The sequence below is a fragment of the Amblyomma mixtum genome, chromosome 2 (assembly GCF_055824585.1).
Source record: "Amblyomma mixtum isolate Tamu chromosome 2, ASM5582458v1, whole genome shotgun sequence".
In the NCBI taxonomy this organism is placed as follows: domain Eukaryota; kingdom Metazoa; phylum Arthropoda; class Arachnida; order Ixodida; family Ixodidae; genus Amblyomma; species Amblyomma mixtum.
In genome coordinates, this window is record NC_143013.1 from 259,142,281 (window position 1) to 259,282,953 (window position 140,673).

Below are 140,673 nucleotides of genomic sequence, written 5' to 3' on the forward strand. Positions count from 1 at the left end.
TATTATATTTCATAGCAAAAAAAAAATGCTCACAGCTGTTCAATAGGGAGGAGCTGCTACCACCTGTGCCATACTTTGCTGGAACAAAAAGGCAAACAACCAGCTCGCAATAGACATATAATTTTGATAGGAAATATAAAAATAGATTGATTTGTATTAAACACTATATTTATCTCTTTTTGTGACTTTTAATATGCATTTGAGGGTGTGACACGGCAAATTGGGATTAGAAAATAGCAATACGGTGGGAAAAATTGTTAAACTCAATTCAACATTTGGTATTAGTGTGGGGATTTATATTAAGAGTCATTTAGAAATTATACTTTCAACATATGTTGAGAGTACCTTCTCGCGCACTGCGCGCCACTAAGATCAATGTGTTATTTTATTTCTTGTCTTTTTTCTGCGATGGTTGTACTTACACTCATGATCACATCATGCACCTCTTTGCAGCTGCGATGTACAGCCAGGTCATCGTGCAAGAGCTTGGCGAGGAATTTGTTTCAAGGCACTGCAAAAGTTCTCTTACAAGAGGAGTGCAACGATTAGTGCCGATATGACTCATCGATTCAGCGGCTCCGGCACAATGCATTTCACGATGTACTGGCACCGTAGATGCAATAAATTTTGTTCTTTGAATCCGTTCTTTCTTTTTTGTATGTCTGCTGACTGCTCATATGTAAAATGTTACACATACAAGCTCCGGCTGGTGGAAAACAAGCGGTATATGTCTGCATTGTTGCTGGCCAGCAAGAGGTGTGGTACAAAACTAGGTGGGACCCCCGATCGCGCACAATTTCCCACAGGCCTTGCAATTGATATGCCACCTATAAAAGTTAGATCAAGGGTGGAAAAGTGGGCACAAGTCGGAGCAAACCTGGGGCTATTATTGATACTGGCGGAATGTGGGCGTACTATTGGCGCGAATTTCGGGTCATTATTGACAGATCGACTGAATGTGGGCATACTATTGGCGTGAGATTGGCTGAATATGGGCATAGTATTGGCACGAATGTCGGGCCATAATTAATAGATTGGCTGAACATGGGCATAGTCTTGGCACGAACGTTGGCCATTTGTGGATAGACTGGCTGAATGTTGGGTCAATGCTGGCAGCTAGACTGGCTGAGTATAGGCACAATCTTGGCATGAATGAAGGGCCATTGTTGGAAAAAGTCTCGGATTGCTCAAATGCCAGTGTAGGACCAATATTCATGCCAATTTCCGCCACTCTCTTGCCACTGTTGGACCAATCAATTTGTGCTGCTTGGGAAGGGCCTTTGCCAGTGGCGCTCGGGAAAAGCTGCTGAGAAAATCGAGTGCCGCCAAGCAATACCTCACGTAAAAAGAGCGCGCAATATGCAACGCATTCTTGGCTTAACCAAGCTAAGCCTGGGCATCTTTTTTCATTGTCAATGACAATTTACCCAATGTACTATCACGATGGAAAGAAACGCCAACAACGCGCCGCCTACGCGCTCTACTGTTCGAATTTATTTTGGTCGCGTTTTTGCCTGGAAGAAAAAGACGTTAGAGTCGTTCTAAAATGCATCACGGGCGACTCTAACGCCTTTTTGCTACCACCGAAGTACAAGCATGGTGAAAAGAAATGCGAATGGCGGAGCGCCCAAGATCCGCTCTGTTCGCATTTATTTCCATCGCCCTTGTACTCTGGTGGCCTATGCTCCAGTGCCGCGTTTCTGCATCAGTGTTGTCAACGCCAACGCGTACTGCCAAAGTGCCGTGTTTCAACCACAACGTTGTCCACGCCAGCGCATGCAGCGAAAGAGAGAGAGAGAGAGACAACTTTATTGCCATAGATTGGCGGGATTTAGGGCATGCAGCGAACATCTGTCAATACCGCCACATTGCTCGAAGCGCGAATATTAGTTCGGTAGTAGTATTGGTTGATGAAGAAGACGATGAGCAATGCGCGGGTGCATGTTGCAATTTAACATGAAGCGCGATCGGCCAACGTTTTTGTATAAACGTTGGATCGGCTGCGTTTGAAGCCTGTCAGGGTGGGTGGGTGTACTTCCATGCAATAAAGAAAGAAAAAAACTGCGGCGATAGCCTAGCGCTCTCGTGCAGTGGCGAGAGGAGGTCATTTGTTCGTGCCTCTGCGGGTCCGAATCCCAGCCGCGGCAATATTTATGGTTTGCCCAAGGTCACTCTCAAGGTCAAACATCGTACAAACCGGTGAGCCGGTTTGACCTCGTGTGGTGCTTTTACTATAAAAATTCGGAGTTGTTTCTGAAGCTTCTAACAAGCGCTATTACCCATTTTAACGCGACAACGTTAAGGGCCCTGTGTCGCAGAAGAGTCGGCGTCGTCGTCGGTGGTGGTAGTGAAAAGCATTTATTTAGTATTTTACAGAGATGTGCTTGGGGAGAGGCCCCTACCCAGGTAGCACACGGCAGCGGGCCAATATTGGAAATCCACTGGCAAAGCGTGGCCCTAACTAGGCCCAGAGTTGCCAGTGAGCATCCGATATTGGTTGTGCCACTCCTTAGCACATCCAACAATGGCCCTGGTTGTCCGTCGCTTTACCAGTATTGGCTGAGCCGTAATTAGATCCTGGCTATCATGGGCCAGGTTAGCCAGGATTGCCCCACTGTTTGCCATTGCTGGCTGTGCCATCATCGAATCCTGGCTATCATGGGCCATGTTAGCCAGTGTTGTTCCACTCTTTGCCAGAATTGGCTATGCCATTTCCGGGAGCTGGCTATATTGGCCTAGGATTTCCACCGCTTATCCAGTGTTCAAAGTATACTGGCAAACGTTGGTAAACATTGTGTCATCCATTAAAATGGGTTCAAAATTATATTTATTGTCGAGTACGATATCGGCAGTTCATAATTTTCGAACGCGCTAAAACATGCGAGTTCAAAGATTTGGTTTTATTTATTATTATATTTTAACCGAACACTTTTGCAGTTTGTGAGCAAAGCTACCCATGATTCCGTTGGAAAAGCTGCACTCTGGTTGCGCAGTGAGCAGCAATAATACGTTTAGCAGAATTGCGATCGAAGTCCTGTTGATCACAATTAACGTTCTGATTACACCCGAGATGCCTTCAACAAAAATTGTGAACAGGCGCCTTCAACAAAAATCAAATAAGTTTGATTTGATTAAATTTTTGCAATAAAAAAAATCCCTTTTTTTTATTCGCTCTAGGAATTCACTGCCGCAGTGCGCAGCTGGTGTCTGCTTCATGGAGATCGCGATACAAACGTAATAGATTAGCGCAAGTGCATTCGCTAAACCGAAATTGTGCTCAGTTTTGGCAACGTCCAGAAACGAAGCAGTCGCCTCGTAATTTCGAATTATGCGTTGCGCTCGTGAAATATTAGGCGAGTGCTTCATAAACGCACGCGGACACGTGCTAAGCGATTCCTACGCTTCCCTACCTCGTGCCCTGTGATCGCGCCTTTCCCGTGTTTTCTGATTTGCTATTTCCTTCCTTTTCTGCAAATCGTAGTGTTGGAAATTGTTGTTTTTGACCATTTTGTTCTTCTGTTGCGTAATTTGCATTGGGGGCAATATAGCTCTTGCTCACGTCCTTGCATATTTACTCGCAAGTTTTTTTTTTCTTTCGAACATGACCTTTATTGATGAAAACCATCGAAAGTAGTTGCGAACCACAATTCAACATGCCTTTGTTTGTTTTTGCTTTTTTTGCGCGAAACTTCCACACCAACAAACAATTTGAGGATTCTTCGACGACCACTGAATAAATGGACTGACAACTGGCGTTAGACGCATGTTAGCCTAGCTTGTTTGGCGTATGTACGGTACATGAAACTATGAAAGAGCGCGCATTCTGCTTGGATATTTTTTTCTTTATATTTTTGTTATTATGTGGTAACATTTAAGCTATCTTGAACTAACAGAAGCCACATCATACGGCCCCACAAAATACGCGAGTGTCCGAAGTCGTTTTGGCGAAATTCATCTTGAAGCTCCAAGTTTTTCACTTCAAAATTTTCGGGCTTTTGCTGCAGCTTTGTAGCAATACTTTGACGCTTCCGTGTTTCCCATCCACTTGTTTCTTGTAGGTATTGCTTTCCGTACTGCCTGTGGCCATGTGACTCGTTCTCCAAAAATTCCAAACCCTTTTCACGTGTTTTGGCCCCTTTCCCTCTCTCTTTCAAGTCTTCCCATATCTCCCCACCTGTTCTCCCGGCCGCGCCCTTTTTTTAGGTAGCGGGCTAACCCCCCACCCCGCGAAGCGCTTTTTTTTCTTTTTGGTTGTCACTTCCTCAAAGCTATTTTCCCTCGCGCGCAGCTACGCGCTTCGCTGTTCGTGCACCCTTTCACGATCTCCCTAGGTCTGTTCGATTCAGAACTGGTTCTCTGCACTAATTCTGAAAAAGTTCCGTTGGTGCCGGCGCGGTGCAATTGCAGTTTCTTGGTGCAGGTGCAGCGCGTCAGCAGCGTCACAAATCTTCAATCGAGCGCGTGCACGCACAGGCCTTGTCGTCTGGTATCCGGTTCTCGTCCGTCGTGCTGTGTTGTGTTGCTGTGCGTCGCGTCTGTTTTTCGTGCCTCGTGGAGTCATGGACTACGACATCGCCGAATCCACTTTTATGGAATTTTCTGAGTCGTCAGACAGCGAAGATGAGGAAGCCGACGTGGTGCTTTCTTTTGCAGCAACACAGTTCGGACAGACCGCAACAGAATCCCCAACTACTACGAAAGCGTAGTAGCTAGGTATTTCAGCTTCGAATTCAAGAGGCTGTTCAGGCCAACGTTCCTAGACAGTTTCAGTTTCGCAGCTCCGCTCGGAGCTTTTTTTAGAAAAGCTCATAAAGGGACTTTAGGAAGGTGGCTAAAGTGGCGGTCACGGGAACTAGTGGCGCTGCAGTCGAGCTTTTCTACATCGTCTGCTGTCGCGGGAGTTTCGCTCGCTGCAGTTACGACAGGCTAGTCAGATTTTCAAGCTGGTTTTCCGTGTGGTGGTGCTGTTAGTGTTGTGAAAACGTGTTTGTGGTGAAATATGTGCACTTGGTGACTTCAAGCGAGAGGTACACATGCCATCCTGCTTTGCGCCCGGCTGCACAAGTGGCAACAGAAACGATGCCACCGGTCGTCATTTTTTCAAATCGCCTCGCTATGCAAGCGAATTTAAAAGGTGGGAGCAGACGTTGCATGGCAAGTACAGACGGCTCTCTCACACGTCTAAGATATGTGAGCATCATTTTGAGCATGAAGATATTATCAAGGAGTACAAGCAGGTTGTGAATAGGCAAGAGGTCCGAATTCCCCGCGGGAACTGGGCGCTAGTGCGCGATGCCGTCCCTCGACTCTTTCCCGGCCTGCCAGACCGATTCTCAAAGCCAAAAATTGTGAAATTCAGACGGAAGTCACCAAAAACGCGTGCTGTCATGCAGACTGATAAGTGTGAAGATTCTTGCAGCGACAGTACGTCCTCCTCAGGCGATCCTTGCGTAGAGGCAGTCAGCCCGAATGAGCTGATGCCTCTTTCCCGCTCAGCGGAAACCAGTACTACGTCGACTGCACTGAGGATTGGTGACCTGGCGACTGCGACTCTGCCATCTACTGAGTGGCAACATGATTCTATACAGGACGAAATAACTGGGAAGGTGTGTGCAGTTTTCTACTGCAGAAAGCTATAGCGGCAAGCCGTCTAGTCATTCCCAAGGCGTGGAAGATGGTAGCTGCTTCGTGAACGGCTACAACAAGCTGCACAAGCAGCTTTTAAAAACTGTAGCTTCTGTCACTGACCTTGAGGACATTTTGCTGGAAACAGATGGCTTAAATATCTGTGCAGGAGTAAATACAAACCTTCATGAACAGCCGACGAAGTCGGAAGCTGTTCTTCGCAAACACTTATGTTTTTTTTTTTCGAAACAGCTAATCTGTGCGCGTTGCTTGCGTTTTCGAAAACAGGTTCGAGCGAGGAAGAAAACGTCAGCACCTAAGAAGGGCCAGAAGCTGCAGAACTTGAAGAGGAAAGCTTTTCGAGCAACTGCCGCGCGGGAGAAGAAACAGAGCGATGTTGTGGCACTGAAAGCAGCGCTCGCAACGCTTACAGATCAAGGAATTGAAACAGCACTGGTTGATCTCCCAGCTTTGCAGCGCCTGCGTTCATGACATCCTTAAAGCAGCTGAAATCGATCATACAGTTCAGCTAGAGTTCAGCATAAGCTCTTTTTCGTGTGAAAGTGATGACTTGGGCGAGCATGGATACGAAAGAGCTGGACCAGAAGAAATGGTTGTTTATTACTTAGCAGGATATGTGCATAAGAAGATAGCTAAGGCAGTGCATTGTAAAGATTGCCAGGTCACGCTGACGACTGCTCCTGGACACGCCAGCCCAAGTGATGTTGTTCAGAGGCACTTGACTGACCTGAGGTCGTTCAAGCCAGGATGCCTTCACGAGCCGTCGCTAAGGCTGTACGCAGTCATAAATTAAATATGATAGAGCTGCATTGTTCACAAAGCCCCTGAGAAACGCGTTGTATTTGGCGACCTGTCCTGGGAGGTACTAGACAAGCATGAAGAGTCCTCTGTGCCTGCAGTCGGTTGTCATGCTCACTGCCAGGAAGTCACTCCTAAAGTGATCAAGTTTTACGTCATCATGAGGATGAACTTTTTTCCAGGAAAATGAACTCTGAAATGCTGGTAACTGCTCAAGTGCAGTCGGCGAGAAAGAGAGAAAAACTGCTTTAAGCACCCATTAATGGAACGCTTTTTACAAAGCAAGACGTTTTTTTTCTCTTTCCATGGAAGCGTTTGACATTTAAAATAATTTTCTCCTCAAGAGATCGATAAATTGTTTTTAAAAATGGCGCAGTTTAACAAACGATGTGCCGTAAAAGAGCTGTACAGTGAAACATTTAAACAAGTTTGTTTTACCTTATTCAGATCACGTTCAATTATTCGAACCTAATGAACACAAGAAACAGTAGATTATTTCGTTGCACAGGTTGGTGTGAAGTGCTATAACCGCCAGAAAAAACATAATATATACAGAGAATTCCGTTTTTATGTGCGGGAATTTAAAAAATTCCTGTGAGCAAACTATACTGGCCTAATCGAGAGCAAACTTCGCTCACGGGGTAGCATATTATGGTCTACGTTATTTGAGATGTAATTAAACGTCAGTACTTGCCTGCATTTCCTGAAATTAAGAAGAAACTGCTGTCAACTGCGAGAAAAGCTGTCGCAGACGAGAGCTATACGCGAGCCGAGCAGCTGGTTTGACGCGCTTGCCTCGCCTTCCGGCAGATGGCGTGCCCTGTCAAACCAGCTGTTCGGCTCGCGTATAGCTCTCGTCTGCGACAGCTTTTCTCGCAGTTGACAACAGTTTCTTCTTAATTTCAGGAAATGCAGGCAAGTACCGACGTTTAATTACATCTCAAATAACGTAGTTACGTAGACCATAATATGCTACCCCGTGAGCGAAGTTTGCTCTCGATTAGGCCAGTAGTTTGCTCACAGGAATTTTTTAAATTTCCGCACATAAAAACGGAATTCTCTGTACAATGACACACACGAGAAGGTTGGGACTATAGACACCTAAAAGGCGAACCGCGCCGATCGTGCGTGCCTCCTTCAGATATTGTTCGCCCCAACCTCATAGGTTGTACCCTTCTGCCCTCCAAGCGGAACAGCTTTTCGACACGTACCAACAGCAGTTATGCCATATTCTTGTTTGGTCACGCCGAAAAAAAATAATTAACCTGCAGGTATGGGCGCGGCGCCTCCCGTCTCTACGAGGGTGTAGCAGACGACGCGCGAGATGCGTAGAAAAGCGCGACTGCAGCGCCGTTAGTTCCAGCGACGTCCACTATAGGCACGCCATCAAGCGGCGAGTATAGGGAGCTGCGAAACTGAAACTGTCTAAGAACGTTGGTTCAGGCTGTCGCGAGAAACGGGAAAAACTTCCTTTAGTTGGGCATTGATGTTAACAAACAAAACGTCGGCTGCGCTCGTCGTCTGCTTACGCCGTCAAACACGTGCACCACTATCCTGCACCTCCGTCTCTGAGGGTGCCGCGGTTCTTTGCACCGAAGCGCCACCACGACTGCACCAAAATCAATCGCGGACCATAGAGTTTCTTACTACTACCTAGAGGGAAAGCTGGCGGCGCTGCACTTCAGCCAACATGGACGCTCAAAGCATCATGGGGCGGTGAGCTACTTGTTGCGGCACAGTCGTAGTTTTTCGGGAACACAGAGTGGCAGTACTAAGGCGTTTCATTCCGAAAACGTAGTTCGTGCGTGCGCAGACGACTTTCGCGCGAACGCAGTGTGCAAAAACCATAGTAGTAAGAACGCATAGATACACGACGCCAATAAAAGGTTTTACTCTTCCGAAATGCCATTAAAAAACCTCTTAAAGTATCTAAACAACAACATTTTTTTGAAAACATATTTACTTTTAAAAGTGCGCCTGTTAATTACGAAATATTAGTTTTTTTAATGTTCATCACTTGGCCAATAGGAAAGCTAGTCATGTCTTATTTTAGGCAAACTTTGCGCTTAAATGCTTTTCTGCTCGTTTGTTGCAATCATTAGACAAGATATTGAATGTTAGGACGTTTGTAGTTATCAAACAGCTTTATTTTTTTATTATTTTTTGGCCAAAAGTTACAGTTCCGCAACAAGTAGCTCACCGCCCCATGATGCTTTGAGCGCCCATGGTGGCTGAGGTGGTCACGTGGGGTCTCCATGCAAACTCCCATAGACGGCTTGCCAGCTTTCCCTCTAGGTAATAGTAAGAAACTCTATGATCGCGGACGGTGGTGCAGGGGGCGCTGTGAATCGAGCGCTTTGGTGCAGCGCACCGTGAACCGGTTCCGGCGGTGCAGAGAACCACGGCTGAATCGAATGCAGCTCCTGTCTCCACCTTTCAGCTCGAGGACTTTTCTCGGAACCACAAAACCTGTGTAAAGGAAAAGCACTCTATTCCCTCCAGCCAACCCCCCCCCCCCCCCCCCCCCCCCACCATCGTCTCCACTGCTCGTCTTGGAACCGCGCGACGCATCACAATAAGACATTCTTGACTCCACGGCGGAGCCCAACCACGTGCACGACCAACACGACGAAAATGCATGCACACTCGAGCTAGCACCGTTCATAGTCTGTGCACGCGAAAAGCCAGCTCCGACGCTGTTCGTACCGCCTGCAAGATCTTATTTGTAAGTACTAAAACTCTTTTATCTTGATATACGTCTTGACGAGTACCTTTAGGTCATTTGAAATACTTCGTATTGAGGATGTTTATGAATTCCGACTATTGAAAACATTTTACTTTTCCTCCCTTACTACAATAAATCAACTAATGTCATTAGCATCACTGCAGCGCCGCGACGCTAACGTACCCACAAGAAACAAAGATTTGTGGGAAATCCCACGGTTCCGAACCTTTTATAAGTATCAAGCGTTATCACACAACCTCCCAATTATACTAAACAAAAATACTCACACTTCAGGTTTGAATAGAAGAGGTTTGAGGTCTCGTTTTTTGTAATTGCTCTCCCCTGGTAAAACTTTGTATTGTTATACTGTGTTTTGTTGCACATTATGTTCTTTTTTTTTCTTTTTTTTCTTGTTCAGTTCTTGTGCTTTGTTTCATGTAAATCAATTGTACAATATTTCTTGCCACGTTTCTTGAAATGTGTTTTTTGTGTGTTTTGTTTGATGTCTGACTTGTGTTATTTACATGGTATAATTCAGTGCTCCGAATGTTGTACAAAACTTGAATTCACTGTTGCAAATTAGAGGTAAAATGTCTGTTTTAATTATAATATGTTTTCACTGTAACTGCTATGTAAACGGTCTTCTTGGCCTTAGTCAAGCTGCGTGAGCAGCTTTTAGCCAAGGAGACCCTCCAGGCACTTTCTGGAAAAATAAATAATGAATGAATGAATGAATGAATGAATGAATGAATGAATGAATGAATGAATGAATGAATGAATGAATGAATGAATGAATGAATGAAGTTAAAGTGGCTTTTGTAGTAAACGTTGCTTTGACTACATGCGCCTTTATTTTTTCGGCAGGAAAACAGAGCGAGCCAAAAAGCACGAGGACGACTTCTGAGTACCCACTCTCATTGCGAAATGGCTTGCTTGACGTCGTGCGCAGTGGAATTGTGGCCGAATGGTGAGAATTTAATTTTTCGTCTTTGGTGAGATGAACTCACTGAAGATTCACTACTTTGGCAAACAGTGGGTTTGAACTCATATGACCTGAGATGGGATGCATTCGGGAATATGTCCTTTACCGCTTATGCACGACGGAAATCAGAACCACTTAATTAATTTTCCTCTGCAGACCAGTTGGTAAGAATATGTGTAATACTTCCGTACTGTTTCTTTTTGCCTTCTACACTTGCAGACTCAATAGAAAATCCGCAATTTCTGGTTAAAGCTTTTGCCCAAGTTCTCTCGCAATGAAAAAGGGCATTACTCTGGACTATCAGGCTAGTATTTTTGTGTGGTTTGCAAGTCGCAGTTTGGAATCCAGTTATAGCATGCATGCGAAGCGACTAAGGTAAAACAAAGGTGCCCTGAGTTCCTTGCGTTGAGCGTATTTCGCAAAAAATCGCAAGCCGTATATTTAACCCTATTAAAAAAAAACTAATCAAAAATGTTGATTTGACGTCCATGTGGAAGAGACGCTACAACCTGTGCATATTTACTTGAATAAAAAATTAGCTCGCAATTTAGAGATACGAGTTATGATATTAAAACAAAATAATACATTAATCTGTTTTCAATATCACATTAATTTGCTTATCTCGCATTGAATATATTTACTGGGAGTGCGACACGACGCATTGGACTAAATTAAACCATTTGGTATAAGAGAAGTTTAGTAAATTAAATTCCACTTTGTGCAACTAATGTGGTGCTGGTTCTTAAGAATAAATTTAAAATTATCCTGTAAAATATGTTGCTAGTGTCTTCACGATGACTGTGTTTCACAAAATTCGGTGTTATTTAATCATTTTTGTTTTTGTTCTGCGATGGCCATAATTCAACTCACCATGACATCATGCATCTCGATCGTTGCAGGCTTGGCGCTTCGTGAGGCCATCGTGCAAGAGCTGGACGAGGAATTTGTTTGAATGCAGTCCAGCAGCTCTCTTGCAAGTGGAGTGCAACGATTACTTCGGATATGACTGATCAGTTCACTGGAGGACAGCTCCATTGAGCATTTTATGGATGCCTTAGCCGTGCCGTAGCAGCTTGCCCAGATGCTTTGCCCAACCTGATCGGCACGCACCAAACTTGAAAATAAATTGTTTTCCCACAGCCTCTGCCACCATGCTCTTGGGCCCCCTTTCTTTACTCCCCAGGGTGGCTGGTGGTAGCGCAAACCATCCTGTGCGGGCTAAAAGCGTGATTCTTGTAACTCAAAGCAATAAACGAGTCTTTTTTCTGGAATTCTTTCGCACCCTCTATTATGAATATTTCCTAGGTAGAATGGTACGTACATCCATCCACAGTGCCGGTCATTGGCGAGTGGGTTAATTGCATGTGCCAGCGTTCGAAAGCTGGATGCCATTATTCGAACGCTGGAAACCATTATTCGAAAGCTGGATGCCATTATTCGAAAGCTGGAAACCATTATTCGAAAGCTGGATGCCATTATTCGAAAGCTGGAAACCAATGTTTGAAAGTTGGCTACCAATGTTTGAAAGCTGGCTACCAATGCTTGAAAGTTGGATACCAGTATGAGACCTTTGCTGGCCCATGCTGCAGAACGAACATCGGTACTGCGTTGGCCGCTTGATCGTCCGAACATTGGCCCAAAACTGGCATGAAAGTAGGGCCAATGTGTAAAGTGGTAGCGCTCGGCCCAAATGCCAGTGTAGGACCGATGTTCGTGCCAATTTTTGCCAACAGTTGACCGACCTTCGGCCAATGTTGTTGTGCTGCCTGGGTAGTGGGCCTCACCCCTTACAATACTAGGCGGAGTCCCTCATTCCGGGATCCCGTTCGTCATGACCGCTACACAAGTCCGCCGAACCAGGGCCTGTTGGGCCGATAGTTCCTGGCAGCTGAGCAGGGCCGCCTCTGTATCTATCTCACATTTCGATGGACACCTGAACCACGCCGTAAGGGAAGAGAGAAAAATTGGAAGACGCTGAAGCTTCGCTTTTAGGAGGGGAACGACAGCGTGTTACAGCGCTGCCAGGAGTCCACGGAACGCCATCGCCCGTTCAGCGCGACGCCTAGCCCGTTGGAAATAGCTTTAAACCCAACACATTTTCGTAATGAGAAGAAATTCTCATTTCGGTGGACACTTGAACCCCGCCGCAAGGAAAGGGAGGTAGGTGGGAGTCAAAGAAGAGAGAGAGAGGGAGAAAGAGGTGTCAATGGAGAAAACAAAAATTGGATTTCAGGAAAGGATTTAGTAACTGTCTCACACATCTCGGTGGAAACCCGCCGCCTTGATTATAGGTGGCCGGTTCGAATTCCTACTGCAAGCTCTCTAACTACTGTGTTTATGCTGCTCGAAACGCTGAATGGTTTTACACCAACTGAAACATTCTGCGGCAGACGGTTGGCATGACAGACTTTTTTCCGACGCGCGGTGCGGGCAACTGCAATGACGCCGACGGGTTTTCGACGGAACGAGCTGTATACGCTGGTGTGTAAACGACTATGTGTGGGATACTGAAAAGAGCGCCACAGAACTACAGATAAGAGGTCGCGCTCCTATTCTCAACCACACCACCTCACATTAACAGCTGTCGCTGAATATCGCGTTGACACGTGGTGACCGTCATGTCATTTTTTTTTCTAACCTTAACCCCAGAGTAAGAGATAAGCGGGTTATGAAGCATCACACGCGAGCGTAGAGTGCCAGCCTTCGGTCGCAAAGATGCAGATGAGCGGTGAAAATAGAAACGAAAACATGGCCGGGGCACTCACGCGTGCTTTACATCATGGCGCTGGGGCGCGAGTATTAGGAAGCAACTGGTTGAAGCAGCAGTGCGTCAGTTGTTTTAGGGTACATGCAGCGACGAAATCAGCGTAGCGCCTTTGAGCAGAGGCTGTATCAGCTGCAATGTCTTACGTGGGTCTGCCTGCACGTTGCAGCAGCACTAAAGGTGAAGCCGACGGGGCGGGAGACACATACCACGTGGCCAGCATGGCCATAAAGGCATTCAATGCCGCTTGTCGATCCACGACCACGCCCATTAGCTTCACTTTCGACACTGCCACACTCGCGCCCAACGCGCTTCTGCTTTCATTTGGGATGCGTCTCCCATCCGCCCCGCCGCGGTGGCTGAGTGGTTACGGCGCTCGGCTGCTGACCCGAAAGACGCGGGTTCGATCCCGGCCGCGGCCAAATTTCGATTGAGGCGAAATTCTAGACGCCCGTGTACTGTGCGATGTCAGTGGACGTTAAAGAACCACAGCTGGTAGAAATTTCCGGAGCCCTTCACTACGGCGTCTCTCATAGCCTGAGTCGCTTTCGGACGTTAAACCCCAACAAACAACAACAAACAAACAGCTTCTCCCATCTGACACCTATTCAGGCAATGGTTGATCCCATAGGCCATTGGCGCTTGGAGTTACCTGCAGTTTCAATGCACCTTTTTCTTACTTTTCTGGGTCCACATGTTCTTTCTGGGAGGTGTCGCGATGGCCGAGACGCTCTTCGGTCGTCTCCGCGCTACGCTGGAAGCGCGAGTTATGCACTTGCCGGGACGAGTTTACGGCGCCTCCTCGTTCCACGGCCACAGTTCGTTGTATCTGAGACGAGTTGCCACAACACAAAGGAGTCCTGAGTGTAACTCCAGGATGCCCACGTCAGGATGTTCAGATGTCCTCAGGTTATCCCGAACTGGTCTTCAAGCAGTCCACTGGGATCCATTTTTCCGTCCGCTGCGCATGCTCGGCCGGGATGGCTTGAGGGTCATATTTGGAGACGTTTTGAGTACTACTTCAGGATTTGTATCGAGCTTTATTTTCATCACCATCATCAGCCTGACTACACCCACTGCAGGGCAAAGGCCTCTCCCATGTCTCTCCAGTTAACCCTGTCCTTTGTCAGTTGCCGCCACTGTATCCCCGCAAACTTCTTAATCTCATCCGCCCACCTAACTTTCTGCCGTCTATTTACATAGGACTACCGAACTGAAAGCTAATGTATAGAGAAGCTAACCAGAATAAGGAAAAAGAGGCAAAGCACGGATTTACCATGTCCAGGGTCGCAGAGAGCAATAGGTTTTTCTGGAATTAAATTCTGGTGTCTGAATGGAAAAGACGAGTGGCCCAAAAATCTAGACTAGGGCACCCATTCCCACCTTCCTCCCTTCCCTTACGGCGCGGTTCGGGTGTCCATCGAGATGTGAGACAGTTACTGCACCCCTTTCCTCAAAACACTGGCAGTGGCTTAGCTCGGCTCCGCCAGGATATACATAGCGAAAGCTAAGGCATAGCTTGGTTAGCCTGGGTTAATCTTGATTGCAAGTCCAGGTTAGTCTGGATGTTATTTCAATCCTCCGACATGTATCAGGCATGCGACACGCTGGCGAAGCGAGCGCGACGAGGCAAGCGGTGTGACGTCATACCAAATGGCGGCTCCGCGGCTCAACGTCAGTCTGTGCCTCCTCGGAGCACCGCCACAGCGAAATCGGAAGTTCGTGGCCAATGTAGCTTTCGCTAAAAAAAACCAATTTACCAACCACACCAGAAGCATGCGGTACATAACACAAGGTTTAAAAGCGAAAAGATCAAGATACCTCCTCAAGGCATATAATTTTCTGGGTCCCAATGGTTTCCTTCATTATATCACTTGAACACACACACATCTTTTAATAAGCTTGCAGTTTTTAAGTACTGAGAGCAGAGTCCGAAATAAAGCTGGTTTTATTTCGGTTCAATTCCACATTGTCCGGCGATATGACGACTATAGTACATCCAAGGAATTTTCATCTTCGAGACGTCGAGCTAAGTACACACCGAAACCATTTAGCCAGGATTGATGCACTCAAAAGGTACTCGGAAGTCCTGTTCGGCGTGAGGACGTCCTCCGTATGTTTTTTTTTTGTCTGGGCTGCCTCAATTAGAGTGTGCTCTACCTCAAAGCATAATTTGACAGTAGTCCCGCACTCGTTCGTAATAAGCGAGTGTTCGTCATTAGTTGGCTCGACTTAATTCCTACACGCACGTAGAGCGAGACTGCGGCTATTCTGTAAATAATAAAACGACTTGTATTGAGTTGCATTCACACACCTTTGAAGGCAATAAACTTGGGGCCTTCTTAATCCCATTAAGAAAAATGCGGTGTCATTTGGAAGTTGGCCCACCCCCAAATGTTAGAGCCCTACCCCCCCCCCCCCCCCCCCCCCAAAAGAAAAAAAAAAGGTAAGCTAACCCCGGTAGCAGGAGGCGGTCAAGAGGTGGGCGGATGAGATTAAGAAGTTGATGGTAAAGTGGTGGTAAATGTGAGTTAGTCGGGTTAGTATAATCCCATGTAATCGAATGGAAGGAGGAGGTTATTTCTAATGAGGTTTTAGGGCGGGTTGGGGTGGTGGTCCCTTCCCCGCGGTGGTCCAGACGCCAGGTGGCCGATCGACGCCGTTCGACGATCTCTTCAGCACGCTCCATGACTCGGAGTTGAACCTCCAGGTCCGAGCTGAATTTATTGTGAAACATTTTATTCGCCGGGAAGACTGAGAGGTGCTAAGAGGTCGAGAGTACAAAGCCCTCAACGACTCTGTCAGCCCACTCAACCGCCAGAACTTGCGTTATGGGGTCAGAGCTAGCCAGCACGGTCTCCCACCAACCAAGAGGAGGTGTCTCTATTTTGCAATCCCATAGGATATTATCGTAGGTGGCTCGTTGGTCGCAGTGTTTACAGTTCGGGTTGTATAGATCAGGATAAATGTGCGCGAGGAGTGAAGTGGTGCAAGAGGGGATAGGCTTTCCGCTCACGATCCTGAGTTCGCCAAATTGCTTGGGGGCCCTAAGTTCTGTTTCCTCATAGCATTTCAATGTAGGGGATGGTAACAGCATTCTTGTTTAAGCTGCTATGCTCCTCACCGATGCTCGAGTGCTCGCCAGCTTTCTAAACATACACTGGAGCAGCTAGGTGAACAACAGTGCGCCGAGCAAGTCATCGCTGTCAGGGTACGCATTGATCCCATATGCAGATGACGCCACGAAACCTCTTGTTCTTTAGTCAAGCTTTTGTCCGGAGGAGGAAAAGTTCTAATTGAAAATGATTGGAAAGATCATTATGATTGTGGAGTCCATGAAATTCAGGGAGCCAGACACATCCATTGCCCGGTCGACGAAACCTCGGGCTTTATTGTTGGCTGACTCGTTCCCCGGATGGGCTGGGACCCATATCAGTTTGGAATTTGGAGGAGTTTGTAATTTGCCCTTTTGCGAAATTATTGATAGCTATTTTGGGGTCACCGAGAATGATGCTCTCTTGGGTATGTGCTAGGGCGAGGGCTATAGCTGCCTTTTCAGGTTTGGTTTGGTTTATGGGGTTTAACGTCCCAAAGCGACTAAGGCTATGAGAGACGCCGTAGTGGAGGGCTCCGGAAATTTCGACCACCTGGGTTTCTTTAACGTGCACTGACATCGCGCAGTACACGGGCCTCTAGAATTTCTCCTCCAAAGAAATTCCAGCAGCCGCGGCCGGGATCGAACCCGCGTCTTTCGGGTCAGCAGCCGAGCACCATAACCGCTGAGCCACCGCAGGATTTCGTTTACAGCCACAACTGCAAAGGCATTCACGTTTCTGATCGCAACGGTGCATCATTCAAACTTGATACTGCAAAAGAAATATGGTCGTATGCCATATCTGCGGCAAATTTCAGTATGAAAAACGTCAAGAGGTCACCGCAGCGACCCGCGTTGAGGAGAATGTGAAAGCATTTGACGCCTCCACGGCACTCGTCACCTATCATTTCCTTTGCTGTTAACTACTGAATCAGAGTAAATTATCTCACGCTTTAAGATCGATTTATCTGCTTTGATCATACCTTTTTTATCTCAACCATTTTAATTTTTCAAATTTGGCGCCGTGGCTGCTTTCCTGTCCATTTACTAATCCCCGTCCAGCCTATTCAACTGTCCAATGGTTTTTGCCCATAGTCTATGCCAATGAAATCTTGTTCAATTCATTGCCATTCACCAAATATATTTCAATATTATTCTAGACTTTATTTTCGCACCTTTGCCATCCACAGCTGTTTTCCCATTTACTCACCATATCGACATCTGTGCCATTTCAAAAATTTTGCGTAGCATCCTCTTTCGACTACAAGCACTCATTTCATGCTACCTCTTCTGTGAACGCGTGAAACTGCTGCGGACACGACCCCGCCAATATAGCCTAGTAATGCTTTCGCAGTAATAAGCAAGCGAAGCATTTTAAGGCGCGTTTAAAGCGCTGCAACTTGGGGAAATCAGCATGGCCACCGTGATAGGACTGGTGGGAGTAACCGCATGACCCGGAGCACCCAGACTGCTCGGAAATTATGCAAGCGCTCAGAACCTGTCGGAGACCACACAGAACCACCGACGATAGCCACTCTTTCGGCCAGCAGTAGTTCGTACTGCCTACATAGCCTAGCCGATCTAGGTCATGGTACAGCTTAAAAGCACTTGGCTGGAAGATGACAAAAGCTCCAATTGCACCGTACATGCAAAATACGGCTCAGAACGAGCTCTCCTTTGCGGGGATGGACGCTATGTCCACAGCTATGAGCGTCGGAAAACGCCACGATCTCATCTGTTGCATGACTTGAGCATACAACACAGCCTCTGGTGTTCGCGTAGCCCATCCACGCGAACGATGGACGGAAGCAGCAGCTTTCACTGCGAACAGCACCTAACTCGCAGAACTCATTCCAAAATGCGGTTTAATGATATGAGTGCCACATGCAAATTTGCCTGCAATGCTCTGATGAAGTACGAGCAAGCCCTGCAGTCTTCACAGACGCTGCCGTAATGTCCGCAACAGCTACCATGCGAAGTGCAGGCCGAAGCAATGTTGGCGCGCAAATGCCAGCGACTCTCGAACGCGCCGAACATATAACTATGGGCTAGCAGCGCCTTACCACAAGGACTGCACTTATAAAGGCGCCGCTTGCGAACAAGCTAGAGACTTGTACACTATGGCTGCCACAGCGAAGTATTTGGTTCAGCCAATTTCAGCTACGTGACGCGAGAGCTACCAATAGCTCATCAAAGTGCATTACAATACGGCACTGCTTATGACAATAGCAGCACTGAAAAGTTAAAAGCACAAGGTCCTTTTATTTACAGTAAATGGTTGCACAGCCGCAAGTACAGCTTTCAAGCTGCAGGACCTGGCTGAGGCCTGCATAGAGACCCAACAGAGACTCCACACAAAGGACAGGGGCGGGACAAAGGTCATTTTAATGCCAATACAAGCAACTGCGACAAGGAGTACAAGACTACAGGCTGCTTGATCTGCATAAACTGCCGCTACCTCCACTGAAAGAAAGTATCCCCAATGGTCATACTCACCTCGAGAGAAGCATCCACCCTGAAAACAATCTGTTCGCGCAAAACAACCAGTTCGAAGCACCAGTCTAGCCTACATCTAGGGCTGATTGTACAGTTCTAAGCGAGACATGCCGTTAATGAATGTCAGCAAGGTTATGTCCTGAGCAGCAATGCACGCTAGTATAACTACTGCAAAGAGCTAGATTTTTCTTTTACATATATATGAATAGCTACAGAAGACATCCCCATCTTGCCCTAGAAAAAACAGCAGGTACCCAAGGTCGTTGCCCTCCCACCACCCTGCCATCCCCAATCGCGCAGCTCTTACGGCACCTGTTTGCATCCTGCCATGTGTGGATCCAATCCTGAAATCCATCCAATCCTATGATCCAGATTCCACACACGAGTGTAAACAGGTCCTGAACCCCTGCGTGTGAGTCCTCCTCCTCGTCAGGAGTGAGACCTTTGGCAAGAAAACAGGACAGGACGGTTAGCAACACAAAATTGCATGACCAGCCCCAACCCCAATAAAATGCTTAGCACAGTAATAAAACACCGGGAGACTCTAAAAGGAAAGGAAAAAAAAAAAAATGCTCCACATCCCTTGCTCCAGGCATGGCCTAGGAAGATGACACAGATAGCATGCAAGAAGTTTTTCAACACTGTGGTGGCTACTGGGGGATAACCTCGCGCATAAAAGTAAAATGGTTACTAAGCTGCACACACTAAAAATGCAGCATACTCATGTGTCCCAATAAGGCTGAAGGGGGTTGAGGATGTGTAACTTCAAGCGAATGAAATGCAGCAAGAAACCCCGCTCAGGGTGATGCAATACAGGCTAATTACTGGCCCCCGATGACCCTCCCCCGAGGCATTTATGCCAAGCTTATAGACATGAAAAGTTGCAACAAGAGGTCAGCAAAACGCACATTACTACCTTGAAATTCACCCTACGCAGAGTTCCTCGCGCTTTTCAACCACAAATCAAGGCGCTTTGCCGGGTTTCAGGCCACAAACGGGCCACCATTCCGCTTTCCCCATGAAACAGCTGAAGAGACAGGAAGCGAACCTGAATCGACTACCAAAGCAAAGCGGAAACCCACTTGCACCTTTATGAGCAGCAGTAAACTATCTACACCTGCCATTTCCACTACAGCTTTATTCAGGAAAGCACAGCAGAGCTTGTTACAACCCGTACAGGGATAGCGAAAATGCGAGGAAAACGTATGAGGTTAGTGAGAACCACACCTGAAGCGTGTATTTAATGAACTTGCCCGTTACAAAAAAAAAAAAAGGATTGAAACAAAAGCGGAAGGGGAGGAGAGTATGCGACAGTGCCAACGTAGCCCCTGACCCGGCAAAGCCCTGAGACAAGGCGCAAGCGAGACGGGCCTGACGGCTGCGAGTGACAATGCGGGGGGGTTGAGGGAGAAGCCTACCCTGAGGCGAGGCTCCAAAATCCTGATGGCCAATTCCACCTCCTGTGTGCAGGAAGCTGTGGTGACGCTGCTCCTTCCTCTACGCTAAGCGGCGTGTTCCTCTGTTTCTGCGAGCCACTTCTCTCTCCCAGCGCAGTGTGTTCTCCTCTTGCGCTCCCTGAACCGCTCCTCCCTGAATGCTCTCCCCTTCCTGCGCCGTGCCAAATCCTCGGGCAAGGCACCGCACCTCTCCGTTCCTCCCGCTAAGCTCCTCCTCCGATCCGAATGTGCGTGTCCACAAACATATCCGCTTTAGCGATCCTCAGCGGCGTGTGCCATCCTCCCGTTTTGAGGCATCTAGACAGACAAACAGATTAAGAGACAGATGGGCATCGCCGTCCACAAGACACCTGGGCACAACACACAACACTACACTTCTACAGAAATGTGTTCCACTGCAACTCATGCTAAGACAGGTATGGTGCCACTCATATGGGTGCAAACACATATACGGCTGGCTGAGAGTGCATCTTGCGTGCACATGCTACTCTATGACACAAAAAACATTGCGAAGCTACAACACAATCTGTACACAGCAATTTTCACAATGATGGGCCAACACAAAATGACAACTGTATGCAGTTATGAGGTGCGCCCACACAACAGTGTAGCCACAGATGATTAAGACACGATTCAACGAAAATTCAGCTTTACAACAAAAACAACAGCGCGATCAGTGCAGGGAAACAACCACAAAACTATGCTCTGCATTAATAATAAGAAAGCTAGCATGACATTTTGGAATTTCATTGATCTTTCCAGAGCTAATGAATAATGCATTGGGCTCAAAACCAAACAGCATTCACAGAATGCTTCTTTGCTTATTGAAGTTCAAGAACAAAAAAAAAATTCATAATAACAGTCCCAAGTGAGTGCTGCTGACAAAAATGTCTGACAACAAATTAGAACTTTCTGTCAGTGCCCAAAACAGACCATGATAGCATGATAGCAGCACATTTAACATGATACAGAAGGAATGCAACAAGAAAAAAAAAAAAGAAACTACAATGAACGTTCACCAAAAGATGGGGCAGAGGGGGTTGCTGCCTGCCAAAGCAGTTAGTTCCATCCATGATTTCTCAGACCCCGAAAGTTCCCACTTCAGTTGGAGTGAGAACAGGATCGTGACCGTGATGGTGTCCGTGAGCCAGATCGGCGGGCAGGCGAGTACGTGGGAGAACCACGGGAGCGGCGTGGCGAGTAGCTTCGGCTGCGGCTTCGCGAGCGGCTGCTGTAGTCTTCACGTACTCTGATGTACGACACCTCGCCCTGGAAAGGATTGGGCACTTGTCAAGAGCTGCTGAGAGCGCCACACACGACAACATTGTGCACGAAACATACAACAGCTGGCTTAGAAAGTGCACAGGTCCTTGCCATGCTACCAGCAACCCCTACGACATCACTGCAAGCAATCTGCAGCAAACGCTACAACCTGCTCAAAGCAAGTTTAATTGTTGCCAGTGCATAAAATCTGACAGTGCTTAATCCAATTCACATACAGTCGCCGACTGATTTTTCGGACTACAAAAATTCGGACATGCTCGATTATTCAGACTGCTTCGTGGCACCGCCACTCTCCCCATAGACCGTAACGTATAACAACTGCCGAAAGTTCGGACATCTTGCAGCCTCTCGTTTGATTTTTCGGACACTCCTTGAGCCAACTCGACCGGCAGCACTTGCCGCACCGACGCTCACCGACGCGCGGTTCACTTCGCTCAACGCCATTTTTGTTTTGAACTGAGCCTCCTTGCTGCCCCGCGAGGTGGCGCTACTGCAAATTCCCGCTCATCATCATCGTTTCCGCGTGGTTCGGTAGCGCGCCGCATGGTGGCGCGCCACACCAGTTCCGGCCGCAGCTTAGCCATCTCAAGGCAATCCAGGAGCCGCTTTGTTTGTTTATCCGGCAGCAAGCCCGCGAGGGCGCCGTGGTAGCACGCAGCGCTGGAGATGCGATATTAGCCTAGGGCGGCTTACAGCCGGCGTTTTGTCATCGAAAGGGGTCTGTTACACCCTCGAGTAGCAGTATCAAGACGTTTCGTTGAAGCGCGCGTGAGCATTGACTTATGCAACGCCAGGCCGGTGGCAGCAAGCCCGCGAGAGCGCCGTGGTAGCACGCAGCGGTGCAGATGCGATGAGGCCCGACGGCTCTCGAAACGATGTGGGGGAGGAGGCAAGTAGAGGAGGTGGTGAAAGAAGGAACGGAGAAGAAGAGGAGGAGAGGCGGCGTTGGGCGAGGAGACATATGCAACGCCAGCCCGGGATCAGCCAGTGCATGTAAATAAACGATTTCTTTCTCTTTTTTTTCTGAATTTGTTTTTTCGGACACCTGTTTATTCGGACATTTCCGCGGTCCCCGTGAGGTCCGAATAAAAGGTCGGCGACTGTAGTACAAAAATGCAGGACGTTAATTTAATCCGCCTTGTGCCGTTCACAATTCGACGAGCCTGTCGCAGGTCATTTCCCTAGAAAATCCGCACCCTCACTACCACCGTTTACAAAGAACATCATGCTATTTAACTGCAAATGACACACTATCAGTCAACAACAAAATTGGTATGCTTGGCAACACCACTACAACACTGAAGAAAATAAATCCAGGCATATGGAACTACTGCCTGACTGCAAACACAATGTCGGGTTATTTAATGCGATTTTCCGCACTCATGAGGCACATGTATTAGGTTAAAGGTGCAGTGAAGAGAAATCTAACTTGTCTTTTTGCCGCGGGAACTCGATCTACACGTTCTGAGCATTCTTAGAAACTGCGATTTACTGCCGTGTGGCCGATTTCCCCAGTTAAATCGAATTAACGTCCGGATCCCGCCTTTTTTTTTAATTCTGCCTCGTACGGTGGGCGGAGTCTACCAACGCGTGGAGCGCCTTTCATCCAGTCCCGTGGCGGCTTGCCGCTCTACCATCGGCGGAGTAACACGTAGTAGTCCGTAGTAGCAAATAGTCCGCGCGGTTTTTTATTTCTTCGGGCTTATTTTGCGGCTATATTATCTGCGAATGAAACTATTTATTCATGGAAACCTAAAAAACAAAATAAAGCGAAAGCAAAGCCTCCATGGGACTGGGTGAAATTTCTGCTACAGTGAAATTTCTGCCACAACATCGTACAAAGCAATGCAATAAATTTCCCACAACAACAAAATAATTTTGGAGCAAGGTACCACCTTAGTGAACTTTTTCCAGAGTAAGCAGCAGTTTTTTTTTTTTTGATCGTCCACATACGCCTGTATCCCATTAGGTTTCACTACAAACGGCTGCAGAAGTCAGCTTGCACTTCGATGCAGTGCGCGATGGCTGGCAACAGTTTTGCCAATGGCTCATACTTCGCGCTTGCGAACCACAGTTGCTGGTGTAAAGTGCCTTTATAGACTTTTTTGCTTGCTTCACTGCCGAAGGCATAACAAAAATTAGTTCTGCGTTCACTTCAGTGATCATGTAGACAGGAAGGAGTGAAAATGTTAAAATGTTTTATGATAAGTGGCGGCTAGTTCCAAACGGCTTTTCTAATGCCTTACGGATCACGTTAGGCCTAGCAACACCGAGCAAGAGATACGTCATTGCAGGAAGCCTGACACCAGCTAGGGTGCATTCCCTTCGTGCCTTTGTGCTGCAGGCAAGCATCGCTATAACGTCTTATTTCCTTTCTGGTGAACCTGGGCACTGACCTAATACAGGCACTGCTGTGTAAATGGCACTGTAAATGGTGGTTTCAGGTGGACTCAAGGGAACGACACTCCACCAATATGTTGGCATGGTGTGTCGCAGAACGGCTTCAAGGGACCAGAGCAACTCCAGTTCATTCTGTCAATGTTCTGGCCCAATTTCACCACAATGAAGCTTCCTTTCAGCGAAATTTTTCGGAGGTCTCGTGAATTACACTGTAGTGGGATTCAACAGTTTCCAGAGTTGCAAGGAACAAACAAGCTCAACAAACACGCATTCATCATTCCTTACTTAAAAGGCTAAGGATGAAATATCGCACGTTTTTAAAACAGACCACAGTAGAACCCCTCTATGGTAAAGTCACTGGGACCAGCAAAAATCTCTACTATATCAGTTCTTGCTGATCGCATGGCTCTGAGGATGCTCTCTGGCTGCTTACTAAATACAAAGCGATGGCTCATAAAACAAACACTCGGAAATATGTTCCATCCTGCTCTCATCAATCCTTTATGTAAAAATTACTTATTTTCAGTTATCACACTTTGTTATCACGTTTTCGAATTTGCTTACACCTCGTGTCAGTACTGCATTAATACGAACACAACACAGTTAAGAATATAATGCCAGTTTGATTCCGTGTAAAAACCAAAGCTTTCCGTGAACATGGTGTCGTCTTCCACAGCCTCAGCGTCGTTTAAGAGGCAACAGTTAAGAATCGTGAATGACACAATCAGGCCTGGCAAAACCACCCTTGCAGTGGCACCGCTGTCGTGCTGCGAATATTCGTCCTTTTCTTCCTTCTCTCCTTATCATTGCACTTTTACTAGCTTGCCTTTTTCAATGAGCCACACTGCCTTCTTTCTACGTTCATAGCCAGCTTTGCTTTTTTATTTATCTTTCTGTGCCTGCCATGCGGTTTGTCCCACAGTCTCAGGGCCTTCGAAAAGTTGGCTCCTCCTAGCGCTCATGAGCTCGGTGGTGAAGCCACCTTAATAATAATAGTAATAAAAATAAAGAAGCGTTGTTTTATCTGTCCTTGGCATTCATTTGCCTCTGAACGTTGGCATCGCAATCGTGGACTTCACGCGTGGCACAATGTCATCATTCTGCAGGAAGTACATCGCCGCAGCCAGACGCTCTTTGCTATAGCAGTTTTTCACACACACACACACACACACACACACACACACACACACACACACACACACACACACAAAAGAGAGGAAATCTTTACTACAAACGAAAAATGATGTACAGTAGTTTTATGGAAGGTCAAATGGGGCTGCAGTTTCACTTCACTATATCCGAGTTTTGCTATATCAGAGTTTACAATACAGGGGTTCTACTGTATGAACAGATTAAAATCTATTAAGAGTGCACACAAACTGAGATCAGTACCTATTTTCAGACTTTCCAAAATGATGCGAAACAAATGAAACACAGCTGTTTTAGAAGCAGGTAAAAGTCAACAGAGTTTTAGTATTAAAAGATAATTAGAACCACACACAGCAAAACGACCAATCAAGATTGGCGCCAAATGGAAACCTCAGGAATTACACGCCATGAAAGCCCACTTTTACCATTCATGAAAAATATTCATGCCATCCAAAACAAACAATCTGCACAGAGAAGCACACAGCAAATGCATTTAAACAGATTCCTTGCACCTAACACCCACGGTCTTGCATCATATAGCTCACTGCTCGTGGTGCATACCATGTGACTGGCGACCGTGGTATCTGAAATGCATGGGCAGCGTTAAGTGCTAGATGGTACGGTCGCGGCTCGTGTGCTTGTACTATCTGCAGCGGCACTGGAGCGCGTTAGGAACAAGTGAAATTCTGCACACAGCACACAATGCAGTGCGGTCAAGGAATTTCATGAAGTCATATCATTCCAAAACATAACACCTACTGCAAGCAACTGGAATTACAAGGAACTAAGGTTTCACTTGCCTCATGGGAGCGAAACCGAGAGTCGTCCAGCTTCTTCACAGCATATTTCATGTCCTCACACCGAAGGAACTCCACAACTCCAGTACCATCTTTGAACACGTCAGCATAACACACATCCCCAGCTTCCCTCATGTGATCCTTCAGGTCCTGCCAACTGCCACTCGGTGGCAAACCTGCAAAAGGGCAACTCAAATCTTAGCACTGCAAGATGGCTCAACAGAGAAAACCGCTGACACGTGTCACAGACTGCAAAATCACGGTTACCCATCACTACCTTTCATAAGACGATAGAAGGAATGTCTCCTATGACATCATGTTCTAACAATGCACCTATCCGAAAAATTCAGGGGACACTTTGGCTCTCTAAAATGCTGCAAGGCGAAAAAGCCTTTCCTGGTGCACTGTTTGGCACTGACTGCGAGACTGTTTGTGCTGTACTAGTGCTTTATTTGACAACACACTTTGACTGAACATTACAACTACACACTTTGACTGCCAACTTTGACTGCATCTTTTGCACGACTCTCTCTCTGCTTCGACGAGCTCGGTTGTATCCATGGCTCTGTTCTCAGTAATGAAGTATGTAATGTGGTCACCCACGGACGCCTTACGCCCCCTGTTGGAGCGGACAACAACTAGTTTATTAGTTGTCGTGTGCTCGAAAAGGGAGCGTCAGGCATCCGTGGATGACCTCATTACTTCGAATCCGCGCACTCCGATGTCATAACCATCTTGACCAACCGAAAAGCGCGACACCTCTGCTGACAACCTTCTGTCGACAACGATGAGGCATTAAAGACTGCTGCATACGCACCTGAAACAAGAACCCTGTACTGGGACCTGCGGGCAGGGGGTCCTCGGCCACGGCCGGGACCCATGCTGCCTCGCCCAGGTGCTGAGCCTCGGGGGAACTCTACACGCAAGCGGTAGCCATCATAGTCATAGCCATCTCGGGCATGCACCGCATCCTCTGCGTCCCTGCAGAGGAGAATATGACAACAGTGAGCACACAAAGCCAACTAAAGACCCAAGTGAGACGCCTTCAACTCTTTCACTATTGCAGCATAGGCCATTGGTCGTATATGACGCATGTTTTGAACCTGCCGCCAAAAATTCAATTCGGAGCTCCCGGACAAGCTGTGCCATCTAGTTTGCTTGTATAACATCATCCTTTGGTTCCAATTTAGTTCATTCATTTCCTCAAGTGAGGAGGCAACGAGAAAAAAACTTCACCATCTTCTTATGTTCATAACGAGCATGCTTTTTGGAGGGCATGTTTTTAGGAATCCTGGCATTTTTAAAGTGTAAAACCAAAAAATTGTTTCTTTTTGATCAACTTTGCCAACTCTCTCCACACACACACTTTTAAACTTGTACAGCATTTGTAAACACTACCCAAAGAGCCCAATGGGTTTCCTTATGTACCATCTGTGAAATTCCTCTCGCCATCAAGACGTTTCAGGCAATGCATGCAGAGCCACATAGCATGACCTTGAAGCAAACACTTGGGCTCTATACTTTCGACAAAGGCTGTACTACATAATGCAGCATCATCTGGGGACAAAAGTCCCCAGGTCACATGAGTTGCAACTAAGAACACATCATCATCAGCCGGAGGCTAGACTCCAGACTTGTGGCGGGGAAAGCCGAACAATCGTGCTGTAATGTAGTAGAGGAATGAGATGATTGCTAAATGCCCGTTCACTTTTCGCGCGCACGCCTGGAGACTTCTGCCCCAACAGTACAGGTACGAAGTGTGAGCGCACAACCTTTTGTTGGTTTAACGTCCCAAAGCGACTCCGGCTATAAGGGACACCCATAGTGCAGGTCTCCGGAAATATAGATCATGTGCCCTGACATCGCACAGTACACGGGTCTCTAGAATTTCGCCTTCATCGAAATTCGACCGCGGCGGCCGGGATCGAAGCTGCGTCTTTCTGGCCAGAAGCCGAGCACCATAACCACTCAGCCCAGTTGTGTGCAATACAAGGTACAGGGTTTGAGCATTCATTTATTGATGACTCAAATCACGTGCGTCAAACGCAGTTTTCTGTTTGCTAACTATCTTTTTTCTTCTTGGCGCCTAATATCCAGAAATTATCAGATTTATTGAGGTCAGCAGAAAATTCGAAATCTTCTGCAGAGAGTTCCCTCTCATATTGCTCACGATTACACATGAAATGTGTAAACACGCTGAAAACGCAGGACGCAATGCAGTCTCCCATTTGCCAGCTGGATGAAACTCTGACCTTAGCTTGCTCTACTCGGAGCTGCGCAAACAATGAACAGCTGTAGCCAAGTAAGCCAACCGGGCGCGCTATTGAAGCGTGCAATTCCCATCTGCCACGTGTCCACTGCGAGAAAACTGCGAAGCTAGGATATGCAAATGACAGATGCAGTACGCGAAAGCAATAGTGGCAACGACAGTGCGCTTTTTTCGTTGAACAGCTGCCCAAATGACGTCAGGAAAAGCGATTGCTCAGGCTGAAGTTTGGCTACAGCATGCTATTTACGCAATTATTGAAGTGTGCCGTTACCTACTTCTAGATTTAAAAAAAAAATTTCCAATATCCGTTTATCATAAAGCCAGAACGCCAAGTACGCGGAACCGAAACTGATTACGAGACGCCTATAATTTCACTACAAACTTCGTAGTGAAGTTATAAACAACTAAAATAACCTCCACACAAATTCGTGCACGTGTTTCAAATTAACTGGTGGCAGGCATCTGCATCCCTCACACTAAGGCAAACAAGCCTTGCGAGGGTAAAGTGCGACAGATAACACTCGTCGAAACTAGACGAAGGTTGTGCGTTGGCTACTAGGCCCAACAACTTTTCATGCCATAAAGTGTCCCGTCGAAAGCTGCGAGGCGTGCAGCGGTGTGCAAAGCGGAAGCCAAGCACCCCAATCTATGCACCACAACCGTAAAACAAAAATCTAGGCCAGCACGCCTCGCCCGGGAGCGCCAAAACAAACGGGGAAGGGTGGTTCCCGGGCACGCACAACCTTGGAACAAACTCAACGCGTAATGGCGTTGCACTGAGCAAAGCACAATGGCATATCTTCACAGCGATCATTCGCCTCAGATATTTCAATATTAAACGAACGTTCTCGCTTCAAAGGGTTACGTAGGCCCTCATCATCCTTACCTGGGGTCGTCGAATTCAACAAAAGCGAATGGCGGACCCCTGCGATTCTTCAAGTCGATGAACGTGATTTTGCCAAACTTGTAAAACAAATCCTCAATATCCTTGCTCCTTATGTCCGGTGGCAAATTTCCAACGTAGATCCTGCATTCGTTTCCTCGGAAAGACATGATGCCGACCGATTATCGACGATTACAATGCAAACGCACCAAACGGCACCACAAACGATCGAAGATTGTCTCGCTTTCTCTCGCGATACACGAGAATACGCGAACGCGAATTTCTGCAAACAACAAGAACACAAAACAAATGTTGCTGGCGGGCGGAAAAGCAGCGGCAACAGCGATAGCCTCAACAGCAGTTAGCATCGAGACTGATCGAGACTTGAATAGCTATTGGCTTTTTTAAAACTAGGCACTATTACAGTAAAAAAAATTATAAGGTAGTTAAATATAATTTTCATCAAACTAGTAGCTGCACAACAGCAAAAAGTGCGATGAGTGACGTCATGGTTTTTTTTTGTGCCATAGTTTGCTTTAGCCAATCGCAGCATTTGTTGTCATTCAGTGGCTGAGCTCGGACAGCCTAGGGCGAGTTAGCTTGCTTTTTCGTCTTCACCTGCGTTTTCGTTTTTCGTGTGCGACGGGTTGTTTCTGCCCGTGAAAAAAAAGAAGAAACCCGGAGGGATCTCGTTGTTATGATGTATCTGCAAGATCTGGCAGACTTCGCATCCATGCATAAAGATGGCGGGAACGACGTCGATTGCAACGATGACAACAGCATCGACTGCGACGACTTTCTAGATCACGACGACAGAGATTCGGACGAAGGTGGGCAAGAGGACATGTGCTAGTGCACACGCGTTTTAGTCTTCTTCTCTCATTTGCCGGGAAGTGCCCGCCCACCCCACGCGTCTTTTAGCTCCTGAGAAACAGCCGGTGTAGGCTGGAGCTAGCCGCATGCTTCTGAAGACGGAGTCGAGACGTGGTCAGGGAAGCCATGTTATGAATGTCGCGCCGCTGAGATCGGGAGCTGAGCAGCAGTTAGCGAGAATGTCGTTTCGAAGGACACAAGCCGGTGGTATAGTCTCTTCTGCTCCTTCCATCGCGCCGGACTTAGCGTTTTGTGGTACTGCTGATAGTGGTCCCTAGGCAGCTTTATCGGGAGCGACATACCCTTGCGTAAACTTGCTCTGATTTTCTCTAGACTTCTCGTCGAGAGGAAGCGAGCATTTCTGTACAGCTTAGAACTCAGGTGATCTTAATTTGCGCTGGAGATTTGGTATTCGAAGCGGCGGGAGTCGTCGCCGGCTGCGCTGGTTAGGCCGTTGGCCCGTCGTCTACGCATCAGCCGGTTCTTCATTTTCCGATCGCTTGCTCTGTGCAGATACCGAAGATGCAAGCGAGACGGACATGGTCAAGCAACACGAAGAGGAGTGCACCGAGATCAAGGAACAGTGAGTTTATTTGCTAGTGCATTGCATTACTGCGGCATAACGTTTTATCTGAGCGTGGATCGTGACAGTCGCCTTCGAATTTAGTTCGCCGTCTCTCATTGCCTGACCTGCGCGGCACGCGCTGGAACGTGTAGCCGTTGTCTGGTTTCGAATGCGTGCTCGATCAGGGCACGAGACGTCTGGCAACTTAGCTGCATTCGTTCGCATCTCTCGTGTACTTAGCCGCGGTCGGGACTAGTTCCGAGATTGATGGCCTGTTCTCGGTACTTACGCGGTAGCAGTTTGGCGGCAGAATTTATTCTGACCGCCTGGGACAGGTAGGTGTTGGCTGTTCTTGGTAGCGTGTGGTAGTTGGTAGTACAGTGAACGTGGTAATAGCAGTAGAGCAGCAATGCCGGCGTTGGTGATTCGTCTGCTTCGTCTTCGTCGGTTCACTGTTCCAACGGTTTGTCACACGGGTCGCCACAGTAGCCAGCCACGATTTACGACCGGCCGATGTCCTTTATACGTGATAAACAGTTATTCGAAGAAAGAACGTCGCCTGTTATTTTTTTTTTAATTTTTAATTCCCCGTGGCTTAATTTGTACAGGGAACAGACTATTTCTTTTCTTCTGATGCTTTTTTTTTTGTCAAGTGACAACTTTAGTCCTGTGCACACGGCCTGAGATTCATGTCGCTTGTAGAAATGAAATGGCACTTGCATGGTTACAAATGGATTGTGGTTTTGCATTGGTGTTCTCTTTGGGAACTGTTCCGAGGAGTTGTGATGATCGTTATTTTGGTTAGTGTGAACTTGCTTTAGGTCTGCGCAGACTTTCATCTGAATGATACATGTTTCCTCTCTGCGCTGTCCCACTTGTCAGCTTTTTTTTTCTTTGCAAGCTTTTTTATACTTGTAATGCCTTATATTCCAGTGTTCACCTGCATGAGCACATAACCTAGTGGCTGAATGCTCACCACTAGGTTGTGTTTGTCTCTTTCATGTGCCATTGCTTTTGCTTTAATAAGGCAGCTTTGACATCTTTATATCATTAAAAAATTGCTATTTGCACTTAAGGGCACCGAAGAGGCAGTGAGTGAAGGCAGAAAGGTCGGAGCGCTTTTACAACTGTTCCTGCTAAGCTGTTTTATAATTTTTGCATTTAGCCGCCGCGGTGGCTAAGCGGTTATGGTGCTCGGCTGCTAACCCGAAAGACGCGGGTTCGATCCCGGCCGCGGCGGCTAGAATTTCTTTGGAGGAGAAATTCTAGAGGCCCGTGTACTGTGCGTTGTCAGTGCACGTTAAAGAACCCCAGGTGGTCGAAATTTCCAGAGCCCTCCACTACGGCATCTCTCATAGCCTTAGTTGCTTTGGGACGTTAAACCCCATAAACCAAACCAAACCAATTTTTGCATTTACTGCGGCACGTTTTGACTTTCACAATAAATGTGCACACATTATTGTACTTTGAGTGTGTCAGCACCTGTCTTTATAGCTTGGGTTCCATTCAATTCACGTGCACTAGTTTGTAGCGGTTAGGGGCCATTTCCACCTTCACGCAAAGCCATTTCTTTAATGTTTGTATGAAACCTGCGCCTCCTTTTTCACATGTGGAGGTAATGCTGAAAACTGTCCTTGTGGCACCTGTACTCATCTGAAACAAGCGTGTTCCAGAAGGTGTATGATGCATAGGTGAAATAAGTGCTGAAGGGGCAGAACACTGAATTTCAAGCACCCAGTTTTTTTCTGCGCAATGGAAACCTTGCCGTCTAAAGTGCTCCATTCCACAACGGTTTTGTTATATATGCTGTAGATAGGTTTTCCCAAGTGTTTTAGAATCACTTAATGCGCTGCTTTTTTGCAGGCCGATGCTGGAAACCATGATCAGTGAAAGCGATGGTGATCGCATGTTGGCGGAAGTGATGTACCAAGGACTAATGTAAATTGCACTCCTAAGGACTAATATAAATCGTACTCCCGAGACGAAGTGATGTGCACTTTGTCGACGGAAGTGCCATCTTATGGTGTAACCCTGTCATTATTAGTTTAGCACATCACATGACCACATCTCGATAGGGCCGCCGCGGTGGCTTAGTGGTCATGGCGCTCGGCTGCTGACCCAAAAGACACGGGTTTGATCTCGGCCGCGGCGGTTGAATTTCTATGGAGGTGAAATTCTAGAGGCCCGTGTACTGTGTGATGTCAGTGCACGTTAAAGAACCCCAGGTGGTCGAAATTTCCGGTGCCCTCCACTACGGCGTCCCTCATAGCCTGAGTCGCTTTGGGACGTTGAACCCCATAAACCAAGCCAAACATCTTGATAAAATATCATTGATTTGTTTTAAATGCAGTGTTTTTTTTTCTTCTCTTTCTCCAGTGCGCCCTTCGATGAAAAGCAATGCACCCGTCGCAATGCTGAAGCTATGCTTTTAGCTTCTTTCACTAGATGGCGCCACTTGTGTCTTGTATTTCTTAGATGAAACGGCAAACAAGGTCCACTAAAGCATTTATCGACGAAGTGTACAGCATTGTACTGTTACAGCTTTCAGTGTGGAAACTGAAACTGATGCTACTCTATATTAAAAATGTCTAAATTACTGCATTGGGGGGAGAGTTTAAGTCTTTGGTACATTGCTTCTGCTAGCATGTGATCGCTTTCGCGGATTGCGGTTTCCAGCGTTGGCCTGCATGAAAACAGCTGCGTGCATTGATCGAAAAATTCTCTTTAAAAATTGTGTAAAACGTTTCTAACAAAACCGTTGCAGAATCGAGCACCTTAGACAGCAAGCTTTCTGTAGCATTGAAAAAAATTTGGGGCTTGAAATTCAGTGTTCTGTCGCTTAAACGCTAAGCAACAACTAAGTTAATTTAGGAAGCACAAGCAATTGAACAGACCTTCATGCAAAAGTACATACCGCATCTAGAACTTATGAATGAGTGTTGCCATTAGGCCCCACTCCCGGTCTTTCTGCTCTGAGTCCATTGGTTTGGTTCCAGCCATGGTGTCCTCATTTCAGTAGAGCCAAAATGCAAAAAATGTCCATGTGTTTAGATTTTAGGGCTGGTCAGAATTAATCTAGACCCTTCCACTATTATGTGCGTTGTAGGCTGGGGTGTTGCATTCACCTATGAAAGCCCAGTAACCCGTCAGTTAGCAGATAGCTTTTTCATTTTAAATTCTTGTGTCATATGGTTGATACCATGTAGAGGAGTTGGCTTTATGCGTATTGCTGGCATCTTGGTTCGATATATTTACCAGATGGACTCACTTGGATTATGCTTGAAAAAAAGAAGATGCAAACATGATATTGTGTTCTGCTCAGTCTTCCTTTGTCCCTGTTTCTGATTCTGCATGGCCGTGAGAAGTTTGTACAGGGACTTGAATTTGCATTAGTTCCAGCAGTTCATTGCGTGCACTATTCTGATCTAAGAAACACTGTGAGGTGGGTCAGTAGCTGTGAATACAGTGATGGAATTGTAAACACAGCTGGGCAAGCCGGTAATCCATCAGTCAAGGGGCTCACTGCTTCAGCGTTCCTTATTTAAAAATTTTTTTTAAAGGTGGGGAGCGTAGTCGGAGGTTGATGCCAGACCACTTGCTTTGCTCCCCGCAGAATGTACAGAGACAAGCTTGCCACGCTGAAAAAGCAGCTGGCACAGCTGAAGGAAGAAAGCCATCCTGAGTACCTCAAGCGGCTGCGCAAGATCGAGCAGCTCTACCAGGAGCGACTCTTCATGAATGAAGTCTTCCAGTCTCACGAGGTGCCTGTTGCTCCCTTGTATTGATGTGACAGCACAGAGTGGTTTAACGTAAAAGAGAACTGTGCTCTTGAAATCATGGTTTCTCTTCTGCTGAATCCTGTGTGCAGTTTCCAGCTGGCTGGAGAAAGAAACAGCACATTGTCATGTTGTTTAATTCAACTAGGCACAACGGACCTACTGTTAGTACTTAGAGCACTCTTATACCCGTGCCACACGCGCACAAGAAATGGCAGTAAATGCTTAAGGCCTTAAGTTTGTTAATGCCATTATTTTCGGAGTTGGTGCTACACGTCCACTTTTAATGCCATTATCGAAAGTGACGATGACGATAACGCTTGCAAGGTAGTCAAAAGTTTCATCTTAATATAAACATTCCTAATGAGCAGAATATATCGGGAATGATGTTCAAATGTAATGTAAAAACGATTTTCCAGAAAATACGGCTGTTCCTGCTTTACAAGTCGAAAAAGTAGCCATAAACTTGCATGTTAGCACATAAGTCGAGAGTACCAGTCAATAAGGCTGGTTAAAATGGCGCTCTTCGCATCGAAAATGCGGTTTAGGTGTTTCATCTGGCTGAAAGTTAGGAATTAACCATTTTATAGTGGGCTAGGCAGTTGTAACTGACAAAGCTGCATGCTTTTCTGCGTGTGGAATGGGAACGAGAGTACACGTTGCACGGGCGAATGAGTTGTGGCGAACTCAGTAGGTCGCGAATGGCAGTAAGGCTAATGCCATTAAATTTATGCGTGTGGCACCGCATGAATGCCATTAAAACTTAAGGCAGTAAGCACTTAATGGCATTAAATCTGTCCGTGTGGCACGGGTATTAAAGCATAATGTAACTGGCAACGAAAACGGGAACACAAAAAGAGGAAGTACACAATCCTGTGTACTTGCTGTTGGGAACGGGAGCACAAGAAGAGAAAGTTGTCATTCCTGTGCCCTTCCTCATTTTGTGTTCCCATTTTGTGTTGCTGGTTTTGTGTTTGTGGCCACACCAACTAGCCCACATGGTTACCCTGTTGCAGCCTTAAAACATTGTGACAGGTTGGTTGTGCAAGAGAGATGCAGCAGGTAGAAACGAACAGTGTGCTGTTAGAATATTTGCATATTAAAGAAAGTCAGGTGGTCTTTTAATAGCAGGCCTGGTGCAACACAAGAATGACACAAGTGGATGGGACTTGTGCCATCATGTCCGCTTGCTTGTCTCAACTGTGGTGTAGACTAGGAGCAGAGACCTTTGGGCTAGTTGGTTCATAGCAGACACGTACAAGCGCTAAAAAACACGGACAGAGAAGAGACTTGGACAACACGAGCGCTTACTTTCAACTAAAGGTTTATTGATACACAAGCACAATTTTATACACCTTGCTGCATGACGTCAAACTGATAGCCCTGCCGACATCACGTGGCTGCTCCCAAAAACATTATTTCCTTTTTAGTCAGTGAACGAAAGATTACTGGAACACAGGAGGAAGGTAGGCAATTATAGAGACGGTAATCTTTCTGAACATTGTCATGATTGTGCTGTAAAGAATAAGAAACCATGTAAACCTGTCTTCAGCGCATGCAAGATTGTGGCCAAACATAGTTGTCAGGATGTGAGAGAGAGATAATAGAGGCAGATTTGATTAGAAAAGCCGGTCCATCCTGCGTCAGCGCACCATCTGTCACACTGACTAAAAAGGAAATAATGTTTTTGGGAGCAGCCACGTGATGTCGGCAGGGCTATCAGTTTGACGTCATGCAGCAAGGTTTATAAAATTGTGCTTGTGTATCAATAAACCTTCAGTTGAAAGTAAGCGCTCGTGTTGTCCAAGTCTCTTCTCTGTCTGTGTTTTTTAGCGCTTGTACGTGTCTGGTGTAGACTAGTTGGTATATTTTTTCACAGAGTTACACCGCAAAATAATAAAGCTGCAAGAAGATACACTAGCAAACAGCTATGCTCAGTAAAGTTATCACTGTCATTTCCTCCTTTGAGGGGAGCATGAAAAATCTGGGAGCCCTTCATGTTGTGCCAACTCCGTTGTTGAGAAATTCTAAATAGCTCGTAACTAGAAAATGTTGCACTGAGCTGAGCACAGGTAGAGTACTCAGCATGTGGAATAAAACTTTGCGAGAAAAAGGTATTTACTTCACAAAAAGAAAAGGCGGACCGTGTGTATCCTTCCTACTAGCATTTTAAGCTAGACTGGCACTGCTGAAATTTGATTCCTGTAGGCTCTACTAAGCTTCTTTTTATAGGCAAGCCAGCCATTGTAGCCTCACCTGTGCATTTGTGTGGCAGTAACTTCAGTTAATAGTCTAAATTGTCATTGTTTCATGCCTGAAAGTCATCTCTGTACACACACTTTCTGTAACGATATGAACCCTTTTATATGCAGTGGTTTATGCAGAATGAAAGTTTGAACCGAAACACTTATAGCAGCCTGTTCAAGATGGGCCTCATGCGTATCAGTAGTTTTATCAAAGCACTGTCTGAAATGGCATCTGCATGCTTTTCAGATTGACCGTGTGGAGCGAGAATACATCCACGAAAAGAAGGCAGCCGTCCGGGAGTTCGAGGACAAGAAGATAGATCTGCGGGAATCACTCATCATGGAACTCGAAGAGAAGAGGCGCATGGTCGAATCTGAGAGGAGCACCATTGAGCTCACCGGAGGTAGGCTTGCCATTCCACAAGTCTTTGGCACACTGTGGCTAGTTGCCAGTGTTGTATGCTATCGCAGGCGAGCATCCTGTCCAAGGTTGGGATTCATCGATAAACTGCCTTCGTTGACAGTTGCCTCTGCTGAACACTTGTGGCAGAGACTATAGAACACTTGTTTTTTTGTTTTTTTTCCAATATGAGCTAAGTGCCGAAACTAAAACTGTGCGAGATGCTTGGTCTGTGCTGAGAACGAATATGTCCAACACTGCTGCCTAACTAAAATAAGCCGATTTGGGTACAACACGGCACTAAAAAAGATGAATTCCAAATAAAATATAAGGGCTCATGGGTACATGGCTTGTTAAGAAAAGTATGAGCCAATTCTGGCGAGTCATTGGTAGGCTTACTAGAATGTGTGTTCACAAACCAGGAGCTGCGCTGAGCATTTCCTGCATGAATAATGGGTTCTGAGTGGACTTTTAGCGGTAGACTTGTGGTGGAGGCAAACGACTATAAAGGATTTAGGTGACCGGAAACGTTCAGAGGCCGCACAGAACATTAAAGTAGGGGTTCTCAGACTAGGTTCTGTGCGGGTTTTGTGGTCTTCCTGAGCACCAAAATCCGACTAATCATACTGTAAGTGCTTACAGCACGACTTGTTTTTTTGTCTATTTGGTTGTTTTTTTACGCATCAAGGCTGGAATAACGTAATGGTTCTATTTGTCACATTCTTCTTGCCATTTTTCGTAAGCATTGCCACTATTCAAACTGTTGGTAGGACTGACTACTTAGTGCAGGAAAGGAATCCTCACATTATTTCAGCCTGATTGCCACAGAACACGTGGTCAAGGTGATGTTTGAAACAGGCTACAAACTGGGTTTCACAGTTGGGGAAAGCAGACTTGGCAGGTGCTTTCTCAGTTGGCCATATGATAAGTACAATAAAGCCTACCTTTTCAGTGGGGTTTCTATAAATGAGGAGCTGCTATGAGATCTGATGTAAACTGGTAAAATTTGCATTTCCTGTATTTTTAGTTAAGCACTGCATGTGTGAGCCAACTGATTTGAAAACAAATGTTTCACCTTATGTTTGCAGTGTAGTTTCTGATAATACAACATAAACCGTTATAAGCAGAGAATAACATGTGTTCAAGTTAAGCTGTCATGTTCGTGGAAATACGTTATGTGGTGCATTTTGCCAAATGTGGTATGCATCCGCTTTTTTAGTTTTTGGTTTTTCTTTTTGCCCGTTATTTTTCTTCGTTATTGTATCTGTTTTCTTTATGTCTTAGTTTTTCTAGTTGCCAGTTGTTTTTCTTTGTCAGTTGCACTGAAGTTGTTTCATTTAAGGTTCCAGCTTGCCATGGTGTGCAGATTCCATGGAGGTGAAGTCTGTGACAACTCGAAAGCTGCGCAGAAGACCAAATGACCCACTGCCTATGCCTGAGAAAAGGCGGAAGACCTCACCTAATATCCTTTGATGCTTTGGAAGTCTTCTTTTATTATTTATTGATACCCTCAGGGTGGGAACATTACAGAGGAGAGTGGGTTAATACAACAATATCACAGCAAAACACAGCAAAAATTTCACAATACAAGTAACAAATAACGTGAATGTCTGCAATGTAATACCCCTGTCACACTAGCAAATTTAATGTCATTCGAATCGAATGACATTAGCACCTAATGTCATTATTCGACTGCTACACGGGAACATGTAATGTCATTAGGTTCGAATGACATTCGCCATCGAATGAGTTCGGGGAACTCATTCGCATTCGATCTCGAACCGAATGCGTACTCTGGACACCAGGTACGCAGCAGGAACAAGCGACGCAAAAAAAATAATGTGCACACTGCCAAACCTAGAAAGTGCATTTATTTAGTTCTGGTAAAAAAAAGTTAATGTTGGTGTGAATCCGTTCACACTAGAGGCTGTCGTGGATAGCTATTACTCCCGGTCTCAGCAGCCTACAGCAGCGGCCGAGCGCGAAGCAGCGTCTTTCCCGCGACCGTCGGTCATTTTGGGATGCGTGATTCTTGCTGGCTGGTGTGCCCTGTTTGTTAAGCTCGAAGGTACTTAAAGACGTAACTGAGCAGTTCACCTTTTGGAAGTCATTTCCAAGCTCCGCGCGCCGGCATGTCAGCCATTTTGTTTGTTTACATTTATCGGATTTGTCATTGACTTTGTACTTGGCTTGGCTTTTGATGGCTAAAGTGGTGCAGAATGGCCGCAAATAATATTTTAAGCTTATAATACGGCACACAAATGTTCTCACCCGCTTTTGAAACACTGCACAACAATTTCAAACATCTTTTATGCGCGCTGATGACGTTCGATTGGTCTATTTTTTTTTCACTGATCGTCGATGCCATCATTTTCGAATGACATTACTTTTTTTCGTGTAGCACCGAAAGAGGCCGAATGACATTCGATGCATCGAATGCCATTAGGTGCGAATGACATTAAATTTGCTAGTGTGATAGGGGTATAAGTGTAACAGGGTTAAGTGCGAGGGCATACAACAGGATGCATGATTACAACCTAATAGACAGTTCCTATTTGTAATGTCACATGTCAGAGTACACATAGAGCAGCAAAAATACAAATGAAAGAAACTAGGAAGGTGATCCGTTATACAGTAGGAAACTTGCTAGTAACTATATATTGCGTATGGCTGACTGAAATAATGAAGGTTGGGTGATCATTGCAACAGAGGAGAGCCTATTTGTTGTTAACTTGAATAAGGGTACCATGTATATGCTTAACTTGTGTTGAATATGCATGGCATAACATGACTAGCCAATTTATATGTTGAAGCCAGCAGGGTATGTCGTGGCTATAGAACAGTGCATCATAAGTCCTGTTTTCCCACTTTGAGAAATAATGCAAATGAAAGTTTATTTCTTAACACTGCCACCCCAGCTGAATTTCCTTCTCGACGAGGGTGAAATACTTGACGACCTAAAGATGTTGAACAAGGTACCTGCATTATTTCTTCCTTTTCTTCAGCGGTGCTGTACTTATTTGTTCCTGGACTTGTAAAAATGTCCTTGGTACTGAAGCCCTATTGAAGCTGTATGCTAACTGTGTAGAGTTCGTGGCATATGGGTGTTCATGCACACTATGGCAGTATCCGCAGTGGCTCAGTTTAATACTAGGCCCGTTCGTTGACAGGAGTTGCAATGGGGTGCCATTAAAAGTAAATAAGTGCCTGTGGTGGAATGTGTAAATGAGAGGCTTGAGGGAGTGGACATGGCAAATTTTTCAGCGCTGAATAAATAATTTGTAACAGAATTTTTTTTTGCCTCTGTAGATTCAGTTTTGGTTTCAGTTGCCAGTCGATGTTTGCGACATTACAAGTGAGTACGAGATCATGTGAAGCATACAAAAACTGTAATATAGCCGCTGCTTTGTCATTTTAATTCATTAAAACTCTTATGCTAAACAGCTCCAGAAGCCAGAATGGCAGCAAGTGAGCAAAGAGCTATTATGTTGCAGTCTTTGTATGGCTCATGTGACCTGGTGCTCACTTGTGACATTGCAACTGCATTTCGACTGCTGAAACTGAAACTGCATGGAGGAATAAGGTGAACTATAAGTTCGGTGCTGTGCACAGACGAATTTCATGTGGTGATTCATGTTTACTAATGTCTTGGGTATCATTCAAAAGCAAAAAATCCGTTATGAAGAGTGTAGTGTCTCTACCCCTTTAATTCTGCCAAGGACTTGCTGGTTCATGACAAAAAGGAGAATGCAGTAGTGCTGCATTTAGGCTATGACTTGGCATGTGTAATACTCTATTTACTGATGTGATTTGCGGGTTTCTGAAAAAAAAAAAGTGCATATTTTACGCTCCTTGCTGCGTTATACCAGTGGCATGTACACGAGTGCGTGCAAGGCAGGCTTGGGAAGATTGACACGGCCACATCGTGTGCGGCTGCGAAAGATGTGAATGGCGACGGGGCAAATTGCAAGCCACTTACCCAGCTCGCTCGTGCTGATGGTCGCTTTCCCAGACGAACAGTTGCGAAAGCAAACTTCTGGTAACCTCCGGCACGCACCGGAATCAGAGACTACCGATCCATTTGCTGTTCGGTTTGCCACTAGTCAGCTGGGACACACACGAGGGTGCCGTTTTATCACCTTTTCTCCCCATTTGCGTGTGACTACTGGCTTTGCAATTGTATTGTTGCCATTTTATGGCTCTAGCTGCACACATACCGTCATGCCACCGTCATGCCCACTCCACCCCCCGTCATGCCATAACTGCGTAACGTGGGATGGAGTGGGAGGTAGTATTTGTCTTATATTTGAAGTCAACTTTTTTTTTTTTTTGCCGTGGAGGGGTGCGAGTTGGGGGTTGGCATATAGGCGGCAGTATACAGTATTTATTTCACGTTTTGATTTCTGTAAATTTTTCTGGAATGTGTTGGCAAAATCTTGCATAATTTGCACACCTCCACTTTGAAGCCTTAATTTAAAAGAAAAAAGTGCGCAAATTACGTGAGTGAATACGGTATTAGTAAGCATAAAAGCAGTTCTTTGCCGACAAGAAAAGAAAAAAAATACTCTCGTTTTAATTTATTTTCTTTTTTCAGGGAAAAACACCATCGATCAGCAAGAGAATGGACTGTAAGTTGCATTCAGACAGCTTGTGGCCTACTGGGTCGTTTTTGCCTGGTGCATCTAATCATATTTTTGTTTGCACAGATGAAGAGTATGGAAATGTGGATCACGGCACACACGCAATTGAAGCACGCATAGAAGACGGCAAGCTGTTTTACGAACGGAAATGGTAACCGCTCCTTAAAGCATGCTTTGGCGACTTTAGACTGCAACTCCATCTTTTCTTTTTGCAGCTATCAGCGAGGCCAGTCTGTGTGTGTGGATTCAAAAGACATGGGCCGGTTTTTCGGGGTCATTTCGGGTATAGGCACAGCAGAGGTAAGATGCTTTCTTTAGAGTCCACCTTTCCTTTCACTGGCCTGAAAGACGCGGTTTCGATCCTGGCCGCGACAGCCGAATTTCGATGGAGGCAAAATTATAGAGGCTCGTGTACTGTGCGATGTCAATGCATGTTAAAGAACTCCAGGTGGTCGAAATTCCCGGAGCCCGTCACTGCGGCGTCCCTCATAGCCTGAGTCGCTTTGGGACGTTGAACCCCAGTAAAACCAAAAAACCAAACCTTTCCTTTCTTCTCTAAGATCTATGCAGCTGAATTCGATTGTTGTATTTGGGAAGGACTGCAATATAAATAAAATTTATTGGGAAAACTTGGAAGTGTGTATCATAGCTTAATAAGGTATCATTGAAAGCTTAGTACTTTGCACTCTCAAGTGGCATAACACACTTGTCATTCATTTATATTTGCTGTGCTGGGTGACGTTTGTGCTTGGTTATCTACACGGCTCAGTTTGTTTAAAAATGTCGAACTAGTACATGCCTGTCCCTTCGTACTTGTTAACCCTTTAACCATCAACCTTGAACTGTAGTCATCATGGGAGATTGCGCCAATATCGTCAATGATGCGTCACATGTGTGTGGCCCGGTGTTGCACTGCTCCCACCGCCAAAGACTAGTTAGGGTCGGCAATGTTATTGGTCACAGTTTTCAACACTAGAGGGCAGCAGTGGTTTTAAGCCTGACAAAAGTCATTTTCGCCAGTAGTCGCCAAAAAAAAGTTTGCTGATTTGGGTAAATTTTTCAGGAATGATTTGGAGGTGAAAGGGTCAAGTGTCTTCTTCGCAGATGCTGTTGAATAATATTGACCAGTCTCTCTTAATTCTTTCCATGCAGTTTTGGGTAAAGAAGACCAGTGATAGTGGCAAGGTCAAGATCCACCTGTCCCAGCTTCTGAAAGGAAAGGTCATCTTACGGAGGAAGTCGGCGTGCTGACACACTTCGAAAACAGATCTTCATGTATATAGCACATACACTTACTGAATTCAGAATAAAGAAAAACCCCAGTGTACATTACCATCATACACAAATACTAAAGTCTCTGTGTCACTGATTTCCTTGAGGAGCAAGAGAGATCTGTATATGCAGTTCCCGCCCTTGGTGACATCAGCCAGTGGGACATCTAGTGTTGAGCTAGACCTGGAAATAAACTAGCTGTGTAAAGTTGCCGTGGCTGATTGTTATGACAAGTTCATATATTACGAACACTTGCATCTCCGCTAGCTGCTGCACCAAGATTTGCACATACTTTGCATAAACAAAGTCCTCTTAATCTCCTGGGTATCAATTGCTATGTAAGCCAAGTTTACATGTTACAATCATGCTGTTGCAACAGTGTAGCATTACAGTTGCATCTACAAGGTACTGTGCTGGATTAAGAGTTAATCTTAACAACATACACTACTCCCTTGCTGGAAGTCTCGTGCACTGCAGTAAACGCACCACTGATATTCTCAACAGGTGCAAATTTATTAGCTTTTTAAAGTTAAGGAGTGAGAGCGGCATTCACTAGTTCGTGCATAATATCGGAATAAAAAGGTTATTCAGAATAATTAGCATACATGAATCACTGTATAATCTCATTACAACAGACCTTGAGTGTCCGAGATTTCAGTCTGTTGTAAAGCTTTGCAAAATCCAGAACAGATTTCAGTCTGTTGTAAAGCTTTGCAAAATCCAGAACAGAAAAGTAAAAGCTCGTTAATTTGACCCCACGTCAATTCGCAAATCCGGATAATTCGAACTGCCGGCTCAGTTCCAGCCAACGTCCATGTCAGTCTATGGCGCCTACACTCTTTTAATTCAGTCGCTACAGGTCTCGCACCGATTAATTTGAACGAGCTCCCGAAGGGGGGCTGTGTCCAGGTATGACTGACATGGCAAGAGATCGTCGAAATAGCCACATTCAAAACTTAAATTCCATGCTGCAGAGTTGCTTGCGGCTCGCGTATCCCTGACTGCATGCAACAGCAGACGGAACGACTAATGGGTGGCCCCGTTTCCGAGAACCTTACGACCGCTTAGTTTCGGTTTCACTTTTATGAGCTTCGCAGTGACGGCTGCTCGACCAGCCAGCATCAGCCAGCTAACAGACGTTTTGGGCGCTGATTGGAGCATCGCTGATGTTTAATTTCCCCTCACCCCGTTTTCCTCCTCTCCCTCTTCGGCGCCGCTGAGCATTTCCTCCACTTCCGTCTGCGTGGTTCCGTTCTTCCAATGCGCCGAAACTGCGCTCTCGTCACGTGCCATTTGCAGTTTGTGTGATGCAGCCTCCTCACATGAGACGGTGCCACTTGTGAGGGGTGTGAGCGGTACTCTCTAAACACGAATACACCTATATGGGGGTAAAAAGGGAGTAAGTTGTCCTCTAGCTATCATCCTTTTAAGGAAGGGTGTGTGCTAGAGGACAGCTTTACACCTTTTTTACTCCTTTCTGTTTACAGTGTAACGGCGGAGCTCCAACGCGTCGCACCGTGAAGGATGCTGGGGATACCCTTACGATTTTGGAGCAGTTATGCTTCGGTGCTCACGGCAGTGTGCATGCAATAAAGCATTGATGAAAACATGAAAAGCAGTCACTGCCATGCCAATCGTATCTCACAAGCAAGCACCCATTGCCCAGTCTTTCATCAAATAAATTTACCGCAACACAAGCAGTTCTTAGGAGTTTTTTCGGGGTCATTCGAACTTTAGGATAATTCCAACATTTTTTTTTTTATCCCATGAACTTTGAATTAAGGAGCTTTTAATGTTGCAACAGATTTTGATTCACAATCACAGTCAAGTCTGTTATAACGAGTGTTAATTAAGCCATGCATAGCTACAGACATGAACTGATTTATTCAACCTTAACATTATAAAAGAAGCTTGAAAAAAATTGATTTGTGTAGTTAGGCAAAGTCTGATTTAGGTGCGCTGCTTGGCCATTGCTTTGCATTGCTTACCGTCCAGCTGCCACCTAGGTCTCGTGACCTTGTGACATCACAACCTGCAAGGTGTATGTGTGTATATATATACACACAAGAAGGAAGCAAACTGTCACTGAAACCAAGAAGCATAAGGGAATGCTTTTTTTTATCACTTGCGGTGTTGATCACTTGGCAATTAATCGTTATTTTATCGCTTAAAGATAACTGATTAGAATGCAGAGGAAATATATATATACATACATACTCGGGCAGGTTGGTGGGCAGGTACGCAGCCTCCCACAGAGGCTTCCGACAAACAACGGCTGAATGTGGGGAATGGCCACTGTAAGTGCTAGCACACTGAAAAAGCTGCACGGCTAATGGCTTTCAATTTAGAGCGATCTGAACTAAGCCATTGTCATGCGCAGAGGTTGCATCGCCATTCGAGAGGTGCGACAACATGCAAGCGGACGTCACTTACCACAGACTTGCATATTTCATTGCACGTCGCCACAGTGCGCGAGTTGAACTTCACTTCAGGCACATACTCTTTGCGGACCACATACAGAACAAAACATGAGCATCACTGTTGCCTTTCTGGCTGGTTGTCCCTACCTGTTGTTTCTGGCCTACCTATGGCTAGGAGCAGGTCTTGTGCCTGCGCATGAAAGTGCCATTAATTCATGCTTTTAGATGGTTCGAACTAAGCGCCGTAGTCCCACCAGGCCGTAGACATCGTTCCTTGATTTTCTAGGGCTGCGGAGTGAGAAGTATTGATCTCATTTAGAATCTGCGAGCTAGGGCTGAGAGTGTTCACGGATCAGTCAATGTTTGGGTTGCACTTAAATGCAACAATATACAGTAATGATATAATGGCAGGTGCCACTGTTGCTGCTGTTGTTGTGCGTCGCTAAAATACATCAACAATTAAGCACTTGAAATTAACAACCGTTCACTGCCTAAAATTCCACTGTAAAGAAGCACGCATCAGCTTACAAGGCATCCTAATTTAATCCATTTTATCCAAATGTACAATGTAACTGAGTCCACACTAAACAAAGGTAAGCCAATGGCAGAGAAAGGAAGAATAACCAAACATGGCAGATTGGAATGTCATATGCGAATGTCTGTTGAAACTGGACCCATTGTAACAAGACTGTAATGCAAAGCTGCCTTCAGGTAGATTCATTGCACGCGATATTTACTCGCATATCCACATAACATCCACATAATGAAGCTAATATTTTGGCCACTAAAAACATAAATGTTTGCAACTTTTACTACTTGCAATGAATGCATCCGCAAAGTTTCATCAATGCTTTGGGAAAAAAGTTTGTTCACTGTGCAAAATACAGTTTCTATTCATCTTAAAAACATTCACATAAGAAAAAAAAATGCAGCACAGGAGTGCTCAACAGAAGGATTACATACAGGCTTATATAATCATAGGTTTTATTAACAGCGAGTAATTTACCATGAATAACAACCAAGTTGCTTTAACTTGTATTAACAAAGTGTACATTCTCCGATAATGGGTGACAGCAGCTGCAATGCCCGAACGGCATACTGATGCATAAAGACAAAGGCACTAGGAAAGGCAGCTGGCTGAATGCATTGCATGTAAGACACAGAAATCTTCCCTGGTTATTTTGCACGCACAAACACACATTACTACACTACTAGGACAGAACACTTTTGAAGTGCAAAAAAACAGCAGTAGCAACAGGAAATGGCAGTAATGTCTCATCCTTGAGCCCCCCCAATGAACTCCAGTGTGCTTTTACTTGTAGCGCTTAGAAGCTCAGGGCACGCTTGCTGAAAGACGAATATTGTCAAACATCACAAACATCACAGTACTACAGACCGAAAACAGCACCACAGATATTTCGTGCTATGTCGCAGCAAAAAGACACTTCCAAAAGCTACTGCACGTTATGTGTCATGAAGCTGCCTCTGCTACCATGATTCCTGTGGAATGAGCATGGAATGCAAGAATGTTGACTTCATTCTGCTAAAGTGAAACTTTACACAATTGCATGGCCACCCACTGCAGGCAAAGCGTTGTGCACTGTCCCGTTGTCGACTATGGTGTCTTCTGCATTGATATATGGTGTCAACAATGTGTATAATCAACATTCAACAAAAGCCAGTCTGGACGTGATGGTTGGTGCTGCTTCAGCCCTTAACCATTCAACATTATGTCCTGAATACCAACATCTTGCTCACTAAAATGACACGACACTGTAGTGAATGCACTGGCTACTTGCAACAACAGGTTTAAAGACTAGAATAATGCTTTCAAGTTTTCTTGGTGAAAAAAAAACCACTAGCCTTATCAATAGTATACTTAGCCTGATTAAGATATCAGTGCTTCGCTTATAAATTAGGGTAAAGTATGAATGTACAAAAATTTACCCCGGCAAGATATGGATAACAAAATAATATGGGCAACAAAATTTATCAAATACAGGATAATAAAATAAATTTAACAATAAAATTACAGGACAACTTTTGTTATCCTGTAAAAATCATTCTGTAAATTTATCTTTGGGCAGAGGACGAACAAATTAGCACTCTGCAGGTCATGACGGTACGGATTTGCAAAGCACAATTTTTGTCACTACTGCGCCGAAGGCAAATGCGTCGCTGCAACGAAGAAATAATAGTTCCAGCTATGGAGGTTTCTTGTTTTCTCCATTACGTTCGTACCATGCCACAGTTCTGTAGCAGGGAGCCAATCAATATCAATTAATTTTACTAACGGTGCACAACAATGTACCCCAGAAACAGGGCATGGCAGCTGTAATCAGCAAACACAAAAAAAAACACGTCACAGAACTTCATAGCAGCAGACTTCCGAGAGCTCCTCATGGTCCATGACAAAGCTGTAGGCCAAGGGGTCGGTGACATAGCGCTGCTGAACCCACTCGGACACGACAATCCCTGTCTGTAAAAAGAGAGCAAGGGAAGGCAGGGGAAAACACTCTTGACTTTCTTCACAAGGGAAAGATAGCGCGAACATAGAGCTTACATTTTTCAGGAGACAGCAGAAACCGCCTACAGCAAAGCAAGCAAGAAAGTAAGCATTGAAGCTATTCATATGCGGCATCTCGTTTAATCGTAGCTAAGTGATTAAAATGAAAGCATTCGACAGAGGTCTGTCTGATTTCAGATGCAAATTTAAGAGAGAAATGAACGCCAACCAAGTTCTTGAAAAAAAAAAAAAAACGATGCCTCGCAACCTTACTCGGTTTCTTCATCAAGTTGTGGCAGCGGGCGAGTTGCAGCTAGCTTGGCTTTTAAAACACACATATATTTGACCACCAGGTCACTGAACCTAAACTGCAGATCGAGGAAGGAGCAACATTTTTGAGGGAGCAATGATAAATATTTCCCGCCACCTGCAGAACGTGCCACAGCTGAAGCAGCAGCCTTGTGCGCGTATTTGGCTTGGTTTCCAGAGCTCAATGATTGCATCACTGTCCTGTGGCCACATGCCTCGCAGTGCTAGGCCACTCCCCTTCGCTCATTTTGACATCAGCTTTGTGCTGCTTCATCATTTCCTTGAAATACTTTGTTGCCCCAACCCACAAGGCTGGGTACTGAGAACAGGATCTTTTATAGACAACGCCTTGGGGTCTTTTCTTTAGGATGATGCTCCTTCGAGTGAACCAGGAGGTGTCCGGTGGTAGTAATTGGCTTGAGTATTGTTCGCACCCCTTCCCTTCTGAGAATACGAGCCGAGGTTGTGCTGGCACCTTTCCGGCATGGACTGCATAAGCGCCTTTCACACTGGTGTATGCTTGTGCTAGGTGCAGAATTTTTTGATTGCGTCTTTTTTTTGGTTTCAGGTGATACTTACAATAAAAAACTGCAGTAACCTTTTCTTTGGAGGTCAGCAAAAAAAAAATAGTCCCCACATTCACTTTTACAACACCACGCAAAGCTGCGATCTGCACTCAATGCAGCGCCGGATTCATATCGGCAGCTTCTCCGGTCCTCAATGTGTCGTCACAACCTCTTGACCAATCACAGGCGGCTGCGCGCCGCACAGTGTGCCCCGCGGCACAGGCTGCATATTTCTGCTAAAAAAGGCAATTCGTGCTTGTTTTTTGCCTTATTTGGATGCGATATTTCAGTATACAGCATGAGAAACTATATGACACCACTGCCAGCCTGATTTTCAAAAAGAGTGCTTCAGTGTCCTTTTAATAACTGCTGCACCACTCAACCAGGAAGGGTATGAGGACTCCCAGGTTCTATGAATGTAACACAGAGAATGACCTTCAGTATATATGGGAGTTAATCCATTATGATATTGTGACATACCTTTAAGGTAGAGCTAAAGTGTCCCCTCCAATTTCTTTCGTGCACACCGCGGGCTTTGTCTCACGGCCCTAAGGCCTTCAAAAAGTTGGTTTCCCCTCGCAGCTCTCTGGAATGGTGGTGAAGCCATCTCAAAGAGTATCGTTTTATTGTCTTCAATACCTATTTGCCTCCGAATGTTGGCCTCGCGATCCTAGACTTCGTGCCTGTCACTTCAACACCTTTTCTTTTTGTAGTTGCATGCTGGACACTGCCCAACAATGGAAAACTTCACTTGCAGTCAGGTGCCTGACAAATATTCTTCCAGATGTAGTGGGAACAATGGCCACTGATTGTACCACTAGTGTTTAGTGGCAGCTGTTCCTTGAGCCCATACATTTACGTCACTTGGCTCAGATATTCATCTGTGCCCATACAACTGCTCCTGAAGGTGCAGGATCCCCGTGCACAGTACTCATCATCCGACCATTGTTCGACAAAGGGATGAAAGCATGTTCAGGTTATAGTTGAGTTGTCAAGGCCTATTCGAGAACTACCGTGCGGCTAACCACTTAAAGTTGAAAAGAAACAAATTCTATGCCGGCACTAAAAGGCTCTATGCCACTCAGTTGTCTCAGTACATGGTGCTGTGCTGCTGCTGTGCAAAGCAGTGCAACTTCGGGATGCTCAAGAGCAACCGCCGAGCTGCTAGCGCACAAAATGCACACAGACAGCATTGTCGATGTTTGAAGGAGTGAATAAAATAAAACCTAGGCAACCTTCACAGCAAAACTCAAAATCTACTTGTTCCCAGAGCCATCAAAGTGACAATAAAACAATTGTCCACAATGAGAGCACTGTATTAGCAGTCTTCACAGCAGAAACTCCCTGCATTAATGAATGCTTTGCTACAGCGGAGTGCTCCTGTGGCTGCTTTGTACTTCTTTAGTGTGGCACTGATGATGCCAAATGTGGCATGGATGGGCTTCTTAATACCGTTTTTTTTTTTGTTGTTGCCGCGGTTCAAACGATCGTAGCTGCGCGCACTAACCTGAAGTTCCTTCAGCGAGTCCTCAAGGCTGGGAACTGTGACAAGGATGGCACCTTTCTTGATGGTGCGCCTTAGAAACTGCCACAAGGTGATCTGCTCTGCCTCGGGCGTGAAGAACTCAAACACATTGTTAAGAATCACCACATCGGAGCTAGAAACGAGATCCGGTACACTGAGCACGTTGGCGTTGACAACCTGCACGGGGAGAGCAATGACAGTTATTGAGAACTATTTACTGATCTTCAGTCGATATAAGGTAATGAAGACCACATTCATACAACAAATGTGCCTCACTTTTATTCAGCTGGTCGCCAAGGTTGAATGCCATTACATTAAACAAGTCTGTTCTATTCAGACATCATAGGGCTTTTTTTTGTCACACTCATTATGCATGTGCATAACATTGGCAGCATAAAAAAGGTAATATATATTAAAAACATGTAAAAACTAGTGCATTTAACAATGGAAATGGAATTCCAAATCAACACTAGTTAACAATAATGTTTAGTTAAATTTTCACGACAGCAGACTGTATTACAGTCGATCCCGGATATATCGAACTCGAAGGGGATCGCGAAAAAGTTCGATATATCAATAATTCGAAATATAAAATATGCCTATTAGACGCTTATTTTAAAATTGCGCAAATCTCAGACAATTTCCCGGGATCGTAGCAAGTGGGAACTTACCGATTTACTCCTCTTAAGTCCACAAAAACGAAAGCACAACTCCACGATCAGCGCGCTTTATTTCGCAAGAAAAAATCAGTGAGCTTTGCTTGCCTCTTCCTCTGCACCATGCAGTTCATTAAGCTGTCCTCAAGCTTGTTGATAGTATCCAAATGAGAAAGTCCGGTGCCCTCCATTGCGCCACAACAGCGACGAATGACGCTGAATGCAGATGCAAGTTCAGCCGCAGTGCATGGCGGCTGGGCCTCTTCGCACAATCTTCGTCACTGCTCGGGTCCGCTTCCTCGGTATCGATGATGTCAGCCACGATGTGAGCATCAGAAATTAGGCGTCTGCGGGCCTGCGGCCAGCACGGTTTCCCTCTTCCCAGCTCCTTATGGCCATTCCCATTTCCTTTCACACCCCCCACAAAGTTCCCATCACGTGACTAAGAGCGCAGCTGTCCAAGGCCAGCGCCGCGTGAACTCTTATCAGGAGAAGCCCATTTGCAGGAGCGCGCGCTAGTGGAAGAAGCCCACTTCCAGGGTGGCGCATACTGGGAGAAGCGCACTTGCGGGGGCTCGGCATGGCACGGAGTTCGATATATCAAATATAGGGTGCACAGGAGTTCGATAAACGTAAACAAATTTGCTATACTTTTGCATGAGATTCCCAAGGGGATTCTCCATCTGTTCGATATAGGCAATAATTCGATATATCCGGGTTCTATATATCCGGGATCGACTGTATTACAAAAAAAGTAATAAAACATGATAGAGAGGTATTTATCGTGTTTACCTTGATCCTATCGTCCATGTGAAAATGCTTGATAGCAGCTTCCTGAATTTTACAAAGGTCAGGATTCATCTCAACGCCAATAATCGGATTAGCTGGTGTGAATGCATGTGCCTGAAAGTGCAAACAGATTATGGCTACACACAGAAGAAGATGGCACGTATTCATATGAAGATTAGGAAGATTAGATCAGATAAAAATGAAAAACTTTGCATCATTATGGTAGTGTAATAAGTCTTCCTCCACTAGTACAGACAAATCTCAGTTATAACAGCATACCTTGCATTGTAAATTTTCCAGTTTATCTTTCTTCCTAAAGAATCATCAGGCTTTGAAACAGGTTTCAGTGGAGACTGCTAGCCTAGCATGCACTATTTATTTATTTATTTGAAATACCCTAAACGCGCAGTAGGGCATTACTTAGGGGGGGGGATATGAAGGGAAAACAGGGTCAGAATGACGAACAAAATGAGAGATTATGTTACCAGGATAACCCAGAGTAATAACCTTCCAGATGAAAGCAGGCTGCATGTAGGGATTCTTTTTTGACAAACTGAGCTAGACGATGCAGTTAAGATCATGAATACAATACAACAGATATCTGTGTTCAGTTCATGTTTGTACCACAATATACTCTGCTATTCTTTTCTGTCATTTCGAGCTCATTCTGTTTCCTTGCTGTTTTGAAAGATATAATTCTAGTATGATGTTGTGTGGTGGTACAGCGTGTAAAAATGCCACAGAAAACTCACAGCATAGAGCATGACGCCCAGTCTGGAACCCACATCAAGAACAGACTTGTCCTTCAAGTAGGGTACCATCTCCCTGAATATGAATGCGGCTCTACGTGCAGAGGCAGAGTGCGAAATAAAGGCTGCAAGAGGTGGAAAAAGAGAAAAGAGGAGCATTGTAAGCAGCATGTGCGGCAATAATAACATGTGAGGGAATGAAACTACAGCAATAATAATTTGTCAAATAACTGCCTGTCTCAGTCTTCAAGTGACCCTAGCAGACTTGAATGAGCCAGGCTCGTCATTAGCCCACTGCCACTTCTGGCTCCCGACGAGCTCAGCTTGTCGTGCTGCTTTTTGGCATTCTGTGCCCGGTTTATGGCGGGTAGGGCTTATCCAAAGCATTTTTTTGGTATGCCGTCAGATTGCAGCACGGACACTGAATGGGCATTTTGGTACTATTTCCCCCTTATAATGTGCTCGTTGAAGGATTAAAGGGAAATTCCAGCATTTTTTTTTTGCCTGGAGGTATTTTACTGAAACTATCAAGGTAGGTTGTATGAAGTCTTCAGATCCTTTATGTTTTCCTGTTTCGTGGCCCCCATAGAAGTAATTTCTACTCGCAACCTTGCGTGTGTGATGTCACAAGTTGCACGCCCGCCGATTTTTGCCCTCCGTTTGCTGAAGGAAAAAAATTTAGTTTCTTGTCATTTCAGACAACAAAACTCTCACAGTTGCCAGTTTAGCACACACAAGAGGTTTCGTGACAGTATCCAAGATATCATACTTCAGTCGAAGCCCAGTTTTGGTTTAGGTTTCCTGGTTTTTGCAGTTTTATAATTGTTTTCCTCATTAATTACAAAAACTATTCATTGAAACTAAGACAGGAAGGTCCAAGAAATAGTGCAGTAGTCAATCAAAATTGTTCGCAAATCCCCCTGAACTGCCTTTTAATGTGCAGAGATAGGTGTGCTGCGAATCCAAGAACAGTAACAGTTGAGACTGCTTACCTAACGTTCACACAACATCAACTGGTACACTTTGATTTGATACTACCCAAAAACACCATTTAATTTTAGTGGTCTCACTGCAATGCGTAAGAAAACTAATATAAGCGAACCAGACACTTAGCCAGGCTAGTGTACATCTGCTTGGCACAAAAGATCATGTCATAATTTGAGAATACTTAAACAGCATATTTTCTTGTCCATTCTGTAACAGAGCTACAACTTGTGTTCACTAAGTTTTTTCCTGTTAGCTGTAATCTTAAATTTGTTAAGTCTACCTTACCCTCAGTAACTCAATACAATATGAAAGCAATGATACAATCTTTCATCCTTTGCTCATCGAGAATAAAAGTGTGTGTGCATTATTCAGGAAGTGACAAACCGCATTAAGCATTTCTCTCTTCAGCAGTCAAACAATGTTGGTTTATTGGTTTATTGGGGTTTAACGTCCTGAAGCAACTAAGGCTATGAGGGACGCCGTAGTGGAGGGCTCCGGAAATTTCTACCACCTGGGGTTCTTTAAACAATGTGTTGTTTGGCATTATTGTATATATTATTTGACGAGCTCTGGACTGGGACCACCTGTTCCAAACTTACATTAGAGTCAAGAAGCTAGTTCCTGGAGCATAAAGAACCAGTTCAGCTGGTTGGGCCCACTGCTCCCATTGCAACCTTAAAGGTGCTGTCTGTCATTAAGATAAGAAGCACACAAATTACAAGTTCATTTAGTCCCAAAATTTCAAGACATTTAGCCTAGAGTGGGCAGATGCCTCAAAAAGAATGCCGTCATGTTTCATGACTGGTCATCAGTGGTCACCGATTGGTGTGCTTCGTTAAGTTGGCTGTACGCCCACTCAACATCAACTTTGTGACAACACTAACGATGGTGCCAAGCTGATATGCAAAAACATGTTCCATGTGACAAGTATCTACAAGTACATCAACACTCTTCCATGATTCTTGCACAATTCAGTTTACTGAACTAGCTCTCGTGCTATGCATATTATGAGGGTCATTTCACCAATCATTTCACCAATCAAAATGTATTGCTTGGGTACTTACTAAGGGGTGCAATGTCACGAGAGCCACAAGCTTTGCAATAGTTGCGGCTAAGTTTTCCTTCTTCAACCAACTCATCAATAGCATTGTCATCATAAAGAAATGCATCAACGTGGACAGTTGTAGCAGGATCGCAGTCTGCATTCTGCAATGCAAAATGTTTTTGAAACATAAGGCGTTTCTTTGATACACCAAATAAGAAAGAAAAATCACTCAAAAAGACAACATGAAAATCAAGTTACAGATTAGTTTCTACAGCCTACCCTTTCTGCTTCTTCCTTTTTTCTATCTTTGCAGCTTAGATCAAATGAACAGTTTTCTTAAAAGACAGCTTGAAGAAAAGCTAAGGCCTTGAGCAGTGGTTTCGACGAAAATGGGGTACACATTTCTACCAATGACATCGTGAATTGCCTCAAATGTGATACATATTCGTACCTCAGTCTTTTCGATGCATAAAAAAACTTGCATTAGAACTCAAAACTGCGTCAAGGAGTACTATGAGGCAGTTGACTGATGAAAAAGGCTTGTAAGCTTAACAATTTTTTTAAATTATTTTTCCCCACCAAAATGTGCCGCATCAGACTATAAACCCATGCTTTTAAAAACACACAGAACACCAAGGAGGCAAAAGATAACATGCTAAATTGTTTGCTGGATGGTATTCAGTGTGCAGAAATATGGTACGTGGAGCACAGTTCCCTCTTTGTCGGCACTTGAAGCAAGTGGGACAACTTGAGCCCTGCTGTCCTACGTTAAAATGTCACTCAGATTTCCATCAACTCCAAGGAGGTTTACTTGTGGTTACACTCCTTTGAATAGAGTAGATCAAAGTTGCACCTTGCTACGAAGAGCCACAACCTCCACAATGCAATTCTTACCTCGCCCTTTTTTGGCACAATTATGTTCTCTGATGGAAGAACTGCATTTCCTGGAACGATGGTCCTGAGGTAGTCTGCGATTTGCGTCATCTTATGGTGAGCTTCGGCCACCTGATGCCCAGAGCAATCTGTGCATTAAAGAGAGAAAACAAGCTTAGCCTCCGGTGTACGAAAAACTTTACTGCCCCTGCCAGCTGTAGAAGACCACCAAAGTGTGATGAACTCTACATGCATGTCTACTGCTTTTCTCAACACCCCAAGAATAATTTCTGCCTGCGTGCATCTGTGGCCTTTTTTTTTTTTTTTCGTGCAGGTATTAAATCTCATTATGAGTGCAACATATACGACTTTGACGTGCGTGGTAGTAAACTGTACTGTCCATATGACGTTTGGTTTGGTTGGTTTCGTTTATTGGGGTTTAACGTCCCGAAGCAACCGAGGCTATGAGGGACGCCGTAGTGAAGGGCTCCGGAAATTTCGACCACCTGGGGTTCATTAACGTGCACTGACATCGCACAGCACACGGGCCTCTAGAACTTCGCCTTCATCGAAATTCAGCCGCCGCTTGTATTCTCAGAAAGGAATAGATATTTCAAAAGTTGTTCATGAGTCGAAAACTACAACTTCCATGCATAAAACAGTCTGGTTTGGTTTATGGGGTTTAACGTCCCAAAGCGAGAGACACCGTAGTGGAGGGCTCCGGAAATTTCGACCACCTCGTGTTTCTCCGGTGGGCATTTAACAGCATATTAAATGTTAATGGCAAAACAGTCTATTCACCATTATCATTTAATATGCTGTTAAATGCCCACTGGAGATACACGAGGAACGTAGGAGGGGGCGTGATTGTAACACGGGTATACAATTCGTTAACAGTCATAAAGGAATGCGGGCACGCAAATACACGGGCTCTGCTAAATAAACAACATTGATTTCACTCTCATTTATATTACTTGTTTCCCGTTTGAGCACTGAATAACGGTACAACTACTTACGTGCCGTCAGGTAGGTTCTCTGGATCCAAAGTATGAACTCCGCAGAGTGCGCAGGGTCTACCTGGGCGACGAATTCATGAAATTTCTCCTGTGCCTGCTCGAGATTCATCGCGTAAGTTTAGAGACGCCCCGCCCAACTTTTCACGAGCGATTTCGTGTCAGTTAGAATGTGTCGCTGTGCAGTGATGAAATCAACCTCCGCTCACTAGCTTGGAGCTCAAGGTATGACCGGACAGCCGTAAATGATGATGAAGGGAATGTAGGTGTTGAACCCGTACGAAAACGCTGCTCCACATGTGCATCCGCTCATCCGCTGCGAGCAGCTGCCGAAACCTCCGCTCGAACCGCTTCCTACCACATAGAAACTCTATGCCTACCACGGCTACGGAGGCCGTATAGCTATACAAACCATATAAACATACCAGCGTGGTAAGTCGCGCCAAAACACTCGCATATTACGTTACATGTTGAGCCTAGCGGTGATCAGCCGTACTACTAACTTATTTTCTCCTAGAGCTATACGAGCATGTAGTCACGTGGCGCGCTCAGCGTGTATCCAGTGGCTTGTCGCTCAACTGCTCTTCCAAGGTCTATTGGCTCTTCCGCGCACGTTTGCGGTACTCACGTTACCCGTGCTACTGTTCCCACTCGGTGTACGGTGCGTCAATGGTTTAAACTTGGTAAAATGTTCCGGCGTGCAGTCGTAGGTGTAAGTGTTGTCGGCGGTAGCGTGGCAGCTTTTGTTATCTGCAGTGATCAGGCGAAGAAGCATAGAGTGCATGCCTCATGGACCACGAATTTCCAGCCTACAGTTCAGTGGGACAGCAACTGGGACAGGTAGGTGTGGACGTGTGCTCGCTCGCTCTCGTATTACTTCAGGAGCCGTCGGATCCAAATACATCGCGAAGTAATGTATACCTGTGGCTTTCATTCACTGGCACGACGTTTCTTCAGCAATGTGCTTCAGCGAAATTAGCTGCATCAGTGCGGCCTTTCTGTGCATTTCAGTGTTTGTTTTTAGTACCGCTCTGATTACCTGTGGAATTACTTATTATGGTTCTTGATCAATATCCAGTTAGCCGTTTTTAATGTCTGTCTTTCTTGTGCTCGGTAAATGGCCATCTAAACGAAGTGGAGAACAATCGACAATCACGTATGCTGCAACAAGCTGTCAGTCCGTGAGGGCAGCCTTTTTTACTTTTTGTATTCTTGTCACCCTCTGTCAAACCTGTAGCTCTGTTTTTGGTTGACACATCGACTTGTTGTGATCGCTTTGATGCCGGCTGTGAAACAAGTTAGCCGAGTCTATTCTGAAGTTTATTTATTTATTATTTATTTCATAACATTGCAGATGTATTTGACTCCAAGCAGGGGTGAGCACAAGTACAAGTCAAAATACAGCAAACAATGTGTACATGAACTTCATGCAAGAGCAAACCGATAGAGCAAAAATTCACAAGGCTTTCACATTCGCAAGGCTCTCAAATTATTACTGAACATTTCAACATTCTGTGCTGTTTTTCTCAAGCCGCTTTTCCAGTTTGAATTTCTTGTTCGTAATGAAGTCAACGCAACTGCACGTGAATTTGCTGAACCTCTCAGCTCTTTTAATGAACTGCAAGCATACCTAGGTAGGCTGCTTCAAGCTGTATTTTTGAGCTCTTTCAAGTGAAAACCATTTTTTGCAGGCGGGAGCCGGCGTTTTGCACGAAACCACCTAAGAATTCGTCAGAAGAAGAGCAGAATCGTTACAACGAAGAAGTGCATAAAGCGAGACCGACGGCAACACGGTATCTTTACATAATTAGACATGGACAGTATAACTTGCGAGGGGAGACGGATAAAGACTGCACTCTTACAGAGTTGGGTAAGCTGTTTCCTTCCTGGTAATATCTGTGGCTGTTACTGTGATCTAGAAAAAACAAAACTTTCGAACTAGAACATTTTGCATCGTCCTTACCGAACCGGCATGACTGATGGTGTCTGGTCTGTAATAATGTTTGCCGTGTTGCTCACTGACACTTAACAAGAGATTTTCTTGTTTTTATAGGGATGTTTGGTACTCCCACCTGAAAATTACATTTTTGAAGTGAATCATTTTGTTTTCCATGCTGTTTTGAGCAGAAAACTTAACCCTGGTACTTGCCAACCTGAGCTATTCGGTCTCTGTGTGCAACATATCGCACGCTTGTGACAGTCAGAAAGTTGTGCCATCTTAAGCCATTAGATTTAGAATCATGTAGTGTTGTCTCATCTGGCATAGGATGAGTAGTGAACAAGGATAATGTTCTCCACTTGGCCTTTTTAAACTTGACTACTGTTTAATACACACCATCTTTACAGCTACGCACTAAGTAAGTTATCTTTTTAACTTTCTGTGTGACCATCTTCAATGAACAATATTACAAGCACAAATGAACAATATTCATTGAAGAACTAATGAACAATATTACAAGTACTACTTGTAATATTGTTCATTGAAGATAGTCATGTAGAAAGTTAAAAAGGTAGCTTAATGCGTAGCTGTAAAAATGGTGTGTATTATACATTTGAGCATATCTTTTTAAACTTTACTATAAACTTTACTTGCGCCATTATCCATTGTTCACTATGTACTCATATTTCATTATACACAATCATCCACCTCATGCCTTAGTCATGCATTTCTTTTCTTTGAAGTCGGCTTACAATAATTAGAAGAACAGCGCTGGGAGCAAGGCAGTGGATGAAAGTAAGGACAGACACATTCGTCCATCGTTTTGCTCCGAGCGCTGTTCTTCTAGGTATGCAGTACCAGCTAGCTCAACACCTTGCTCTTGTGAAAATTGCTTATAGTAAATTGCTCAGGTCTCGATGACTTTTTGGTTTGGCCAAGAGAAGTGTGAGTGTTATTCTGTGGCTTGAAAAGCGTTGAGGTACCCAGGAGTCAAGACTGTTGAATATGGTACTGGGAAACTGTTGAAACCACTTTAAGTTAAAACATTGCCACCAGACTTTATTCCTTGTTTATTCCATGTTGAACTATTGCAGTGTTTTTTTCTGTTCACTTTTGTTCAGTTTGCTTGTAGACGTGTAAGGTGCTTAAATAGGAATGATGTGGGGAGAGAGGCACCAGTGTTCAAAATTGTAATGGGACCTTTTGCTATTAAATGCATAATAATTATGGTAAAAACTAGCAAATTAACTGAAGCAGTTGTAAGGTATGCAGGGAAACCACATGAAAGGATTTTAGTTCTGTTGGAACGGCATTGCAATGACTGTTTGTACAAGGCATTAAAAAAAAAAGGCGAGAACACATTGTAGTCTCAGAAATACAAAAAAAAAGCAAAGAAATGCTTTGCTGCATCTCCTGTTGTAAGTGTGGGCTATTATGCAAGCTATAGAAAAGAGAGAAGAGAAAAGAAAAGCAGGCAGGCTAACTGCAGTGCACAGATCCCATAAGCGTTTGAATAACGATAGTGTCATCGGAGCTTGAGTGACCACATGACCAAAGACTTCACTGTCTGACGCAGCCAAATCAACTGCTGGTGTTTTTCCTGTTACAACACTGCAGGCCGCAAGCAGGCAGATCTGACAGGCCAACGGCTCAAGCAGCTGGGAATCCCTTTCACACGGCTGGTTCACTCCACTATGACGCGAGCGATCGAGACGGCTGAGCTCATACACAAGCATTTGGGGCCACTTCCAGTGGATTCCTGTGAGCTGATCCGGGAAGGAGCACCCGTGCCTCCCGAGCCCCCCTTTGGAGCCTGGAAGCCAGAGGCCAAGGTGGTTGCAAGAGTTCTCAATACGTGCTCACCCAGTAAAAAAAAAACCCATTGGAACCAATTGGACATTCCAGGTGGAACTAACTGGACATTCCCATTGGTTCCAATTGGATTTCCTTATTTGAATTAATTGGTTCCAGTTGTGTGTTTAGCCATCTGACCAATTGGACCCAACTGGATCCAGCTGGACTAGCCCATTGGACCCATTAGGCCAGGCAGTTATTTCACCCAGAAAATATTCACAAAATACACTACGTTCACTGAGAAAGGTAGCTAAATGTTTGTGAATAATATGCTCTAGGATCTTGGATAAATATTTTTACAACTTAACATATTGTAATGTGCAAAAGGAAAACTGATTAATGAGGACTGTAGGGAGACACTCTGCCTAGTGCCAATCAACATTTTTCTACAAAATTGAAGTTAACATGCTTTTATGGAAATTAAAGCCAAAAGACACATATACATCATGCACAAGCAACACTGCACATTCAGGCACTAGTAGCATATATTGCCTCAATATGTACAGCCTTTGTCAAAAGTTTGGAGCCCAGGGGGTTTGCGTCTGAGCCACACTGTGTGGCTAGTAATGCATCTCCAGCGCTCCAAATTTCCTGAAGGTAAGATGATTTTTGGTCCTGCCTCCTCCAATGGATAAGGCTGCCACGAATGCTTCAGGAGTCCCACTACAAGGCTTAGAAGCAAACCCCCTGGGCTCTAAACTTTTGACAAAGACTGTACATCCAGAGAACAACTTCTGCTTCAACTTATATACCCGATTTATGAGGCTCTCATGCTATGGCCAGTCGCGCTTGCCCACTGAGCACAGATATTTAATTTAATTTCAGCTGCAGTGGTGGTGTAGATGATGAATACAATTTAGTAGATTAAGCTGCTGATAGCTCTTATTATAAGAACCGTAGTTCTACCTTTTTTTTGTCAAATATGCAAACATTCATTGGACAAATTGAGCGCAGTTGGGCAGGCCAAATGGATGCAATGGGTAAGACCAATTGGGCTCACCAATTGGAAACCCAACTGGTCCTATCCAACCGGTTGGAGCCAATTGGAAATCCAATTGGTTCCAATAGTTCTTTTTTTGACTGGGCAGTAACAGGCTCTAGGCTTAGCCTCACGCAAATGCCCTTGCTATGTGTTTTGCCTGGTACCTGCGTCACATGGGTATTTCAGAGGCGTTAGATCTGATTGTCTATTCTCTTTAAGGCCATATTACTGATATACAGTTCCCATTGCTGTCAGACCATTCATACATATAGGTTATGAATGTAGGAAAGCTCAACAACTCTCAGAGGCATTCAAGAAGCAGCAGTGTGCATTTTAAATATTTGCCCACTTCACTGATTGCATTCCAAGAAAAAATTTTTAACTTGTGAAAATAACCTACTGCATGGGAGAGAAATGCTATTACAAAAAAATTTCAGTGATGCATGAACATTACAGGGAAAGAATAGTATTGGTTTGTACATAACTGCAAAGGTGCATTTGCAGCATGTTCAAAGCAAGTTACATGGACTTGAGAATGTAAACCGTGTTTCCAGAACAAACAGTTATTTTTTTTGTTTATTTTTAGTGATGGTGCTGGCAGATTGTTTTCTACTGTACAAAACCATCAGCAGTGCTCAGTGTAGGATTACTGAGCGTTTCATCTGCCATTGGCTACACGTCTTGTTTGAGCATAATTGTTTGAGGACTTCAAAGCTTTCAGTGTATTGGTCATTTTAAGGTACCAGTGTGACTGGAGCAGTAAGCAGTCAAGCCAGTGGTTAGATTTTCAAACGGAGGAACAAGTTAGGCATCAGGCTGCCGTAATTTGCATCTGTTATTGTTTTGGGTTGCAGTGTTGGAATAACATTAATTAAGCTGCTTCAAGTTGTACTGGGTGCCTTACCCCTTGTTGAGTGCAACTGTTGCTCAGCTCTTAAACAGAATTGGAATGCAGCTGAATGCCAATAACTTCAACTGCATATAGAGAAAGCAGCTAGCTCTTAATCCCACTGGATCATTTGGTGGCTTCTCCATATTAGTGAAAACATGGATTTTATGTACTCGGCCTGCTTCATGGTACTAGAACTTGGCGGCAGTATATTGTGAGCTTTGCTGGCTAATGTATCTGGTCGCTTAGTCATAACTGATTATACTTCTACAATTAGCAGTGCAAGAGTAAAGTGTCACAGAGTAACATATTTCTGAGAGCATACCAAATCGCCTTCTTTAAAGGCTCAGTGGGGAGAGCAAGTGCATCTTAGTACTGTTCTGTGTCATTAGTATGGTAATACAGTGAATGCTCGGTAATTCAAACTTTTAAGAGACTGGAATAGGCATTCAAATTATCCGAAGTTCACTTTATCAAATGACTCCTATAAAACTGACAAGAACCGCTTGCATGACTGTAAATATATTTAGTGAAAGATTGCGGTTTTGTCGCTTGCTTTAATGTGCGCGTACTGTCAGGAACATCACTGCTGCAAAAATGCAAGGACTTCCCACATCCTTAATGGTGTGATGCGGTGGAGCTTCCCCCGTTACCACATCCATCATAAGCGGCATCATCACGTGTGAGGAGGCTTCACTGCACAGACAGCAAACAGCACGTGATGAGTCAGAGCGCTCAGGGGGGAGAGAGACAATACCAGTGACCCGCCAATCCGAGTCTGGAACAGTGCTTGGCTGGATTAAGTTGGCTGGCAGATGCCTGCTGGCCGAGCTGCCGTCACTGAGGGCTGGCGGGAAGCTCAGAAAAGCGAAACCGAAACTAAGCATTCGCGCTGTTTTTGGAGATGGGGCCGTTGGTTTTTTGTCTCGCCTGCCGTTGCACGCACTTCAGAGGTGCGCGGGAAACTCTGCAGCACGAAATTCAGATGCGAGTATGGCTATTTTGACTATCGCTTGCGCCTACCTGGATGCCTGCTCTCTTCTGGAAGCCGCTCGAATTGACTGGTGTGAGATGTGTAGCATCCTAATTAGCGAGTGCCTGACGCCATAGATTTACGTGGGCGTGTCCGAGACTGCGCTGGTGGTTTGAATTATCGTAATTCCACATTAACGGCATTTGAATTAATGAGCTTTTACTCTCTGTGCATTGTCTGCTGCACTTGAAGCGCCACCTTTTGGTACCATGTGGAAAGCAGCAGTAATGCTGTTTCTTGAGTTACTTACTAATTTTTTAATAGTTAAAAGTTGGTAATTAAGGGAGGAAAATTCTGCAAAGCAGTAAGAAAACATAAAAGTGCAGCAAACACTGTGCTACTTGGGTGACGTACTTCTGCAGATGGTGGCGCCGTAGTGCAGTAGCTGTGAGCAGCGTATGAAGCTCTCCCGTAGCATTAGGAAGGAGTTTTGTGACCAGAAGGCATTGATGGATTCTGATACAGGTTTTTCTGATGCTCTGTCCTGGCACCCTCATTTTATCTGGGCACTTTCGTACTCCTGAAATGACGCCAGGATCTGACTAAGTCCGTCGGCCTGTGTCGCCAGTTCTTTACAGATGGTGCCCGGATAGAAGCTGGCTTCCGCAAGTATTTCTACCGTGCACCTGCAAGTCAGATGGAGGACTCTCACGAGATCATTGTTTGCCACGCGAACGTCATTCGGTACTGGATATGCAGGTATGTGCATGAGAACTTGCATTTATTTGTCTAGTGTGAATGTCATAGCATTGCTATGGTGCATTGGCTGAAATATCTGGTGGTAGCATGGTTTGTGAAAAGAAGGCTTAAAGGAAGAAAGTAAGTTGTGTTTGTGCTGCTGCAATGCTTTGCCGGCCAGTTTTTCGCTCTTATTAGTTTTTTCCTTTTAGTCTTCCAAGTTCGATAGCTGCGTCGTCGTTTTGTTTTGCAAAATGAGGCTTCCAGTCAACATTGGCTGCCTGTAACTGCAGCTTGCTTATCTGGATACTGCATTCATCAGGTGTGACACATACTACTAATAGGCAAAGTGGCATCACGGATGCTTATGAAAGCACTTTGTAAACAAACTGCAATTGTACCCAGGCCAACTTAACAGAGATTACTCTCTTAAGTCATTATCCTGCCTTGCAATCTTCCTTCCACTTTGTGACTTATCAGTGCAATCTTCCTTGCACTTTGGGACATATCACTAAAATTTTTGCCTTAACATTGCTCACAGATCTAAATTTTTGCCTTATTGTTCCTCATAGATTGCTTCAAGCCTTGCAGTTTTCATGATATTTTTGCAAAATAAGTACTAATTTATCCAAAGGTGATGGCACCCACAGTGAGTAATCACATGGTCAGAAAAAACAGTGGCACTTCATACTACTCTCAGCTCTCGAGTTTTCTTCTTACTGTCTTCAGAAGCAGTGGCCATTTATCTGATGTTGCAACATACAGAAATTGTAATTTGGGAATGACGGAAACTACATGATGACTATTGGTGAAGCTGCTGTACAGGGTCGTCCACTCTAAGTACGAACACGGCGCAGCGTGGCCGCGCTCCGCGGGGCGCGAGCGCATCCGGCGCGGCCGCGCATCGAAGCTCTGCGGCGCAGGCGCACACGGGCCCGGAGGAGGTGCTTTGTGTCGTCTGCTACAGCGCGGGTAAGCACAGTGCTTGCTCTGCGGTGAAGCGCAGCTAACTTTTTGCATGATTACAGCGCTCGCATGCGCCGAGACAGCACCGCGGGAAAGCGCACCAACTACAGCGCGTTCTGGCTGGTTGCGCGTACGACAACCAAGCGGCCTCTCTTCTCAGTGCCACGATCTCGGTGATATGCAGGTATTGCTGCAAATTTGTCATTTCAGGTTTGAATTGATTTGGTTTATGCGGCTTACCGTCCAAACGCGACATAAACTACAAGGGAGGTTATAGCCGAGGACCCCAGATTATTGTCGACTATGTGGGGATTTTTAACGTGCGCAGATATCCCACAGTAAACGGATGCCTTGCGTTTCGCATCCATTGGAACGGGGCGGCCGCAGTCAGGGTCAGACGAGCGACTTCCATTGCGAAAACTTTGGCTTCTGTTAGATATATGTCTTATCCTGACAGCGGCGGCCCCGTTCCAACGGAGGCGAAACGCAAGGCATCCGTTTACTGTGGGATATCTGCGCACGTTAACAACCCCAATGGGGTCGACGATAATCTGGGGTATATGTCGCTTTCGGACGTTAAACCCCATAAGCCAAATCAATTCAAACCTGCATGAAATGACAAGTTTTCAGCAATACCTGCATATCACCGAGATCGTGGCACTGAGAAGAGAGGCCGCTGGGTTGTCGTACGCACAACCAGCCAGAACGCGCTGTAGTTGGTGCGCTTTCCCGCGGTGCTGTCTCGGCGCATGCGAGCGCTGTAAACATGCAAAAAGTTAGCTGCGCTTCACCGCAGAGCAAGCACTGTGCTCACCCGTGCTGTAGCAGACGACACAAAGTACCGCCTCCAGGCCCGTGTGCGCCTGCGCCGCAGAGCTTCGATGCGCCGCAGAGCTTCGATGCGCGGCCGCGCCGGATGCGCTTGCGCCCCGCGGAGCGCGGCCACGCTGCGCCGTGTTCGTACTTAGAGTGAACGACCCTGTACATCACACTAATAGGCCTATGCATCCCGAAGTGCAAAAATGCCGTTACATTTGGGGCATTTTGCTTTTGTCCTCTTACTGGGCTGTACTAGGTTTGAGAAAATCACCTGTTCATAATTGCTGTTGGCGATGCATCATCATTGATTTCATAGACATTATCAAAATGAAATCAGAATTTTAATGAATGTTTCTTTAAATTTACTCCTTCAAACCAGTGCAATTGCACTCCTGTGCATTTTATGTGTGATGTGTGTACTGAGCGCTGCTTCTTTGTGTTGAGTGCAGGGCCCTGCAGTTTCCTCCTGAGGCATGGTCACGTATATCGCTGGCCAACTGCAGCATCTCCCTCGTGAGGATCCCACCTTCCGGCCGGGTGTCCCTGCGCTCCCTCGGCGATACAGGGCATTTTCCCAAGGAGATGATCACAACCAGCTAGCCTCTGGACTATTTAGCATCGTAGTTGCCTGCGCTCGTTCTCGCATCGTCTTTGAGGCAGTGGTGCTTTGGTGCTACGTTTATACGAAGCAGATTCGTAGTCTATTTTAAGGACACTCAGCGAATTATTGTAATATATTATAAGTATTTACATTTTGAGGCGTTGTTGGTGGGGAAAGTATTTCCACATTAAAAGCAATTGAGATGTGTTATGCTTATTTTTGCTTATGTTGTGGTTTTCGGGGCAATGTCTGGATATTGTGCCTGGATGGGTGATGCTGTTTCATGTGTACCGTATTTTCCGGTGTACAAGACGCACCCTTGTATAAGACGCACCCGCCATATATGCAGGCTGTCATTGAAAAAATTGGTATATAAGACGCACCCATGTATAAGACGCATCCCAATTTACCCATTTAGGCTAGTGAGGCTTAATTAAACATGCTTATGCGACCATCTCAAAATGCGCCGTACGTGTGAGAAGTTCTTAAGCAACGCTAAGTGATCGAAAAAGGCAACACTGACGCCATACCTGCCCACGTTTTAGCAGAAAAAAAAAGCGAAAGAACTCTCTTTATGTCCATAACAATTTATTTTTACATAAAACCTTTAAAGTCTTCATCTTCGGATGCGCTATCGAAAAGGCAATTCGGCTGAAGCATTCTCTTTGCACTACGTACTGCAAAGGGTGACTAAAAAAAATCATCGGCTTCTCTTGGCTTGTCTTGACAATGGCCAGAAGCGCGACTGTCACTATCTTTTGGCATTTCACATTACCTTTGCTTGGGGCCTCCGAAACGGCCGCGTGTTTAAGATCCCGGAAGTGGTCAACCCCGCCGTTTCATGATAAAGTTCACCTAAAAAAGTTGCGCCCGGCGGTCCCCGTATTGAAGTATTAACCATGTTACAACCGCATTATTGGTAGTAATATTTTTTCGGTGAAAAAGCTTGAACATGAACCTGAGTAATTTCTGAATTCGCAAAAAAAACCCGGAAAATTCGCATATAAGACGCACCCTTGTATAGGACGCACCAGCAAGATTTTTGAAAAAAACCCGCGTCTTATACACCGGAAAATACGGTATCTGTTCCTGCATGTGAGGAGCACAACTTCATGTTCCATGTTGGACTTATTGAGGCACAGCCACATCTTAGCATGCTTCCCCATCAAGGACAGCTGGCAACCCTGGTCTTGAAAAGAAAATTTTATTAATCTAGATATGGTAATGAAATTTTCAGTCCACATGTATTTTTGTGTGCTGATTCTAGATACGTCATTTAATTTAGTGTAAAACAATTCCTTGAGCACTTGTTCAATTTTATGCAAGTATTTTGGGAGAAGTTTTGAAGAAAATTTGCTGCAAGAAACTCACTGAAATGCATGCCATTGTGTTCTCTTGACACCAAGGAATGCGATAAGGGTAAAATTATCATCCTGGCTATCACAGAACTTGAGTTATAGGGTACTGAAGCTGCCACTTCAGAAACAGGAATACACAATTTTCTTCTCAATTCTGGAGCGACAACTTCAAATCTCTATAACTGAAGTTGTATGATAGCCAGGATTACTCTTATTGCATTTCTTGGTGTCAAGAGAACCCAATGGCATGCATTTCACCGAGTTTCCTGCAGCAAATTTTCTGCAAAACTTTTACCAAAATACATGCATAAAAATTGCACAAGTGCTCAAGGAATTGTTTTACATGAAATTAAATGACATATCTAGAATCAGTGCACAAAAATACATGTGGCCTGAAAATTTTATAGCTGTGACTTCATTGCTAAACATTATTTTTTCAAGACCAGGGTCCCCCCTTCACTGTGTGCAGTGTGCAGATTAGAAGTATAACGCAATAACCTTGCTTTCCAATCATTGCAGTGCTGCTGCTTGTCCAGCACACTTGTTTGTGAACAGCCACTTCACGACCTTGAAAGGGGCTGCTAACGATCTCTTGAATGTGGCAAGTAAACACAGTTAGGCCTCGTAGTATGTTGGCATGAATGGTTAATCAAATTTGCAGTGCCCTTCACGATGTTTAACAGTCTCAAATGAACTCAAACTGAATTTTTTCATTTCTTCATGTGGTGACCTCCTTAATGCTTGTTCATATTTGGGGGATGCGATCAGCTCGCATATTAAGCTCGGGCAAGCACCTGCAAAATGCCATATTGCTACATGGGTGCTCGTACATTTTTTCATGTTTAATTTCCGGTGTAGTCAGTGTTAAAGCTTCATCACAGAAGGCACAAAACCTAGGAACAGTTCACCTACTTAATTACAAGTTTCTTGCTGTTTTATTTGTTAGTTTGCAAACAGTTGCTTACTGACCAAACTCATTGACATTCGCAGTGACAGCCTTCATTTTGTTCTTTCAAAAATGGCACGCTTCTGGTTGGACGAGGTTTTTATTTCTGTCTGTGCTTGTTCATGCTCCTCATCCATGCCATCTTTTCACTTTGGGATGTACTGCATAGCTGCCTTTTTCGTCACAGGCTGTTTACATGGACTAATTCGGTTGTGACTGACTATGGCATTGCAAATTGGGATGGCCAAGTAAAACAAAAAGTGGTAGGGTGTTAGCGTAGTTAAACTGAGTAGACATGTGAAAGCATGTGTTCATTCTTCGCCTCTTCTTTCTGGTTTCTGCATGTGCATGCAACTATATTTTTCGCTCTTCATCTTCAAACTCTCTCCCTATTCGGTGGCAGATGGCACGACGGCCTCCTCCCATTGGCTACAGCTGGCGCGATGCTGCTCCGAACTAACCCGAGCTTACCAGAGTTTCTTTGAGGCTTCACACAAGATCCTTGGTGGGGTGTGACCCCTTTAAGTAGTGCTTTCGTTCTAAGATTGGTGGGACAGTCCACATGCTGCTGCACTAACCTAATGCAGGATGCATATAAGTGTGGTGCATCGCTGACTCCATTGCAAATTCTGCTACCACCAAACGAGATGTGCAATCATGGCTGCAGTCTGGCTGCTTATCTTTTTGGCATTGGCGCCCTTTTCTTTGTTGCAGTGACATTACCTTTGAGACGCCGTGTTTATATGCCTAGATGTTGAGAAGCACATGCTTCGTTGACACATTTCTTTTCTTGGCACCTATTCTTTCACCTTCAATGCGATGGCCTCTTCCGCATGTGATTCAATTCAAGTAATTTTCAATGTATTTGCCATTATGGTGCAAATGGTGGTGGGAGCCCGGAGTAAAAGCTGCTGTTTTGACAGCTTGACAGCGCTATGGGTCCGCACTTTGGCAGCAGTACAATAGTCTGGCATGTGGGCATAAAGGCAAAGTACATCACATTTGCATCTCAACACAAGCTGAAATACAGAGATTAAAGCTCTTTTCAGTTACAGCAATTAGCACACCAACTAGAGCACAATTAAAACAAGGAGGGGAGAAACTATCATTGCAAGTTGAAAAAAATAAAAAAGAAAGAAAAAAATCAGGTTTTGGCGTGCAGCATTTGAAGAACAATGTTGTTTTGTGTGAGATTAGGAAGTTAGGGTAGTTTATTTTGTAATGCTTGATCACCATAGGTAGTTCTGGAAGTTTTCACACTTCACCGCTCAGTGATAGGTATCTACCATGCCCACAAGGAATGTAATATATTTACTTGCTGTAATGTGTACTAGCCCAGTACAGTTGATGCCGCACACCAGATCAAGCGTGTAAAAAACGCTACGGGTCTTAACTTATCCTGAAATGTTTTGGATAGACCAGTGGAAATCATGCCATCAGAAAGCAGTTGATAAAACCTTTTGAATGGTGTGCACCGATTTACACTGATTTGTCGTAACGTAATGGATGCAACAATTTTAGCATAGTCTCATTTGGCTCATTAATGAAAAAGTTTCTTAATCGCCGGAGAAGTCTTCGCTTTACTCAACGTTTTTCATTCAATCCCAGTGCGGGTCACATTAATCACGCAGTAGGCGAGGTGCTGGCACGCAGGTCAGAATTTTAGCACCTTCATTAGAGTGCACGTTATCTATAACGCAACTGTAGCTTACAGAAGTGATATGCAGCTTAATTGCAGCTATTAACAGTACACGCGCTTCCGCGAGAAAAACATTCAACCAGCGTTTGTGCATGTTCGTCAAGATTATGCATGCATTCCCTGTCGACAGCAGGTGGCAGACTATAATTGGGCTGAATGTACCCCGATTCTTCTCCGCTCACAACAGACTTCATGAATGTAGCAACTGCCGCAGCAGAATCACAAGGGTCTTCTGCGGTGACACTTCCTGCGTGGGAGAGTGAGGGAACTGCACTTGCACCTTGCCGCCGTAACGGCAGACTTGACTGGACACAGAATCAGCGGGCTAGTTTGTTTCTAAGCGCGTTTCCAGTGTCTGGAAGTGGCGCCTTTGATTAGTCGGATAGCACCATTGCAAAGACGTCATAGAAATGGCATCAAGGCAGTTCGTTTCTTGCGGGCGTTCGAACAAAGAAGGGTTTCGAGACTCATTCCCGGTTTTCTGAGCAATGCAGCTACCTCTCCATGCAGAAAAAAAGAAAAAAAAATGTTGGTAGTGTTTCTGAGAAATAACCTATTTGTTTTGTTTAGATTGGTATATCCATTTAGTGTCCTTTTAAATACCCGTTGGGTTGTGTGACGATGTTGTAACTGACAAAGTGAACGAGAAGCATGACTGAGGACTAAAGTTGTTAGTTAATGGTGTTTAACTCTGGCTGTGAGAGGCACCGCAGTGGGGTGCTCCGGATATTTTTGACCACTTGGGTTTCTTTAACGTCTTACAGTACACGAGCCTCTAGCATTTCGCCTCCATTGAAAGCAACCGCTGCGGTCAGGATCGAACCTGCGTCTCTTGTGCTAGCAGCAGAGCACCATAACCACTGAGCCACTGCGGACGTTAAAAGAACCGCAATAGCTAAAGGAGGTAAGTGAAGGAGGAGTGTACAGCTAGAGCGCAAGGAGGAAAGCGGTGGAGGCAGCTAGGCAGTAGCATGTGGAGGAAAGTGGACGAGAAGTAGGAGAGAGCGGTGCTGTGCTCGGTCTGCGGTGGCTGCTGCGAAACATGCCGCCTCCATTGGGCACTGCGTATTCCCTATGCGATCGCCCCAACAGCTGCTCTTAGCTTTCGCACTATCAAGTATAGTACCCGTCGGCCAGTTTTAGAGAGTTAGCGTTTATTAGCTCCTCCTTCAGCTTCGCGCCGTTGTTGGCGTCCGCATCGCTACCTGCCTTGGTTGACAGTTGGCGAAGTGCAGAGGAAAATTACCCTCTCCACTTTTAGGGGAAAGTAAAAAGGGAATGAGGTCCTCGGAGCCACCTGCTTCGGTTGGCGGGTGGCTATCACACCATAACTTACACTCGAACATTAATGTTATGCTGTATAAACTCTCAGCTGTATGAACTCTGTATAAACTGCATAAACTCTCAGCTAGGACGGTTACGAGTGCGGTTTGGTTTGGTTTGGTTTATGGGACGTTAAACCCCATAAACCAGACCAAACCGCACTCGTAACTGTCCTAGCTGAGAGTTTATGCAGTCCATGTCAACAAAAAGCATTGGCTTTCATGACTTTTCAATTGGAAAATTCCTGGTTGTGTATGGACACAGTTGAAATCTCCACAGTTTGCAATGACTATCTGTTAATACATAGAAGGTTTAGCCACTGGCTCCCAACAGGAAAGTTCTATTTAGGCCTAGCAAGCATACTTGACAACCACCTTGCACGACTCATAGCTGCCGCAGGAAGAGCACTACGGAAGATGAAGCAACAACTGACAGTAATGTTCTACGAGTCGTATTGGAAAAAACGCTGTAAAAGGCACTCTACACTAAAAACTCTAACAGGCGCTGTCCAGTCTTGCTTAGAGTCCTGGTTTCACATGAGGATGCCCACACCATAGGAATAAGGCTTCAAATATTGAGCTGATGGGGAATGTGCAGAATTCTTACGGGGCGATATCGCTCATGAGGTGATGGTGTTTCTCATGACCAGCGAAGAAGTGTTTCATGCAGCTCTGAAGAGCTCGAATAGTGATTTATCTCATTCACTGCTGCGCTTAGATGAGGTAGCGTCGACTAGGCCGTCAATTGATTTTCAATTAGCGTCTATGTCGCCAAAGGCTCCAGTCGCATACGAAGGGCCCATCACGCAGTCTTGCAAATGCAGGATTTTCTTCTTGAAGGATGGCGGCTGCAGACGACCCTGGTCATGCATGGAGCAAAAGGACTACTTTGCAGCACTAAACGAGGCCCACTGTGTGTGGCAGTGCCATTGCGTGACTGAGGGAGTCGATCAAATAACGTCTGTAGCAACAGGTACCACTGCAGTACAGAGCGCCTCGTCCCGTGCACCTTCTATCCTTTAGGAGGCGCGGCTGGTATTATGCGAGTGGCCGTCAAGAAATAGTTGAACGGCATTTGTTATTCACATTAAACAGAACCAAAGAAGCATTGCAGACATAGGATATTCCTGCTGCAAGCTGAGAGAGAGCGAAGGTAGCGAACAACTTGCATTCAAGATTCGGTTTCAAGAGACTCAGTATAGCGCAATCCTAATCAACTTCTCCAAGGCACCGTCTGTCCAGAGTGTAGCTATAATTACCATAGAAAGCCAATGAGGTGCTTTTTTGATGATAAATATAACAAAACTGCAAGCGCAGGAGCGATCTGCCGACGTATTGATTTTTATGCTGCAACTTTATGATATACAAAAAAAGTTGCACTCATAAACTTCCTGTTGAAAAAAAAATTACGTTTGTCTTCTAGGATTTCTGGGAATTAAGTACTACGGAGAAATAAAACATCTTTATTCCTGTATGAAGCAGCAGAAATACATTTCTTGAAGAAAAAGGAGCACTAAAGGAACAGATACAACGAAAGTATTATGACATGGCTTAATGTTTCGATTGTGCCTCAGGCGAATATATTAGAAAGAAATACTAACTGTATGAACGTGTAAAAACGCATGTATAACTAACTATACGTACACCAATGTATTAGCTGTAAATTGCGCCAAGTTTAAGGGCAAACGCGTTTTCATCGCCACCTGCGACATTTTTAGTTTGCAATGCGTTTACACTAAGGGTCAAAATGTATAGCACAACGTCGCAACACACCGATCGTAACCTAGCTCCCCTCGCGCCATACAGCTCTCTTAGCGGTGCACCCGGTGTGGTACGCGGCTGCATCGACACCTTACGATCTGTCGAAAATATTGCAAGGCTGAGTATATAAGGCGAAGCTTTGTATTTGAAGCTCGCGGGCGCTCAAAAGCCTCGAGGAGCAAGCAGCCCAGCCCACGGTGGCCCAGCCTATACGAGCTCCACGGCGGTCGGTCAGTGCGCGCTGCGGCCGGCAGAGTAGCGCGCGCAGCCGTCCATGCGGTGGCTGGAGTCACCAGACGATGCATTTCTGCTCGGGGTTCATGATGGTGCCGACGCGGCAGCCGAACGCCTCCGAGAACCGCTCGAAGTTCATCAGCGGGATGATGGTTCTGCGAAAGAAGCCGCAGGCGTGCAGAAGAGAACAGTTAAGGGGCATTCGCCACTTTAGCAGTGGAAATTTTTGAAAGTGGAAATTGAAGACATCATAATTATCTCCCTCTCGGTGGACATCTCAATGGCGCCGAGAAGGAAGGGATGATGAATGAGGCGCCGTATAGTGAAGTGCTCCGGATTAAGACCACATGGGGTTCCCTGACGTGTGTGCACTGCTATCATGCAGCACTAGTACAGCACTTGTAATGCGAAATGGTTGTATGGCTCATCGGCAATGAAACCCGGGGTTTATGGGGGTTTAACGTCCCAAGCGACTCTGGCTATGAGTGACGCCGTAGTGAAGGGCTCCGGAAATTTCGACCACCTGGTGTTCTTTAACATGCACTAACATCATAGTACACGGGCCTCTAGAATTTCACCTTCATCAAAATTTGACCGCCGCAGCCGAAATCGAACCCGCGTACCGGAATCGGCGTTAACCATAGAGCAATGGCCGCAAAAATAACAGATGACGTCACTGTGGTATCGAAGGAAAATGAAGTTTCTTCCGAAGGTGCGGGGAATTTAACCCAGGACTTTCAGATTGCGAGCATGCAAACCATACAAAACCGCGTTGCTTCTTGGCGAACAAAGGTGAATATCCAGTACATGTGTTGCCTTACGACTGCATGCTAACGAGTAGGTGTGTCATTAGAAAGGCAGAGAAAACATTTTAGAAGTAAATAATAAAACAAAATAAAAACGGTCTCATTCAAAGCACATTAGTCTGAAGTACCTTGCTTAATTTTTGGCATTTCACCTGTTGGAGCATGGCCGCCGTGGCGGGCTGAGATTCTGTGTCTCCGTACTCAGCCTGTTGCGTGTGCTAAAAAGTGTCTATGCAGCGTGAGATACTATTGCGTAAGCAATATTACTACATGTTTCAGCCCTTCGTGTCGGGGCGGCCGCGAGGCACGTTTGACCTTGAAGGGCGGCGCGAGGTGCGGCGCACTACAGCTGTAGCCGCGCCGCTGCCGAGTGGAGGCGCTGCCCTCGCCGCGCTCTGGCCAGCTGCGGAGTGTGGAGAGGAGGCTGGAGAACGGGGGGGGGAGGGGGGGGTATAAAATGCGTTCGCTCGCTTGCCGGCTCCGTCATTATGCCGCCTGACAAACAAAGGGAGGCTACGTCGGCTTGACGAAGCCAGGAAACGACAACGGGCTTCGGAGACAGATGAAGAACGCGAACAGCGCCTTGCTAAGTGGCGCGCTCAAGACGCTGCTAGACGGGCGCACCGCGCCTCTATCAAAACCGAATCGTCTACAACAGGTGATGATCCCGAATGGAACGCTATGGATGCTTACGCAACCTACCAGGTTTAACCAAAGCTAAACCCCAGCAAATTTTTTCTAAAGCATTGTGCCGGCGTAAAAGATTCAGTGTAAAAGATGTATGGCACAAAGAAAAGCAGGCATTAATGTGGACTGTTAGGGTATTTTGTGAAGGAAGGAAGGTGCTCACCGGAAGCGGCTGGGTATCGTTTCCCGAGGGTTGAGGTACGAGTACATAGACCTCTTGCGGGAAACTTCGCACCTCGACTGAAAGGGAACGAGAATGGCGTCAACGATGTGCATGACGAAGCGGAGTGCTACACGGAAGACTTAAAGAGTGCCGATTCTTTGCTGAGTACACTCCCAGCCTGTAGGTCCCTATTGCTAGAGAGGAGGGTTGGTGGAGAGGTGACCGGTGCTTATCGTAAAGCTTCTGGAGTATATGCATTCTGCTCGCTTGGGGCTTGGGCTGGAAGCTTCTCTTCAACAGACGCCAGATTTTCCGGGGGTGAGGGGGAGAGATGCAGTAGCACTGCTTTTGCAGTAAAGGATACGAGCTCTTTGCCTGTCCGTTATTGAAGAGACGTGGCACAAGCACTCTGCCGTGGAGCTTTACTCACTCACCAGCGCGTATGCGATAAAGAAGACCTGGTCCATGGTGTAGGGCTCCGTCCCAGGGATGGCGTACATGCCGTACAGCTCTTCGTACTTGATCATGTACACGCGGTAGGCCTGCGCACGAGAATGCGCGCACCAGTGTTGGCGAAAAGAAATGAGTTCATCTACACAGGTCGGAAAACAGGTTGACACATTTTAGTTGGTCAGCAATTTTCAGGCAGAAAATGACAATATACGTAGATGCTGGTACGGTGGCTGTATGCGTGGAAGCAGCCGGCAATGTACGGCTTGAAATACGTCAATAATATAACGCTTATTAATGTGTATTATGGTTTATGAGCTGTATTAGTTTTGTCGAATCGCACTTATGACACGGGAGTACGCATGCTAACATATTCTCGTGCTGGAGATGGACGTTAAAATGCATAGACTCAAAGCTGACATTGAACTTCCGCTTCAACTAGACGCGAAATTTATACAACAAGAGAGCATGTCTGATTTGTTATTACAAACATGTTCAAGTATGCTAGAAAAAAGCTAGGGTGCTTGAGCTGGCAGTGGAGTAAGCTCAGCGATTAAAACTGCGAATAAGGACACAGGCATGAGTGCCCTTAAAAGAGCGCATTATTTTTGGCCGCTTGCTCTATCATACGATATGTTTACAGTTCCGGTTCCTCCTCCCTTTGCAAGAAAATTTCGTGCAGACGCTAAGAACTGATGAATTTTGTTTCATATTTTTTTCCATGGAACCGGGCTTACCTTGAAAGCCTGCCTCAGTCCCGCGTTGTCTGCAATGTTGCTTTCGAGGGTGCCGTTGATATTAAGCTGGAAGAAACGTCGAAAATGTTGCATGAGGCAGAATATCACTATTCAAAAATTCTTTTTCTGCCTGTCGTACTTCTGCTCAAACCTTGGTTTGCCATGCTGCCACAATAAGCTTGCGCAAGAACCTTTAAATCTTCTATCATCAGTGCAGGCAGAAACTCGGCGTAGAAAATATATTTTCCATTCAGATCACCGTGATGAGGATTTGTTTACGAACTCATCTAGGACTCGCGATCGGCATCAGATTTTCTGATTCAACCGCACAAATTCACAGTACGGCAGAAAAGTTATTCTTGAATGCAGTTAAGAGAAACCCTGCTCTTTTGGCAAATGCTCCATATTAATACATCGGGACGGCTTTATACGATGTTTGAAGAAATAACGCTTGGAAAAAGGAAGCGCGAATTTTCCGGTGTATAAGGCGTGTTTATTTTTTCCAGTATATACGGCGAAAAATGGGGCTTCACCACGCGCCATTTGTTACCGCCGAGTAACTATGTTTGGAAAGAAAGTTCATGTGTAAAAGAGTTAGGAATAGAGTATACATATTTAAAATGTTATTTTATGGGTAGAGTCACCCAACCTCGCCACTATCGGCTGTGACGCAAAGCGCGCGCCACTGCCGCATCCTGTCCAGTCGGTCCAGCCATATTCTCTAAAGTTTCGCTTTTGGCTACGCGCTCGTCATGCATTGTCATGGAGGAAGGAGAGTTCTTTCCTTCCTCCATGTGCGTTGTTCTTGATGAACATGACGCACCTGCAAGGCGAAGGAGCTACGACGTAAAATTCGAATTGCATGCTGTTTCATATGCGCTGGAGAATGGGTGTCGGGTAACAGGCAGACATTTTGACCTCACGTGAGCGAAAAAAAATATATGAGTCTGGCGCAAAGCAGCAAGAGCGCTGCTGTCGACGAAGCTAACAAAAAGGCAGACGGTCTATAGCGTGTCTGTGCACTACTCACAAACGACCAGCCATCGATGAAATGGCAAGGACTCGGTTTAACGACAGCCACCATTCAGTTTGTACACAATTTTTTTATCTTCGCGTTCACAACAACAAAGCCATGCCCTCTGATTAAAGGGCTGCTACAAGCCGCCAACTGTTGCGCACCGCAAATCCCTCAGCCGCGGAACAGATTTCTAGCCTTCTTTCAATGCTCCTTCACATTATTCGGTAAGCAAACGCACAAAAGATCGTTTCCCCATTTGATTTCTTGAGCACACACGCTGGCCGATAGTGAGCTGTCTCCTCGCAGACCAACACTGCTTTGTGTCCGGTGCAAACCAAAACGGAGGGAAAAAATTTTTAGGGAAGCAGTGTACCAATTAAGTATGCAGTACAGTGTCCGAGGCTGCAGCGCAGTCCGGTATATGAGAAATGACATCACCAAGGGACTGAAATCGGACTGAATGAATTGAAGAAAAGATGGCATGGATCTATGTCACGGTATTCTGCTGTCTTTCTGCCGCTGGCGCCGCGTGTCACGACGGTGCCTTACTGTCTTGAATACAAAATGCTTGCACGTGGCACCAAGAGCGCCATGATGGTGGATGTAGAGCCGGTCACATCTTTAGCTGGCGTGCGTGACGGTCGCGTTTTCCGTGCTCCTGTAGCTTATGACGGAGCGAACTTCCGAAAATATCAAATTTAAGCACAAGCTCACTAAGCCCGTGCTTAATATTGAGCTTTCCACAAGTTAAGCGCAGGAGCACAGAAAAAGCGGCCGTCGCGCACGCCAGCTAAAGATTTGGCCGGCTGTACATGCGTAGATTACACAGCTCCACAGGAAGCGGCGGTAAGCAGATTAAATAAGGGTGGAGCCTTTTACCACGGTTTTAATCCACCAACATGGCGGCCACTATGACGTCGGCGCAAGGCACACAGGCCTCCGATTTGCGCACAGCGTGGCCACTCACCTTTCGGCCGGTGACGGGGTTGGTGAACTGGTCGTATTGCTCGAGCAGGCAGCGTGAGCCCGTGATGAACTTGCGGTGGGTCTGACGCGACCACCACTCGACCAGCTTGCCCCTGTCATCGTACATGGCGCCTGCGCAGCATGCAGGGTGTCCACGCCTAAGTGATCCGTCTGATCTCAATCATTGGTTACGCCCTAACTGCTGAATTTACTGACTTTACATGCATACTGTGTCTGGTGTTCTACGCCGGATTTAGTTATCTTGAAGGCATAAGCAGTGTTACAAGCGAAGACTCATGGAGAGACCTGCATATCAATGTTTTACGAGAGAAAGTACATAAATAGAAAGTCATTCGCGCAATGTCCACGAGTGGCGATGTTGAAACGATTAAGTAAACCAACAGGCCTGATGTTATAGTCTTCTTTGTGGCCCGATATGACTCGGCACATTTATTTCCCCGATGAAACATCAGGAAGACATGTAGAGGGCAAGTCTATAAGCTTAGTGATGTTACATGCCATAACCGAAAATTCCCTCAATTAGACAGGCAATTTCCTATTTAATGCCCTTTTTCCATGCAGAAGGCTGAAAACTCCGCCGAAATTGGAACAGTTTCGGTCGTTAAGGTTTCCCGAAACTCCGTAAAAATTTCCTTCTCGGCAAATTTGATTCCTCAAGTTTTCTGGAAAAAGCAAATTTCCCTAAATGTGACATCACTGTCTAGGCTGTCGAACCGGGCCTCTCATGCGCTGTACAGCCCAAATTCCAACTTCGGTTCCAAATACTGCTTGCTGTATCCTATGCTTTCTAATGGGTCCTGAACCTGTAACAGTTTTGTGTGCCCACAACATAGCGAAGGCTTCGGTTCTGGCCGTTTTGACGTTATTGGTTGCATGAGAATTTTCGCACAGCAGCCTCCTTTCACAAGCTTTGACAACGCTGCATGTGGCACTTGAGGCATAAGTGAACGTATCACACATCGATGTTGCGCTCGTAATCCCTCTCAAGGTTAAGTTTTAAGGGAGCTCAAAGTTACAAAGCAGAAGGAGATACAGATTATCGCACCCGACATGCATTCGGATGTCGTGGGTTCAACTCTCACTGGTGGCATTCTCTCGTTTATTCTACATTTCCTCGCCGACAACAGCAGCAACAAAAAGAAAGAGAGCGATATTTTCCTGTACTTTCCAAGGTGTGAAAGACATTCGTCTCGTCGCTCGTGTATCTTTAACGAGGCCCTCACACACTCTCCTGTTCTTTCCAATTCTCAGCGAAATGTAGGTTTCTTTACGATGAGGCCAGTAAGCTTTGCTTGAGTGGGTGTGCTTAAATGGACCTTAAAATGATTTTGATGAATGATGGAATACCGATCGCCCGTGCGCTTTTCTTAACCTTACTAAATATAATTTGTGGTCCGTTGAAGCGCAACAAACCATTACTTTACGCGACGCTTGATAATAGAGCGCCGAAACGTGCTTTGTAGGATTCTGCTCGCGCTTGGACGTGTACTCTGTAATGGCTGAGATTAGAGAAGATATGAAGTGGCGAATAAAAGAAGCGGGTGCTACTCTTCATAGTGATATCCTCAGAAGGCATGGCGCGCATTGAATATTGATACTCAAACGACGCATACAGGAAATATGGACATGCATGTACACACCGTGTTCGCCGAAACCATGAGTGATTTCTTGGCCAATGATAGAACCAAGGGCGCCAAAATTGATGGGTCTGGAAAGAAGATAAAATTTTAGACAAGAAGTGTGTTCTGTAGACTAGCGTGATGCCTTATGCATCACAAGTCTTGAAGCTGCGTACAATTCCTTTTACAAAAAAATTTCGAACTGCCAGTGGCTATCATGAATTATTTCTATTTAAAAGAAAGGTAAGAAAGCATGCATGAAAAATATACGATTGAAAGAATTAGCACGTTTAAAATGCAATTGGTATAAGCGCTTTATTGTCACTAAAAGCGAAGCGGCGTTACTGTAATGACCCAGCGAAATAACGTGTAATAAAAAAAATCAGTATACGCATAACAATGTAGTTGAATGATCTGATTTGATATGCAGACGACACAATAACGGTCTAAACCGGAAGATCTACGACCACATTTAACTGAACGAGATCACTCAAGATGAAATGGCTATATCAGGCACACAGGAAATTCATTTATGGCTAGTTCTTTATTTGTTGCTTGCAATACACATGTTCTTGATTCCTCATGTTATTTTAACTAAAATACTCGGTCGGCTGTTAATTTTAGCTCCTATAGTACAGCAGACGAAAAGTGTATTATTTTCCTTCAAAAATAGCAACATTACTGACTTAGATGGTTAGTTATTCCACCGGTTAGGCATGTACTAGATCTTATATCACTAGCGCTAGAACATATTTTTAAACTTACTTTTTTTTTTCCTAGCGGAACATTCCCTAAAAACTTCAACTCCACCAAGTAACAGTTGTGTACTAAGATAGGGACAAAAACGAGCTTTGAAAGACAATTTACTAAGAAAAGGACAAAAACGAGCTTTGAAAGACACATTTAAAAAAGGCAGTTCGTAAATTATGAATGTTCCACTTGACAGCCACAAAGACGTTATATCTTTTTAGAAAATTGAATATGACGTGCGTCCCTGAAATTCACAGAACAATTTCAAAAAACAGACGCCGACCAGTCGAATGAAATTTGTAATTGACGCTTCGGCGCCCAGAACGGGGGCCTTGTTCACAATCAAGTGAACAAGGCCCCCGATCTGAGCGCCGAAACGTAAATTTCAAATTTCATTTTACTGGTCGGCGTCTCTGTTTTTTGAAATGTACCCCCCCAGCCATACGGCGTTCCGTCACACTCTCGACTTCTTCACAGAACAATGTTCATCGACCGCTATGAGGAAGGCATTAAAAAAATAACACCATTTTTTTCAATATCGAGAATTTATCGCAAAAAATGTATGCACTTCACATTCGCCAATTTGAACAATGGTAAACTCTGCGCTCGCGAAGAAATATGGCAACAAATGCTGATCTCCCATTTTTCTTGAATCAAGTTAGTGGTCATGTACTGCTATTATTTATGTAAGCTTGCTCTATATTGCTGTATACACGGGGCCGCGGACCCCGTCGAGCCCATCTTGAGGCGTTTTGTCGGTTGTCCTACACCATTGGCGTTGAGAATAAACTGGCTGAAGAAAATAGAAAGCTGCGCTGTTTGAATCGATCCTTGGCTGAGTGTGTTGCAGAATGGGTTACTTACGGAGGCATCTCGAGCAGAAAGAATGGATATTGGATGTAGTCCACCGGCAAAACTGAGGGCGGGAGGGGCGAAAAAATTCAGTTCAAATTTTATGCAGTATACAGTCTATACTAGTATACCTTCTGAATATTTTAAAATATACACGGCCTGCTCTTCAGCAAGCGGAAGACAAGGGAAATGCTTTTGTGTCATGATAAAAAGGTCAGTAAATATGTTTTCACTGTGCCCAACTGTGATACATTCGTGCTATACTTTGGGTTCTTCCTGAACAACTGAGATCTGTGGTGTGATGCGCCCGATGAAAGCGTGCGTTCGTGCCGAACCGCACGGTTAACATGATCTCAATGGGCACTGAAATTCCCCCGGACGTCCTGTGGACGTTTAGGATGTCTATGGGACGTCCAGGGAAGTTTCAATCCCTATTCTTTATTTTCAAAGTCTTTATTTTCAAACGAATCTAATTTTATTTTTGAATGTAGTCTATTTTCAAACGAAGCAGAAATTTTCGGACTAGGAGTCACGTGACGTCCAACTTTCGCTCCGGAAGCTCCGCGCCTGGCCCGCGTGGGTAGAAAAGCCGCGTGCATGTTTAATCCGATTATCGCGTCCTCTTCGGACCTTCGCCTTCGCAGGTGATGGTAAGCGGATTAGGCGTGCACAAGTTTGTTCGCCACGCTACGTTCACTAACATCGGGGGGCCTAGCGCAAAAGTGGGATGTCCCGTGACGCCTGGTCTTCGGTGGTCTACGGCCAATGGTCTGTCCTTTGAAGTCTCACAGGCAAGCAATTACAGACATTCAATATAAAGCTATTTCCGCCTGCACACATTGCGACTACTACACTGTCTAACGCTTTGCTTACGGTAAATTACCAGTTTGGCCGCAACGGAGCATGACACTGCTAGATGGGCATGGCGCAAAATGCATATATTGCACATGGAGTAATATGATTAAATGTTTGAGCTGTTAGAAGTCGGACCATGCTGGGCCTATGACAACGGGAGGTAGCTAAGCTCTACAATTTCACTGCTGTAAATGCCTGCGGTTATTCTTTGTATACTCTAACGGAGTCTCTCTGTGACTCACCGAAAGAAGCGAGTTTTGATTCGTATGAAGTGTGCATACGAAATTAAACGATCTCCTCTTGAAAAGATGCAGTATTCTGAGCTATTTAGAGTGATGAAGTGAGTTTACAGAGTGGTAAACGAGACATAAAGTCAAAATCTTGGTACTCGATAAAGACATTTAAGTGAGGCTTCTAAAAGCAATTATGTTGACGGGGCCACTGAATCAGTCCGAAAAACAGGAATAAGTTCGATTTAGTGTGTTCGAAATGACGACGAGATTCCACTTACTCTCGTCCAAGATTTCGTATTCACTTTGTATATATTGTATATATGAAGAAGGTGCAGAGAAGCAACCGAGACGCTTACGAATATAGTTGCCAAGATGGCTGTAGAAGGTCGAGCCGTCGATGCTGCCAGGATACCAGCTGAAAAACAGGTCGCCGACTTAGACAAACGAAGAAGCATCATAGCGCGTCTGTTCGGTGTCGCTAATCGGGGCGGGACAACTGAAAAATCAACAGGGCACTCCATCTAAAGTTGGCCCGTCACACAAGCGTATACTGCGCTCTCTCCATAGTATCCTTGCATTGGAAAACGTCGAGTGATTATTCCAGGTCTATTGATCATCCGACAAGTTCAAAATTTTAGGGTGCTCCTTCAAGAAATGTACGGCCCACCTGTATGCAGCAGCTTCCCGTTTCGCATCGTCCTTTCACTATCGTTCTTTCACTCCACTCTAGCATCTCTAGCGCAGCATCTCTAACTCACACAGGTTATCCGAACCGCCATTATATATGTAGTAAAATGAAGATACAGGGTAACAGGCAGTCGTGAACCGGGCCGACTAAGTGACAGCGGCGCATGCGCATCATGCAAGTCATCATGCTCGCATCGGCACACGCGACAGCATCCAGTTATCAGCGAATCAAAAGGAGCATGCCAGGGGTCTCTCCATATAATGTTTGAGCAAAAAGAGAGAGTGTAGGTTAAGGCATATCTGTACAGAGGGGGCGCGTATAGGCACACGTATAAACGCACCCGAAGTCCGGGGCCCTGCGCACGTTGCGCAGCTTAGAGAACCCGATGCGGCTGTGGATGAGGAGCACCTTGAGGAAGCTCACGAAGAACTCTTCCTTGCGGAGGTCGGTCAGCTGTGAGGCAATGGGCCAGAATTAACACCGCATGCAGGCCATTTAAATTTCTAGACCAAGCTGCCAATGAAAATATTTGTTTCATTCTCTGCACAAATGGAATAAGCCATGAATGAATTCTTGCTTCGGGAATCGACAGTAGGCAGCTGTTAGCGTCCGCGGGAGCCACCGTAATGTGTGCACATTTCGCGTAGCAAAAAAAGGGTAAGGAATAGTAGCGGAAAGGGCAAACATCGTTGAGACGCGACGTGTGGCCAGTTTCATTAGGTGCATGATGCCGCGAACGGAGGAATTTCGAATGCGGAGGCACACGTGACAACTTTTATAAAATTTTGCGAACAAAACCTCTGGATGAGCGCCTGGTACCCGCGCGAATATTGCGGTCCACTTTCTGGCATAAAATTATCAAGTCGAACTCAATATGGAGCAACCAAAGCAAACATCAAGTATCGGTTCGGTTGTATCAGTATCTCACCAGGGCTCTTACACCATTTCACCGTTGCGCATGATTATCGACGCAACAGCTAAAGCGGTGAAAGTTGAAGCAGGACAAAAATAGTATTTGAAGTGACTGCCCCAGCCGGAAAGCTGGCAGGTAGACAGTGCTTTCCATGGTTATACCGAAACCCGTAATGGTCATGCTTAAACTTGTTGACCACACACACAAAAAGGATAAAATTGGGCGTTGGCTCCCAAACTGCATGCGTTATACTCACGTCCTTGTAGTACTCGTCCAAGTCGCGGTCACTCCTGATCCACGGAGGGTAGCCGATGTTAAGCTGCAGGTGGTGGAGCTGCAGCAAGAAAAGCAACGAAAACGCGGGTGTGGATGCTGCCGCCACTAAAAGTCGGTTTTGAAAAACTGGAGGGAATTGTTGCGGTAGTTCATAAATCTGTTTGCATAAACGTTCGGGGAGTACGGAATGTATAAAATTAAGCAGTTGCGTTCCAGGCAACACTGTGGTCCTTTTTTCCTTAGTACTGGAATGCGGCTATGCTCTTCCGCCACCGGTGAATTAGTCTTTGGACGCAGTCGCGAAAGAATGCAGGCTACTGCTAAGACCAATAACGGCGCGCAGAACTGATGGTGTTTTTGTTGGATGCAGTGTGTGTACCCTTCCGATGTTCTTTAATGTTGGGAATGAATCAGAAATGTTATGACGTCAGTAGAGGAGAGGCAAAACAGTCACCGTCATGCTTCTGCAATGGCATGCCGCAGCTATAGTGCGTTACTGCTAGTGGTGACAATATCGAAAAGTGACATGCTCTAATAATTTTAGTCTATCTCTAAGTCTGTGCCCTCTAAGGTTCCTCGGTGCTGTCGCCTCGTGCACACCGACCCACCTTCTGCCGGGCCCTGTCCTTGGTCTCGACGTCCATCCAGGTGTTCATGTCGATGAGGACGGCGAATGCGTCCCGCACCTCTTCAGCCAGGTCGTACACCTAAGGGCGCCGGTGGAAAATGAAGTCACGGAGGCGTTGGAACGTATGCAATGTGACGGCTCACCCAAACCATTTTTCACATGCTGTGCCGTTACTAAGATTTATGTACCGTGTACCTGCTCCCTGGAGAGCGAACTGTAGTACAAGAGGCTAGCAGAACTGTAGTGTAGTAGCGACTTAAAGCGTGGTACCCTCGCCAGCGCTGACATCTCCGACCCCATCTTTCCTTGTTCAGATCGCTAGTAGGATGCACCTGAGGAAAACTATGTGACGCAAAGAAGGTGCTGTTAACCTGGTTGTTCTCCTGACTTGCTGCTCCAAAATGAAAATGATGAAAAATGACATACGCTTGCTCGCTTACCCCCTTCTCTATCACTCCGTTGCTCAAGAATGTTCACTGAATAAAGATCAGCCCTGAGTCCTCGAGAAAAGCCAGAATTGCTTTTGGCAAGTGCAAAGCAGACACGCAGGATATCGCGGAACGCGCTCAAAAGTTCATGCGGATGAGGTGCAGTTCCAAAGGCCCGTGCGTGCTTCAAATAAGACCGCACCTTGCGGTAGCGCTCGGCCGGCTTGCTGATGTGCCGGTCAAAGTAGAGCCGCCCCACGGCGAAGAACAGCATCTGGCTGGTGAGGCGCACGCACTCGCGCGGCAGTTCGACGATGTCCTGCACCAGGTAGCGGTAGCGGTCGAAGCGGAAGCGCGACCGCCGGAACCGGTCCATGGTGTGGATGCCCATCGTCTGCACGATGCGCCAGCCGATGTAGTTGGCCACCGTCGAGCTGCGAGGGAGAGGGAGATAGGGGGAAGAGGAGGAGGTTGCGGCCACTGTGAAACGAGCTTGCCTTTCTACACAATTCTGTATGTGGGACATTCTTCGGGGTACCTAGTAGAAGTACCACCTGATGGCCTAGCCCTAACGCCAGCTACTGCCTGCTTCCAAAGGACAACGGGTGCCAGAGCCATAAGGAGCTTGAGACGTTGTCAGGAGAGAGACAGAAGATGACAGAGCTCCCGCTGTCGTTCCTTCGCCAAGGAGAGAGAAGATAGTCTGAATGACTATGAATCGTCAGCTCACCTTTGGACCTCCTTGAGGAGCCGCGAGAGGCGCTTCAGGTAGAGGGGGTGCATCACGACAACGTGGTCGTCCAGGTCCAGGGAGACGCCCACGTCCTTGAGTACTATGTTCAGGAAGTACACCCAGCGGATCTGCGGTGGCCGTAAGAGGGTACAGGGTAGTTTTCGTCATGAACACTACTTGTGTTACACTAGAGGACAGTTTATAAAATTCCACTAGGCAACAGTTGAGCACAACGCATTCGTACCGTACAACGCTTGAAGAACGAAAGTGCCAAGCACCATGGCTGGTCCCGAAGGATCGTCGCAGTTTGCAATACGTTCACAGCATTTCGGCACGACCAAAAATTGGGCTAGATAAAAATGGTGTTGAGTTGTAGACCGAAAAGCCGGGACACCACAGAAAAAAGCAGGCACACGACTGCGGTGCACTCAGCTCACAGTTTAACTTTCAGCTGCACGTAAGTATAACGGTGTTCAGACTTCCGTCTTTTTTTCGGTGCCATTTTTGTCGCAGTGCTGTTTGGTATAAGTAATGTTGACTTCGTTGCGTTCACAGATCCTACTGCGCGGTCAGTCATTCAGATATCCATATTTCACAGCAAGTGGCTAGAGGCTGAGTCGGTCAAAGTGAAACACAGAAAACAGGATATGCTAGAGCAACGAGACTAATATTGAAACCTCAACTCTGAGGGAATGCTTCGAAGGAAGAGCTTATGTTTGCCGAGGCTAACATGGATCTTATCCGTCGTGCAAAGGACGAGATCGGCCATCTCTCTGCGCGTGTCAGCGTTCGGGCTGGCTGTGGTCGGACTGGCCTGTTCCCGCTGCCTATATTCACCGTTTTTTTTTTAAAACGAACCCTATTCTACAGTTGAAACATTGGGACAAAACAGCCGCCATAGCTTATTCAAGGAATTAATCCAACTCGATCGTACCCTAAGTCCGCATGCGGAGCTACAGCAGCAAAAAAATATAGGGTCATCCCTAGCTGCAGCTGGGATGCTGTTGCCTTTGCTAGAAGCGGGCCAGAATTTGGGAAACATTCATAATTTTTATCTACAGATAGCTACAGTTTAGTGGGAACGTATTATCCGCATTCAACCAATGATTATCTCAGATATGAGTGAAAAGCCAACCTTTTTTTTATCCAGAGTAGTTTTCCGTTGGCCTGACAAGCACCCACAATAATGTTTCAACTTCATCGCATAAGTAACAATAGAATTCGGTCTTATGTGCAAACTGGCTGTTCCCTTTAATGCCGGAGCTGTCTATACCTCGTGCGGGAGGAAATGCTGAGTTCGAACAAAGGAGCGAGTGCGTGTCACGCCCTCTCACCTCCGGCATGGCGCTTTCGAGCATCTTGAGCGACATCAGGTTGTAGACGCTCTGCGGGTTGCGGACAACGGTCGGCGGCTCCGAGATCTGAGAAGAGACAGTTAAAAAGTCAGTGCTAGTCGCAGGCGGCGAATCCGCTAGGGCAACAGGCGCACTCCGTTGCTTGTATCCGAGTTGCCGAGTTTTCGCCGAGTGCGATCGACCTTGCTGGGTTCACATGTGCATAAAAAAATAACATTCCGCTTAATAACAATAGGAACGTATTATTGTGATTGGAAGGCACGGTCCTCCCAGGCGCGACGTTCTCTAAGCAATCCACACTCACTTGTTTTCTGCATCAGTATAACTGGGAAAATACCGCCGTAAAACAAACCAGCGATTAGTACTTAACGATTAATAGGTTCTTACGCTTTCAAAAGACTGCAGGCTATAAGGCAAGTCGTAACGGAGAGCTACTAAGTGGATTTCTTAAACTTATACCCAAATAATTTGCTTGCTAGTATGAAGGCTATCCACACTCACGGCGGCCAGCTTGGCCTCGAAGGAGACGATGTCGTTGACGATGTCGGCGGCGGCCACGTTGGCGCCCAGCAGCAGGGCGCAGCGGTAGATGTACAGCTTGTACCGGTGCAGTATGCGGAAGAAGGGCGTGCGGTAGCGGCCCCGGAGCACGGCCGTCTCCACGCCGAACGAAGGCTGCCCGATCTGCGGCGGAGGACACACACACCTCTCTTCTGGATGCGCGCCCAGTCGTATGCACGTTCGCTTCAGAGCTAGGTTTCGTTTCCTTATCGCCTTCCGTCGAAGCCCTTACAGCTATGGTATGGTATGACGTGGTGCTGTAGGTATGATGTTGCATAATACGGTACGGTATGCATGGTATGATGTGGTAGAGTATGGTTTAATGCGGTATTATGCGATATGACATTGCAGGGTACGGCACGGTAGAGCATTGTGAAGTATATATGGGATGCGTGGTGTACGGAACAGGGGTGTAACGTCCCTAAGCGACACCTGTGCTATGGGAGAGGCCTGTAGGGAAGGGCTCCGGACAAATTTCGACCTCCTGGGGTTAACGTGCACTGACATCACACAGTACATCGGAAGCTTGCATTTCGGCTTCATCAAAACGCGGCCGCTGCGGCCGGGATTGAACCGAGCGCCCTTAACGACCGAGACACCGCGAAAGATAAAGTACATGGTGTGACACGGTATGATATGGTATGGTATCTTATACGATACGGCATGGTATTGTCAGGTATCTTATGGTATGGCACGGTACGGTACTGTGTGGCATGTGTATATCACATGGCATCGTGTACTGTCGGGGACAAAAGTTTGCAAGACGCGAGTTCGTGGAAACACGTTTATTGTAGCTCAACCTTGCTACCCAGTCGCTGATATTGTATAAAGGTACTAAACGCCCAAGTGCTGCTTCTTCTGGCTACAATATGAGGTGACTGGGTAGCGAGGTGGAGCTATACACGAAACGTTTTTCCAAGAACTCACGCCTCGCAACTCTGTCTTTGATAGTCATTGCCATCATAAGCCTGAATACGCCCGCAGCAGAGTAGGCATCTCCCATGTCTCTCTCCAAGTAACCCTGTCCTTTGCCAGCTGCAGCCACCGTATCCCCGCAATCTTCTTAATCTCATCCACCCACCTAACTTTCTGGCGCCCTCTGCTACGCTTGCCTTCTATTGGAATCCACTCCGTTGCCCTTGAAGACCAGCGGTTATCTTGCCTTCGCATTACATGCCCTGCCCAAGCACACTTCTTCCTCTTGATTTCGACTAGGATGTCATCAATCCGCGTTTGATCCCTCACCCACTCTGCCCGCTTGCGGTCTATTAACGTTACACCTACCATTTTCCTTTCCATAGCTCGCTGCATTGCCTTAACTTAAGCTGAACCCTTGTCGTTAGCCTCCACGTTTCTGCCGCGTAGGTGAGTACTGGTAAGTTGCAGCTGTTATATACTTCTCTCTTGAGGGACATCATAGTACGGGTCACTAGATGTGTAGTTCTACTGCACAGCGCCGTGTGTTAACTCTTAACTATAACGTGCACCACGGTGGTCAGCAGTCTTTCTAGGTCATTATTTGCTGTATATGAGGCGCGAAACGCGTGAGCACCGACCGACGCTCTAGAGGGCCGCCTGTACTCACGTAGAGGATGTATCGCTCGCTGTTGTGGTAGTCTAGCTGGGCGCTGACCGAGATGAGCGCGTCGAGGCGCAGGTCCCGCACGGCGTTGCCCAGCATGGACAAGTACCGGAAGGGCTGCGTGCGGTTCACCACGGGCCAATGGGGCAGCTCGTAGTGCGCCAGCAGATCCTCCAGCGGCTTGGTGCCCTTGCTGTTGCGAAGGTCTGCGCACCGCATGCATGGCGCATGAAGATGTGTACGAAAGACAACGCGCGGAAGTACTACATACGCAGGTGCTAATGTTGCTCTTGCACACTAACCCAATGACGTCACTGAGGGCACGTATGCACTAAACCAATGACGGTACTAAGGGCCCATAGTACAAACAACGGTGTGAATACAACTCTTGTGCACTATACCAATGACGTCACTGAGGGCCCAGACTGGTGAGGTGGTCGCAGAGCTGGGCTGAATATAGAAATTAGTGCACTGATCTCCCAAGCAACCACCGATATCCTTCGGACGGCCGACAGAGGTCTGTTTCGGATGTTCTGTACGTCCGCTGAACATCCGCAAACAGCCGGTAGACGTCCGTCGGCCGTCCGAAAGGTGGCCAAAGGTATACGGTTCGCCGGCCGACGGACGTCCAGTTGAGTACGTCCATTGGCGGATCTTTCTCGAATATTCGCATATATGGTGCATGCGTGCTTTTTTCACTCCGCGCGATGCAATAAAACAAAAAACAGTTTGATGCATAGCAGGCATATTTTATTGTGGTTGATGATACATCAGCAGAGCAATGGGTTATATTCGGAAAATTTCGTAAATGTGACTCTTCAAATGTGGCAAGCTTGGGACACACATCCGTAATCTTCCCACCCACAGTATTTCTGAAATAAAAAGAACGCGGCAAACATCAGTCATGTAAAACAAATGGCACAATGCAGCAGCCCAAGTAAAAACATTGGAACCAATTAATAGAAGTGTTTAATGCTGCAAGTATAACAGACAATGCACTTAGGGAAAGGCATCCCTGCCTTTCCCTCTCTCTCTCTCTCAATAAGTATAAGGCAATAACTGCTCTCACTTTCCACACCATATTTGACAATGTATATGTTCTTTATTTATTCTTATGGGCCTTAGCGCACTAACCTGCGCAGCACTGTACGCGACTGCACAGAAAGCCGCAAAGCTTCCGTTGCGAACCACTGCGAACTACACGTGCTTCCTATGGTCTGCCTTTCGCGCGTTGTCACTCTTTATATAGGCACAGAGAACCTAGCGATGCCTTAAATATTAACAAGATGCGAAAATACTCCGTCCCGCAACTTTGAAGAGGAGTGGGAATTAGCCGCGCGAGTCGAGGGCTCCCGAAAGTGTGAGAACAGCACACACTTGTGGAAGCCATCTCCTCGCGCTTACTGCTCCCACTGTCCTGTGAACGAATTTTATATGAGCATGCATGCTGCATTGTCCTAGAAGCAAGTTCCAAGAAGTGTACTGGATACATACCTTCGTAGGCAATCCCATGTGCACTAAGCCTTCTTTAAACCAAGGTCGACGCAGTACGGGATTCCGGTGTTCCAGAAGAGCTTCAGGAGCTTCCCGTATCTTTCGGATTGCTTAGTTACATACTACTTTCGTCCACAGACCGAACAAAGCCACACATTATAATAACAGAGCTATAAAGCTCTGCGCGACAACACTACGCGACAAACCAAAACAGCGCTACGGAGCCGTACTGATGGATTAGATTGGACTGACCGCGAACTGACATCTATGATGATGGTGATAGCAGAATGCACGGGAGTTTTGATGATACTTACGAGTGGTTTCAATGGCAAGTTTTGCTAGCAAAACGGTGGACATGTCGCACAACTCCACTAATTTGGAGAAGTTTTATAAATATAAAACTAGTTATTGAGTTCTTGCAAAATTCTGCAACACCTGCTTCTCTTCGATAAAAGCTCGTTGGCGGCTCTTGCACTGCAGGAAGGAGTGGAATCGCACCAATTTACAAACATCTTCGCGTCAAGCCCTCCAACTGATGCAAATAAAACAGTATACATACACGAAAGACGCGAATTTTCTGTGAAATAAAAAACGTCCATACTCATGGCCTGGGAAAATACTCGGCCTTACATCCTTCGGACGTACACCTCGTCTCTCATGCGGATGTACAAAAGTGGACACTGTCCGTACGTCCGGCGTATGTACGAATACGGACATCCGAAATCGGATTGTGTTCGTACGTCCGATGGACGTCCGATCTCGGCAAAGGACGTTCGGATCTAGCTCGTACGTCCGACGGATATCTGTGGTTGCTTGGGCTCTTCCGATAAAAACACGGCACAATTACTCATACATACAGACTTGTATGCATGGAGGTAAAGCTAGGCGGCCACTAATTCGAGATTGCGAGCATACATGCTGCAATATCTCAGTTTGGCGCCCGTTAAAACTGTGCCTTGGCTAGCACGTCTGTTTACGGTATACCTTAAATTAACGTGGAACCCAGCTGGGGATGGTTTTTCACCAGCTCGAACAAGTTTTTCTTTTTTTCTGGGGGGGGGGGGGGGGGGGGGGGGTTACGTACCTATGTTGATGCAACCTTGGTAGAGCGCAGCTGCTTTCTGGGCTGCCGTCTGATCTCGATACGATATCACGGTGTTGTTCAGTATTTCTGCAAAGATTCGACGAGTGAGAAACAAAAACCCGCGCGTCATGTGTATGATCACAGGTGCTGCATGCTACACACAGCTGCCCTCAACTCGCCCAGTGCAGAACTTGTAAGCGGGTATTGTACGCAAACAATTTATGTTTCGCTCTATAAATTCGTTCGTTTTGAGTCAAGCCTATTGTCGCGCCTTGCTATGTGCCCGGAGTTGTGGTCAACCTGCAAAACGACAGACTTGCATGCCTTTCAGAATTGGTGCCGGCACGAGTACTACGACGCGCAGAAAAGCTAAAAACTGCTCCGATGAGAACCCCACATTCTCGAGCCTGTCTGCAGCAGTCTGGCACAGGATCCTTCACGCTTCACTACAGTGTTTTGGAGCTTCCTTCTTGCTACTTACGGGACATTGAGCAAGGAGACACAGTTGCGAAACGCGAAGTAATTGTAGAAATGTGGCATCTAGAAATAGGTGACAGTGTGTAGGCTGGGCCACGTGGTAAAAGTAATAGAGGGGACAGACGGATACCCTTCTCTCTCTGCTTGGGGAAGAGGAGGAAGAGGGAAGAGATAGGAACCCAACAAACACAAAACCTCCTCAAAATCTCCCAAAAATGACCCATCGGGACATTTGGAATCTCCCCAGGAGGTGCTCATTTTTCCCGAACACATCTAAAAAACGTCCCCACAACTAGCAATGTCCAAAAAGTTGTGCGTCCCATGGAAAGCCCCAAAAGGTTAATGCTCGATTTCTCGGCTCTGGTTCAATAAAATTATACATTTTTCGTGCAGCCTGCAGGCATCCAAGCGCACATATGTGCCAAATTTCAGGTGCATACTTACGTTACAGGTGGCGTAATCCACCTTTCCACTCGTCTGAATGCGTGCTGGCTCGGCCGTTCTGCACTTATCCGTTTACGTGAAATGTCCTAGCATTTTGCACACAAAGGAAATATATGAACTCAAAAAGTCACCCGATTTGGCTCATATAAGAGCAAATAGCAGCGCCATACAGAAGTAATTTCAGTTTACTAGGTGTGCTCTTAGCACGAATTGCATCCAGTCGTCCATGCCGGCGACCGCACCATACACCACCACAATCAAAATGCATTCATGTTTCAGTCAAAGAAAAACAATACAGACCGAATTGAAAGTCCGTGCCGAAAAACTTACGTTCAACGGCGCAATCTGAATGAATACAAACAGCAGACGCAAACGTATGCACCATTTAATACACAGTGTACATAACACTACGGCGCCATGCATATGATGGCCACTTTTTTCTCCAGCCCTGAGAAATCTGCAATATGAAGCAAGTAAAACAGAATACAGGCTGAAAGTTGATGCACCTTAAACGAGCATTCTAAGGGCTTCAAAAGCAGATATGCACATGCAAAAGCAAACGTATGTAAAGAGCAACTTCGGTGACAAAAGAAAAGACGAGATGGGCGTACGCTGCAGACACACAGTTTCAGGTCACGGATTTTCTTCAAGTTGAAACCCCCCTCACGCTTAGAGACTCGGAGCAAGCTTCAGCGACGTGTTATCAAAACAGAAAAAAAAAATATTAGTTCTACTAGGCGAAAATAAAAAAAAAATGCGAAAAGGGCCTGCAGTATGCTTAAATAAATAAATTAAATTAATAATTAAAATAAACCAACATACCTTGACGACGTTGCCTACGGAAACCCAGGGATGAAATACAAGGCTGCAACAGCTGAAACCATAAATTAAACGCAGGCTTCTGTCCTGCGCCTTCTCACAGCACAGCGAGCGCTCAAACTACGCGTTACACCCTCGTAACGATCCTGGGAGTTTTATTTTCTTGTGACTTAGTGTGGGGATAAGACTGCTTGGAGCCAGGCGGGAAGGTGAACGTGCTCAGGTACGTGCGGTGGCGCGCTGCATCCATGGTGCGGCAGACCGCGCATGCGGCACAGTCCAGCGTGGGAGTCGAGATCAAGGCACGATTAATCCAGTGGGAGAGAGTCAATATAACCACGCGAACACTGCACAAACTATACCGCTGCGGCAGGATGGCTGCGCGGTGGCGAAGTTGGTAGAGCAGGCTAATCCATGGGCACTCGCAGAAAGAGAGTGGTGGGTCTCGGAAGGGCCTTCCCGCCTCAGACCGTAGTAGACGGCCACGCTGCCACCACCAACGTGCTGCAGTCGTCGGAGGCGCTGAAGAATGCAGGGTGCGTGCGAGGAGTCACCTATTACCACGAACTCCGCTGCCACGAACGCCGCCTCGAACAGCGGCATCAGTAGGGCCGTGGAGCTGCGCAAAGGACTTGCGATGCGCAGCCGCGGCATCAGTTCCAAAAGGAATGGTGTGGGCACGCCGAGGTGCGCGGGAAAACTTCCGTGAATCCGTAGCTACGAAGTCCACGACAGCCGAGTTGGCGCAGTGACGAGAGCAAGAACAGCCGCGCGCTGGGGCTTGTGCTCGACCGTCTGGGGCAGCGCGAATAAGCGTGCGCAAAATGGCGTCCGTCCAGCGAGGAAGCCGGGCGAGCGACGGGAGGCCATTACCGCACTTCTGCTAGACAGCGGCGCAGCGAGGAGTGCCGATAGTCGGAGACGCCTGGAGGGACCACCACACAATTTTGAAGTTGGGCGCAAGCTGGGAAAACGCTAGAAGACGGGAAAGATGTTGACCGCCGCTGCCGGCGGCGCGATGAAAATGCAGACCGCCGCCGCCTGCCTGCAGCACGGAGCCGACGGCCCACGTGCGAGAAACGCATGCACCGAGAGAGATGCGGGGTTAACCGCTTCCTTCGGCTGTTCTAATGAAACTGCTGTTTCATCTCTGAAAACGACGAGTGCAAGAGCAAAACCTTCTTTCCCCGCAGCTTGTGGCGCGAAGGAGAGAGAAAAGAGAGCGCGAGCAGTCATTTTTATTGTTGAAAATCATTGGTCCCAAAACGTTATGCCCAGTTACATTTCTGGGACGAAAACGCATTAACTCGCTTTTGTTGCTGCTTAACACTACAGAAAAAACGTTTCTAGACCTTTAGTGGGAGCACTGCCTTTTTGCTTGTGTTTCTATGTCGTGCCTAGCTCTATGGTCTGGAAACGTTTGATAAACGTTGTACTGGGACTGGGACATTCCATCCTTTTTTGGAGTTTCTGAGGAGGTTTTGTGTTTGTTGGGAAGTGGGGAGCCTGGAAGAGGGGGATTAACTTAACTGGCTAAATTAAAACTGAAACAGCTTCCGCTGATTACTGTCCTAAGCCGGTGAACAGCCCTACAAATGTTTCGTCACCTCTGTCGAAGCTAAGCTTGACTACAGGCATATGAAACGGAAACTTCCTTGCAAAAGGGCGCCTGCGTGTACAATACATTGTCGCCAGCCCTCACCGGAGACCTGGTCCTCGACGGCCCGGCGCATGTCCCTCGCGATGCTCTTGAAGACCTCGTCCGGGGCCACCTTGGCCATGCGTGTCCAGCCACCGCAGACGTGCTCGTAGAAGTCTTCGCACGCCTCCTGGAAGTCCAGCTTGGACGAGCGCATCGACAGCGCTGCGAACGAGAAGGGCTAATTATAGCGGGTCATACATGCCAAGGCGACAACACAGTAGGCTGTGTATCTGTGGAAACATCAATATGGATCGAGTTGACCTATTCATCTGCAAGTGCGCTTAAAAGGCGCATTCAAGAAGTTTGAAGGGGTCAGTCCGGTAATGCAGTGTTCGAGATTGCAGACATGCTTTCGGAAATGTGTATGAAAGTGCAGCTCGCCCTTTTGGCGGGAAGTTTGAGACTATCGGCCGGCAGATGTACTACCACATTTGCCACCTTAATTCTTACTGCAGGCCGTATCGATTTAGCGATGTGCTGAAGGAATTGAGGTGGGGGTTAGAACAGGGCGATACCCGAGGACACGATTGTGGGAAATATTGCTTCCAGCATGCCTGTGGCGCAGCTGGTATGCCGCAAGTGCTCTAAAACATGTGCACGTGCATGAGTGTACTGTCAATGGCAAGATAAATTTGCTTACCATAAGCCTTGCATTCCTCGCTCTCACAGGACAGAGAGGTGTTCGTATCTAAGATGGTTATCGTCCTGTTACCTGAAAGGAAGCACAGAGTGCAAGTGGTTTGCAAAATCGAAATTGCGACATACATACAGAACTGCGAAACACCCTCCTCAGAGCTTCTGCAATGACAGTACAAAACATGCAAAGGAAAAAAGAAACAGTCGGTAGCGCTATTTAAACAAGCGCTTGCTGCTGCAGCATAAGAAGCAGAGTTCTTACTTAGAGTGCAAATTTGTTTGGAATAGTAAAAGTCCTTGCATGCCGTGCAAGACCTGAAATGCAAATTTTTTTTTCGCCCTTGTCTATGAAGGAAAGCGGTGGCGGCGGTGGAAACATTTATTGCCAAGCAATGCAGAGGGGTCCCTCCGTTTACGTGGCACGAGACAAATCTTAGGGGGCTAGCCTTAAAGGGCAAATGACAGCCCTTGGAGGGCTATCCGCTTCAAGGCGTCGCTAATTATCCGGAGCTGGTAAGCAGCAGCGGAGCTGGCCAGGAGAGTCTCCCAGTATGACTCCGCCGTGGTTGGCGATGGAGGGTGTGGGAAGGTAGGGCATGTGAGGAGGATTTGAATAAAGTCTCCCGGTTTCCCGCAGAGCTTACAGGAGGGGAGGAACTGATCGGGGTAGCGGGCATGAGAAGAGTAGTGTAGGGAGCAGTACGGGTCTGGAGTCGGCTCCAGTGGGAGGCCTGGGTTAGGGTTAGGGAGGGAGCCGGCGGTGCATGAACGCGCCGGGTATCTCGGTAGTGGGTAAGGATATCTCTGAAGGTAAGCAGACGCTCCTGGGATGGCGGAGGTGGTCCAACTCCAGCCCGGAAAGTGAGACCTCGGGCGAGGGAGTAGACCTCCTCGTTATCCGGGAGGCCTGCGTGTGCGAGGGTCCAGATAAGGGCTACGGGGCTGGTGGGGTGGCAGCAGCGTAGAAGCCGAGCCGCAGTGCGAGATCAGGCCTTTAGCGAAACTGGATAGAGCAGATTTTGAGTCGGAGAGAATTTTGGTAGCAGAGAGGACGAGAGCGAGCGCAATGGCTCCTTCCTCTGCAATTTCTGATGGGTCTGTGGTGATGGAGCCTGATGCCAGTAATCGGGCCTGATTGTTGGCGACGGCGAGGACCATGCGGGAGCCCGACGAGTACGTTGCCACGTCCCCGTAGGCTACCTCGGAACTGTCGCCGTACAGCTTATGTAGGTTTTGGCGCGGGCTGCCTTGCGTTCTCCTTCGTGCTCCGGGTGCATGTTCTTAGGGATGGGATGGATGATGAGATGGGAGCATAGGTCTGGAGGTAAGGGGGCCTCCTCGGTAGGATGGATGGCTGGGGTGATGACTCACTGACAGAGTAGATTGCGGCTTGCCGCGGTACCTCACAGGCGAGTCAGCTGTGCTGTTAGAGTGATTTCTGCCAGCTCCTCAAACGTGTTGTGGGTACCGAGGTTGAGGAGTCGGGCAGTAGAGGTGCTGGGGGGTAGGCGGAGGGCGACATTCGTGCAGCTCCTGTGGAGCGCGTTGATGCGGTCCCGCTCCTTCAGCTTTAGGGGGAGGTAGGGGAATGAGCACGCCGTGCGGCGCGTGATGTAGGCTTGGGTGAGGCGGAGAGTGTTCCGCTCTTTCAGACCTGGGCGCCGGTTCGCCACGCGCCGGACCAGACCCAAACCCAGCAAGTCACCTGTCTAATCGGGCGTGTGGTAAAACGGAGCGGGAAAGTGGAGAGATGCAAAGCGAATGATACTTACAGACTTCCTGGACGCTGAAGCACTTGAGCAAGATGAAGCCCATGACGATCAGCGTGACCACGATCAGTACGGCGACGATGGTGACGCACGTGTTCAGAAAGTTGTCGGCCTTGGAAGGCGGAGGTCTGTGCGCAGGCAAGTGGTGGAGCTGTTTTTAGTGGTATTGAAGGACTCCGATACTGGGTTTCACGTGAAGCCGTTTCCACACGGGGCTTTCACATGAGGCTCATATACATATACATTGAAGTGAAATGCAGGGAGTCGCTTGGTCTTTAGTTCTAACCACTCCCTTACCCGATCCCACCGTGCCCTATACACTGCTAGCTTGATACCTATATGTCTCAGAAATCTAACTGTGCAGTGAAATTAGGTCCAAAGACCTTTCTAAACCGTTGAAGTCCTAGCTCTTGTAAGACAATCAGCTTGGCAGGAGGTAAAGATTAAGTTTAGAGTGAATACTGGCTGAATGACCAGTCTTCACTTGCGTGGAAGACTCAGTGCTACGAGTGCTTCTAGTCGCACAACTGATATGTTTCTAGTGAAAAACATGATGAAGGTTCACTCACGGAGCTTCCGTTTGGCGACCGGGGGCCTCCGGTGGTGCGGGCGGCATTGTTGGTCAGCTGGGAAGACTGAACGCCGCAAATACTAAGAGTCCACCTGCGCCTAAGCATATATTTGTGAGACACTCTTTCAGACCAATGGCTGGGCTCAATTGGCGCGAAGCGAGTGCTCCCTCACCGAACTCCTGACCCACCCTCTTTCGAACACTAACTAAGCGATTCGCTCACCGTCAAAAAAGCCACACTTGGGGCAACGAAGAGTTCAAAATATACCGTATGAGCGCATGATCAAGACCAAAGTCGCACTACGTCTATCCAATGGTAGCGGGCACCTAGGCCTCGCGAGCCGGTGAAAAGCACAGCGTCGCCACTACCGCCTTGCTCTAGAAAGACGCCATATATGCCAACCCTTCACGGACCATGAAGGCTTACCCAAACGGAAGTAGGTCTAGACGAGCTCTTTGAGTCCAGTGGTCAGCGAAGGCGAGGCTGGTTGGCGTTGCTGAGGGCGGCTGAGACGTCCGAGCTCGATGAAGCGTTGCCGAAGAACAGTCTCAACGCTCGTGCTGAAAGCGCGGCGTTCTTCTTTGGCTTCTTTTTCTTTAGAAGCTTCAAAATGTGCGCGCGAGGGTGCCCTATGACGGGTAATTTGGGTGTCTGCACCGGTGAATTTCATTACCTCTTTTTTTAAATTCCAAGCCGAGTTTTGGTTGCACCCACTGGGTAACGCTCTCGTGCATCGCAAGTAAGGGTAAAAGAAGTGCCGCTTGTCATCCGATACTTGCAGTAACTTTTAGCACACCAACCAGTTTTTGTCAGGCGGCCGCAGCTGGCACAGGACAGGGTTAATTGTAGAGATATGGGAGAAGCCTTTGTCCTGCAGTGAGCGTTGTCAGGCTGATGATGATGATATTTATCTTTAACCGCTATCGTGGCGCACATTTTCTCAGAGAATTTTACTATCCGCATGCCTCAGGCTGATGATGATGATGATATTTATCTTTAACCGCTATCGTGGCACATATTTTCTCAGAGAATTTTACTATCCGCATGCCTTCCACGCTGGCCAACCGTGCTAAGTTACATCGTCTCAGATTTTTGTACTTACTGTTTAATAACTGATTAATGATGTTCTCTACACACTTTGTTCATGCGATCCTTCAAAAGAAGCTGCACACAAAGGTGCACTCTCTTGAAATTTGTTTTTTGATCCAGCAATACCTTCCGATGCTCATTTTTTCCTCAAGGTGTCCTAAACTGAATCAATTGCACCCATCGATTACAGCACAGCAAAGCTTGGACAAATTGATCACGCTGGCTCAGTGCTCTGTTAGTATACACTTCTTTCGGCACGAATCTGTTAATTTTGTTATGCCGCGGTGTTTCTCCCAATGTGTATTTATGACATGCAAGTGCCGTTCTTTGTTTTGTTACATGATTCCTAATTTGTCTATGCCCCATCCGTTTCATCCCTGTCGTCCTATTGTTGAAACCGATGCAACTACACTTGTGCAAACCTTATGTTCGCATACACGCCTATAAAAATCCCCCAAATGTATTGACAGCATTTCAAAATAAATAAAATCATGGAGGAAGGAAAGCTCAAGAGACAATAAGTGTGCCGGAAGACTCGTGCTTTTGCAAGGACTATTGGGAGTCTTTGGACCTTTATTGTAAACTCTCAAGAAATGAAATAAAATAAAAAAAAAATTGGAGAGGAAGCCCGCGCCCAACCAGAGGTTATTGCAGGCGAACCAATTAAAAATAAAAGAAAAGGGGCCAACGCCCAAGAGAAAATTTAAGAAAAACCAATTACGAGAGAGGAAAAAAAAAAGAGGCACAAATGTCCTCTCCCCATTTCTCTTTAAAGGGACACTGAGGAGAAATTGAAGTTGACTTGCATCGACAGAATACCAGCTCCTGATTACAAAAACGCCACTCATACTGACAACAAAGCTCTTGTAACGTAGAAAAGAGCCAGAACCAAAATACAGGTATCGCCGCCACAGGCCAAACTCGCAAGTACAAGCGTGATGACGTCATAGGACAAAGCAGTGTTGCTAGAACCAGTGGTTCTAGAAACACTAGAACACGAGAAAGCACGAATCACTGAGGCGCAGCCAATGCATGAGCAAATCTCCTTGACGTCGCCAGATGGCGCCACGTACCCGATAGCTACGCGCGCTCCTGCAGCGCCGGGACCAATCAGCGCTTGCTCTCAGCGGTATGGGGGCTCCCGGTATTCCGCTAACGGTAACAAGGTACACGGTATGCTAAAGGCGTCTATTTGCGAGAACTTCGTTGACGACTTCGAGAACTGGATCCATTGTAACGCTGGCAAAACGCCGGTGCAAATGTAAACGAAGCGACGGCCGCAATAGCCGATAGATGCCTTCAACGTGCGGCCGGCGGTAGCTTTCTTTTCGGCTGCTGCTGGGCCGCACTGCTGGCCGCCAGAAATCACGGAGTCTGCGTTACGTCATGTGAATGTCATGTTTCACGTCACTTAGTTCTGTGTCGTCATAGCAGAATCCCAAGTTTGAATCAGAGCGGCGGGAAAAACTGTTTCAACTTCGAATCCAAATTTCTTAGAAATAAATGCATCTTTCTCTGCCGGCCAAGTGGCAACAAAGCCATGAAATGCCGAACTATCGGATTTTGCTATAAAAAAAATATTAATAGAGCTCTCCTCAGTGTCCCTTTAATCTGGTAATGAGGGACCTTCCCCGCAAGCTTAGAGAGATAGAAGGCTTAACCATCAGCCTCTACGCAGATGATGTAAATGTCTGGCTAAAGAAAGGAGGCGAATCAGAAATGAAAGAAAAGCTACAGAAGGCAGCGGATATCATTAACGAGCATGCGAAATGCGTGGGTCTCAGCTGCTCTCCGCAAAAGTCGGAGCTCTTTGTAGCAATGAGCAAGCGCAGTCAAAGGATACCGGCAATCGAGGTTACACTTGAAAATAGAACGATACCAATTGTCGAGGAAATAAGAATCCTAGGCATGTATATTAACAGAAAAGGGAAAAACAAAAGTACGCTGGACAAGCTCAAAGCGCAAGCTGAATTTGTCGTCAGAGCCTTCAGAAAGGTATCTAGAAGGGGGGAAGAACTCTCAGAGTCCAGCAAACTAAGACTCACGCAGGCCTTCATCGTTAGCAGGATATGCTACGCAACCCCATTCCTGGAAATAAACAAAACCGAAGAAAAGGCATTAGACACAATCATCAGAAAATGTGTCAAACGAGCGCTAGGGCTGCCCATTTCCACGTCCAGTGATATACTGGAGAAAATGGGCCTGCATAACAATTGGAGAGAACTGACTGAAGCGGTTAGAACATCGCAAATCGAAAGGCTAACATCCACACCCGCAGGAAGGAAATACCTAGAGCTAGCGAAATGGGTAACCGTAGATATATCACAGTGAACACCAGAACAGATCTGCGAAGAGAAATAAGAAAGCATCTTATTATCGCTCCCATACACAGAAACATGCATCCCATCCACAACAAAGGCAGAAGGAAAAGCAGGGTCGCACAGCTGGCTGCTAAGCTAGGCAAGATGCCACTGGGAACCGTGGCCTACACTGATGCCGCGGTAGGCACGCTAGGAGACACCGTCTCCGTAGCCGTCGGGGACACAGGCAGAACGTTAGGCGTTGTAAGACACCTTGACTTAAAACCCCTCGTGACGGAGGAGGTTGCAATAGCGACCGCTCTAACTCAGCCAGGTACCAAATACGTAGTAAGCGACTGCAAAGCCGCAATTAGAAATTGCAGCAAGGGACCCCTATCAAAAAATCCAACAGCCTCTCCTTGTTGGCCCTTGAATGGCAAACAGGAATTGCTATTGGCACTCTGTTTGTCAAACAAGCCAGTAAGCCAACACCAACAGATTCCTTATTGGGCCGTGTTGGCGGAACGCGAAATTATGCCAACACCAACAGAGTGGCTTGAATTGGAAAGAAAATCCTGACTGGTACAGCTGTTGGTCAAAGACGCCAGTAAGCCAACACCAATAAGTGGCTTGAATCGCAAGCAGGAAACTTGTTGGGTGAACACGCCATGTAGCCAATAGCAACGTGCAAACAGGTAAATTTGTATGCGCAGCAAAATATTGACACTGTATGCCATGAAGACAACCCGTACGGTTATATCAGTCAGCATGCTTTGCTTCGGATGGTCTCCTTCCGTGTCATAGGTAATTTTCTGTGCACTAATAGAAAAGAATCGCGGCTCGATTTTCAACATATCAACGCGATCCAGTCTCCATGCATGTGCGGTGTGTTCGTTAAAATGGGCAGTCAAGCTCGAATCAGCTTGTCAAAGTAGATACCACACTGATCAATGCATACATCGCCGATTAGCTCTATGCATCGCCGAGCTCAGTCACGCATATATTGCCTTCACGTCTACGCAATTCATTCGACGGCTGCTGGATGTGTTTTGCAAGAGTGCGAATAGCACTGGATGTTATCGTAGCGCGCAGATCTAACGCATATCGCCATGCTTCCTTGCAGTGGGTCGATGAATATGCAAGCCGACAATGTGCTGTTAAAGGCCTACTTGACCGAAATTTTTCAAACCGTAAAAAGGTTGTTTTTTCATAGTACACCCCCGTATTATGCTACCCACAAAATATTACGCTCCAGTTTCAAGCAGTTACGGTGAAAAAGGCACGCAAAATCGGAGTTTTCAATACCGAAACTGGAAAAACGGGCGCCATTGCCGCCCGCCGGAAGTGACGCATGTTTGAGACTACTCCGGACGGGTTCGGAGCGTCTGCTCGTTGCGGCTCGAGCAAAGCGCTGGTAGCGGTAGCGCGTGCAGCACTTTGTGCGATAAATACTGGTTATATGTGAAAACACACATCTTGAAACGGATGAAACGCCCTAGAAATAGTTTTAAACGTGTTTTATTTGCTGTAGTAGACTAGAAAAGTCCTGGCTCAACCTCAGATGATCGCGCCGCAATGCTTGTGAGCGCTATTTGCCTGGCAGTATTCGATTACAGCTTGTGCAAAGTTCGGATATAGCGGAGGAAGGAAGCATATTCAAATGGAGGCCAAGTAGAAGTGCTTGTATTATAAAGTCGGCTTTTTTGAGCGGGCACGCGCGTGCCAACAGCACATGTGCGCTCTGCTGTGCGTGCAATATGGTTTTTGTTGTCTTGATAAAAAAAAAATGACCTGCCTTCTCCTTTTCCTTCTCATTTTTCTCCCCCGTCGAAAGGTATTCCTGCCTGTGCACAGAAATTTGGAACAGGTGCTGTGAACGCCAGTTAAATCAATAAAAACAGATGGATGTGTAAAAAGAGAGCTGGAGAGAATTAAGTGCTGCGTTAAGCGAAAGAATATGCCAGAAGCAAAATTTTGTTGCAAAATAAATATATATTTTTCTCTTCGAGGACCGTGGCATCAGTGCGGTGCCGATGGCGGGCTGGTTTATCTTTGCGCGCCTCGGTCGGGCAATTGCCACTGCGCGTTTCGAAATACATGTCGATTCAAATGAACAAAAACTTATGCGTTGCGTTCATTACAGTATTTACCTAGAACCACTTAAATCCCGTGTACTGCAGGGACGGAAATGTTTTTCTAATCTTTTCAAACCACACAGCTGGGCAGAACGACGTGGTTGCCGAACCCCAATCGGCCGTATACGCCCACCGCGCAAATTACCGTAGGTGTCTCTAACCAAACATATAAATTTGATATTTATATGTTATGGATCACCAACTAGCCCGCACCCTTACCCTACTGAATAAAATCAAAATTCTTTGAAAAGATTATCATTCAAATAACATGCGTGCAGTTCTCTGGGGTCTTGGAGACGCGTCTCGAATGGTAACGCTGAAGTTTCCTGTAATCGACCTCAAGTGTGAATGGCGTGAGGCAGTAAGAAAGTCAACGTTTTCAGTAACGCTTGTGTGGCCTTCCAGGATTCTCAGGCCGGCCTGCAAATCTTCGAGGCAGCAGATACACTCGGCGCACGACGGCATTATTGCGCATTGGGCAGAGCTGTACCTGCAATAAACGGGTGTGCATATGTTGATTCCTTTTCAGACGAACCAGACCTCTCCTTAGACCTCTGCCTGGTGTAAATAACGTGCCGTCAAAAGGGCGTTGCTCGATGAGCAAAGCCGTCCACTTTAACTTCTGGACCGGCTTAGCTAGCTTGTGACAAGCGGTTCCCCCATCCTCTTTATTCTCCCGATTAGAGACGCCTCGAAGCCTTCGGTTCGTGGCATGCTTTGCCTATCGGGCCAGAAAGACGTAGGTGCTCTGATGCATGATGTAGACCGGGACAGGTCTATTGACAAAGCCCAACCCACAAAAGGGGTTAGCGCGAGGCAGAAGCGTCAGTCACCCGCCATTATCTTTTTTGAAGAAGAGAGGGGAATTCGCTTTAAAACCTGAGCTCCAGACAGCTGACACCAGCTTTCGAGATCGGGGGTGAAGGGCAGTGGACGAGAGGTATACATGGTACTTTCCGCATTCCTCGTATTCTCTTCCGCGGCCATGCACTTCGTCTACATGATGCCAGCAGTTTATTTTTCTCGGATACCATCGAGCTTCGCGGTGAAAACAGCCAGAAACGCGCCAGAAGAAAAGCTTACAAGGCGCGCGCACTCACTTCTGAACGCCTGAAACTGGCGAGCCGGCGATGCCGGTGTCTCAAATGTGCGTCATTTCCGGTCAGGTTTGTTAGTTGTTCAGCACACCGCTAGGGCTCTGCGTCGTCTGCTACAGAGGTTTTTGAACGCTTCTAAGTAAAATTCTAGACGCTTCACAGCCCTAATATTAAATATAAATATTGTTAATAACAAGCACACTATATCGAGCGCAAAATTAGCCGAAGTAAAGTTTCGGTCAAGTAGGCCTTTAAGGCTCGCCGCGCAGCTATATGCGTTCCTTCCTACGTATCAACATTTGTGAAATGTGCATTGCATATGAACGCGTAACAAACAGCGACCGTGACCCAGCCGGATGGTGGCATCGAACAGTCAAAACCAATCCCGCGATTGCATTTCTTTAACAAATATTGGCAAGATTATATCTGACGCCAAGTTTCGGTTCGCGGCCGACTGACAAGCGCTCAGCAATCATACGAATTCACATTAAAGCTATGCATTTGCCCTGTATGCGATATGCTTTTCTTCATCGACGCGATCCTTTCGTACAGCGTATACAGACCGCGTAATTCGTGCCAACGAGGTCATTTCGCATATGCGACAAGTAAATTACATGTCTGGACTAGTTTGAAGCGTAGCGTACGCTGGCTACATAGGCTACATACATATATAGAGGAACGTACAGCTCACGTCGACGCGCACGTTACGCGCAGTTGCCGGCTCGTTTGATTTTCCGCTTTTGCGGACCAGTACCATCTGGCAGGATAAGAAAATAAAATATTATAATGTGCCCGCCCGTGCCGTGAAGTATATGTGTGTACAGTTGTACAAGTCTGAGAACAGAACATTTAAGAACCGTCCATCTTCTTCGCACATCAATGCAGCTAATTCTCGTGCCTGCAACTAGCAGCGCACTGCCAAAGCCAAAAGTAAAGTACCACTCATAGTTCCTTAATTTAAAAGATGCATATCAGCATGAATCTGCACGCTTTTTTCTTACTAATAAAGAAAAAAGGAAGGGAAGCATATTTGTACCCTCACCTCAAGATGTAGTTCATACATGTGCACATTATTTAGAATAAATATTGTTGTTGATTGATTCAATGTGAATTAAGACAAAACAGGACACACTGTCTTCTACATTTCAAGTTGTGTCCATAACTCCAAGTACACATTACTCGGAGTAGCTCAGTACATTGTGACAAGTTAAACCTCCAATCAGCAGTTTGTTTTTCCTGCAATATTGTAAAAAGCAGATTATTCTTTACTGCTTCTTGAACAGCATACTCTCATTTTCCGCATAATAGTAAATTTATTGCATTGCTTATTCTAAGATTTAGAAAAAGAGTGATATAATTTGTGATTGATTATTTAATCTGATTAAATGTAAGTGCCACCAAAGATATAATGTTTTAAGGAAAATTGAGCCTTATAATGGCTAGCAACGCCAGATTAAGCCCCCCGTGCAATGCAAAACTAGCTATGAAATGCAACTAACAAATACTGCCATTTTCATTGCCTGCGCAAGAATGTCATCTGAAGTGACAGGTTCCGTGCACAGGAGCTCATCGGGCTCAGTGATCTTCATCACTACCATCAACCTGACTACACCCACTGCAAGACAAAGGCCTCCTCTATGTTTCTCTAATTAACCCGGTCCTTTGCCAGTTGCGGCCACCATATCCCTGCAAACTTCTTGATCTCATTCGCCCACCTAACTTTCTGCCGCCCCCTGCTATGCTTGCCTTCTCTTGGAATCCACTCCGTTACCCTTAAGGACCACCGGTTATCTTGCCTTCGCATTATATGCCCTGCCCAAGCCCATTTCTTTCTCTTGATTTCGCCTAGGACATCATTAACACCCGCTTAATCTCTCACCCACTCTGCCCGCTTCCAGTCTGTTAACGTTACACCTGTCATTTTTTTTTCGATAGCTCGCTACATTGTCCTTAAGCTGAACCCTTTTCGTTAGCCTCCACGCTTCTGCCCCGTAAGTGGGTACTGGTAAGATACAGCTGTTGCATACTTTCCTCTTGAGGGATATTGGTAAGCTACCATTCATGATCTGAGAGAACCTGCCATATGCGTTCCACCCCATTCTTATTCTTTTAGTGATTTCCCTCTCATGATCCGGATCAGCAGCCACTACCTGCCCTAAGTAGACGCATTTCCTTACCAGTTCCAGCGCCTCACTAGCAATTGTGAACTGCTCTTCTTCCCTTGCGAGACTGCTCTACATTACTTTGGTTTTCTGCATGTTCAGGCCTACCGTTCTGCTTGTATAACTCATTGATCATGCTTTGCAGCTCATCTCCTGAGTGACTTAGCAAGACAGTGTCATTGGCGAAACACTGGATTGCATTATCAGCTCAAGAACACAGCAACTTTTCTCCATCAAAGGACCCCCTTCCAGCCGTTGACTTTCTCCGATTTTCATGACCCTGCTAGAGTGACAATGCGGAGAGGGGACTACCCTTGACCTTGGAAGGGGGGAATAATCCCCTTCCACGTCCCACTCCCTGCATTGTCATGCTAGCAGGGCCATGAGAATCTGCAGACAGCATTGCCTGAAAGGGGGTCCTTTGACGAGGAAAAAGCTGCGTTATTGACTTGAATCCTACTACAGGGGCCCTTAGGGGAAAATTAGCAATGATGCTTCTCATGAGAGATATGTGTGGTATATACAAACAGCCTTTGTCAAATTTTGGAACCCTGAGAGGTTTGCTTCAAAACCATGGGGCTCTTGTAGCATACATGGAAGTCCCAACTTTTGGAAGGGGAGGAAGTTCCTCTTAGCAACTAGAGATTTGGAAGGCCAGGGATACTTAACGACCCACACGGCACAGCCCAAAACAGCCAACAAGGAACTTCCCTGTACTGATGTGGCCCCCAAAACAAGAAAACAACACAAGTTTGCCACAACTATGCACTGTTCATTTCAGGATTGGAAGTTTGATGAAAATTTTCATTCTGTAAGATGCCTTAACTTGCTTGCACACAAGACCGGCGCTGCAAAATGCATTTTGCTGCAGAAGGCTTATATGCATCAAAAAGATACCAGATCGCTTAGCCCCTCTTTTGCTTGAAAAATGAAATCGGGAATTGTTCATCATTCAGATAGCCAAGAAAAAAAAGGATGACAGCAAATAAAAAAATGAACACCTTTCTGTGGGCAACACAAAAGCAGGAAAATCAAATGAGAACTGTATACTCAAGCATATTAAGGACTTACAATTTCAACCAAATCATTACAAACTATGGTTTTGCTTCAATGAAAATGTGACGTACGACATAACATGGTAGAAAGCTTGTTTATTCAGCACACAAATAATGCGAAATCCCCAAAGGCTTACATCAAACAAGGCACCATATGATAGCGTTTGGTCAACGCTTTGCTAAAAAGGTACACAAGACTAAAAATCACAGGATGGTAAACAGACTGAACTCTGTTGATATAATACGGGTTGCCTGACTGACTGAAATGAAAGGAGTCACATTTTATGGCTTGGTGAGGCAAAAGTCAGGCAAAGATACCTCCCACAGTGGCTGATTTGCTGTGGCATACAGTTGTAGAGCACAAGGTTGCAGGATCAAATCCTAGTTGCTCTGGTCACATCTCAGTGCCACTCAAATGTGAAAACACGTATGCTGCGCATTGTCAGTGCACGTTAAAGAACCCTAAATGACCAAATTATTCAAAAGCCCTCCACTATGGTGTCCCTTTCTTTCTTCCTTGTTTCACTGCCTGCTTCACCCTTTCTCTTATGACACAGTTCAGATGTTTAGTGTAGGACAGTGTACAATCAGTAAGTAATCAAACGTGAACAACACTGAAATGCAGAGACAAGAATGCAAACGTATCAGCTCTGAGAGACAATGTACAAACAAGGTTGATTACCACTTCTGAAACACAATCTTGGCACTTTCTAAGTGAAATTCAGATGTGCTAGTATTGAGATTTCCCTTGCTGAGATCTTCTCATTTCGCTGTTCATGTTTCAATCGTCATGTTTAAATACTATTTGTTGACAAAAGTACCACTGCTTTCCTCATAAATAATCTGCATTTGTATCTTGGATACAATAAGAAACAAGTGGCAGCCTCAGAACTTTAAAAATGGACCTAACTGCAGGCTCAAAGTTGCAAACTAGCTCATTAAATTTTCACATCACGGTGTGACGACAGCTGACATGGAGGTAGCTTTCTCCTGAATCAAGAATAAAAGGACAGAACAATAAAAATAGATGGGCTTTCGCGCCTTTGGCCAATATAGTTTCTTATCACAATAAGCTTAATTCCGCAGTGCAAAAAGCAACATCTCTTTCAGTCGTCAATTAAACTCCACTGGACTCGACAACCAAAAATAAAAAAGAATTTCAATGCTCAAAATGTGAATAAAATGGCCGAGTTGTTCACTGATGTACAAATTTGTACAAGGGACCAAGGCCTTGTCTGATGTTTATCATTTAGCATTGGCCTCCTGTTAGACACTGTCTGAGGATCAAATAAAGCAAACAAAATTTTTCATGACTCACTGGCACACAGCTAAATTTGCCATGAAAGCATCTAGCATCGTTCTTGCTCATTTCCGACCTCACACAAATATGAAACGTTATCTATGTTTACAAACACACACTGTGCAAGAACATCTTCAGTAGAAAACAAATGGTGGTTTTCTGACAGCGGTGGATGCACACAAGGCACAATATGGGGCACATAATGGGACACATTTGGCACGATGAGCATTTGTTGGCAGTGAAAATAAATGGAATTCTGAGCCACATAAATACCAAGTATATATGAGTAGGTGCCGTCCTTCATCTTTACATAACATGTACAGCTCTTCTTAGGTACAACATAGTCTGCGGCATGAATGATGATGCTGCCCACCTGTGCGCGAAAATACTTGGAAATGCTAGGTACGCAAGCAAATCTCTCCTCGAAGAGTTTTTCAAGACTCTGCGACAATTCTCGAATTGGCTGAGCAGCTCCAAGAACACACGTTTGAAACCACCTTTTGCTCTTGGATTCTAGTTCACATTTAGCAGCTGCAAGGCGGGCTGAAAGTTGTAACTCTCTACTTAAAAATCCATATGTTTGATGCATGATGCACCTTTCTGCCACCTGCATTGGCACAGATTTTGCAGCCGAAACAAGCTTCAAGGCTCGGCCATTAGAATCCTCAAAGGGGAATGTTGAAATGCCCCAAAGTGGGCCGAACATCCGTGTTGCCTTTGGTAAGTGAAGCAGCTGATGAACGTTAAACGTTGCTGCTGCCTCTCCATAGAGTTTTGTGACTTGTGTAGCAAATTGGAAGAGCAGCTTTTCTGCATCACTAATATCACTTTCATTGACCACATCCTTCAATAGCAAGAAAACTGCTTTCACAAGAAGGGCAAAATGGGACACACATGTATGCACAAGAAACCCTGAAAGACATGGCAAGCTATAAAATAGTAGCCAGTACCGCCACTCTGTGGCCTTCCAGAATGCACGTTCTGAAAGTGGCCGTGGCATCCTTGCAAATGTGATTGGAGGTTTTATGCACCGTAGCCTCGAATCCAAGATGTTAATGTGCCTGCCAATATAGAAGGCCGATCCCGTGGCTGAAAGCCACAGCTCAGTCAGCTGCTTGGTCACACCCTCCAGCACACAATGCATGTAGTCTGGTGGTAGTCCCCAGACAAGGTCCAGACCCTTGAGCTTCATAAGAAAAGATGGGCCTTTCATGCCAAAGATTGCAGTCTTCTCCAGCGTTGACCGAAGCATCGCATTAAGCACACCTGCATGCGTCCTCTCAGCAGCCACCTGACCATGACAGGGAAACTTCACTGTTCCTGGACAAAAACATATTCACATTTGTCATTACGGTGGCTGCTTAGGCAGCTTGGAATACATTTTTCTTTCACTACATCAGTTTACGGCATAATAAATAGTTGAAACTGCACCCTTGTGTGCATTGTTATTTTAATTCTAGTTTACTAATTGTTTACTAGGTAAGAAGCAAAAGCAGCGAGGCAATATGTGCATCTCTGCTGACGTCTCGTTGCCTGCCACAGTCACTTGCATGCAATGTGTGCGAATGACAGGGGTGCTTGCTGTGCACAATCAGGAGTGAAGAGGGCGATCTGAATCACTATGGGAATGCCAAGATGTCAGCATGAGTGAACTTCTCTTTGCACCTCCTCGAAAGTTGTGAAAGCTTAGTGGTTGAGCTACTTGTGAGGATAGCAACCAGAATGCGGACATGCGTTAGATGTGACTTAGCCATGCACTTGCAGTGAAGTTCGCCGTACCTTCAATGAGAATCGGCCGGGTAGCTCGGGTGTATCTTTAGACACTTCAATAAAAAAAAAGCTGGGGATCCTGCCTTCCCAATCAACCTGCTGTCATGGCAAGCAGCTATACATGATGGCGATAATCCACCATGTAATGAAAGTCACACTGTTCTCTTCTGAAGCCTGGTAAGTTGTTACAACTGCAACGGATTATAAATATCGGTGAGCTGCTTGCTGCTCAACATTGGGTAAAAAGGCTTCTCTCTAAAACACCTGTTAACAGGCTCTTTAAAAATTGTAGTAAAAAATTGGATGGAAATTAACTCCTTTTTTTGCTGCACATAGAATAGTATGCAATGTTTAATGTGGTTGCTTCATAAAAACCAATTTTCATTAAGAAAAAAATCCACGGATAATTCCCATTGAAAGTCACAATAAATACAACGCTGTCCTTCATGTTTGATTTTTCATTCGACTTGCTATCTTTTCTTTTTTTCTGAGCACACATATTTCCCAGGGCAGGTTGCATCTACATTCACCAGATATAAACGTTTGCTTAGACTTCACCTGTAAAATTTGCAACAGGCACCATGCTTCACTTATCCAGCCAGAGCTTTAGCTCTGTCCAAGCACAGATTCTACATGAGCAGGTTGCTATCAATCTATTTCACTCTGCTCATTGTACTTGAGATATCATGGTTTTTCTGGCAACTACCGTAGCAACATTGGGCAGCATTAATTGGTAACAGTTTCCGAATCAAAAAGTACTTTAAGAACAGAATGCCATTATATTGTAACAGTTGTTACACTGAAAGGGAACAGCAGCGGCTGAACGAGGGCACCAGAGAAAACCGACCTACACTTCAGCGTCGTCTACTTCTACCCATTGCGATCGCTTTCTTCTTCTACTTAATCCTCATGTCAATATTACATTTCTAGTCTTCGCATCAAGATGAAAAGCCTACACTGTGTTTTATTTCCAATCAACAGTATCATATCATGCATGCTATTGGCACAAACTTAGCAATGATTAAGTTCCTACTCGAATGAAGCCATTTTGGCCAAAAGGATGCTCTACACCTGCCATCCAGCTGCGTATCCACACTTGTGAAACGAGGCAAGCTGAGCAGGTCTACAAAACCATTTGCCATCATGATTGTTTAGACAAATTCCCAATCCATGAAGCAGTTACCTGAGCAGCTAATAGACTAGCAACCAAACCATGCAGTATAATGTGCAGTGCCCTATGGGTAACTCTAGTTTCACTTAGTCCGACCTGGTATGTGTTAGAAATTTGACCGAGTCCAAGAATCCACACCACGCCATCATTGACACAAATGACTCCTATCTTTTGCAGGTTCTTGTTAACTGTGCTTCAGTGTTGGTGTATTGTTATCTCTCAAGACTACTTGTGGCATTTGCCAAACAAAAGAATGCAGTGCTTCAGTAAGCCCAGCATATTTTAACACTGCTTATATTGCAAATTACGACAGATTGCAAGTTATTTTTACTTCGATTGAATTTTCCATATTTCTTCCCAACGGGTCCCTGCAGTGACTCGTCCCTAAAATAGTGGCTCCAGCCAAAACAAAATAAAAAAATGAAGTAGAACGAGTGATATCCGGCACCTGCTTGGCATTGACAGGCTCAAACCGATCTGAAGCGAACAATAGGGCCCAAAGTGGAAATTTTTGATAACAAAAAACAATAGACCTCTCCCTGATGTAAACAGTGTGACGTCAAAAAGGTGTGCCCCGATGGGCAAAATCGTCGACTTTCGGTTCTGAACCGGTTTTTCAGGTGCCGAGCATTCCCCCACCAGCTTTGTTCCCTGATTCGAAACGCCTGGCAGCCTTTCTTCTCCCTGTGAGAGCCCCCTCGGTATGGCGCATGTTTTGCCCATCGGACCAGAAACACGTGCGTTGATGACGCAGGCCGGGAGAGGTCTATTGAAGAAAGAATTAGAAACAGGTACACATGGGCACGCTTCCCAAGCATATTTCAAGCAAGTTATGTTGACAAGATCAGACAGAAAGCAAAGGCTAGCCCAACACCACAACACGCCTCTCCCCCTATAAAGCAGCAGGCATTAGTATGAACTGAGTGTTCAGCCTTGAACACTGCTTAGCCACATCAGCTGCCCAGGCACATTTAAAAACTATATTTATTACAAAAGAAACGTTTTTGATTAAAAAAAAATACGATCCACACTCACCGTCAATAGCTGTGCCTTTTTCCCAACACCAACTGCAGCCAAAATACCCGTTGAATTGTTTCATGTTTAATAGGGCCGCTCTGGCTGGGGAGTCCACACAGCAGGTGACAGCATGAACTGCAGACTTTACAGCTGTCCCAGCATGGTACCATGTCAGCTTCCCAATACTGCAAACCTCTTCAACAAACCTCTTCATAAAAAGGTGCATTGGGGGGTGAGTTTTTGAAAACCATAAGGCTGAAATGGTCACATTCTGCCATTTCAGTTGAAATGGAAGTTCGTTAATTACAAAATGGATTGGCCATATTGAAGACTTGCTAGATTCAAACACTGGTGCCCCATCCGTGTTGAAAGTGAGCGTGAGATCAGACCAAGTCATGTTCAAGTGGTTTCTTGTGCTCCTGTACAGGTCACCATCCGTGATGTCGGCATAAGTTCCTGGTTTGTGACATCTTGTCGCTATTTGCTGGAGATTTCCAAAAAGAGGCCCACTTGTTTGCTTCACCAAGTCAAGGATTTGCTGTTTCAAGTCAAACATCAAAAAAAAGCTTCCAGTGTTGATTAAAGTCTGCACTATCTTTTGGACGCCACATGACTTACATTTAACAGCTGTTTTTTTTCCAAGGCTCAACAAAGTCCCAAGGTAATCATAGCATGCCGAACAAAAAAAGTGTAGCTTCAGTGCTTCCTTTTGATTTTTCCACAGCTTCCTGAAGAAATAAGTGGTGCCTGGTACAACTTCTGACCCAAACAAAGCATTAATTAAAATCAGCAGACCTCTTACTTGTGCCCATGTTAGACCTGCATTTACAACATAAGCTAAAACCAACAAGAGTGCTTCTGCTTTCGTTGTTGTTTGGTGCGGCAGAGTCTCAGCAGACAATCTTTCAAACTGTTCCTGGAAGTCATAGGTTAATCTCTCCGCGTCAGGATCATCAACTTCACTTTCTTCATTATTGTCCTCACTCCTGTTCGCGGCAGCAGGTACGTCTTCTTCACTGCCTCCAGGTTGGGTGGGCTCTGGTTGTGAGCATGCACCAGTTTCGGGTATGCTGGTCTCCCTCTCAGAGCATGGGCCGATGTTCTCATTAGCACAGCTGGCGTTATGTGCTCCATCGCCTCCGCTGTTGGGTGACAATGAACCCACAGCATCTGGAGAATCCTGACTGGGGCTTCTACCTTGCAAATCCTCATTTTGTAGGTGTGAGCATGAATCGGCACTTTGTAAAGCTCTGGGAGGACCACTCACATTTAGTGCAGTGTCATCCTAAAAATAAAAAAAGAAGCAGAAATTACAAGCCAAACACAACCAACAATTGGCATGCAAGATAAAAAAGAAAAGTGAATGCGAACTGTTACTAAAGGGATCCTCACGTGCCTTCTTGCAGGTAGTGATGCCCATTACAAGTGTTTGAAAAGCAACTATGACAACACAACCAAAAAAATTGGGGGGACACTTGAGCTCCACTTTTAAGGGCATGACGCGATAGCGTTAATGCCTCAAGTCTGCGGCACCCCTTGCGGATCGTTGTTAACGTGCATGCACTTTGCTGCTAGCTTAATCACTAATCCCTTAATTTGTGCTGCCATTATCTCAAACATATTCATTAGCATACAGTCATCAACTACTCAAATAAATCTTCTCAATTTCAAGAAAAAGAACCAGTTCAATTTTTACATATGGGAAATTTTTGTAAAAGAAAGAAAAAAAAAGGATATCATATCATGTAAAAGACCCGGCATAGCTATAAAGCCCTGCCTTAACCAAGCTGTACAAACACGGCTTCCTGGCCTAGGGGTAACATGTCCGACTTGGGATCTAAGGGTCCCAGGTTCAACTCGCATCTCACAAGAGCTACCAGAGTTGGCAGCTCCTTCAAACACCGATATATCATGTAGCCTGCAGACATCAAGCAAACTGCCTACCAATCAGCGCCGTGCCATGTCACCAATCTGATTGCCTCCGGCCAGAGGCATGCTCGTGATTTTCCGCTCACAATGTCGACAACACTAACAACACATTTTTTGCTAAACAGGGCGCTTAATGCCAATGCATTAATAAATATAAATATTCATTATCACAAGTGAGGGCATGTTTAGCTCAAGAACAGTCCTTATTCTGCCCATGTAACTACTACAATCTATTGAGCTCAGTAAACACATGCTTTATTTAACCTACCACCTAAGCTACTCAGGTAATTGTGATTTTCTAGCAGTGCAGGGCCCATACGAAGGTGAAATTAGGATAGACAGCGAGTCCTAACCAGCCACTGCCTGTGGTTTGCAAGCCTGTCCCAACGTACAACAAAGGGGGTGCAAGAGAACTTTTCATTCTTCTGTCAACTGATGCGAAAGAAAGCTAGGCTGCCAAAATGACTAAGACAAGCAAAGGTGCACTGCAAACCTTTAGGACACCGCTGGCACCTATGCAAGGCAATTTTCTGTGAGTAACATTCAAATACACAACAGTGACCACAAGCTGTGCCAGAATCTTCATAGAGAGGTGGCAAGTTAAATTTCGGACAAGCGTGATGCCTGTCACATTCGTGCACGTGGACAAAAAATAAAACAGCAAACAGTGGCGATAGCTTCACATACTGACCAGAGAGAGAGCCTAACGAAGGCTAAATTGCCAATATTCATCCTCTTTATCAGGATCTCAAGGAAGTGTTCAGCAAATTTTTTATGCGGGCCGACAACTTTCAGGCCAAAATCCCCACCTCTTACCTCTCTTTGGCACCGTCACTGAAGCTAACAGCTACCAGTTAACATTTTTAAGTAGAGAGAGACCGAGACTCCCTAGAATTTTTCAAGGCCACTTATGTGGTAATACACTAATAATAAAGCAGCAGTAAATGACATCATCAGTAGCACATGGCTCATGTCTTGCACACAGTCTTTTTTTCCTTTACTGGTGGTCTGTTTTGGTGGTCTGTTAAGTTGAATATATTATGTAGTGAGACAGCAGATAACCACAGGCAAACAAACTTTGTGCTTAGCAACTACATTGTAGTTGGTTTCCTGTTTTTGGGGCTTATTTTTCTTTCTATTTGTTTTGAGACTTCAATGTGACTCTTGGAGCATGACAGAGTGGTAAACATGGTAGAAATTTTGGGTTTCCTTGCTTATATAACCTGACATTTCACTTGATCCACAAAAAAAAAGCAGTGTGAACTTTGTGCCTTGTGGTGTTGCTTTTCCTTTTTTGCTGCCTGGTCCTTGTCATGAACAGACAACTTTCCTAGATATGAATAAACTAGCTTGGAAGAATTTCTTACCGGACCCATAACATGTGGAGAATCGTGACTGGGACTGCTTCCTTGAATGTCCCCATCTTGCCGGTCTGAGCAGTAAATGCCACTCTGTAAAGCCCTGGAAGGATCATTCATGATGAGTGGTGCGTCATCCTAAAAAATAGGAAAGGAAAAAACAATACTATAAACTGTTGGCATGGTTAATGAATGTCTGCTACCCTGCGATTCTTCATCTACCTTTTTACAGTAGCCATCAAATGAAACGCGGACAGAAAAGAATTCGCCGCTGGAGAAGATCTACAGATAAGACATACCTTTAGCTACCGCACAGCGGTCTCCGCGCCATTTCTAAGGAAACTTCTAAAGGCTAACTCTCTCGTTTTGCTGCTCCCTTTCAAAGTGTCTTCTCGGTCTTTAATTCAACGCTGAGATAAACGCACGCGCACATACGATAGGTAGACTTTTTGAGTCGATCTTTCCTGCATGTTGCAGAGCTTGTGTGGAAAATTTTGCGCGCTCTAGTATTCAGTGACCCAGTAGATGCTCGCTGTTCCCGATTTCAACTGTCTGTGCGTACCTTATTTTAATACAGACGCTAACTTACACTGCATACACGCGCACACACTTACACACGCGCGCGCGCGCGCACGCACACACACACACGCACACACACACACATACACACACGCACGCGCACACACACGCACGCACGCACGCAAGCACGCGCGCGCATGCACGAGCGCGCACATAATCTATACATACATACCTTAACGGCACCCCTTTTGCGTCTGTTCCGGATGTTCCAGAGGGTTTGTTTGGGAATTTTTCCGTTTGAACCAGGTTCCAAGTATTGCCTGTAGCGCTTTCGTGACTTCTGTGACATCGCGAAGTTGGCTGCTAATACGCCCGGTGCCGAAAACCGTTCCCGCTCGTTGAATCTTCAGAAGACGCTACGGCCGTCACTGTACTGTCACTCCCTGGCTACAGTGAACTACTGTACCCTGGCTCCGTGCAAAAGCGATCTTCCCGCCATCATGCCGCCACCACGTGCAGTGTTGCCACCTCTATTTCCGAGCATTCCACCAAAATGTTTTCAAATATTCGCTAATAATCCGCTAAACATTTTTGGAAAACACCAAAATATCTGCTAATATGTACTGCGATGCTAGATGTAAAAATACTTGCACTGCGTCTTTCCTTGGCTTAGAAATGCAAGCAAATATAGCGATCCAGAGTTAGAACTGTGATCAAAAAAAGGGATTCCTTAAGCAAAAACGAAACCCCACGAATTTCGATGGAGGCGAAATATAATAGAAGCCCGCGTACGATGTCAGTGCACGTTAGAGAACCTCTGGTCCCCTGTTGGTCGAAATTTCTGGAGCCCTTCACTACGGCGTCTCTCATAGCCTAGTCGCTTTGGGACGTTAAACCCCATAAACCAAACTAAACGAAACCAGAATGCGCATCGCCGTTTGAAGCGGCGTCTGCTTGTGCGCGTATCACAACCAGCCATGAACATGAGGTCAAGGAAAAGGTGGCATATTTTATCCCGCAACTGTGGCTAGGAGGAAAGAGCATTTTCTTCAAGCGTTCAGTCAGATTGCTTTTTGAGCAACATTCGTTGGCAGCGTCCAGGGCAGCTTGTACCGCATCGTTCCTGCGAGCGTTCCTGCCAGCAATTTTGTTTAAAGGCGTGAGTAAAGAAAACCAAACATAAGTAGGCTGTAAGGTAATCCTGTTCTCCTCAAATACACAGTCCGAAATAACCCATATAAAAAGTACTCCACAAGGGCCATTCTTCATAGGTTTATTTTACCGGGCGCTTCAGCGAACACTTCCGAAATTTTTACATTGCCTCGCGCATCGCACGTTCCTTGGACTGGAATGTTGTTACAAGTGACGACATTGCTTCACTGTGGTTAATGACATACATTGACAAATATTTTGTTACTGATATGTCAGTTGATTCGTCAACAATGATTCTGTATTTGCTGTTGCCAATGATGAAAGGTCCTCTTTAAAGGGTCCCTGAAAGGGGTGTCTGAGGTTGGCAAACAAATACTTGCATTATGTAGAGCGTAGGCCACTGAACGTTCATGCCGCGTACAATACATCAAAGGCGAGTAGATAATTTACAATACATTTTCAAAAACTACCTCTCCCGAGCCTCGCGGCGACCAGCGGCGGTGAACTTCCGCCCGAATCCGTACTCAGTTTGTACTCTTTACGTCACAAGTGCTGGGCTATGATTGGTTCGCGGTGCCAACGTGAAATCACGCATTTAACGAACTAGAAGCTCTAGATACTTCACACTCTTACTCTTTTCGGAAACATTTCGCATTTCAGCAAGCAGAGTTGTCGTTTATATGAATGTTTACGCAGTTATTGTGTGTTCGATGTCAGAAATTAGTACTGCACTTCCGGTTTACAATGTTTTCGTCTGCTCGTGCCGCTTGTGTCACTCCGCCGGCGCCGCCGTCGAGCCGAATCGAGAATCGAGGTGCGATTTGGAGTCACCGCACTACTGATTTCTGTCGCGACCTCCGTCGCATGCGCAATCAAAATGGACCGGTCGTGCTGTGTCGTTGGTTGCAAAGCCAGGGTTCGGCAAGATGTTGCCCTTCGGCACTGTCTGCCGATAGATGGAAGTGAGCGAGCCGTCGTCGTCGTCAGGATTCAGCGCTCGATTTCTGAACGGCGTGTCCTTAAAAGCTTGGCCGACGCGCTGCACCGATCGTCGCTTGCGAACTGCCGCCCCACTACAAGCAGGGAGACACGGAGCGGTGAGCATCGCTGCGCCGCCCTACCCAAGCTCCGCTCACAACCGGTGTCGCACTTCGCCGCCGTGCAGCAATGCCTGAGCGCTGCTTGGGATGGTGTACAAATATCACAAGGCAAGATCGCCTTGTTATCAGAAATACTTCTCGAGCAGCGACAAAGCACGCCTGCTTATGTTGCGAGCTTTCGGCAACGGCACCGCTCGCGGGCGCTCAGGGCGACGAGCTCTGCTGCTGCCTGGCTGCCGTGGTCGTCGCTAGGCCTATTGCCTCTTTGGCATCGAAGCTGCAGCGGCCGGCGCTTCGGAAGTCGCCTAAGCTATAATACAAGGCTTACTCTACACATCGCTTTGCAGTCAACAGCATCATCTCATAATAAAATAATAGTATGGTCACTTTCCGCGACTCCTTCTGCAGCGAAGCGAGCGGGCGCCAGGCGAGTCGGACCCCACGTCGGGCCAGCGGCAGCTGCGAGACGGTTGTGGCAAGAAATTTGCTCGTATCACAGTCGTTACCTTTACCAGCAGCTCAGTATTGGACAGCGATCCTCAAAAATGACACATTTTTCACATTTCTTATCCCAGGGTTTATTATTTACGTCAAGAACACTCTTTAGCTCGTTTTTATGTCGCCGGCAGACGGGGATCCAGGCTGGCCGGCCGGCCGGCATGCTCGGCGTACATCACGTTCGCACAAGAAAATGCAAAACAGCCATATGATACCAGCGAGGATGCGTCCTAGATTCGAGCAACGAAAATATGTCTGTGCAAAAGTGGATCTTTCGGCAACGACACCGCCTGCGGCAACGCCGCGCGACGAACTGCGCGCTGGTCCCAGGCTGCCCTAGTCGCGTCGCTAGGCCTATCTGGTTTCGCATTGAAACCGCAGCTGACGGCGCTTCGGAAGTTGCCTGCGCTATAATAAAAGGCCTACTATTCACATCGCTTTACTGCGAACTCGTCCCATAATAAAAGATATGTTCGATTTCCACGATGCCTTCAGCAACGGAGCTAGCAGACGGTAGGCGAACCGCACCAAGTAGCAGAAGCACCAAATCGGCTGTTGGATGAAATTTGCTTGTATCGCTGAAATTTGCTTGTATCGATGAAATTTGCTTGTATCAGAAATTATGCATTTTTGACATGCATCTATCCAAGGGCTTGCTATGGACGAGAACAAACAATACTAGCGCGTTTTTCAGTCGCCGGTGGCCGGCATCAAGGCTGGCAGGCCGGTCCGGCGTGGCTCGGCCCCGAGCGCCCTGAGCAGCGCGCTGTACGGCATCATGACGCTGCCGCTCTCCGCACTCGTATTGGCTCCCGCTTCCCGTCGTTGCGTTTTCCGCGCGCGGCTTGTCGTAGACATCCAGCAGGTTGGACGCAGGCGACGAGCTGCGATCGGTTGTTACGACGTCGTTCACAACGGCGCGCCGCAGCGAATCGCACACACTTTTCGCACATGTGTCCCCGCCTTAAGGCTGAAATCCCATTTCGGCACTCATCCGCAAAAGTCGTTCCTTCAGCTCGGGGTCTATAGTACGAGAGAAGCCGCAGCGACGGTTGCGAGACACAGGTGAACGTAGCAGACAGCGGGAAAGCGAGCGAGCGAGCGATCGAGCGAAAGAGCGCGTCAACCGGAAGTAAACAAACCGATCTCGTCGATGACGTATTTGTGGGCGGAGAATGGTCCCGGCCTGTAATCTTTATTTTTTTATGGTTCGCTCCGGTGTACGAGTTGAGAGGGAAAAGGCTGGTGGTCATTTTTAATAGCCATTATCTCTGGTTCCGCGCAAGGTAGATCAAAAATTTTTGCGGTAGGATGATGGATCGTTCAATGTCTATCAATACTTCGACTTCTCTTTGCCTACATGGACACCGTTTCAGGGACCCTTTAAAGTGCGGGTACAGAACATTTTAACCACTGCAGCGCATTATGTCCTCTTCATTCGGCAGTCTCTGGCAGCCGCACTGTCTGGGAATGATTTCTTGATGCATTCTGCCAGATGGTCGGCAGTGCTGCAGTGTTCAGCTATGAACAACGCGGCCCTGCCCTCGAGATCTGCTGTGCTCACGGCATTGCTTTCAGTTCTTTTTGGGAATGTGATCTGCTGACGGGCCCAATATGCTAGTATCATTCTGGTGCTTTTTTGTATCTTTGTGAGCCTTCAGTTCGTTGTACTACTTGGATCCGAGTTGGCACCTGCAAAACTTACATTCAGCAACCTTCAATCCATTGGGTGTTTTCTTGCAGAGGAGCCAGCTGCTCAGACCCGGGTCTTTAAGCCATTCGTCTCGAAACTTTTGAGCGTACTTAACTTTCGGCGTTTTTGCCATGATATCTCCCATGCTCGTGCGCACCGTTTGGGATAGGTTATTTTCTGCCGCAGCGCCACAGTCAATGCCGATATACAGCCGGGTGTTTCACCTAAGACTTTCTGCAATTTTTAAAAATAAGCTATTTGAATTAGATGCGCGCTTTTTCTGGCATAGCATTGTCAGTGGTGTAGTACATCATAATGCGCAGCTAAGACGTGCTAACTAGCAGGCTTAATTGTTAACCAATATTTAATAGTTAACTTTTAAACTATTACCGTTAGGCTCCTTAATTAATGAGAGGCACGTAGGCCACCGTAAGTAATGTCCATATCCGTTTTTAGAATTTCGAGAACGCGATTATCCTCGGCGCTGTGGCCCAACAAATTTTGGCTATCTCGACGAGTTTCACTGGAGAGGTTGCTTTGCCTGCAAGCTTCTCAACCCGCATGTATTTTGGCGCGATGTAGTATACCACTGACAATGCTATGCCACAAAAAGCGCGCATCTATAGCTTATTTTTAAAAATTGCAGAAAGTCTTAGGTGAAACACCCTGTATACCAAGCGGACTGCTTTATTCTGCTCAAAGAAGCACTATAAGGCGTGCATAGGCTTTCATGCATCATGCGCAGCAAAATATAGTGCCACCATACAAGTACTTTTCCCACGTAAAACGTGCTGTTATAATTTATAGCTGTACTCGTATATACATGCGTGCTTTTATGTACGAAAAGGCAAAATGTCCAAGCAACCTTGCTCAAATAGTTTATGATTTTTTATTTCGACTTCGAAATTCATACGAAGTACATGCAGAATTCAGTGTCGCCATTTTAGCGATTTTCCCGCTAAATTAAGTGACTTTTGTTGCCTCTTAGCGGGAAAAATGTTCGTCTAGCGGCTAGCAGATTTTTTAGCGGATTTTGAATCTTTATTTCGTGGGTCTCATTGTTTTAGCGGATTTCAGGACGTGAAGTGGATCTGAACGAAATGAGCAATTCTCTTCGTAGGCTTCAGTAAAAAAATAGTGGCCGGCGGGTTATGTGCGAGGAAGGGAATTTATCAGCGGTGCCGGCCGCTGGCTCGTTGGTGTGGCCAGTTGGCGTGGGCCGTTGCATGGCAATAGTGTACTAGAATTAGTACACTATAATGGCACGCCTCGAAGAAGCCCACGGAGAGATTCGTAGCTTGCGCCTCTCCGCACCTGGCTGCTGTAGGGTTTCAACTGATTCTATGCATGACACCATGCATCGACCCTGCGAGGCGCGGTGAAAGGCGCCTAGGCGCCTCGGTCACTTTGCTACACCCTATCTCGCAGATTACTTCGGAACCAGCGTCTTAAAAAAAAAAAAAAAATCAGTCACTCTACACTTTTGTCCGCGTAGTTGAGATGCGTCCATTGCCAAATCAAGGCGCGTCGCGTTGCAAACTTAGTGCGCATTTGCGGTTCGTTTTAATTGTTCCCGAAATGTTCGTCTACTGTGAGTACGTGTGTGATCATACAACTGCTGTTGTTGAACACACTAAAGTTCAGTCATTTGAACCAAAGAACGTCGCGGATTTCGATCCGGGAAAAAACTACAGCGTCTACTGGTGCGGCGACGACTTCACCGCTGGCGGTTACTACGATGCCAGAATCATACACATGACAGGTAAGTCGCCAAAAGGCCATCCATTGTATTTTTTTTTCTGCGGCTGAACAACTTTTTGCGGTATTAGGAAGGTGTATATACAAGCGCGTGCCCTAAGTATGCATGACTTCCGCACTTGTGCGCGCGCTGCTCTACGCAACGACACAACCGTCTTGAGAACTCAAAATGGAGCACTTTCGGGGATCCATTGGCTATATTATAGATATTTGTCGCTTCGTCAAGGGCTCGTGAAAATATTTTGAGGCATGACAAGTAAACCACGCAAAGCGCGCAAGTTGAGGTCGCGGGAAGCGGCGAATGGAAAACACGTGCTCTAAAGTTTCGATTTCTCTTTCTTTTTTGTAATTCTCGTATCTTCACCTGTCTTCTAGCGAATAATTATAACGAAAGGTTGCGAAGTTCATAAAATGACTTGTTTTCTCATGCGTAGTTGTCTAACATTGTCAACGAATTGCGCTTCTGATACCCCGCCGGTGCCTCCCGGTGCCGGTGCCGCCGGTTCCGCGGGTCGCGGTGCCTCGTGTATTTCGCGGGTTTCTGCTCGTGTTTTTAATTTTATTTCAGTGAGTATTGGGCTTCATGTATAAGAAAAAAATGGCTTTATTGCACACAACAAGGCTTTGTGTACTACTAATTATACACTTGTATACTTCCTTCTTAACTATTGATGTCCCGGGGAGGACTATATGAGGGTATTAGTTTTAATGACTCAGTAACTGTTGCAGCTAGCGGAGCGTAAAATCCAAATGTGAAATCAGCATACAAAGTTTTATGTAGTATGTATGTATACACGTATATATATTAAATTAAGGTATATTTTATAAATAATGGTAATAGTTTTAACTGCCATCCCTGCTGAAAAAAGTTCTATGTTGCAATAAACTCATACAGTTTATCATACAAATATCATAGACTTATCATACAAATCATAGAAAATTATCATAGAAATGTCATACATTTCTATAAATCATAGTCATCATAGAGATGTCATAGAATATCATACAAATTGTATGATATATCATTCAGATTGCATGATATTCTATGATGAAGCCTCTATGAGGTTATTGCATCATAGAAGTTTTTTTCAGCAGGGATGCCCTCCTTGAGGCAAAACGCTGTGGGGTACATGTTGCTATAGTGGCTCAGCAGAGCATGTGTTTCTCTGTTTTTAGTGTTTTATAATTTATTACCATACAGAGTTCTTGCCCTCAAGGCAGGACAAAAGGAGGGGATATGTGCTCAACCTCAAACACTAAAATGAAGTGTGTATGTGCTTAGAAATTGTAATCTGGCTTTTACTGCTTAAGACGTTAATTAATGTGTCTTCAACTAATTCTTGCTCAACAAAGGACATATGAATGCAGCGTGAAGTACCGCAGCTGTGCCCTCTTGGTTTGAGCATCCACCTTGCGTGCAAGCGGTGTTGGGTTCAATCCCCATACAGTGCCCCCAGGTACTCAGAGATGATGCAGTGTGTGCAAGGTTTCCCTTGGCCTGGTGTTTGGCATATGTGCGGTAAAATGCTCGAAAAATGTGTCTCTAATTTCACCTTGAGTAGACGAAAATTCCTTGTGCCATGGTGCTCTTTGGACAAAGCTGCCTTTAAACCAGTAAGATCTGCAATCATCATCATCTGATAAGCTGCATACAGTATGATTGCAGTAGACGGAGAGGAACTTGTACACAGAATTCGCGGATGCAGGTTTGTTCCATTACAATACAAAAAAATTGAACATTTTGTAAAGGTTGTGTGCATATCAGATTGGAAAAATTCAAAATAATATGCAGTGCAGCTCCATGATACATTCTTAACCTTTTATCAATGCACATTGCTTCTAACTTTCTATGTGCTGTGCAGAATCAAAGGAGGAAATGGACATCTACAAGGAAAAACGACACCGAAGACCTCTTATACCACCCGAAGGGAAGAAAAGGACAAAAGGAAAGGTAAAGTCATAGCTTTTAAAGGCTGGTAATATTACTTTCAAATGTGCAGTTTTGCACTGTAAAAGTGTGTGTCTACTTGATGAACAGCTCACAAGGTGGGGCTTGTGACTGGCCTTGAAGACAGATCATTGCCTCCAGATATCCACTTCTATTTCAAGCTGTAAAATATTTGATCCTAAGTAGGTTGTCGGGCAGGTGAGTTACATTTATTGAAAGCAGTGTTAAAAAATATGGACATGGGAAGAAGGTGTACACACGAAGATGAACGGACAGCTAATCTATATTCAGGGACTGCTCCACATTAAAGACACTGCCTACTAGGATGCCGTGCTGACATTTAGTATGCTCCTTTCCCCACACACTCTTCCACGTGATTCCTGGCTCAACTTGGATCAGCTTGCAAGGCCAGCTGACCTTTGTGCACCAGGCTAGCAGCCTTCTTAGGGGTTGACTCTGAGTGACCAAACACAGTTCTACTGGGTCATTCCATGCCAAACACCCCAGACGTTGCACACAGCCATCTACAGTTTGTTCAAAAATATTCATGGCAAGTTATGCCAATGTGCCTAATCAAAGCCTGAAACATTTTCGTTGAAAAAATTTATTTGTGAGGTCAGTGCAGCTTGAACATTTAGAGACGGCTTTAATAAAAACACTTATAGTCGGATACAACTTAAGTCTGCAGTGAAGCTCCGCCCACATTCAGCCTCCGCGCACAGAATTCCTCCACGACGAAAAAGTAGTCCGTTGCTTAAACATACCTTGTTACCTATAAACAAGCTTATTGCAAGAAAAAAAATTATGAGCTTTTGAATTTTCATATGGGGATTGTTTGATAAAGTCAAACATTCAAGCTGATTTCTTTTACTGTTCCGTTTACAAAAGTCAGGCTGATTTTGTTTCTGTTCCAATTGGAAAGCGGCGACTGCGGTCTAGTGTTAGCAACTGCTTTTTTTTTTAAGTTGTATTCTACTATAATATTAACATTTGGAAAATAATAACATTTAGAAAAGATTAATCATCATCATCAGCCTGCCTACGCCCACTGCAGAGCAAAGGCCTCTCCCATGTCTCCCCCCCACAAAAAATATACTCTGCCTGTCGATGGAACTGCATAACCAGGCCTGAAGTGCGGCCTGATCTCGGTGACCAGAACCGACAACGCACTTCCTCACCAGAGCAGGATTTGGCCACCCTGGTGTAGTACTTGGCCACAACCTTCTGTGAACAAACCAATTAAGAGAAAAGATTAATGAAAAACAAATTTTTAGAAAACACTCCACAATTTTTTCAGTGACATTTGCGCAGATTCTGGCTTTCGACATAAATCAGAGCGTATAGGTTTTTACAGCTCAAATCTTTTTTTTTTAATTAAAGAAAATATGAAAATGCACCATTTCTGCTGTTTTTTTATACCAACTTGCTCTCGCATATTCAGAAATAGCCATTTGGCTTCTCTAGATGTCTAGAACTTATAACCAATGTTACAGGTGATGAAACTGTGTACATTGAAGTAAGAAAAATACTAAGGTTGCAAAAAAGTGCATTTTGAGCCAAAAACACTGGTTAATTTCACCCTGAGGTGATCCAAGTAAAAATACAAACAATGACAGGTTACATAGAACAATCTATTGCCTTTCATTTCTTACATTTTAATCGAGGTAATTTTTGTTTAAAGTGAGAAAAGAATTTTTGAAGTTGAGCTCTTGCGTCGGAAGTTGCAAGTTGCAGATATAGGAGAATTGCGACCTGCACTTGGACCTGTGAAGAGCCACATGTGGCTCGCGACCTACAGTTTGCCCCCCCCCCCCTCCTCCTCCCCCCTGTACTAGTGCATTGCACAACTTTCCCCATTATGCTGTGGCATGCTGCTGTCAGGATTAATCCTGATGGATTGCATATTTTGGTGTGCTCAAAAGTTCAGCAGGAAATTTTAATTGCGCCTATTCAGTTGCAGGTGACAAAGTCAGCAAAAAAGCTACGGCTTGATGTGCAGCGCCAACAGGAGCTGCAGTTGATTGAGGAGGCAGTGGTGGATGGAGCCGTCGGCATGGTTCCTGTTGGATTGCACAACGAGCTGAAGCGCAAAACAGAGGCCTTGAAGATTGAACTGGCTGCGTTGAAGCAAGCAAGGGGTGACCAGCCAGCTACAGCTGAATTTGAAGCTCTTAAGGATGAAGTTGGACAGCTCCGTATTCTGAATATGGAACTGCAGCGCAGCCTTACTTCCAAGCTCTTCGATGCTGGTAAATCCTCTTGAAAAGTTAGCTTCTTTGGAGCTGTTATGTCTTGATGCAGAGCATACTTTCAGATCCATCTACAGAATCATGTGTAGTGTGAAACAATTTTTTGTTTCCCCCACACAGACACACACTTGTAAATGTGTTGTGAAGATGGTGGGGAACAGGTACTTCTAAACTTCTGAAATCCATCATAGCTGTGTGGAGGGATGCTTGTTGCTGTCGTGATTGCTTCCTCAAATTTCCAGTTAACTCGCTGGCTATAAGTTTCCAAAAAGACAGGAAGAGGATAGGCAGCTGGTCTGTGCAAAGAACCCTCAGTGTATCATGTGCCTTTTAACTCAACGGGAGATCATTAAGCATTAAAAAAGAATTTAAAATCTTTTTTTCTTTTTTGAGGCATGCCAGGTTTTTTCATTTATCGGAAATTTTTGTTTCTGCATGTGCTCATCGCGTTCAGAATATATATCAGTGCATGCTCTGCCTGTTCATTCATTCAATATCTTAGCTAGCGGAAGCTTCCTTAATTTCTTAGCTTTCATTTTCACTGCACATTAAAAAAACAGGGTGGCATATGCATGACTTTGGTAGCACACATTAATGGCATGCCAGCACACAGTTCGGCACTGCTTATGTCAACAAAAGTTGGAAAGGAGGCTAGTTGATGGTGGACGCGCATTGTTAAGTGGCCAAGTGAAATCTTAGTGCATTATGAAACAGTAATCTGCAGTATTTTTGTTGGGAGCTCAGAAGAAAGAGCATGTTTCGCTTCTATTTAGGCCATTATAAGCTGATGAGCTGCATTACAGAAATGATCTAGTGTTTTATGTAGCCCTTCGTGCTGAATACCAGATTTCCATTGGGTATAAAGAACAATTGCATTGTTTTCAGTGAAAATTGAATCTTAGCCTCTTCACTGGTATGTTGTTGTTAATTTGGCAGCAAAGGACATAATTATTGCTGGTAAAATCAGATTGGAAATCTTTCCACTGGCTGATTCAAACTTTTGAAGTCTTTGCTGAAAAGGACAGGTTGCCACCGTTTTGAAGTTAATGATGGTCTAGCATATCCTCTGAGATGCGCGCAATAAAATTGAAGTTGATACACATGCTTCATTCATGAGAACGGCCAGTGATGGCTACACCTGTATTTCGTTTCTAGGTTCTAGCTTATGAAAGCTTTGTTTTCAGTTTGTTTTGAACACGCTACCGTACTGATACAGGTGAACTTAAATTTTTGTTTTGCGTCCCTTTAACATATTCCTCATAGATATTTCTTTGCTTCTAATTTAGGAAGACTACAAAAAAAAATGAAACTAACATGTATAAGTGCTGAATATTGTTCCTCGTTCATGCATTATAACTGCAGTGCAGTAGAATAAACAAGGTGTAAGCATTCTACAGTGCTGTTGTTTGGAAGATGCAGTGTGCCCACAACCATGCAGTGCGGGCACCAAAAAAAAATGTTCTAAAATAGGCTAGCTGCGGCTGTCACAGGACTGAGCTGATTAGAAATCAGTGAAAAAGGTCTGATTTTTCCATGTGCATAGCTAGGCTTTTGATCATAAACAGGAAGCCTGAGTATGTCATAGAAGTTGCCAGACTGAAGCAGGAAGGTTAGCATTGTATTGAACAAATAACCCAGCCACAGGACGAAGGACAGGGAAGAGACAAGGTGCACACTGCGACTGAAACTAACAACTGTGCAGCAAGTTTTCTTGGGAGGTGGATGTGCTTCATTAGAACACTGTTGTTAGTTCCAGTTGCAGTGTGCGCCTCGTCCCTTCCCTGTCCTTCAGCGTTTGCCTGGGTTATTTGTTCAATACAGTGCTCCAGCTGACCCAGATCACAACTTTTCTGCTAAAGTATGTACCAGTACTGCAGCCTGTGAACCATGGAATTATCCCTCCTGCGGCCTCAGTGTTGCAGAGTAGGCAAGGTAGATTTCGTTTGCAAACAGTATCCAACATCAGGAGTTCAGTTTCATGACACGCAGGTACTGCTTGCAACTATAGCAGAGATTTGGATAGCATGGTGCAAGGCGACAAGCTGGATAACGTGGAAGTAAACTCTTGTATACAGGTAAAAAAAAAGAGTTGTATGAAGAAACCTAGCAAAGATTATCGGTAGCGTTGCATTGCTGTTTGTAAAGCCGATACAATTTCTTCCAGTGTCGTGGCACTGGTGAACATTGCCATAGGGGACAATAAATTTTTACCTTTTCTCTAAACTCTACTTCAGAGAAAATTTATTGTTCGATACGGCAATGTTTACTGAATTATGACATTGGAAGTAATTGTATGGGCTTTCCAAATAACAAGGTAATGCTATCAGTAATCTTTTCTCGGTATTAAGTTGCGCTGTGAGCAAAATCATTAAGTGCCAGCTCACTGGCCTGTGTTTGATGAATTTATGTGATACCTGATTGGCACTAATATCCTCAGGTATAGGAAGCTGGAGTAATGAATTAACAGAAGTGTTTTAGGCAACTAAACTTATGTACTTAAAAACCGAATTATTCACTCTTATGTGCTATGATATGTAAGGGGGAAAGAAGGGATTACTTTTAAATTTATTTTTCTTTTTCAGAAGTGAGGCTGATATATGCAGCTGCCTCTGATCTTCCACTGAATATTGTGTATCAGCCCGCACTAGATAGTATGGAGAAGAATGGTAAGTAATTATTTGTGCACTTGCATTCTTTTACTTTCCTAAACTGATTTGAATGCCTCTGAAGCTCTTTACTTGTAATATCTGCAGGACAAGCCTCGGCAAGCGTTGCATCCCCACAGTGCCAAGTTCAGCATGGTAAGGTGTATACATTCTAAACACGTATTGGTTTGTTGACATGTGGTTTGCTGGTGGCAGTTTCATGACATTTCAGGACGTGTGTTTGTTAGCAGAATCTGTAAACTTCTTGAACCTAGGGAGAGAACACTGTTTAGTTGAACCGGGTCAATTTGAGAGTTATCAGAATGATAGAGCACCGTTGCATTACCATGTAGACTGACACAGATGCTATGCTTAACTCCTTGAAAGTGAGGCTAAAATGAAAGTGCTGACGTAAGTATACCTTTCACTGGCGAGACTTTGCACGGCTGCTTTGTCTGATGTGGCCGTGCAACAGTCGGAAGCACTGGCATGCCTTACTGCAAATAATTATGGAAGAGAAATTCCTCTGCAGCTCCTTATAACTTGCTGTTCCTGCAGGACAAGCCTCGGCGAGCACTGCTTCCCTGGAGAGCCCAGGTCTGCTTGGTAAGATACTCTTTCATGTTTTGGGTTTAGTGATCTGACAGTTTAGCGCTGTTTTGGATCGTAGTCGTATGTTGGGAGAAAAAAGCCTCGGTAGTTGGCTAACTTATTACTTGCTGCACCTACAGGACAAGCTTCAACGAGCACTGCTTCCCAGAGCCCAGGTCTGCTTGGTAAGATACTCTTTCATGTTTTGAGTTTAGTGATCTGACAGTTTAGCGCTGTTTTGGATCGTAGTCGTATGTTGGGAGAAAAAAGCCTCGGTAGTTGGCTAACTTATTACTTGCTGCACCTACAGGACAAGCTTCAACGAGCACTGCTTCCCAGAGCCCAGGTCTGCTTGGTAAGATACTCTTTCATGTTTTGAGTTTAGTGATCTGACAGTTTAGCGCTGTTTTGGATCGTAGTCGTATGTTGGGAGAAAAAAGCCTCGGTAGTTGGCTAACTTATTACTTGCTGCACCTACAGGACAAGCTTCAACGAGCACTGCTTCCCAGAGCCCAGGTCTGCTTGGTAAGATACTCTTTCATGTTTTGAGCTTAGTGATCTGACAGTTTAGCGCTGTTTTGGATCGTAGTCGTATGTTGGGAGAAAAAAGCCTCGGTAGTTGGCTAACTTATTACTTGCTGCACCTACAGGAAAAGCTTCAACGAGCACTGCTTCCCAGAGCCCAGGTCTGCTTGGTAAGATACTCTTTCATGTTTTGGGTTTAGTGATCTGACAGTTTAGCGCTGTTTTGGATCGTAGTCGTATGTTGGGAGAAAAAAGCCTCGGTAGTTGGCTAACTTATTACTCGCTGCACCTACAGGACAAGCTTCAACGAGCACTGCTTCCCAGAGCCCAGATCTGCTTGGTAAGATACTCTTTCATGTTTTGGGTTTAGTGATCTGACAGTTTAGCGCTGTTTTGGATCGTAGTCGTATGTTGGGAGAAAAAAGCCTCGGTAGTTGGCTAACTTATTACTTGCTGTACCTGCAGGACAAGCCTTGACGAGCACTTCTTCCCTGGAGAGCCCAGGTCTGCTTGGTAAGATTCTCATTGTACTCCCGTGTTGGTTTGGTGATCTGAAAATTTTGGTCTGCTTTAAAATATAGTGTTCATAAGCTGAAGCCGACTCGCCTGGGAAAGTTTGCTTAATGCTTGAAAGCCAATGAGCATCAGACCAATTTGATGTTGCTGAGAATTACTTAGCACCATTGCACGGCCCATGCAGTACGAAAAGAATGCTATGATTAATTCTTTGAAAGCAACAATACATGAAAGCACTTTCTGAAGACTACCTGTTCGTCTTACTGCCAAGGCTTTGCACGGCTTCTTTGCCTGCATTAGCCATGCAACAGTCTGGAGTGCCTGCGTGCCTTATTGCAGGTAATAGTGGAAGAATAACACATCTGGAACTCCTTTTTACTCACTCCATCCGCAGGACAAGCCTCGACAAGTGCTGGTCCCCTGGAGAGCCCAGGTCAACGTGGTAAGATTACTCGATTGTTGGTTTGGTGATTTGACAATTTTGATCCACTTCAAAATATAGTGTTTATAAGCTGAAGCTGACTTGCCTGGGAGAGTTTGCTTAATGCTTAAAAGCTAATGAGTGTCAAATAATTTTGGTATTTCTCAGTTAGTATTTAGCACCATTGCATTCTCCATACAGTGCGAAAAAATGCTATAACTCCTTTAGAGTGAGAATAAATGGAACGCTTTCAGAAGATTACCATTTCCTCGAATGACTTTCCATGGTTGTTTTGCCTAATATAGCCACGCAACTGTCTAGATTATCTGCACACCTTAGTGCAAGCTTTAACTGAAGAGCAACGCCTCTACAACTACTTTTTACTTGTGTACCTGTGGTACAAGCCACGATAAGCACTGCTTTTTTTTATATCAGTTTCGGAGTAGAGGTACCACATGCAGTGTTTGAATATTCCAGCCCCCATGAAAAAGTTAAGTATATAAGAAGCTATGTTAATTGATCATTTTATGGTTTGATCATCCCTGTGCATGCACATTTTATACTTTTTTTGGTGTTCAAAACAAAAAGTCAATTTTTGTCTCTGTGCAGGAGAAGGAGGCCATGGCCACTGTCCTGTCACTGAAGCTGACATACAAGTGGGCTCTACCAGGGATGATGGAAAAGTAATCACCTTTCTTTTTTACAAGCAAGCATGTAAACATCTGGTGGAGATGGTGTTCCATGGCTCCCAGTTTTACTGCAAGGACTGTGCTTTAAAATATAAATTATCTTGTGAGCTTAAATGGGACGACAAATTTCTTATGGTCTAAAGTAGGCTTTTTGAATTATTATATATAGATGTGAACAGGTATGCAGACAGCTACAGTATTCATTTTAAATGAGCCTCAGGGGAGCATTTATGGAGGGAGGTGGTGGGGCATTGGTAAATTTCACATAAGGAAAACATGCAGAACACCATTTTTTTTAACAAAAGGCGAAGAAATACATGGCTAAAATGTGACTGCTGCCCCAAGAGAGTGCCGTATATCCGACCCTATGTTAAATTAAGCCTACTCAATAACATTTTGAGTCTGCTTAATTTTTTGTTTAGTTTTAAGATTGCATAGGTCAGGAAGATAGCACCTCTAAGGGAATAACCTGTAGCACAAGCATATTAATTGCTGCTTTTCGATGTGGCAGAAGACTTCAAGCTGCTAATTGGGTGCTTGCAAGGAGAGTTAATTTGTCATACTGAACTGCTGTTTCATGTGAGCAGTAAATTACAAAAGCCTCTCCTGCATTTCTAACCTGCTGTCAGGCACTTTAGTTGTGCAGCTGGTAAGCCTGTTCGCAACACAGGTGCATTGATCATGCTTAAACTGCTAACAATGTCCAATGTATTGAACAAGTTGCATAAGCCCATGTTATCATCAGTGGTGCGTTAGCTTTGAATATTTTGGGGCCAGATGTAGAATCCACTTTCTCCTTAACTATATTGCTCAAAGACAAATTTAGGCAGTCGTTTTTGCATTCATGTCTAAACTGGAACACTATTTTTGTAAAGAACCCGTAGTAGCTTTTTCTGATTGACAGCTCAAGCTTTTGTGGAGTATGGAATTTGGAGCAATGTTTTGTCATATTACGCGTTGCTGTTGTTATTGGAGTTTGAAGTCTTATGTGGGCAATACACTAATGTGACGCTTGAAAAAAGTGACAATGCAACACTCTAAAAACTCATAAGGTGTGGTAGAACTGCTTTCATATGGATACTATTGTGATATTCATGACTTCTGCATTTTTTGTGCTCCATACCATGAGACTCAGGAGAAAACAGTTGCCCAGCCTGTCATATTGGCTTTGAGGGGACTATACAAAAAGTGCTAAATAGCGTGACAGTTTTTGTTTTGCGTCATTGTCAAGTGACCTTAAGTCGCCATCAGGTGCTAGAGTACTATGTAATGCTTGATGGTGCTACTGAAAGCTCCTCTGTCAAGGTACTTATAGCCTCAGAGCGCAGAAAGAGGTCTGAAAAAAATAGGCCGCAGGAAAGTATTAACAGCTGTGTGCACATATTTTGCAGGTCTATGCTGGAAGCGGTGCCTGGGTGGAGCCACAGGTGTGGACTAGGCTCTTCCAGGCGCCATCCGACTCGATGTTCTGCCGGATGGCGGCTCAGGTGTACTGGAGCACAGAAGAGTTAAAAAACAGGAGTGTGACTGGAACGCTTTCAAACAGAAGCCTGTCTCTGGGCAAGACAGAGCCAAAGCCTGCATTGACGCCGCAGAAGCTGACTTCTCTGAAAGGTGTGTTGACCCTTTGGTGACTCTTTTGCTTTATGTCTAGCGTTGCTCAGTTAGTAAATGGCCACGTAACAATAATTTGGAACCTAAACTTCTCATCATACCTTGTGGGCTGTGAGTTTTGGTACAGAAGGAAAAATGTTTCAATGACAACTCAGGATACAACTTGTCCACAGGTTATTTACAAACACTAGACAAGCAGGAAGCTGTTTGCTGGAACTGGTCACATTAAATGCATCATCATTTGCATCATCGTGTACGTGCAAAGTATGTTAATAAAACTGGAATTAAACAAATTTAAGAAGTCATGACAGACCCATTGTTCAAGGAATTTTCACCACCGGACAACACTGCTTATAGTTCACAGATCCAGAGCTGTGTCCTGTAATTAATGGCAGCTCACTCACTTTTAAAGTTATCATGTGTGCATTTTTTCAATGCAGAACACTGCGCTATACCACAGCAGTTAATGAAGCTGGTTCTGCAGCAAGCTGTATTACTTAAACTTGTTCTTCTGCTCTTAACTAAGAATTCATTGTATTTTGCCCATAGTTATTATTGAAGCGTTAAATGTTTGTCCGTGGCAGAGCTTACAGAGATACGGAGGAGAAATTGAAGTTGGCCTAGCTGGATGTAGCTCAGCAGTTTGAGATTGAGTTCATATATTTTAAGAAGGCTTCTCATAAATTTGTTGTGGTGTGTGGAATTTAACGTCCCAAGGTTACTCAGCCTATGAGGGATGCTGTAGTAGAGTGTTCTGGAATAATTTTACATCACCAGAAGTGTTAAACCTTTACTGACATCGTCCAGCACATGGACGCCTTTTGCATTTTGCCTTCATCGAAATTGGGTGGCTGCGACTGGGTTCGAGCCTGAATACTCAGGCTCGGTATCTGAAATCCTAACCACTAAGCAACTACAGCTAGTCCTTCTCATGAATATGTCGCAGTCTGCACTGACTACCTTAAAGCTCTTGACCGCGTCGAATCATCTCAGAAAAAAGTTTCTACCTTGCAGAGTAACATGATGGTGCTTTTATGCTGCCACTATTTTGTCAGTTTATTGTGTAAAATGTATGTTGCCAAAGGCAAAGTGCTACAATGCACTTGTATGAACCACCAGTGGCTATTGTGTTCCAGATTGGGCTGGCCCTTAGTCACAAAGCAATTTTTCATTTGGCTATATATAATGCACTATATGCAACTTTTGAAACTGCAGTCCTTGACTGCATTGGGCTTCTTTGCTTTACTTCTTCTTTTGAGAGTTGCTTGTGGAAATCTTTCTGTAATGCCCCTCAATCCATACATTGCCCTTAATATTTATTCTTTCTGCAGCTTTGTTCCGCCTCTACATGGGGGACACAAGCCCAGAGGAGTCTGCAAAACGGCTGAAAGCGGTGCGCAAGCATCTTGCTCAGAAACTGGGTGATGTACAGCGCAAATAGTGCGCAACATAATAAAGGTGTTCTGTGAAATTTTTTGTGACTGTTATCTAGAGACACACATTTTGCTAAAAAAGTTATTGCACCATTTATTTGCAGCATGCAGAAATAATTTTCCAGTTTATCCAAGTTCTCCTTTTCAAGTATTCAGATAATCGTTTTAAGCTTGTCCAAAGATACCAGCAGGATTGTGTGTTGAAACAACGTGAAGGTGCCATGGTCATGTGTCTGCGTGAGCTTCATGCTCACGGGCCAACAGGCCTTCAGGCATGCACAAAAGCAGGCCAATACCAGTAGGCCGACACCACCAGGCCAATACCAGTAGGCCGATTCCAGTAGGCCGACACCATTAGGTCCAACACCAATAGGCCCGACAGCAATACACCCAACACCAATAGGCCCAACACCAATAGGCCCAACACCAGCAGGCCCGACACCAGCAGGGTCCCAATTTACGGATTGCCAACAGACCTACAGCCTGTTGGATTTTCTGATAGGGACGCATCCACGAAATGGCGGCTAAATATCTAAAAGACTTTATCCCAGCCCACAATATTCCAATCATCTGGACCCCAGCCCACTCGGGTCTGGTTGGAAACGAGGCCGCCCACAGGCTCGCCCGCTCCTCTTTACCCCGGGTAGCCATGGACACCTCATACGAATTCAGCACTAAAGAGGAAACCAATACCTTTAATAGCATCACAGACAATCAGAAAAAGAACAAAAGGATCTATCCTCCTCCGGATAGATCGCTTAGCTCGGCTGAGGCCTATGACTGGAGAAGACTCCAAGCTAGAAACTTCGCATCCCCGCTCTGGAGGAGCTGGACAGGAGGCGACACGAGGGAGGATGCGGAGGTGTGCGAGTTCTGCGGGCATACCGCTACACTCGGACACATACTATGGAGATGCCCCAGTGCCCCAGGATATGGCAGAATTAATAATGCAGAGGAATGGGAGACCATGCTCAGAAGTGCCGACCTTAGCATACAACGATACGCTACCCGCCTGGCAGCGGAAGCTGCGCGACTATATCGTTGCTAGTCTTTCAGCTGCGACGCTACCCCTCCCCGGACGTCTGCGTGCGGACCCGGAGCGGCACGGGTCTTCTTCTGGCGGAAATAAAGTTTCTTCACCTGATGGGCGGGCAAAAGTGATTTTTAAGGCAAGACGCCCCTAAAGGATTAAGAAGGACGAAATGAACATGAAACAGGGATGGGTCCAGCGTGCCAAGATTCTTCAGACAGGCTCGCAGGCGGCCAGGAGGAGGGAAAGTGCGGGGATCTGTAGGAAGGAAGAAGAGACAGGAAAAGAAAGCAAGGAGAAAAAAAAACGAACAAACAGGAGGCTTAAGAAAGCAGAAGGGGTACATAAAAAAGGGGGAAATAGAAAAGAGGATCAAGTAAATTACAAAATGCAGGTAAAAAAACAAAGAAATAGAACGAGCGAAATTAAAAAATAACCAAACAATTAAAACATGAAAAATATAACAGCTAGAGGAAAGAAAAGAAAAAAGGAAATAAAAATAATGGAAAACAAAATTAAAAAACAAAAAAAAAACAAAAAGCAAACAAAACAAAGACTGCGTGTGCACGCAAGGCGAGCAAATATCAAGGTACACATGCCATCCACATGCCCGTGAGGCAGGGGCAGGGCCACGACCCACCAAAATTGGCCATATGGTGCCCCCGACCACGAGTCATGGGGAGGCGCAGAAATGGCAGAGAGGTCTACGAGCCATCCGGGCAGGAATAAAGATGAGAGACAGGTGAAAGAAGGGAAGAAACGCGAACAGCAACGCGAATAAGCAACGCACGAGACCGAGGGGAACCTAACAGAGAGGGGAAGTCATGAGGGGAAAGTGCAGATAGCCGGGAAGCCGTGCTGCTATGTCCGCGGTGAGAGGGCAGGCACGCAGGTAATGCAGAATGGCCGACGGCGGAGCGAATAGCAAAGCTAGCGCAGCGGCGTCGCCTGCTTCATTGTCGGCTGCGCATGCGCAAGTGCCCTGAGACGGCGGCCAACTAGCGAGGAACAGGCTATACGGCCGGCTTGCAAAAATGGGCAACGGCCTCCCCTAAATCCTTTCTTTCCTCCATGAATAAAATGAATTTTTGTCTTCGAAATGCTCTCAACACTTCATTTCTGCTTAACGTAGTTACGCGATTTTAACGCGAACTAATTCAGCACATTAGCGATAACAGCGCATCTTCGACGGCTTCTACACTTCCCTGCGCTCGGCTGACTAGCCTGGTAGGCGGATGATCGGACTTCACTTTCCGGAAGTTAAATTCTCGCAGGATCTACTGCAAGCTAGCGAGGCAATTAAAGCGCAGTTTGAATTTTCGTCTCGGGAACCGATTTGCGTATGCGTTTACAATTTTTACGCATCCTGGCGGGAGCGGCGCGCCGCGGTTGCTCAGCGGTTATGGTGCTCGGCTGCTGACCCGAAACGCGGGTTCGATCCCGGCCGCGGCAGTTGAATTTCTTTGGAGAAGAAATTCTAGAGGCCCGTGTACTGTGCGATGTCAGTGCACGTTAAAGAACCCCAGGTGGTCGAAATTTCCGGAGCCCTCCACTACGGCGTCTCTCATAGCCTAAGTCGCTTTGGGACGTTAAACCCCACAAACCAAACCAAACCAAACCTGGCGGGAGCGGGCGCCAGCACAGGCTGCTTACAGTTGGAGTCAAGACTGAAGATGATCACTCCGGGGATAGGATAGGATAGGATGGGGTAGGATAGGATAACTTTATTTAGCTTTAGCGCAAGTGCTTTTATGCGGGTCAGATGAGTCCATCTCCGCAACAATCTGCTGTCTCTATTCCAGGGCTCCGCCGAATGCTGCCGTCAGCTGAGCTCGCCGTATCAGACGCAGTGTGTGTGTGTGTATGTGTCTGGAAATCACTAGGGGTGTGCGAATATTCGAAATTTCTGAATATATTTCAAATATTATATTTTCAGTATTCGTATTCGATTCGAAATTCTAGTATTCGTGTCCATTCGAATATTCGACCCGACGCGAATATTCGTATCTAGCCGAATATTCATTGTGAGCACCGGAGTTCATTTTGGTCCGCAAGCACTATCGACAGAGATATAACAACATGGCGGCGCCCAGAGCAATGCGCATGGATGAAGGAAAATTTTTCCTTCGAATTTTTCCTTCGAGGAAAGAAAATTTTTCCTTCCTCCAAGGGCCATGCCGTAGCTGTCTGCGCTGGTGCGCTTTTTTGTGGCTATACCAGCGCAGCTGCTATAGTCAGAGCTGTGCACGAAGTACCTCGCAATACTTGCCAGGTCAGTGCCAAGTGAGAGGGCATTTTCTGTGGATGGAGGAGTCGTTTAAGCTAGAAGGGAACTAACTACTTCTTCCTGACCATGTGGAGCAGCTGGTTTTCCTTCACGACAACCTTTTATGTTCATCCCAGCAACGCGCTTTTGTGCTGATGGCAAGCTAGCCTTAATCAATGCTGTGTACTAGCCATCCTTTCTGATATTTCCACTCTTCTAAGAATAATGTTCGAGACTTTGATACCTTTTGTGCAGCCACACACACCTTTTGTGTTCATTTAATCATCGATAGTTGAACTGTGATGTTCTTGGGTGCTCAAATAAATGTTTTGTAGTGGTTAAATGCGTCTGTCCTTGATTATTCGATATTCGATACGATATTCGGAATCAAGTATTCGTATTCGATTCGTATTCGAAAAATTCAATATTCGCACACCCCTCGAAATCGCCCATAAAACTAATTGTAATATGCCATCATCAACCTTCATTCACCTTTCCCTTTCGTCCCCTTCCTTTGCCCTGTGGGGAGCAGCAGGCCGGTGCCATGTTACTACTGGCTGATCTCTGCACCTTTTCCTCTCATTAAAATTCCTTTCTCCTCCTCAACCGAAAAACTGCTCCAACTAGGCCTGCGCAATGCGATAGGGGGGATTATCGAGGCCCACCGACAGACGCAATACATGTCTCGCGAAAACCACCATCGGCAGACACATCCTACACACCCTCGGTATCCGCCTACCAATCACGGATCCCACACAGCTCCAGGTCCCCCGCCACATTCACCGCGAATTACTTATTAAACCTCTCCCCCAAAACATGCACCCCACCTACCGCGAACCCCGCCTCAGAGCTCGCGCACGGGCGCTCCACAAACACTATGGCACAGCACCGTATGCCGTTTGGGTGGATGCCGCATGCACAGGCGAGGACGTGGTTGCAGTAATCACGAACCCCTCCCTCAAATCGATTGCCACCCTTCACCTATCCAGCGCTGCCGCTTCGTAGGAATCCGAAGAGGTCGCCATTGGCCTGGCCATCACACGCACGGAGGCCCAATATATACTATCCGACTCTATAACTGCCATACAAAATTTTTCTCGCAGCAGAGTTCACGTTCCTGCATTTCGCATATTGAACTTCCTCGCCGCACACTCGCACCGCCATATTGAGCTATGGGTGCCTGCCCACTCCGGGAATCCCGGAAACGAGGCCGCCAACGCTTTAGCCCGAGGATCCCTCAACCGGGCACCGGCGGCCTCCGATGTGGGGTTCTCGAGGGAGCGCATGCAC

General features: G+C 45.7%; 8 protein-coding genes and 1 long non-coding RNA gene across 18 annotated transcripts; 4 read left to right on the top strand and 5 right to left on the bottom strand.

Annotated features, from left to right (window-relative positions):
* Positions 1–18,369: 18,369 nt before the first annotated feature.
* SF2 (splicing factor 2) lies at positions 18,370–29,035 on the bottom strand. Of its 4 annotated transcripts, none has more exons than XR_016289107.1 (5): positions 28,748–29,035; positions 26,410–26,573; positions 25,596–25,768; positions 20,982–21,231; positions 18,370–18,947 (listed from the first exon to the last, which is right to left on the bottom strand). XR_016289107.1 is itself a non-coding variant. In XM_089573663.1 (4 exons), the coding sequence occupies exons 1-4, from the start codon at positions 28,912–28,914 to the stop codon at positions 21,064–21,066; spliced, it is 672 nt and encodes a 223-aa protein (XP_089429789.1). In that variant the 5' UTR covers positions 28,915–29,035; the 3' UTR covers positions 18,370–21,063. The 4 variants fall into 4 exon arrangements, 1 of the variants encoding a protein (XP_089429789.1); XR_016289105.1 differs by having other exon boundaries at positions 18,370–20,259; XR_016289106.1 differs by having other exon boundaries at positions 19,924–21,231.
* A 244-nt stretch (positions 29,036–29,279) lies between these two features.
* Positions 29,280–42,590, top strand: LOC149363698 (sin3 histone deacetylase corepressor complex component SDS3). Of its 4 annotated transcripts, none has more exons than XM_089573658.1 (10): positions 29,280–29,574; positions 30,131–30,200; positions 33,796–33,943; positions 36,452–36,608; positions 37,947–38,066; positions 39,518–39,579; positions 41,199–41,232; positions 41,311–41,395; positions 41,460–41,544; positions 42,397–42,590. In XM_089573658.1, exons 1-10 carry the CDS (start codon positions 29,442–29,444, stop codon positions 42,493–42,495), a joined length of 993 nt encoding a protein of 330 aa, XP_089429784.1. In that variant the 5' UTR covers positions 29,280–29,441; the 3' UTR covers positions 42,496–42,590. The 4 variants fall into 4 exon arrangements, with proteins under 4 accessions (XP_089429784.1, XP_089429787.1, XP_089429786.1 ...); XM_089573661.1 differs by having other exon boundaries at positions 37,971–38,066; XM_089573660.1 differs by lacking the exon at positions 29,280–29,574 and adding an exon at positions 29,674–29,824.
* A 3,822-nt stretch (positions 42,591–46,412) lies between these two features.
* On the bottom strand, positions 46,413–56,339 carry LOC149363699 (uncharacterized). Its single transcript, XM_089573664.1, has 7 exons — positions 55,958–56,339; positions 54,963–55,090; positions 54,088–54,229; positions 52,040–52,161; positions 51,291–51,401; positions 49,825–50,019; positions 46,413–47,415 (listed from the first exon to the last, which is right to left on the bottom strand). Exons 1-7 carry the CDS (start codon positions 56,064–56,066, stop codon positions 47,299–47,301), a joined length of 924 nt encoding a protein of 307 aa, XP_089429790.1. The 5' UTR covers positions 56,067–56,339; the 3' UTR covers positions 46,413–47,298.
* Positions 56,340–56,559: 220 nt separating this feature from the next.
* LOC149363700 (serine/threonine-protein phosphatase Pgam5, mitochondrial-like) lies at positions 56,560–65,931 on the top strand. Of its 2 annotated transcripts, none has more exons than XM_089573665.1 (5): positions 56,560–56,794; positions 57,646–57,824; positions 59,511–59,728; positions 63,220–63,350; positions 65,564–65,931. In XM_089573665.1, exons 1-5 carry the CDS (start codon positions 56,643–56,645, stop codon positions 65,712–65,714), a joined length of 831 nt encoding a protein of 276 aa, XP_089429791.1. In that variant the 5' UTR covers positions 56,560–56,642; the 3' UTR covers positions 65,715–65,931. The 2 variants fall into 2 exon arrangements, with proteins under 2 accessions (XP_089429791.1, XP_089429792.1); XM_089573666.1 differs by having other exon boundaries at positions 59,511–59,725.
* A 6,995-nt stretch (positions 65,932–72,926) lies between these two features.
* Positions 72,927–95,534, bottom strand: LOC149363701 (neprilysin-1-like). The gene is made up of 18 exons (XM_089569963.1): positions 95,377–95,534; positions 91,935–92,021; positions 89,360–89,562; positions 87,715–87,897; positions 87,193–87,279; positions 85,856–85,986; positions 85,328–85,559; positions 84,678–84,776; positions 84,050–84,127; positions 83,221–83,333; positions 82,549–82,607; positions 81,117–81,168; positions 79,524–79,591; positions 77,864–77,994; positions 75,879–75,944; positions 75,126–75,233; positions 74,692–74,768; positions 72,927–73,190 (listed from the first exon to the last, which is right to left on the bottom strand). The coding sequence occupies exons 1-18, from the start codon at positions 95,528–95,530 to the stop codon at positions 73,091–73,093; spliced, it is 2,028 nt and encodes a 675-aa protein (XP_089426089.1). The 5' UTR covers positions 95,531–95,534; the 3' UTR covers positions 72,927–73,090.
* LOC149363702 (uncharacterized) lies at positions 90,085–91,662 on the bottom strand. Its single transcript, XR_016288581.1, has 2 exons — positions 90,851–91,662; positions 90,085–90,228 (listed from the first exon to the last, which is right to left on the bottom strand). It is a non-coding gene; the product is annotated as an uncharacterized LOC149363702 (long non-coding RNA).
* Positions 95,535–108,267: 12,733 nt separating the features above from the next.
* LOC149363703 (uncharacterized) lies at positions 108,268–116,862 on the bottom strand. Of its 2 annotated transcripts, XM_089569964.1 has the most exons (3): positions 116,746–116,862; positions 113,468–114,734; positions 108,268–110,811 (listed from the first exon to the last, which is right to left on the bottom strand). In XM_089569964.1, exons 1-3 carry the CDS (start codon positions 116,854–116,856, stop codon positions 109,541–109,543), a joined length of 2,649 nt encoding a protein of 882 aa, XP_089426090.1. In that variant the 5' UTR covers positions 116,857–116,862; the 3' UTR covers positions 108,268–109,540. The 2 variants fall into 2 exon arrangements, with proteins under 2 accessions (XP_089426090.1, XP_089426091.1); XM_089569965.1 differs by lacking the exons at positions 113,468–114,734; positions 116,746–116,862 and having other exon boundaries at positions 108,268–110,925.
* Positions 116,863–122,578: 5,716 nt separating this feature from the next.
* LOC149363704 (uncharacterized) lies at positions 122,579–131,452 on the top strand. The gene is made up of 9 exons (XM_089568588.1): positions 122,579–123,460; positions 125,319–125,407; positions 127,359–127,653; positions 130,236–130,319; positions 130,407–130,454; positions 130,857–130,904; positions 131,030–131,074; positions 131,200–131,244; positions 131,370–131,452. Exons 1-9 carry the CDS (start codon positions 123,199–123,201, stop codon positions 131,450–131,452), a joined length of 999 nt encoding a protein of 332 aa, XP_089424714.1. The 5' UTR covers positions 122,579–123,198.
* A 702-nt stretch (positions 131,453–132,154) lies between these two features.
* On the top strand, positions 132,155–136,125 carry LOC149363705 (BEN domain-containing protein 5-like). 2 transcript variants are annotated; one of them, XM_089569967.1, is made up of 4 exons: positions 132,155–132,372; positions 132,961–133,034; positions 134,432–134,654; positions 135,986–136,125. In XM_089569967.1, the coding sequence occupies exons 3-4, from the start codon at positions 134,504–134,506 to the stop codon at positions 136,093–136,095; spliced, it is 261 nt and encodes an 86-aa protein (XP_089426093.1). In that variant the 5' UTR covers positions 132,155–132,372; positions 132,961–133,034; positions 134,432–134,503; the 3' UTR covers positions 136,096–136,125. The 2 variants fall into 2 exon arrangements, with proteins under 2 accessions (XP_089426093.1, XP_089426092.1); XM_089569966.1 differs by lacking the exon at positions 132,155–132,372 and having other exon boundaries at positions 132,566–133,034.
* The last annotated feature ends 4,548 nt before the right edge of the window (positions 136,126–140,673 follow it).

Coding starts and splice junctions, on each gene's coding strand:
- LOC149363704 (XM_089568588.1), top strand. CDS start 123,199: ATGCGTCCATTGCCAAATCAAGGCGCGTCGCGTTGCAAACTTAGTGCG. Junction 125,408..127,358: donor AGAAAAGGACAAAAGGAAAG/GTAAAGTCATAG, acceptor GCGCCTATTCAG/TTGCAGGTGACAAAGTCAGC. Junction 127,654..130,235: donor TTCCAAGCTCTTCGATGCTG/GTAAATCCTCTT, acceptor TTTCTTTTTCAG/AAGTGAGGCTGATATATGCA.
- LOC149363699 (XM_089573664.1), bottom strand. CDS start 56,066: ATGAATCTCGAGCAGGCACAGGAGAAATTTCATGAATTCGTCGCCCAG. Junction 52,162..54,087: donor TCGTGACATTGCACCCCTTA/GTAAGTACCCAA, acceptor CACCTCTTGCAG/CCTTTATTTCGCACTCTGCC. Junction 47,416..49,824: donor ACTCGCTGAAGGAACTTCAG/GTTAGTGCGCGC, acceptor CTCTTTTTACAG/ACAGGGATTGTCGTGTCCGA.
- LOC149363700 (XM_089573665.1), top strand. CDS start 56,643: ATGTTCCGGCGTGCAGTCGTAGGTGTAAGTGTTGTCGGCGGTAGCGTG. Junction 56,795..57,645: donor TGGGACAGCAACTGGGACAG/GTAGGTGTGGAC, acceptor CATTTTTTGCAG/GCGGGAGCCGGCGTTTTGCA. Junction 59,729..63,219: donor GGAAGCCAGAGGCCAAGGTG/GTTGCAAGAGTT, acceptor CTGTGTCGCCAG/TTCTTTACAGATGGTGCCCG.
- LOC149363698 (XM_089573658.1), top strand. CDS start 29,442: ATGATGTATCTGCAAGATCTGGCAGACTTCGCATCCATGCATAAAGAT. Junction 33,944..36,451: donor AAGTCTTCCAGTCTCACGAG/GTGCCTGTTGCT, acceptor CATGCTTTTCAG/ATTGACCGTGTGGAGCGAGA. Junction 38,067..39,517: donor AAGGCGGAAGACCTCACCTA/ATATCCTTTGAT, acceptor TAACACTGCCAC/CCCAGCTGAATTTCCTTCTC.
- LOC149363701 (XM_089569963.1), bottom strand. CDS start 95,530: ATGCGCTCGTCCAAGCTGGACTTCCAGGAGGCGTGCGAAGACTTCTAC. Junction 81,169..82,548: donor CCATCTTGGCAACTATATTC/GTAAGCGTCTCG, acceptor TCCCGCCCTCAG/TTTTGCCGGTGGACTACATC. Junction 79,592..81,116: donor TTTCTGCTCGAGATGCCTCC/GTAAGTAACCCA, acceptor TCTTCTTTCCAG/ACCCATCAATTTTGGCGCCC.
- LOC149363703 (XM_089569964.1), bottom strand. CDS start 116,856: ATGAATGATCCTTCCAGGGCTTTACAGAGTGGCATTTACTGCTCAGAC. Junction 114,735..116,745: donor CTCCACATGTTATGGGTCCG/GTAAGAAATTCT, acceptor TTTTATTTTTAG/GATGACACTGCACTAAATGT. Junction 110,812..113,467: donor AAAAGGCACAGCTATTGACG/GTGAGTGTGGAT, acceptor GTTTTTGTCCAG/GAACAGTGAAGTTTCCCTGT.
- SF2 (XM_089573663.1), bottom strand. CDS start 28,914: ATGTCTTTCCGAGGAAACGAATGCAGGATCTACGTTGGAAATTTGCCA. Junction 26,574..28,747: donor GTTGAATTCGACGACCCCAG/GTAAGGATGATG, acceptor TCTCCTCTGCAG/GGACGCAGAGGATGCGGTGC. Junction 21,232..25,595: donor CTCGGTTTCGCTCCCATGAG/GCAAGTGAAACC, acceptor AATCCTTTCCAG/GGCGAGGTGTCGTACATCAG.
- LOC149363705 (XM_089569966.1), top strand. CDS start 132,900: ATGCACATTTTATACTTTTTTTGGTGTTCAAAACAAAAAGTCAATTTT. Junction 133,035..134,431: donor CTACCAGGGATGATGGAAAA/GTAATCACCTTT, acceptor CATATTTTGCAG/GTCTATGCTGGAAGCGGTGC. Junction 134,655..135,985: donor GAAGCTGACTTCTCTGAAAG/GTGTGTTGACCC, acceptor TTCTTTCTGCAG/CTTTGTTCCGCCTCTACATG.